This window comes from Peromyscus leucopus, chromosome 14 (assembly GCF_004664715.2).
Source record: "Peromyscus leucopus breed LL Stock chromosome 14, UCI_PerLeu_2.1, whole genome shotgun sequence".
NCBI classification, from domain to species: Eukaryota; Metazoa; Chordata; class Mammalia; order Rodentia; family Cricetidae; genus Peromyscus; species Peromyscus leucopus.
Genome location: NC_051075.1, coordinates 20900886 through 21026122, shown reverse-complemented (window position 1 = coordinate 21026122; position 125237 = coordinate 20900886). Strand labels below are relative to the sequence as shown.

Below are 125237 nucleotides of genomic sequence, written 5' to 3'. Positions count from 1 at the left end.
CTTTTTTGTCCTGATGGATGACTCAGGGTCTACAAATTAGTGTAACCATATTTCATGAGCATCTTAATTTCTAGCTGTTGTTCATACTGGTCAGTTAAATATTCGGGTCCAGATTCAGTTCCTGCCCCTAAGTTTTGTCACTAATGAAGGAGTTTGACATATAAACTCATTTTTATTAGAATCTGCCTCAAGAATAATGAGATCTAAAGAAGCTAATGAGAGATTTATATTCATTACTAAACAGTAGCTTCTCAACCATTGGGTTGGCTTATTGATTTATTCTGTTTTTTTTGAGACAGGGCCTCTCTGTGTAGTCTGGCTGTCGTGGAATTTGCTGTGTAGACCAGGTTGGCCTCGAACTCATAGAGATCCCCCTGCCTCTGCCTCCTGAGTGCTGGGATCAAAAGTGTGTGCCACCATGACTGTGGTGTATTTTTACAGTTTTCATTTAGGAAGAGAGAGTCGTGTGTGTGATGTGTGTGACTATGTGAAGGCACAGCAGATGTGTGGAGGTCAGAGGACAAACTTTCCGCAGTCCATTCCCTCCTCTCCCTGTGGGTTGCAGAGCCGCACTCCAGTGGTCAGACCAGCACAGCAGATGCTCTAACCTGCTAAGCTAGTCCACTGGCCCTAAACCATCGCACAGAGGGAGCACACAGCCCTAAATCACAGGATTTTAGGAATGATGTCTATATACTTTTTCTTTGTATTCGATAATTCGGCAAAAATAAAATTTATATGGGCCCTATCCTAAGTCCAATGTCTGGGCTAGACAAATAAAACTAATAATCTCAAGTTGTTAATTTGATTATGAATTACTTGAGCCTTAATAGTGTCTTGTGTGTCCTTCCATCATATTTGGTTTTAAGGAGAGGATCCTCTGTCATCGGCTTCATAGTCACACAAATCATCAGCTGGTAAATAGGATTTTTTCTGGGTGCCTTCTCTGCTGCTTGTAAAGAATGAAGCACCCTTAATGAAAACACTCACTCAGTTTTAAGCCGTCTATCTGTCCATAAACAAGCAGCTTGTCCGTGGCACTTGCAGCAGAAGCAGAGGGCCTGAGCGGTACTCAATGCTGTCCTCAGCTGCAGCTCCCTGAGCGCGTCCTTTCCCTGGGTTCTGGCTTGTGTTTAGAACACAGCGGCAAGTGTTATCGAAGTTTGTTCTTTCACCTTGATAGATGAACCCTGTGACTAATTTGGCACAGGATGCTGCTTCCTGTGGTTTCCATCAGGGACTTTGTGGCAGGAACTAAGTGACAAGCTGACCGAGGACTGTTTTCTGATTGCTCTCAGCCCCGCTTTGGTGATCCCCCACAGGCACCAACCTTTCCCGTAGTCTGCTCTGGATCCCATCGTCCACGCGGCTCTCTCTGGCCACTGCGGGTGTGTTGCTGCCAGGTCCTCCTCTTGCTGCTGGAACTTCCTGTCTTGCTCCTTGCCCTTTCAGGGTCACTGCCTCCCCATCTTCCCAGGTACCTCTGTGTTCAAGCAATATGCTAAAGACGGAAGTGCTCCTCTCCCATACTTACAGCATCTTTGAACTGGCTTCCCGAAACCCCCTCCCTGGTTTTCTGATTCTAACCAAGAGTTGTGAAGCCTGGTATTTCGTTTTTGTAGGGAGCGGAGGAAGCTCCGAGTGAGTACATTCTAAGCGCATGTGTATCGTTGACAGGGGCAAAGGTATGCTGAGTACTCAAAGGCCTCGGACCCACGTGGAATTGGCAAAGCCGTTTACTCCTACGGCCCGTAGGTCCTAAGCTCAAGAGCAATGGCAAAGCGTTCCTCCGGAGTCCAAGCATGAGTGTCTGTGAACGATTGATCACTGTGTGCAAAGCCTGGCAATTGTACCTCCCTCCTCCTGGATGTTCATAGACTGCTCATCTATGGAGGCCTCCTACAGACTAGCTAACCCTGTGCTGTACCTACTAAGCACACAGCTCGGAGTGTAGCTGACCCCAGCTTCACTGTGTGAATGTGTCCGTTTTTCTCACTCCCTCTCCACCCCTAGCCAGACTTCCAGGGCCCAAGCCTCAAGGGTCACAGCATAGTTTCTTTCTGTTGTTCTGATACAAATATCTTGATAAAAGGTAACTTAAGGGGGAAGGACTTATTTTAGCTCACAGTTCAGGGCAGCAAGAACTTGAAACAGTTAGCCCTGTCTACAGTCAAGAGCAGAGAGAAAACGCATGCACGCATGCCTACTGCTCAACGAATGTTCCTGCACGCTCCTACAGTCTAGGACCCAGGGAACTGTGTTACCCGCGGTGGGCTGGGTCTTCTGACACCCATGAACATAATCATGGCAATCCCCCACAGACATGCCACAGGCTATCCTGATCTAGGCAATCCCTCATTGAGACTCTCCTCACAGGTGATTCTAGATGATGTCAAGTTGACAGAACTAACCATTGTACCAGGTGTAAGGGAAAAGAAAAGTCACAGCTGATTACAGAGTTGTTCTGAAGTGCACCCCACTGTCGTCAATTATGTGTGTCTATACACAGGAGATTAAGGTGCCCCCCCATATGTTGATGAAATTGATTTAACTTTCCTCTCAGGCTCACATGATTAAGTGCTAGCAACATTATACCTATAAAGTATTGTTTATATGACCAATGGCAAAGAATTAACTATGAATCCAAAGTTGATATGCCGCATGTACATCACTGTTCACAGCTAGGTAACTGTTGAAAGAAAGCCAAATAAGCGGAAATAATTGTCATGTAGAGGTAGTAGGATTATGTTCAAGTTGATGTTGATAATTTAAAATATGACCCTATATGTATAAAATACTTTTGCATGCTTAAAAAATCTTTTAGTTTAATTTTATTGTGTTATATACATGAGTGTTTTGCAGTCATGTATGCATGCCTGGTGCCTTTGAAGGTCAGAAGAGGACATTGGATACCATGGGACTGGAGTTACAGATAGTTATGAGCCACCATGTGGTGGCTGGGAATGGGCCTTTGGTCCTCTTGAAGAGCAGTCAATGTTCTTAACCACTGAGCCAGTGCTCCAGCTCTGTAAAAGCTTTTTAAGAAGCATTTGTGCAAGACATTTTACAGAATTTTGAATACATGTGCTGTGATAACATGGAAACAGCCAGCAGTGATTCGAAAGGCCTGGTTTTAACATTTGAAAACTTCCCTTCTGGAATCTTACTCCAAACACGCACAAATCACTTCTCTAACAAGTCTCTCTGTCCCACCAGCCAGCTCCCAAATAACAACACAGAGACTTCTTATTAATTATGAAAGCTCAGCCTATAGCTTAGGCTTGTTCCTAACTACCTCTTATAACTTAAATTAACCCATTTATATTAGTCTACATTCTATCACATGGTATTACCTCTCATTCCTCTTGTACCTCTGTTTCCTCTCCATTTGCCTGGAGCCTCCACTCTTCTTTCCAAAATCCTTTATGTTCCTGGAAGTCCCACCTAAGCTCTTCCTAGCTACTGGTCATTCAGCTTTTCACTACACCAATCACAGCGTACAAATATCTCGCAACAGCTTTCTGAGTTTATTTCTTCAAAATCACAGCTACTTCATTTACCTTAAAGAGCTCTTCTTGTAAGAGTAACAATAGAAAATGTGATTTTATAAATGGAGAGAGGCTCTCTGAGTGTAACATGCTCATTTGCCACAGGAGGAAAGTTCAAAGAAAGAGGTCAAATGCCTTACTTTGGAACAAAATCATAAACTTCATGCATGTATACTCTATTTCTTTATCTGATGAGAGATTGAGGGTCGGGAAGAACCTACCTGCCCTTAGGATCAAATGGGAATGAAGTTGTGGTCATTTCTTATGTAAAATACTGTTAAATACACTGCGGTGATATCTACCTTTGCTCAGGACACCTGTGTAGTGTTACTAGTGAGTTCTACTGCTTCCTTTGAGAATAACCAGCTCAGGACTAGTCACTTGCCATCGTGGGTCAAAATCCATGTTGACATCTTCAGACATCTCTTTGAATATGTATAATGGTGTTTGGCCTACTGAGGGAATCCTACCCAGCTTTATGTTCTTACTGGAAATTTATACAGTTAGAGAAAGAAATGTGACTGTAAGCATGTGCATGAGTATATGCATTCTGATGGACTCCATGACTGTGAATATACAAATATTCTCTAACTACATCCATTGATGCAGCTTGGGCAGCAGCAAACAAACCTAGTGCTGCAAGATATAATTATCCAGCCGGGCTGTGGTGGCGCACACCTTTAATCCCAGTACTCGGGAGGCAGAGCCAGGCAGATCTCTGTGAGTTCAAGGCCAGCCTGGGCTACAGAGTGAGATCCAGGACAGGCACCAAAACTACACAGAGAAACCTATCTTCAAAAACAAAAAAAAAAAAAAAAAAGCCATTAAAAGGAACCAGGGCTTCTCAAGAAATTGTTGCATTCCCCTGGTGAGCCTGGGTTATCTTAGTTATGTCAGAAAGTAAAGGTGTGCCAGAACATGGAGACATGTCTTAAAGGGCCCCGAATCTGGGTGATTGGTAGAGTGTGTGCTTAAGGCTTTATAATGTGTTTTATCTTTTAAAATGTTTAGCCATAGAATGTTGGGAAACAACCCATAACACAAAGACACAGAAGCAAGAATGAATGAAGCTCCTACGGAGAAACTTAGGAGCATTTGATCATAAAGAGATGAAGGAGTTGGAGAGATAGCTCCATGCTGCTCTTGCAGAAGACCCTGGCTCAGTTCCCACATCAGGCAGCTCACAACCACCTTGGATGCCAGTTCTCATAGCTCCAATACATTCAATTCCGGCTTCTGTGGGTACCTCCATGCACACGGTGCACATAAAGACAAGCACACATACATACATATAAACAAACAAGACTGGAAGGAGTGGAGATCAGCCCTGAGTAAATGTATATCGCTGACACGGGCATGGCCATGTCAAGGACCCAAGGCTCAGACCCACAGCAGTGGCAAAGCCACTTTTGGTTCAAATGTTTACTAATGATTGACCAATGTGTGAAAAACTAGCAACTGCGGCTGACTATGCTGCCCACAGAGGCCTCCTATAAAGACTAGCTAACCCCCCCCCCTGTGCTGTATATAATACATGTGCTGAGGTTTCCAATGGGTTGTTGATTAGTTAGTGCTATTCCTTCAGAATGTTCGTAACCCATCTTACCCCAACTTTTCTGCACCTGGGTCATTTCTTCATCCCCCTCACTACCCCAGTCAGGTTTCTAGAACCAGGCTGTACAAGATGCAACACAAAACAAGAAAGAAAGACACTCACTGCTCTTGCAGAGAACCCCAGTTCAGTTCCCAGCACCCACATCAGGGAGCTCACCACTGCCTGTAACTCCAGATCCAGGGGATCTGATGCCCTCTTCTGGCCTCTATAGGTACTGCATGTATGTGGTGCACATTCACACATGTAGATCCACACATACATAAATAAAAATAAATATAAAAGTAAATGTAAGTAAATAAATAATGGAAGCACACTATAATCAGCTTAATGAAGTTGTAACTCTGGATCCAGTGTTATAAGTTATGAATTTCTAAACAGGGTTGTTTACAGGTACCTTGAAACAAGATAGCTTCAAAGAGTCTTCCTCAGAAAATAAGTATTAGTTACAAAGATTGAAAAAGTAACTTTACAGTGCCATTTAATGGGAAGTAATGAAAAACCAACACAGACACATAAACACAATCACTTGTGAGCGTCTTAAACTTAATCATGAATAAATATCAGACAAACTCAAAATGGAGGCCTTTCTATAAAAACAATGGGCTAATAAATCTTCAAGTGTCAAGGTTGTAAAAGTCAAAGTAAGGCTAAGGAAGTATTCCAGATTGAAGGCAGCTAAAGATATGAATTGCAAGTATCTAGCACACTTATTTTGGAAATGAAGAGCTTTACTATAAAGAACACTATTGAGACAACCAGCAAAACAAGTGTATCACATGGAGTTTGGCTAAGATAGCTATAATGACTATGTAGAAGGTGCTCAGGGACAGTGTGGCAAAACGTTAGCAACTTAAATCTCAAAACAGTTCAGGCGAATAATGTTTTTGTACTACGTTTGCAACCTTTTTGCAAGCTTGTTTCAAAAAAAAAAAAAACAAAAAACAAAAAAATACACTCTAACTCCTGATTGTAGTGGGAAAACACATTTCACTCAGGGCCACTCATTCCGTGGGCAATCTTCATATAACCCTTTAGGGCCCTTCCCCGTGTAAGATTCCATCATATCCTACAGCTCCGGCCCTGCCTGAATTTTTCCACGCTCCTGTATAGTGTCTTTGCCTTCTAAGCCCCAAAGCCACAACCATAGATTCTGGCTGGTGGCAAAAAAAAAAAAAAAAAAAAAAAAAAAACAGACAAAAATAGCTGTGGCCGGAATCTCCGGTCTGCAAGAGCGCTCGCTGTCCTAGACGTTGACTTCGGCTCAGGCGCCCCCATCGCTCTCTCGGCAGTGGAGTAGTCACGCCTGCCACAGTGTGCGCTCTCTGGCTCGGCGGGCGGCTGGCGGGCCTGGGCGCGGGAGGGGCCGGGCGCTCCCAATGGCCGCTCCCGCCGCACTGTCAGCCCCGCCCGCCCGCCCGCCCGCTCGCTCGGCCCCGCAGTCGCCTGCGGCGAGCCGGGTGCCGCTGTGCCGTCGCGGAGCCGGTAAACGTGGCACAGCCGGGACAAGGTGTGAGCTCAGGGCATCTCTGCAGGCAAGCCCGGGGATGCGGAGAGGCGGCGGGGTGCGGCGCGCTAAGGGACCGGGCCGGGGCGGCTGGAGCCCGGGTGGCGCGGGACCCCGGTGGGCGCGGTGCGGAGGCTGAGGACCCGGGCCGGGGTGGGGAGCGAGCCGAGGTCCGCGGGGTCCGGGCAGCAGCCACAGCCCGGACGCCGGGGCTGACGGCGGCGCGGCGGCTCTCCCCTGGGCACAACAGGTAGGCGGGGACCGCCGCTGCGGAGCCGGGGCGCGGGAGGGGAAAGTCGGGGACCGGGTCGCCTGCCCCGCGGCCGGGGGACCCGCCCTGCCGTGCCGGGTCGGGCCCCAGCTGCAGGGAGTGGATGCTGCCTTAGGTTGCCAGAAGTTTCCAAGGTCTTCCCGGGGAAAGAAGCAAGGAAGGAAGGAAGGAAAGCTTTCGCTGGGGGCGTTCGCGTAGTCCGAGGAAACGTTTGTGTGTGTGTGTGTGTGTGTTTTTTTATTTATTTGCTTATTTTACTTCCCGACACACCAGCAAGACATCGTTTCAAGACACCGAAAATCTTCAGGAACTTCGTAAAGCTCCTAGTGGTACTTATTAACCATAACGTGTACCTCGGGCAAGTTAAGGTAATTTGAACGATCAGGTCAGATAAATCAGATGGCTTGCGGTCCTTCAGGTTGTGTGTGTGTTTTATATGCATGCTAGCCGCCCTTAAGGAACTTAGAGCCTAGAGATGTCGAGAAGTTTAAGGAAGTAAAAAAGAAAAAAGACCCTATACAGTTAGGAACTTTAAGGACCGAGTCATCAGCTTCGCTGGCCTTTAAATGGATGTGGCCAGAATTGTCTGGTTTTGTTTCCCAAACGTCTTAGGAACTATGCCTGAGTGTCTAAGGAACAGGTTTGATTTTACTATTTATGTATTTATTTAATTATTTATTTGAGACAGGGTCTCAAACCTGCCTCTGACTCCAGAGTATTGGAATTAAAGGAGTTTGTTTACCTATTTGTTTGTTTGTTTGTTTGAGACTGGGTCTCAAACCTGCCTCTGGCTCCAGAGTTTTCGAATTAAAGGATTTTGTTTGTTTGTTTGTTTGTTTGAGACTGGGTCTCAAACCTGCCTCTGGCTCCAGAGTATTGGAATTAAAGGAAAGATAAAAGAGAGAATGAAATTTTAGATAAGCATCCAAACTGATATTTACCTTCTTTTAGAACTGTTGACTTTTTTTCTTTAGCAGGTAAAGCCAAGAGTAGTATCACACACCTGTAGTTGTAGTGTTTAGGATGTTGAGGCAGAAACATGAAGAATTCCCAGCCAACCTGGGCTGTGTAGAGGGATCCACACAGTAGTGAAACTCAGTTTCAAAAAGTGAAATCAAGGAGGCAATTTAATGTAATACCAAGAGGCAGAGAACCTGGAGGTTCAATTTGTTGTGCCTTGGAATGCAGTTACTTGACATAGAGAGCTGACTTTAACCTTTGGTCCTGTTTATGGATCCTAGATTACGGCACCTTTCCTTGTTCTTTAGTTATTTTAGTGTTTGACTTTAGTAACAGAAAAGTCAGAATTCCAAAATAACTCTTGCAGGGGTATTGTTCTTATACATATGTATGTGCAGGCGCTTGCACCCATGAATATATGTTGAGGTCAGAGAGCCTTGCTCCCACTTTCTCCTTTTTTGAAACAGGGTCACTCCCTAAACGGGGAGATAAAGTGGTGGCCTGCAAGCTTCGCAGTCTTCCTCTCTCTGCCTGCCGCATCCTCTTTTTATGTGGTTTGAACTCAGGCCCTCATTCTGGCTCAGCCAGCCTTCTTACCTGCTGAACCATCTCCCCAGAATCCCAAAGTACCTCTAAAATTTTTTAATTATTATCTAAAATTAACCTCATCAATTTAAACTAATGAATATACTCTCTGTGGGAAGATTGTCTTTGCCCTGTGCATTTTAATCTTCCTCCCACCCTTCCAGCTTAATGTTTAAAAGGGCAGTTGCTAACAACCTTTATTAGCCTTTCTTATGAATAAAATAAAGGATTAACTTCTGGACATTTTAAATTCAACTGTCTAGATTGTTGATAACCTGTTTAATGACATTTAGTCTTGTGTGATGCATTAGTATTCCCACAGTACCATTGAAGAATTTGGGTGGCTTTTCACTGAGACCATAAACAAGCAAAAGAAAGCCAAAAATCCCTTCTGAATCCTTTGAATTCTAGGTCCAGTGTAGTGCTTTTAGGGTGTGGCTTTCCTGCTACAATTACCTAGTTCATAGTTAAATCATTTCAGCAGCTTTGGTCTCTCGGGAGTGAAGAAAAGGGGGGATACTTTTTATGTTTCATCAACAGATTTTTAGCTTTAATCAGATCTGGTCTGTGTTTTGTTTGTTTGTTTGTTTTGGTTTTTAAGGTAGCCACCGTCTCCATCTCGCGCTCCTCCAGCCCTGGGAATCTGGTTCAGGGCCATGAGCCTCATCCCTCCTTTTTAGTATAACAGTCGTGACGTCCATCCTGAGTTCGTTTGGCTCCTGACTTTTCCTTCCAACATGGCTAATGACAGCATTGGATTACTAGATCAGTTAGAATATTATTGAAGTGTAGGTGTAGACCTGAAATCAAAGGTGTTTCTGTAACAAGAATCAAATGGGATTGTTTCCTGGCCATTGGGCTAAGATCAAGCGTAGAGCAGAATGGGATATTAGAACTCTGAGTAAGTGCTCAGCAGATTGCAATTGGGTATGTCTCCAGAATTAAGAGGTTTTTTTTTGTTGTTGTTGTTTTTTTGTTTTTGTTTTTTTTAAGCACCTGTATAGGTACAGAATCTCTCAGTCTTAATTCCAAAGTCCAGAAGGTTGTGAAATGTATTTTGTTAATCTCATTTGTTAGCATGGCTTGAACTGACTAAGGTGCTATTTGTAGTCAATATGTATCTCACTGTATGTGGGTATTCTTTATTTTTTTATGCTGTAGAAATAACACTCAATTTGATGATAGAGGGCTTCCCACATCAATGTGGAGATTTGATGCAATAGACTGTATATTTACTCTGTAAGTCATGGGTGGGCCATGACAGAAGCTGCCAGAAGGCAGAGAAACAAGGAGTTATTCCAAGGAGCTGTCATTGCAGAATGAGGCGTCTCACTGGACGTCTGGCAGGGAGTGAGAAGCTCTGTCGGCCAAGAAAGCCCTCAGGAAGGTGCGGCTCCAGGAGGCCAGACATGTGTGAAGTTGTGTGCTGGGTATTGTGGGCAGCTTGTGTTACAGATTGCACTGTGGAGCCGTGGTGTGGAACCACGGAACTGTGGGACCATGAAGATGAGCTAGAATGCTGGACCATAGTGTGGTAAAGGGTGAATCTGTCAGTGTTAACTAGAATAAGAGCTCTACACGGGGGAAGGGGAAGAGGAATCTAATAGTGAAACATGGAATGCTGGACCATAGTGTGGTAAAGGGTGAATCTGTCCGTGTTAACTAGAATAAGAACTCCCAAACGAGGGAAGGGGAGGAGGAATCTAATAGTGAAACGCGGAAGTTCTAGATGGCGGATTGTGCAAGCAGCGAGTACAAGGATAGAGTTTTTTAAAATGAGTAAGATTTCCTGTCCGAGCTTGCAGATTCTGCTGTGCTCAGGGACAGTGGCATCTCGTGTACCTTACAGTGCCCTATTTCTCTGCTTTTAAAGATACCCTTGTTAATAGTGTTCCATCACTGTTAGCTGCCTGCTCTGGATTATTCCTCCTCTCAGGGGGCTTGCCCTTTCACATCTAATGCAGCGCACTATTCTACTCTAGCTAAAATTGACATAACTGGATTATTAATCATGTCAAAATGGAATGAATAGGCTTTGAGGGATGTATGTCAAATTTGTGAGTTCTCAAACAATGAATTGTTGTTTAGACCTCTGTTTTTTTACTTCCTGGTACTGGATATTGAACTAGGTACCAAGTGTTGAGACTGCTGGACCTTGTGACTTTTAGAGGCGTATGGGGAGATACAGACAAGTAATGCTTCTTTTACCTGAAAACGTGCCTTTGGGTTCTTGGGTGCCAAGAGTGAAATCTCCCGTCGCAGAAAGAGATGGGAGGGTTTGATATGTGAAATGGAGAATTTTTTTTTTTTTTTTTTTTTGTTTTTTAAGGAATAAATACCAAATATGAAAGCTACACTGATAATACTTTAGGTACTTACTGATCTTCCTTTCTGGAAGCGAATGTCTTTGAAAAAACCTAGCACTTTAATGAAAAGCTCCAGAGTCCTGGAGACACAGCAGAGTGAGGAGGAGAGAAAGGGCCGCGGGTTGTGAAGGTTATAAGACTTGTCAGCAGCTGTAGTCATTGTCTTTAACAGCAGCCATTGGCTACAGTATGAGTAGTTCAAGGAACGCAGACATGGAAACTGGACGTGGATGCTACTCTGTTTCACATAAATAGTATTTTAGCTTTGAGCAGGTTGTCTCCCTCTCTTCTGCCTTTCGGGTTCTTTCTTTACTTCCTTCCTTCCCTCCTTTGCTAGTATGTAAGTGCTTTACCACCGAGGCACACCCCCAGCCTATAGACAGATTTCTTAATCCATTATCTTCGTCTATAATAATACTACTACTTAGAGTAGGGTCCGGTGCCATGGGTCTGTAGTACTGGTTGCTTTGGTGAGCTCAAGAGAGAATGAGCTGGTTAGTTTTTGTCAACTGGACTCACCTGACTGGGACCCTCAACTGAAGAATTGTCCTGATTACTAATTGATGTAGGTGGCCTCATGGACCGTGGACAGCGTTGTCCCTAGGCACATGGGCCTAGGTTGTATAAGAAGGGTAGCTGAGCAAGCCAGTAAGCAGCGTTCCTCCATGGTCTGCTTCAGGTCTCACTTCCGGGTTCCTTACTTGAGCTCTTGCCCTGGCTCCCCTGCCCTTGATGATGGCCGCAGTGGAAGGATGGAGCAAATAAACCCTTTTTAATCCACGTTGGTTTTGGTCAGTGGTTTGTTTGTTTGTTTGTTTGTCTTTTTCTTTCTTTCTTTCTTTTTTTTTTTTTTGTTTCTGTTTTTGTTATGTTTTGTTTGAAGACAGGGTTTCTCTTTGTAGTTTTTGTGCCTGTCCTGGATCTCTCTCTATAGACCAGGCTGGTCTCACAGAGATCCTCCTGCCTCTGCCTCCCGAGTGCTAGGATTAAAAGCATGCACCGCCACCGCCCGGCATTGGTCAGTGTTGTATCACAGCAACAGAAAGTGACCAAGGACAGAAGTTGGTACCAGAGGGTGGGATGTCGCTGGGAGGGACCTGACCTTGTGCCTTATGCCTTGGACTGTTGTGTGGAGGGTTTTGGAAGTTTGGGTTGGAGAAGCCATTGTGTGCTCGGACTTTAATGAGCTGTTATGAGAACTTAGCAGATGAGAACGCTGGGGGGCGTGCAGACAGTGGAGGCCTGGCTTCTGAAGTTTCAGAGTGAAGTTGGAGAGTGTCTGAGACTGTGAAGGCCATTTGTGTGGTATGTTTGAATTAAGAATCTGGGGACATAACACCTTTGATTTACAGAGGCAATAGATGCTGGTTAGCTAGGGCTGAAAAAACAGCCGTGATCGACGAGAGACCAGTATTACTGAGGTGAGAATTCCTGGGCAGTATTTCCTTAGGGTCAGCACATAGACTGTGGTTCAGAGGGTTCAAGGCTGCATCTCAAAGTGGCAGCTGAACTTAGTGATGTGTAAGTGTCTCCTGTGCCGTGCTGGTTTTGGAGGCATGATAGCGCATGAGTGGGGGTTATGGAGAGAGGTTGAGGCTTGGCACCAAGTAGCAGGTCCCTGAAGAGAGGCTGGGAGGCCCCTGGTGAAGGAAGGCGCAGTCTCTGCTGCAGACCCAGCATATTAGCAATACCAGCACTATGGGGCGACCACTACGAACATCCCCAGGTATGGAGGGAGCTGGCCCGAGCCTGTGAGACAGGTTGCATGTGTTGCAGGTGTCAGAGCTGGAGAAATAGAGCTTCCCAAGCCCAGAAGATTGTGAGTCCCAGATGCTGGACATGGAGCTGGAGAATTTGCCAGGTGCTGTTTTCTTCAGTGTTGACTTCAGTGTAGCTAAGCTTGTTTTTTTCCCTCTTAGAATAAGAAGTATCTGACTTATTTTTAATTATATAGGACCCCTCAGTTGAGAATCGTTGGCCTTTTTGTCTTGTTTTTGAAATAGGTTCTCCCTATGTATCCCTGGCTGTCCTAGAATTCATTATGTAGACCAGACTGACCTCAAACTCAGAGATCTTCCTGACTCTGCTTCTCAAGTGCTTGATTTAAAGGTGTGTACCATGATGCCCAGCTTTTTTTGAGACAGGGTGTAGTAATGTCTCCTTGGCTGTCCTGGGACTTCGTATTATTTACTTTTCTGTTGCTGTGATAAAAGTCACAGCTTAAGACAGCTTATAGAAGACAGAATTTATGTGGACTTACCGTTCCAGAGCAGTAAGAGTCTATCATGGCAGGGAAATGTGGCAGTAGCAGGCATGGTGGTGGGATGGGCAGCTGAGAGTTCACATGTTAATGCTAACATGAAGCAGCAAGATCAAACTTGAAGTGTGTGGTGGTTTGAAAGAAAATGGCCCGCAAAGGGAGTGGCACTATGAGGCCTTGTTGGAGGAGGTGTGTCATTGTGGATGCTCCAGCTTCGCTCTGTGTGACACTCAGTCTACTTCCTGTTGCCTGCATATCAACATGTAACAGCTGTTAGGGTCCAAAGATCAACCCACAAAAGACCACCACTCATGTATGCAGAAACAAGAGCAGTTATTTCTTGAGAGAAGAATTCCTGCATGCAGGGGTCAGCCGCACCACAAATGGTGAGGACCCCCAGAGAAACTCGCAGGCTCCTTTTATGGACAGCCAGGAGGAGATTAGGCCATCCTAAACATGATTGGCCATGCGAGCAGCAGCCACACTAGTGTGTTTCTGATTGGCTGGGGCTGTAAGTGTGCAATATTTCCCTCACCTTCCTTATCAGAAACAGAAACAGAGACCTAAACAGGAATTGAAACTCAGGCCTGGTAGAGGCTGGGGCCAGGAGAAGCCCACCATGGTGCTACCGAGTCCTCTCGCAGCTGCCTCTCCAGCACCGTGACTGTCTGCACTCTGCCATGTCAGCCATGATGATAATGGACTGAACTTCTAACTAAGTGAGCCACCCTAATTAAATGTTCAGCACCATGCCTTTCTGCACGCTGCCATGTCCGCCATGATGATAATGGACGAACTTAAAAGTGACACCTAATAAATGTCAGCACCATGCCTTTCTGCACGCTGCCATGTCCCGCCATGATGATAATGGACGGAACTTCTGACTATGTGAGCCACCCTAATTAAATGTTTTCCTTTATAAGAGTTGCCGGGGTCACAGTGTCTCTTCACGGCAACAGAAATCCCAACTAAGACAAAGGAGCACCAACTTCTAATCTCAAAACACGTCCCAGTGATGTGCTTCTTCCAGCAAAGCTCCACCACCTGAACCTCCTCTGACATGCCACCAGCCAGGACTAAGTGTTTAAATGCCTGAGCTTGCGGGGGAGCGCTTCTCATTCAGACCACCATAGATGGGACTGGAGAGATGGCTCAGCTGTTAAGAGTCCTTAGCAGTTCAGTGGCTCATACAAAGGACCTGGGTTCAGTTCCCAGCACTCACATGGTGCTCACAGCCATATGTAACTCCAGGTCTTGAGTTCCAAGAATCTGATGCCCTCTGTGGGCACCAGATATACAGGTGATGCATACACACACACACACACACACACACACACACACACACACACACACAGCAAAACACTCATGTGCATAAAATAAGTAAATCTTAAAAAAAAAAAGGAAGAGGAGGAGGAAGAGGAGAAACCATCTTAATGTAGACCAGTCTGGTCTGGACTCCCAGAGCTGTCTGCCTCTGTCTCCCAAGTGCTAGGATTAGCACCCAGTGGAGATGTTGGGTTTTTAAAAGAGAACTTGGACTTTCAAAGCATTGAAAATTGTAAAGACTGAGGGACTTTAAAGGTGGACTGTGGCAGCGGTCCTTTGTGGTCTCCGCTTCGGTTCTTGCCCCCAGGTTCCTTATTTGAGCACCTACCTTGTCTTGATGATGGACTGTGATGGGGGATGAAGCCAAGTAAACCTTTTTTAACCTCTCAGGTTGGTTTTGTCCAGTGGTTTATGTAGCAACGGAAAACAAATTGGATAGGGGGGTCGCAAATCCAAGGCCTGCTAGTCTACAGGGTTCCAGACTAGCCTTCACATCCCGGAGACTGCTTCAGAATCAAAAGTAAGAGGACACCTAGTTCAGTGGCTGTTTGCCTAGCATGTGCAGGGTCCTAGGTTCCAGTCCCAGTTTTCATTGGTGGTGATGGTGGTGGTTATACAAGTGTGTTTATTTAGGTCCCGTTCCCCCCCACACACACACACAGGGTTTCCCTGACTGTCGGGAACTCACTCTGTAGACCAGGCCGGCCTCAAACTCACAGAGATCTGCCTGCCTGGAGAGTGCTGGGCTTAAGCAGTGCACTGCTATGCTCGGCAGGCATACAGTTTTGGTTTCTCATTACTCTGTCTTGGTGTTGGTTTCCGCTGCTCAGTCTTTCCTCACCCCAGACACTTCCTTGTACACTTGAGCTCTTCTGTGTGTAGTCTGGCCAGAGAGACCAGGAGCCGCTGTCCTCCAGTTGGAATTTCCAGTGGCCACCTCTCGGCCTTCGATCTAACTTGCCATTTTCTTACCCAGGCAGTAACATGGAATATACTCTGGAAAACTGGGGCGGGGGGGGGGGGGGGCGATCCCGTGCCCACCTTTGCCCTTCCTCACTCTAACATCTTCCCAGTCCTTGGTTCGTGCGACTCCCGTTTCTTTCCTGACCCACCCTGGTTCTCTGCTCTGTGGCCTGTGTCCCCACGGTTCTTTGGGGCATTGTACCTGTGCTGTCTCCTTACCTTGTATTGAGAAAGGGTGAGAAAAACATTCTTCCAGTTCCTACCAAGCCTGAGGAAAATCGTGAAATCTCTGTACAGCGAATGAATTGGTGCTACATATGTATGTTTTTTAAATTTATATTAAAATAAGGTCTTTGGCTTTGGAGTTTGGCAAGAAAACATAGACCTACTTCGTTACATGGGTGTATATTCAGAATTCCAAGAATCAAAATTTAAATTTGTGATAACAAGCGACTTTCAGTTTGGAAACAGTATGAACATGCACTTACTTGCAATAGAAATGACAGGATTTGGGGAGATGGAGTAGCAGTTAAGAGTGGACCCTGCTTTTGCCCACAACTCAGATTTGTTGTTCCCAGCGCCCACTTCAGGGAGCTCATAATCATCTTTAACTCCAGCTCTAGGGGACCTGATGTGAGCACCTACACTCCAGGTATATACCCTTCACACACATATGCGTAATTGAAAATAATAAATTTTTAAAAATGTGTAGACAAAATGGTTGAAGTTGTAGTCAGTTGGTAAAGCGCTTGCCTAGCATGCTTGAGACACTGGGTTCAGACCTTAACACCTAGTAAGCGGATGTAATAGTACAGATCTGTAGTAGGTGTGGTTCTAACTGGTGAGGGGTGTGACAGAGCAGGTCTGCAGTAGGTGTGGTGGTCTAACTGGTGAGGGGTGTGATAGTGCAGGTCTGTGGTAGGTGTGGTGGTTCGAACACTGTTGACGCTGAGATTTGTGTAAAATAACTGTCCTAGTAACACCGCCGTCCTTTGATTACAAAACACAAACAACTGCAGCTGTGTGTTGACAGCCTCTGTATGTGTCTGAGCGTGTACAGTCTACTTACGATTTTCAGACAAGGGCCCTGTACCACAGTTGGCCTCCGATGCTGTGTAGTCAAGTATGACCTTGAACTCCTCGCCCGCCTGTCTCCGTCTCCCAAGTGCTGGAATTCCTGGGGTGTCCTTCCACATCCAGTTCCACATCTTTTTTTTTTTTTTTTTTTTGGTTTTTCGAGACAGGGTTTCTCTGTGTAGCTTTGCGCCTTTCCTGGAGCTCACTTGGTAGCCCAGGCTGGCCTCGAACTCACGGAGATCCGCCTGCCTCTGCCTCCCGAGTGCTGGGATTAAAGGCGTGCGCCACCAACGCCCGGCTCCAGTTCCACATCTTTACAGGAGTTGCCTTAGCAGTATCCTCAGATCTTCCACCTCTGTAAGCACTTTTAGAAACCGCTCAGAAGTTGACTGAAGCCTTAGGAGGTGAGGCAGGAGGATGAGGAGTTCCAGGCAACCCTGTCTCCAAACAAACACAAATAAGAAATTGTCTGAAGTGTCTGGGAGATGCCCCTTGGCAAGTTTGCACAGAATGCATATGACAGTCTCCTGCCTCGTGGCGTTTTAGAGTCTTTTATTGGCATTTTCGTGTTTTTCCTAACTGGGGCAGTTACCCAGTACCTCAGGATACTCACAGTCAGGAAGACAGCATCTCATTTTTGTCTTGGTGGTGAAGCACTAGCTAATGCCTTGTGTGCCGTGGGAGGTCCTGTTCCGTGACCTGTTGTTTTCAAAGCCCTGATCACAAATGGGGACCTGAGGTTAGAACACTCGGCTGTGCTGTAGGTGATTACTGTTGATTTGGGGGGTTGCTTCAGTTTGAAACGATTAGGTTGGTAAAAATGGTTTGTATAGAGTTGGTGTTTGTTCAGCCTTATTTAACAAAAGCAGAGAAACTGAAGACGGGGGCTGAGCTGAAGCTGCTGTGGTGCCTTTTGAGTAGTGAGAATCTAGAAACGTGTTGGAAATTTAATCCAGTGTCGCGCAGGACTTGGGCACTTGGTCCCGCTGCACTCGGTTCCATTTTCTGATTATTCTCCGTTCTCCGGGGACACACTGACAGACCAATCCAGTACATCATCTTGTGTCTCATCTTCTCCTTGTTGTCATTATTTTCTTTCCTTCAGAATAGTTTTAAGAAACCAAAACAACTAAAAAGACTGTGTGTGTATTCAGGAAAGCTACCTCATTTTCCACCTTAGTTTTCTCATTTGTAAGAGGAGGCAATAAAAATAGCCACTCCAAGGGCTGGAAAGCTGCCTTGGTGTGTGAGAGCGTGTACTGTTCTTGCAGAGGAGCTGAGTTCAGGTCTCAGCACCCGGGAAACTTAAAATAGAAAAAACAGGGGTGAGGGAGATGGATGGCGGTTAAGAGTGCATACTACTCTTGCAGAGGACCCTCACTTGGTTGCCAGCACCCACTTCAGACAGCTACAGTCACCCATTACCCCAGCTCCAGGGGATCCAACGTCGCTGGCCTCCACAGCATTCATGTGTACACATAGACTTAAAAATAATAATAATACATTTTTTAAAAGAAGCTACCCTATCAACCTTTTTAAGGTTTATTTAAGAAAGTAAATGTTAGACCATAGTAAGTGATCAGATATCAGCAGCCATTAAAATTGCTGCTGGCACTAGAGTTGGAGCAGTGGCTTTATGAAGTCATTTTTTTCAAGCTACTACTGACTAAGCTTTGAGAAATAGATCCCAGCTAGGTGTGGTGCTGCATGGCTATGGTCCGAACTACTCAAGAAGCTAAAGTAGGAGGATTGCAAGTTTAAGGTTAGCTTAGGTAGCATACAGCAAGACTCCATCTTACAAAAGGAAGTGCATATCTAAACATTGCTATATGTGTTCACTTTCAGTGGATAAATCAGTTCCTCTCTCAACAGAAATGTGAGTGGAAGAGGAAATTAGCCAAGTGCAGTTCTTCAGTGTAGGGAGGGTGTGGCTGTATTAGGGTTTGCAGGAGGCAAGCCTGAATCTGCAGCCATCTTCCTAAAGCCAGGCTTCAGTCGGAGCCTCTGTCTGCAAAGTGCGGTTGCTTCTCGCTTCAGAGTGCGGGTCTCAGGTGCGGCCTGGCCTGCCGGAGGGGAAAGGTAAGATCGCCTGAGGAACTGGCTACTGCCGCCCTTGAGGAGAGTGCCTTGGGAGGGCTGCATGGGAAGCATTAGTGGGAACTTTGTGCCCTGCTCTTGGGCTCCAGCTTTTTTGCTGAATTATTTATTATCACATTGTATTAGCTATTTTGCTTCTTGATAGATCATTTTACACCACAATATTGCTGCTGTCTAAGGAAGAAAAATGTCTTCTCAGCAGCACCGTCGGCCTCCTGAAAGGGTAATTTGATTCTTAAGATGGTCATTTGCCCCGGTGATCACAGAACATTTATTTATTTATTTTTCCCTCTAGAGTCATAGATACTGAAGACGAAAGTACTGTATGCTTACTAGGTTTCTTCTAAAAAAGTGTTCCTCTAGCATTTCTGAATTCTGTCCTTAATTGTGAATATTTCAGCCAGTTCATTTTTCTAATTCTTTTTCCTTGTGTGTGTGGTGTGCATGTATATAACTTGTTTAGGACTGGAGGACATGCGTGTAGTGGCTGTACAGACAAATGCCTGAGCGTGCCATGAAGGCTGACAGTTGGCCTCAGGGTTCTTCCAAGTCGCTTTCTGCCTTACTCACTGTGCATGGTCTGTCAGTTGAACCCAGAGCTCCTCATATGGTTAGTCTGGCTAGCCAGCTTGCTCCAGAGATCTCATTTCTCCCTCCCAAATGCTGGGATGATAGGCAGGTCGCCAAGCTCACCTAGCATTTGCCAGGATGGTTCTAGGCTCCTGACTCTGATCACTACTGTGTGTGGCAGATTCACTAGCTACTGAGCCATTTACCAGCCCCATTTTGGTAATTTAAGAAAGGGAAAAGCTTTATAAATAAGCTATAATTCATCTTATTTCTGCAAAACTCTTAGAAGCATTCTTTGTGTTATTCTTTTGGTTGGTTGGTTGGTTGGTTGGTTGGTTGGTTGGTTGGTTGGTTGGTTTGGAAACAGGGTTTCACATAGCCCAGGGTGGCCTCAATGTCGATGTGTGTCTAAGGATAGATAATCTTTAACTACTGCCTCTACCTCCCAAGTAGCGGGTTACTAGCCAGGTGATGCCTGGATGTTTGTATTGTTCTTTGCCCCTTAAAGGTGACACTTCTGGAAAGAAACTAAGCTGGGTTTTGAGTGACTCTAGGTGCCCTGTCGTGGACAGTCCTAGGCATGTTGGCAGAACTGATCGGGAAGATGGCTGCAGCACAGAGTGAGAAGCTAGTTAGAGCTGGACAGAGGTGGGTTTTGGTCAGGGATATGTCCTGAAATCTAGACGTGGGTTCATAGCAGCTGACATAAGTAAGATACAGTGTGGAGTCTTCCACGGGCCTTTCAGATGTCTAGTAATTATGATGATATGGTAGTGTAAACATGTTATACTAGGAAGCACCCAGAAAGAAATCAAATGCAATAAGAACCTTCACATCTACATCTACATCTACATCTCACACCTGATTTTCTAATAGACCTTACTGGCTTTTCTATTGAAATAGTTGGTTTTGCTTAGGGAAACGTAGAGCATGCATTCCTGATATTTTAACTACCTGTAGCAGTCAGTCATTTCTCTTTGCTGCATAGAGAACTCGTGTGGATGAGTGCTCCTTCGCATGTGCCCGCTGCTCTTGCTGACAGCTGCGTCTCCTGGAAGCTGCTGTGGTTTTGTCTCCTAAAAGGGGTCTTGCTGTGTTCCTAGGCCGGCATCTAGGCTCGAGTGCACTTTCAGTTGCTTCAGTAGCCGGACTAGAGGTTTGCACCATCACACTGGAGTAGTAGTCTTTTTTTGTTTGTTTTATTTTTGTTTTGTTTTGTTTTGCTTTTCAGCACAGGGTTCCTATGTTTAGCCTTGGTCATTCTGGAACTCACCCCATAGCCCAGGCTGGCCTTGAACTCTCAGAGATCCACCTGCCTCTGCCCCCGAGTGCTGGGATTACAGGTGTGCACCATCATACCCAGCTAAAGTAGTAGTATTTTTAATAAAATTAATTGTATTTGGTGTGTGTGTGTGTGTGTGTGTAAAACCCAGAGGACAGCTTGCAGGAGTCCGTTTTCTCTTTCTACTCTGTGGGGCCTGAGACTTGAACTTACACTGCCGGGCTTGGTGGCTCGCGCCTCTACTTGCCGAGCCGTCTCTCTGGCCCTCAAATACTATTATTTATTTATAGACAGCTTTTAAAAATTACTTGAATAATTTTTCTGCATTTTATTGTCATCTTTTTAAAAGTACAAAAAATATAGACTAGTAAAATGACCCCTCTCACGTCCACCATTTATCTGTTAACATTTCGCCATATTTTATGGTTGAGTTGATCATTTAAAAATATGTTACAGCAGCATACTTAAGCACAAACTTTCTTAAAAATACAATATGAGCACCGTCCCATGCTCACATCACCTGTTGGAGTTAGTGTGAATGTCTGTGTCCTGTGCAATCTAGAGAGGCGTGGTGCACAGAGATGCTATACCCCTTATTAAGGCTTCACCGGGCCTGGGTCATACACATGTGATGATGCTTTACAGTTCTGGAGAAATCCCCCACGAGCCATCAGAAAGGTGCTCACAACTGAACTCCAGTAAGGTGACTCTGCTGGTGAAGACCAGTGGTCCTAAAACGCCTCAAGCTGCAAGTGAATCTTGATTGGCAAGAACAGTCGCTCCAGAGACCCAAGCCAGAGTACGGAAGTGGTCAGGTTCTCTACAGGGGTTTAGTAAGCTGCCTAGCTATTTGGTCACTTGTTAAAATACCTATGACACATTTTAATAGAAAGGTATTTAGGGTACAGTGAATACTGAAATCTAACATTGACCTCATTAGTTGACCCTGAAACTTGGAGAACTTAAGTGGATTATCTCATGGTTTTAGTGATTTTTTTTTTTTTTGCTTGTTGACAATCTGCCCTGTTTGGCCCGCCTGTCCTTTTGAATGGGAAGATGAATTTGGGTCAGCTAACTGGAACTTACTATTGGGACCTTTCTGGGATTCACCCTGCAGCAGTTCTAAGGATATATTTAGCCATGCTTTTACTTCTTATAGAATTTTCCAGCGATCCGATCGCCTTTCAAAGTGTGTTGCTCCCGTTGCAGGTTTTGGTCCTTAGGTGTATTGACTGCAATTATAAATGAGAAGACCTGTGACCAGCTAAGAGAATTTGCTGCAAGGAATGGAATTAGCTCACAGCCTGCTGCTCAATGAAGAAGCGTCTAGTCAACTAGGTGAAGTTCAGAAGGCTGAGTTTATTTTCGAATGGCTGAGATACTTGGAGAAGCTTTTGCTTGCAACCAGCAGGGTGGGTAACATCACAGAAGCTGATTTTGTTCCATAATGTGCCAGGAATGTTTGGTTCCATTTGTCTGTTTTCTTACTTTGTCTATAGTCACCTGTTAGTTTGCAAAAGTCTTAAGACTTAGCAATGAAATGTGATAGATTCCTTGCCGCTTCTGAAATGTCATTTTCAATTTTACAAGTTCAAAGAAGCAGAATGAAATTAGCCAATGTTTGTTGTAGTACTTTAAAAATACATGTAACACTTGGACTGGGAATATAGCTCAGTAGTAGTGTTAGCATGCATGAAGCCTTGAGTTCACCCACCAATACTGCAGAGCGTGTGCGCACACACACACGCACATGCACATGCACACGCACAAACGCTTAATCACAACCACAGTGTATTATGTTTCATCTTCATTACCTTTTGCATCTTGTGTTTCTCCAAGTATATAAAGTCCTGATGTCCTATGGGGCTAAAAAAATCCCATTGGAATTTTACTTTCAAAAACTGTAAGAGGTGTCAGGAGACTATGAATTGATTTTTATATTCCCTCTCATAAAGCTCATGAAATAGATGCAAAGAAAGAAAACTGATTTCTCATATTGTGTGCCTACACCTTTGGCCATGTTGCATTCATGGACATGAGGTAGCAATTCTGGACACTCACGCATCCATCTAAAATGAGGACATTTTATATAATCACAGTGTGGTATGTAATATAAAAGTGTTATAAACACACTGCTCATGGGGGAAGTCTGGGTTATACATCACACACACAGACACAGACACAGACACACACACACACACACACACACACACACACACGATACATGTAGGATTTAACAAAAGATAAATGTTCGTTAATTTAAAAACTGATTTTTAAATCACTTAAAAGCCTTTCTAGTTCTGAAACAGTTTGTTGTTATTGGGCTCTATAATATAAACATTTGATAAATTTGCTTATCTTCAAGAAGAACTTAGAAGAAGTTTCTAGGTTTGGGAAAATAAGTGTAATGAAAGATAAACTTCTGGGGCTGGAGAGATGGCTTAGTGGTTAAGAGCACCAGCTGTGCTTCCAGAGGACCCAGGTTCCATTCCCAGCACCCACAAAGCAGCTTACAACTGTCTGTAAGGTCCAGTCTCCTCTTCTGGCTTACAAGGGCACTAGATAACACGTGGAGAATACATGCGGGCAAAACGTCAATATACTTCAGGTTTTAAAAAAAGAAATCTTGGTTTTGTTTGTTTGTTTTGAGACGGTTTCTCTGTGTAGCCTTGGCTGCCCTGGAACTTACTCTGTAGCCCAGGCTGGCCTCGAACTCAGAGATCCACCTGCTTCTGCCTCCTTAGTGCTGGGATTAAAAACATGTGCCATCACACCTGGCTGGAAAAAGTTGTTTGTTTGTTTTTTTTTAAGATAAAATTCTGTCTACCAGTATGGAGAGATGGCTCAGAAGTTGAGAGCACTGGCTGCTCTTCCAGAGGTCCTGAGTTCAATTCCCAGCAACCATATGGTGGCTCACAGCCATCCGTAATGAGATCTGGTGCTCTCTTCTGGTGTGCAGGCATACATGGAGGCAGAATGTTGTATACATAATAAATAAATCTTAAAAAAAAAAATCTGTCTGCCAGTTGAACAAACACTAACTTGTGGATTGAGGCCTGAGTGAGCACCCAAGTGCCATTAGCGTTGCAGTGACTTCTTCAGAGCGCACACAGGTAGACTAGAGTGACACTGTGAGCATTTGTATGCATTCACATGTAAAAAGAAAATGGTGCTGGTCTTAGGAAGCCACTGCAGGGTCAGCTCTTGCTTTGGGTCGTAGACCTCTGCCTTACACTGCTCACGTAAGTGAATGGGGGAGTTGGCTCAGTCAGAAGCTGTAACATCACACATTGTGTGTCTGTCAAGTAGACTTAGAGGAGATAGAGCCCTGTCTCTGGATGGACTGCAGTGTGTTTCAGTTTCCTTTTTGGTGACAGCAAAGCGAAGAACCACTTGTTGGTATAGCACAGTGCCTGAGTCACCAGCCTGCTTGTGATCCGCACTCAGGATAACCTTGGGTTTCCTAGGGAAGGTTTGTACTGTGCAGTCACGGGTGGTTATTTTAACTTGCTGCCGTCTTTTGTGTCTCCCTTTGTAGAACGATGTAAGGGAGAAGCAGAAGACTCTGGTGGGACAGCTCTTGTCCGTGCTGAGCAGCTCCCCGGGGCCTCCCACTCGCAGACTCCTGGCTCACAATCTAGCCATACTTTATAGTATTGGAGACACATTTTCTGTGTATGAGACAATTGATAAATGCAATGATCTTATTCGTAGCAAAGATGACTCTCCAAGTTACCTTCCCACCAAACTGTAAGTTAAACATTAGAACCTAACAATACAAAATACTGTTTCCTTGTGTGATTTTCTAAAGTATGTAGATATACTAATAATAGCCTATTTGACACTCGTTTTGAAATTGAGCATAAATTCATTTTGTTTTGATTTCTCTTTTATTTATTTTTTTCTTTTATTTTATGAGACAGGGTCTCTCTAAGTAGTACTGGCCATCCTGAAACTCCCTATGTAGATTTGCCTGGCCTTGAACTCAGGTCTGCCTGTGTCTGTCTCCTGAGTTCTGGCATAAAGGCGTTTGCCACCATGCCCAGCTTGATTTCTAATCTATAAAAACAAAACAAAACAAAAAAAAACAACATTTATCTTGGCAATGGTAGCACACACCTTTAATCCCAGCACGTGGGAGACAGGCAGAGGCAGGCAGCTCTATGAGTTTGAGGCCAGACTGGTCTACAGACCAAGTTCTAGGACAGCTAGAGCTACACAGAGAAACCTGTCTTGAAAAACCAAACCAAACAAACAAACAAAAAAAAACTCACAATATCTTCCTGTCAAGAAAGTCCTTTTAAGCATATTTTAGGGGAGCTGGAGAGATGGCTCAGCAGTTAAGGTCCTTGTTGCCCTTACAGAAGACTCAGCTTCAGTTCTCAGCATCCACATGTTTGTTGGCTCACAACTACCTGTAGCTCCAGTTCCAGGGAATTCAAGGACCTTTTTCATCTCCACAGGCACCAAGAGTACATATGATACACATACACCCATGCAAGCAAAACACCCATGCACATAAAATAATTTTAAAAAATTAGAGGCTAAGAATCTATAACTCAGTAGTAGAACACATGCCTAACATTCAGAAGGCCCTGGATTAAGTAACAATAAGAGTAAGATGGAATGTCACTCATGGCCTTTTCTTTAATTCCTGATACTGTAATTAATAACAACAATGACAATAGCAAAGACTAATTAAGACATGGTAAGTCGCTGGGTGGCGGTAGCCCTTTAATCCCAGCACTCAGGAGGCAGAGCCAAGTGGATCTCTGTGAGTTCGAGGCTAGCCTGGTCTACAGAGTGAGAGCCAGGACAGGCACCAAAACTATATAGAGAAACCCTGTCTCAAAAAAAAAAAAAAAAGACAGGGTAAGTCTAGCTTTGAGATTGAAAACGTCTTCCTAAGTATTTGGTAGGTGAGTGTTTAAGAATGTGTTTTCAGTTCTTCAGAGTTTGTTTATTCTTTTATTAAGTTCTTAGTAAACTAAGACAAAAAATATAAGTGAATGATACTTCATCACAGTTAAAAGCATTTTAGGGAGGTGGATAGATTCCTCTTTGGAAGGCCTTAGTTAGATTCCTGTCAGCATGGTCAGGCAGCTCACAACTCCTGTAACTCTGGCTCCAGGGCAAATCTGATCCCCCTGTGGCTTTTGTGCATACTGCACTCACATGCAGAAATGCATAATTTTTTAAATTTTAATATCTGAGCATTCTTCCTAAAAGTAGAGCCACCAAGAATGGCAGAAGTTTTAATAGTCACCTTTACATAGTATTCAGATGTTTATACCACCACCCCTTCTTGGTCGTGACTTGGTTTCTGATTTCAATGTTGTTTCAGTGCTGCTGTGGTGTGTTTGGGTGCCTTGTACAAGAAGTTGGGTAGAATACTGGCTAACGCCTTTGCTGATACCGTGGGGAATATTCTTAAAGCTATGAAGAGTGCAGAGGTAAGTGTAGCTGAAGAATTCCATGCTCACATCTTACATGTTTGTGTCTGCTGGAGTTAGTAAAAGGTTTGCATTCTTTAAGCATGCAGAGGTATCTGTGTGCCTTTATCTGTAAATTAAATATGTCTAGATTGTGTGTAATGCCTGGAAAATAGATGAGTTATTCTCATTGGAAAGGAATAAGCAGTGCCTTGCTAGAGGGAAAGGCATGGGGGTGGGGGATGAGGACCTAGAGGGCCTTTTAATGCCAGGCCAACAGTATAGTCTCGGCTTTTTCCTCTTGATACTGCAGTATCTTTTGTTTTTAAGGCTGACTTAATTTAACTTCCAAGATCCTGCAATCTCTCAACAACTATAGTTTTACCAGTTTTTAAATTAAACCAATATGTTAATTTAAAAAAATTTAAGTCCTAATATTTAGGACTAAGTGTTAAATTCCTAATATTTAGGAATAATGCTAAAAGACCACAACAGTTGTTAGAGAAGCAGTCTAGAAAATAGCTCTGAAGTCATTTATAGAAAGATAGGCCAACTTTGCATTTCTGAAGTGTTACATGAGAAAACATAAGGAAATTGAAAAGAAGCCCCATTGAATTTAAGATTTGCACTAGAGTAAAAACCTTCAGGTCTGAGGTCTGCACTACTGAGCTGGTGAGGGGCCTGTCATGCAGAATTCTTCTCAGTGGTGTTTTCCAAAAGATTGTTGATGTTTGGGCAGGCTTTCTGCATCAGTAAATATGGTTTTACCCATGGAAGGGAAAATTCTCAACAATCCCCACCTCCAGACAAAGAACTGCACACAACCTCTGTGGCTTGAGAGAATTAGTGCTAACCAGTGCTGAGCCCATTTGTTATCCAGGACAAGTGGTCAGCCCTGAAGTCATACATATGAGCAAGCGTGAAAAGGACTCAGCAGGGTGTGTCTGTGTGTATGTGTCTGAGTTTTTTATTTTTATTTTATGTGTATGAGTGTTTTGCCTATATGTATGTATGTGTACCACATACGTGCCTGGTGTTTCTTGGAGGCCAGAAGAGGGATTGGATCCCATGGAACTGGAGTTACAGATGATTGTGAACTGCTATGTTGGTGCTGAAAATTGAACCTGGCTCCTCTGTGCTCTTAACCGATGAGCCATCTCTCCAGTCCGTCCCGTCCCGTCCCGTCCCCCCCCCCCCCCCCCCGCCTGCCCTTTTTTTTTTTTTTTTTTTTTTTTTTTTTTTGATGGTGAGATTGGATGCAGAGCCTGGTGCATGCTAGACCAGAGCTTTTACTGAGGTACAGCTATGGGTCAGATTTGAGCCTCACAGAGTGCTGGGATTCTGTTATAGTGAGATGTAATATGTACAGATAGTACTTTTTAAATAGAAAAGTAAATGATTAATGTTTTTGTTTTGTTTGTGTTTTGAGACAGGGTTTCTCTGTGTAACTCTGGCTGTCCTGGAACTTGCTCTGTAGACCAGGCTGGCCTCGAACTCACAGAGATCTGCCTGCCTCTGCCTCCTGAATGCTGGAATTAAAGGCATGTGCCACCACTGCTGGTCAGTGTTTCTTAGTGTCAGAATAAATTGGTCAGTACATAAAGAAACCTGAATTTTCTTCCATCTGAAGTAAGCACAGTGTGTAATGCTGCCCTCTGTGTGGACTTTCCACTGTTCTTTACATTGTTCTTTTCTTTCTGGCAGTCTCAAGGCCGCTATGAGATCATGCTGAGTCTGCAGAGTATGCTGACTGGACTGGGTGCTGCTGCTGCACCTTGCCACAGGGATGTTTACAAAGCTGCTCGGTCCTGCTTAACAGACAGGTCCATGGCTGTCCGCTGTGCAGCTGCCAAGGTAAATCATCTAACTGCCACTTGCCTAACCAGTGCACAAAGAGAGTGAAGTCCCCTCTGAGCGCATTAGGCTCAGCCATGTGATGCTAGAGCGGTAGCCTTGGAAATTAGCTCATGGGGTCAGGTGCTGACATGTGTGGAACCACAGACCAGAGGGTTAGATGAATTTCCCAAGGTTCATAGCTGTACCATATGCATTGCCAGGATAGGAAGGGCAAGTTTCCACACTTCCAGATGCATTCCGTTTGCCGTGTGTCCCCTCTGTACATGTGTGAACTAGATGTGTATGTTAGTGTTATTATTGTTCTAGATTAGTTTCATTTTTAAAAAGTTATCCTTGACACAGTTGACTGGGCAGTACAGTGAAGTCACTTGTTATTGCTGGATTTATTACTATAGTTGTCATATTTAACAGGTTGTCTCTAAAGGTGTTGTTTTAATGTGCTCTGGGAAGTAGAAGGGGGTTGTCCTCTCACCTGCTTGTTTTTACGCATATGAGTTTTAATAGTTCCTGGTTGTTCCTGTATACATATAAAATACTGTGAAATTGTGTTCTTGTTAGACCATTGTATTTCTACAACTCAGATAACACCTGACATTTATATTTTGTGTTTTCATTAACTTGTGTGTACATTTGCATAGTGTCTTCTTGAACTCCAGAATGAGGCCATCTTTATGTGGAGCACAGACCTGGACAGTGTGGCCACACTATGTTTTAAGTCCTTTGAAGGTTCCAATTATGATGTGAGGATTTCAGTTTCAAAGCTACTGGGCACAGTGTTGGCTAAAGCTGTAATTGCTAAGCATCCAGGAGCAGGTAAAGTTATTAATTATTTTCAGAGTGTCTTCTTTAACTCTCCTCTGTTGATAAATACATGTAGCATTACAGCTACCCATCCTTAATATTTGAAAAACAGAATATAAGTCAGTTGCCGTTCATAAACATTGCTATGGGTCCTAAGATGTCATTCTCAAATGATTCAGTAAAAAAAAATTAGAGGATAAAAATCCAAACAATTCTTGAAGTGTAGTGTGCTTTATTCAGTTATTGTCTTTTTAAAAAATGAATTTTGGCTGAGTGTGGTAGAACCACACTTTTAACCCCAGCACTCAGGAAGCAGAGGCAGGCAGATCTCTGATTTCGAGGCCAGCCTGGTCTATGAATCAAGTTACAGGACAGTCAGGACTATGTAGAGAAACCCTATCTCAAAAGAAACAAAACAAAACAAAACAAAACAAAAAAAAGAATATTGATGTAATTGTGTTATTTCAATGAGACATAAAACCAAATTTTGAAAATTATTTTAAGGCTATATTTTATTATATTTGGTTTGTTATTTTTCTAGGGTGGTATAAAGGCATAGCTGAATTGGATAATTTCAAACAGATGTATGGAATTTATTCTGTTTGGACAGTTTTGTTTTGTTAGTTTCATTCCCTCTTTATATTCTCTAAGCAGTAAGTGAGGAAGTGCCATTTTTAAAAACAAAGATTCCATATTCAGTATATGCAAAGCACTGATGGATAACTGAAAACTTTGTCCTTGTATCCTCAAAGATAAAAAGCTCACACAAATGAAAACGTAACTTCTCTTGATCTTGGCTCAGATACCCTCAGACCAGAAGGCATAGCCTGAGCCGTTTTAAGATGTGCAGAATCCTAAAGCCCACCTAAATTCTTACTTCAGTCGTTTCATGTAACGTGTGTGTGTACATTATTTGAAAAGCATTACTGTAGAAGTGATGCATTGCTATCTAGAGGAAGAGTCTCCTGTTCCTCTAGAACATTGCCCCTCAACTAGGGTGAGAGAGTTCGGAAGTGACAGTGTGTTAGGATCCCGGAGGAACAGTAGCAGACCTTTAGTCCAACCTTCTTCTCCACGTGAGACAGACCCACAGCCCTAAAAGTCATGACAGGAAACTTCATAGTCTTGTGATTCACTCAGATGCTCTTATTTGGAGGGGGTCAAGCGGGCTGTACTGGGAAGAACACACACACACACACACACACACACACACACACCAAACCAGAAAAAAAAGAATTGCATTTAAAAGGTAAAAAAAAACTTAGTCACCAAAGAAATTGAGATTATAACCTATGTTTATTCAAACTCTCTTAAAAATGTCATTACATACCTCCACAGATTGTCTTTGCAGTATTACACAGATGGACTGAAAAGCACAATGTAGAATTTCATGATAAAAGTGCACAGTATTTAACCTGTGTCTCCTATAGAAGCAATGAAATAAGACTACACAAAGGAAGAATCCACTGTATTCTCAGTGAAACTTGGTCCTACTCTTATTGGAGACTCATTTTGCATCTTTAAATTCTACCTTGTTGTGTAGCTACAAGGTGATCTACAAGTCATAGTAGTGTTATGTTTTTTATTTTGTTTTATTGAGAGTATCCCAGGCCAGCCTTGAACTTGTGATGCAGTCGAGGATCATCTTGAACACCTGATTCTCTTCCATCACCTCCGAGTGTTGGAATCACAGGCGTGTGCCAGCATGCCAGTTCCATGCAGTGCTGGGGATCAAACCCAGGGCTGTGTGCCCTTGAAGAAAGCACTTTACCTACTGAGTAGCTTCCACAGCCTAGCTCACTTCTTATACGATGTTCTTGAAATCTATCCATGTTTTCTCTTACATTCATTCCATAATTCCTTTTTTTTAAAGAGTCAGTATTATTCTGTTGTGTGCATATGCTATGTCTGATTTACCTGTTGATGGTCATTTAGATTGTTCCCACATGTATCCTAGCTATTGAGAATAGTATTGCAGTAAATACGAGAGTACTAACCTCTCTGTATATCAGTCAGGTTTCTAAAGGAATAGACGTGATAGAATAAACATATATATTAGAATGGCTTACAGGCTGTGGCCCAAGTAGTTCAACAATGGCTGTCTCCTGACAGAAATGCCAAGGCCCTGGTAGCTGTTTGGTCCACAAGACTGGCTGTCTCAGTAGTCCTAATCTGGCATTAGAGTCCCATGGAAGGTCCTAGAGAGCTGCCAGATTTTAGTCCATGCTGGAGTCCTGAAGGTTCTAACAGCAGTGAGGGAAATGGCTCAGCAACAGAATAGATGATCTTGCCAGTAAGAATGAGGACAGACAGACAGAAAGCAACAGTTTCCTTTTTCAGTGTTTTTTTTATATCGGCTTCTACCAAAGATCTGGCCTAGATTTAGGGTGGGTCTTCCACCTCAAAAAATCCCAACAAGAAAAATTCTAACAATGTAGCCGAAGTTTTCCTGTCCTGCCAGCTGCTCCCAAATAAACACATAATTACAAATGCTCGGCCAATAGCTCAGGCTTGTTATTAGCTAACTCTTTCATTTAAATTAACCCATATTTCTTATCTACACTTTGCCACATGGCTTGATACCTTTTCTCAGTACAGCATGCCCATCTTGCTTCATCTGATGACTCTGGACTCCCCCATTCTTCCTCCCAGCATTCTGAGTTTGGCTTTGCCGCCTAACCTTACTCTGTTCAGCTAGTGGCCAATCAGCTTGTTTATTAAACCAATCATAGTGACATATATTCACACAGTGTAAAGAAATATTCCACATCACAAGTGTGCCCAGCTGCTTGGGTTTTAGTTCATTCCAGTTGTAGACCAGTTGACAACCAAGATTAGCCATTATACTTTGGAAACCCGGTTTCAGTTCTCTTAAGTAAATATTCACAAATGGGATGGCTGTATCATTACAGTGCTTCTAGTTTTATTTTTTTCCCTTGGGATTTGTGGTTTGCCCCACCATATTCAGTTTATACACACCAGGGATAAAACCCAGGGCTTTTTTGTATGCTAGCCAAGCACTACATCCCCAGAGTGGAGCCTTCCTTCTGGGTACTTATTCATGGGTCTCCTGTGACTCCTCTGGCACTTAGCATCTGTCCAGCTGAGCTATAAGTATATCCAGTTGAGGGTCTGGAGCATGCTCAGTTCTGGGGTGGAGAATAGAAAGTTCAAGATGAGCCTTCCTTGAGCATCTTGTGCCAAAACCAGGGAGCCTCTGTATTGCAGAGAGATGCCTCCTGGTTAGATGCAGGGCAGGTTATTATCAAAATGACAGAAACCTTTATAACCTGTTGAGTAAAGGCATCTGTGTGTCCATGCTGAGTCTGGGGAGGTTGGGCAAAGGGAAGAGCTGCTTTCACATGGCGGCATGGCGGCCGGCCGATACAGGAGAAGGAGGATGGAAAGGACCTGTGTGCAGTTGCAGTAACAGTCTACACAGGAGTTCCCGGTGGATTGTGGGTGGAAGTTGTCTAGTGCTTTCCAGTAATCTCATGGCAGATATGTAGAGAAGGCTAGCCTACTCAGATGTTCAAAGCTGAACTACTGAGAGAGGAACTGTATCAATTAGGTGGTTCTCTGCCAGCACTCTGAGAAAATACCAGACTCATTGAAATCAGAGCCAGTCTATGAAACAACTGGCCAAAATCTAGTCTTCAAAATGAGAGAGAATGAACTATGAGGAGCCCAGGTACAAAGTGTTTGGGAGTTGACTGTACCCTCCTGCAGCTTTCCTTTCTTTCTTTCTTTTTGATTTTTGTAATTTGAGAGAGTTTTAAAAATCAGAACATCCCAGATGTAATCTTCTGAGACCCACACTCCCCTTCCCTGATTCCCCTTGGTCCCTTAGCTTGACTTTACAGTCACTTGTAGTGGCTCCATCTCCAACTGTGCCCTCTGTACTCTGTTGTCACCAGAGTACCAGAAGAACAGATTTTACCTCCCTTCTCCTGGCTTTGGCTCTCACCTTTACTGTGATGACCTACAAGGTCGTTGTATTCTCTCCCTCCCTCCATGCCGTGCTCTCTCCATCTTCTCCCCTGGCCGGTCTATCAGCTGACCGTCATGGCTGCATCCACACCGCTCTACTCCAACTCAGGGGCACTCAGCACTGCTCTTTGAAGCCTTTTTGAAAGAAAAGGCCCAGACACTGTTTCCAGATGCACACATGCCTGGTCCCTGCACTCGGACCTTGTTCCCATCGCCCTCCCCGTGAATGTCTCTGAAACCCCCTGCATCACCCAGTGTCCCCGCCTGGTCTCTGCTCTGTGCCAGTCACTGTTCAGTGCACTCACTGCCGATTGTGCCCCGATGTTCACTGTTCACCTTCCTGGGATGTGGACACGGGGAAGAGGTTTGCACTGTTCACTAATGTTTCTCCAGGATCCAGCAGATTCTCGTTTTCCAGGTAGTTTCCTCTTCTTTAGACTCTAGAGTAGATTTTATTGGAAGTTAATTTCTCTGCTACTGTATGACTTGAGTTTATGGGATCTGAGCTTTTTGCCACTGGTTTTCAGATGGTAAGAGAAACGTGAGTCTTTTTTTAAGGTTTTATTTTCAAGATGTTCATAATGAGAAATTCAGAAATATTAAACAAAAAGACAGTCTAGCCTAAGAGCCAATTTTAGTAGTTGTAATGATACTAAGATTTTATTTAAGAGACTAACAGAATAATAAAAGTTATACTTGCCAGTTGAGAAATTTTAACAGGAAAACATGATGGTTACTTTATGTAAATTTCATTAAAAGTTATAGAACATTTGGAAAACTTCGTGTTTTAATTTCTTCAGTATTTCTGTTTTTTTAAGATTTTTAAATATCTTTTTAACTGTATGTTGTATATGTATGGGAATTTGTGCCTATGAATGCAGTTCCTGCGGAGACTTTGGATCTCTTGGAGCTGGATCTCTTGAAGTTCCAGCCACCTGAAGTGCATGCTGGGAACCACTCGGGTTCCCTGCTACAGCATTGTGTGCCGTCTCTCCAGCCCTCTTTAGTGTTTCAGATCTTCAAAGTGTTGTTGTGTTTCTGTTTGTGATGGCTCATTTTGTTTTGTTTATGTTTTCTCTTATTTTGAGAGTGTGTTTGCCTTTTTGTTTCTTTGAGGAAAGAAAGCAGGGGAACAGGGTCATGAAGTGGAGTGGACTTGAAGATGTCTGTGCAAGGGCACTTCCTACTCTTTTTTCCTGGGGGCTAAGGATTGAACCTACAGCTCTGTGTGTTCTAGGCAAGCATTGTACTACTGCACGGTACATCTCCAGCCCTTCTGAGGCTCATTCTGATGGACCATTAAATCGTCACGTGACTTCTTTTGTCTAGTAATAGAATCTCCTGTGGTTTTCCACTGCATTTGGATTTTTGCTATTTCTGTCAGTATGCTTGCTTTTGGCAAATAGAGACCATGTATAAATGTGGCTGGAGGTGTAGCTCAGCAGCAGAGCATGCGCTTAGCATGCCCGGTCCCCGGATGGGTCTCCAGCACTAAAGTGTGGTCTGCAAACTATGAATTGCTGTTTTGTTCTTTGTCGTGGCAGCCTCGAGGCAAAGTGCTCGCAGAGTCTCTCTGGAGGAAGTTCTGGAATTGCTGGGAACGGGCTTTCTGCGTGGGAGTTCAGGATTCCTTCGAGCCAGTGGAGATATGCTGAAAGGAAGCAGTTCAGTCAGCAGGGACGTTCGGGTTGGAGTTACTCAGGTCGGAATCACAGATCGGTGACCTACGGGCAAATCCCACTGGCCTGTAGTGAAAGTTTTAGTGTCTGACTCCACAGTGCAAGGTTGCTGGTTATGCTCCTGTTTACAGATAGATATGGTGAAGCTAAAATAGTTTTTGAAAACAAGGTTACATGTTAAGAGACTCTTGTAACCCAAATGTGGTTTTAATTTTTAGTAAGGGGTTTTGCTGATTTCCTTTAAATCATAATCAGTTTTTCCTTTCCTGGTACTGTCATATGTCTATGGCTTAACATGTCTTCCACTGTGTTTATGTATGCTCATGCAGTACAATTTAAATATTAGTACTTATTATTTAATGTGTTATATAACATCTTAAAAGATTTTAACTCCTACAAAAGATTATGGCATGCAGTCTATATTTTTACTGTGTAATTTTCTGTCCTAAACACAAATTTTAAAGCAAAACTCTTGGAAAGGTTTCTTAGAGTCAAACAATGCAAGGCCACTGCAAGCTCCTCCTAAGCCGTCTTTTTCCTAAGTGTTAGGATTCAGCACAGGCAGTGCTTTAGGGACATTGGTGCTGGACTGGAGGTGACGCTCACCTAGCAGAGCACGCCTCCCATGTACAAGATCTGGGCGGACCCTAACATTTACTAAGTCCAGCCAAAAAGGAAGTCAGTGCATGCTGAAGATTTTAAATGAACAATTTAAAATAAACAAAAAACCCACCTGCTTCCTGATGGATTGTGCTGTATGACTAGTTGGTGAATGTGTATGTGAGAGCTTCCCAACGTGACTGTATACTGTTTCCTTCTCTGTATTGCTTGAGAAGACTGTCTTTGCATCTGCAGTAAGAAACTGTTAGCATTTGTGGGGATAAAGAACGGCAAGATGACTGCAAACTCCTTAGTGTCTAGAACAATCTTTGGGGTTACGGTATCGGAGGGTGGCTAATAGACTTTGTGCTCATGTATCTGAATTCGGCTTGCTTGTTCAGAAGGTTCAATGGCTTCAAGCCTTTGTTCCCAGGAGCCAGGGACACATTTTACAGTATCTCTGAACATTCAGCAGAGCCTGACCAAAGTAGAACAGAGGTGCAGCATGGGTGGAGTCTGCATCGACAGGCTGTAGCTTCAGTCTTGCCACAAACAAACAAGAACTAACGCTGCACTAACGTGTACCAAGACTAAGTCAGAAAGGGATACAGTGTGTAGGGGAAATTCTGCATGTTTTTGTGAACAAAAAAAAAAAAAAAATTGATTTGCAGCTGAAATGATTGAATTTTGAAGATGAAATTGCTTTCTTTCTAGGCTTACGTGGTATTTGTTTCAACATTAGGAGGAGCTTGGCTAGAGAAGAACTTTGCTGTCTTTCTTTCTCATGTCCTAAGCCTTGTATCACAGTTGAATTCTAAAGCCACTCAAACCCAGATTGATGCTGTCTGCTGTCGCCGGTGTGTTTCGTTTATCCTTCGAGCCACCATAGGAGGCCTTCTCGGAGAAAAGGCTCAGATTGCTGCTGCAAAGGATATTTGCCAGACCACCTGGAAGCTGAAGAAAGTTATGGGTATGGATCTACTGAAAGAGTCTGGCTGACCAGTGTCAGAACCACCCCTTTGAAAAAGCCATCCTGCTGTATATGAACAAAAATACCTTTTTAAGTTTATTATTTATTCATGTGTATGTATGGCCATGTTCATGTGTGCTTTATACACACATGCATGTTGAGTGCCCAAGGAGGCCAGAAGAGGGTATCAGATCCCCTGATTGTTGTGAACCACCCAACTTGGGTGCTGGGAGCCAAGTCCTCTGAAAGAGCAGCTAATGCTTTTAACCATTGAACCAATCACCTCTCCAGACCCATAACAAAAATCTTAAAGCTGGTCATGACAGTTCCTCAGAATTTATGTTATGGTTCCTATAGAAGTTAAGATTGCTGTTTTTAAACAGGCGATTTCAGGTTATATGTTGTCCACTCTAACCACTCTGAGTATTCTTTCACTTGGTCTTAACTCAAAGATGGAGGAATGTTAATCCAGAGTTTTCTTTCTCATTGTCTATAGCTGACAGAGTAACAAGGGATCTGACCATGTTGCTTGAATTGAATATTAGTTCAGGGGCTAGAGAGCTGGCTCAGTGGTTAAGAGTACTTGTTCCGACAGAGGACCTTGATTCAATTCCCAGCACCCACGTGGTGACTCATAACTGTCTGTACTCCAGTCCCAAGGGATCTCACACCTTCATCTGACCTCAGGCACCAAGCACATGTGTGTTGCACATACATGCATACAGGCAAAATGCTCATATGCATATGATAATAAAATTAATGATTTAAAAATATTTTTCAAGATATATCTTAGTTCAAGGTCAGTTCATTCTCTATGCAATTTTGAATTTAAACATTCCCCTTACCACCCAAGGGTTTCCTATTGATCAAGTGGATGTACTGTATTCATCTTGGCCCTTACATTTTTCTGCTCCTAACACTGACTTCCTATGATACATGTTTATAAAAGTGGTGCATCAGTAATTCCTGTGTTTCTCCAGATGCTGTATTGAGTGATGGTAATTTGGAAACCCGTCTCAGTTCCACGGATGTAGCAGCCAGCCAACACACGCTGGTTTGTGCATTACAAGAACTTGGAAATCTCATACACGGTCTTGGCACTACAGCTGCACCTTTGCTACAGGATTCCAGTACAGGTAGACCTGTTGTTTGTGACCATCTCAATACTGTATTTCACTTGTACTTGAGGAGAAAATCTCCCTCATATAAGTAAGCTAGAGCAACCATACAAGCAACCATATCTGGTGGCTTACAACTGCCGGTCAACTCTAGCTCCGAGATCTGATGCCCTCTTCCGGCCTCCACGGGCACCTGCTTGTACACTCACATAACACACACAAAATAAATCTTAAAAAGATGGATGGATGGATGGATGGGTGGATGGGTCGATAGATGGATGTCTGAATGGTTTTCTGGGTTTTGGGATTTGGTGGTTTGTTTGCCTTTCTTCCCTTTTATAATTAAAGATTGTTCTCTGGCGAGGTGTGATGAGGTGCACACCTTTAATCTCAGCACTCAGAAAGCAAACGCTACCTAGTGAGATCCTGTCTTTACAAAAAGTTGAGAAAGTTTTTTCTGACTCATTCCTCTTTCTGAAGACGTTTATTGTAATGGAAAACTTAGAAGTAAGCCTGGACCTCTCCCCTACAGTGGAAACCTCACTGTCTGTAGGGTACCTACAATCATTGCCTCAGAGATTTTATTTAATAAGTAGCCTTTATTTCATTCTGAAGACAATTTTCCACCTTTTAGAATAATTTGTCAACAGTGTGGCATCCTCAGATAGCAGGAAGTTCACACCTTTAAATCACACAACTCGGTGGTTTTGAGAGTTCACCACCCTGCTTAACTGCAGAATGTTTTAATCACCTCGAAAGAGTATATCTGTCAGTGGCCATGCCTACCTGCCCTTCCCAGCCGATAACTACTCATGTTCTTCCCAGTTCTGTCTGTTTACGTACTTAAGACGTTTCGTGTCAATGAAACGTGGTCTTTAGTGGCTGGTGTCTTATTTATAGTCCTTTCTGTGGCTTTGTTCTTTGTCATGGTTCCTGCTAACTGCGTACCTTTGTGTTTACATCATATTTGTATTTGTAGACTCTTTAAATTTCTATAGCAGTTGGCAGGAACTTCCATGTTTCAAAGAAGGTCTGCCTTGAATCATAATAAAGAGAAACTTTTCTGCTCTTCACTGTACTCTATAGTGTTAGTGAGTTAGTGGGTTAGACCACTGAGGTCCTGGTGAAATCTTGATTTTAGAATTTGCTCTCGGGGCTGGAGAGGTGGCTCAGCAGTTAAGAGCACTGACTGCTCTTCCAGAGGACCTGGGTTCAATCCCCAGCACCCATATGGTGGCTCCCACCCATGTGTGACTCCAGTTCTAGAGTATCTTCTTCTGGCCTCGGGGTCCTGAGCATGTTTGTGCACAGACATATATTCAGGCAAAACACCCATATACATCAAATAAAATTAAAAAATAAAATAAATAAAAAAAGAATTTGCTCTCAGAGAAGAGCCAGCAGTAGATAAGAAGTATTTTACTGTGTCTGTAATGTGCTAGAGAGGTGTTTTTAGAGAAGAAAGAAACTTCAGAACGTAACCCTGAGTTCCAACCCAGCACCCATGTCAAGCATCTTACAACTCTCTGTAACTCCAGCTCGGGGGATCCAGTGCCTCTGTACCTGCGCTCACATGAACATACGCATAATTAGAAGTAATAAAAGTCATCTTTCTTTAAAAGGAGGTTAAAAGTGGTTTTGTTATGTATTGGTAATTTTAGTTCCTGGTACAATACTGAATTAATGATCTCAAGGTAAAATATGAAAAACACCAAGAAATAAAAGTTTTCTTTTGTGTATTGATTTAGCATAAGCCCATTTTAATGAGCTAATGCTAGTAGTGACCTCTACATTAAAAAATAAAAACAAGCCAGTGGTGGTGCACGCCTTTGATCCCAGTACTCAGGAGGCAGAAACAGGCAGAGTTCAAGGCCAATCTGATCTGTTAAGTGGGTTCCAGGACAGCCAGGGCTGTTACACAAAGAACCCTGGTCTCAAAAAACAAACAAACATTTAAAAAATACTGGGTCTCTGTAGCTCAGGCTGCCCATGAAGTTGCTATATTCCTCAGACTGGCTTCAAACTTGCTATCCTCCTGCCTCAGACTCCTCAATGCCAGGATTGCAGGCCTGTCCTGCCTAGTTTATATGTCATTTAAAAATATTTATTTATTGTACACATGTGTGGGCCCGTGAGTGGAAGTTAGGATGGCCAAAGTCTGTTCTCTCTTTCCATTTGTGGGTTCTGGGAGTCAAACTCAATCTGCCGAGCTTGGTTTAGTTTTTGAAATGGAATACTATTTAGTAATAAAAAGGGAATTGAATCCTGTCATTTGCAAGCACATGGATGTCAGTGATTTCACCTTACGTTCAGTGAATCAGCCAGCCACAGAAGACAAACACTTTTTTCTCACTTGTGTTAGAATAATTTTTTAGGTTTTGTTTCATGGTTTTGTTTTTCAAGACAGGATTTCTTTGCCCCAGCTGTTCCAGAACCCACTCTGTAGACCAGGCTGGCCTCAAAAGAAAAAAAGAAAAACAAACAAACAAACAAAAAACCAAATTGTTTAACTATGTCTCACCTTCTTCATTATCACTTGGCTCTTCACAGAAGTGGTGTATTTTGTGTAGAGGTGGCTGTCGTTCTTTTGACTGTCGTGCGGCTTGAGTTCTGTCTGTTCATAAGCGATTGCTGTGCTCCCTCGCAGGCCTCCTGGACAGTGTCGTTGCGGTGGCCCTGCACCCTAGCCTTTCTGTCCGACTGGCAGCAGCGTGGTGCTTGCGCTGCATCGCTGTGGCCTTGCCCTCCCAGCTGACACCTCTCTTAGACCGGTGCCTAGAACGGATCGCGGTACTGAAGTCTTCACCGGAAGCAGTGACTGGCTTTAGTTTTGCTGTGGCGGCTTTGCTAGGTGCAGTGACGCACTGTCCTTTAGGAATTCCTCATGGAAAGGGCAAGGTAATGGTTTCATTCTCTCTGGAGGGGTGTGTTCAGATTTCCCTGAAAGTGGGTTGCTGTTGGTGTGTCCCCCAGTTAGGGTCATGCGGGACGGCTGTCTTAAGCAGTTGCCTGATTAGTCCTCATGTTGAACACTAGCAACACAGTCTCTCTGGAAAGTGATGGTTGTCCTCCCTTTTCTCAAGGAGTACTTCCTGACCGAGAATGCATACCTCACAGATGAGTACAGTGTGCACAGGTCCTGGCTTTGACCCCACTGGGGTGAGGAAAGGGACACTTCCCATGCTTTTATTAGAAGGATCTCTGTGTAACAACAGAATTTGCAGTGTATTTAGCCTCGCCATGTAATCTGTTTAAAATCCCACTGAACACTCTGGTTTCTCAATAGTGTATATGTCTCTTGCCCTTTAAAATACCACTACAATCCTGGCTGTGCTCACCTGTAAGGATCAGGAGTTGGCAAGTAGCCTGGACTGTTTAGTGGAACTCTGTCTCCAAAAAAAAAAGCAAAGGACAAATAGATTTATGAAAGAAAACATACAGGATGCACGCATTTGAATACCTGCTTATTTCTCTGCTGTTCACACCATCCATTTTAGAGACCTTTAAAATGTAACAGTTTATGGAATCTCGCTCCACAGCTTTGGGGGGCCATTATATGAGCCTGTAAGGTATCAAGTGTATAGAATCTTATAAAGGGAAACGTCTATGATGAACCTTTCTGATGAGTACTGGCCAAGGAGGTTAACTGCTTAAAGCAAAGTGAGTGGGAAGTGTAGACAGCTGCACTCTGAATGGCCTGCAGTCCTGTCCCTGTGCGCCACCAAGCACTGTGCCTGTCTGTGTCCAGTTTCACCTTCTAGTATTTGACCTTGAAAACTGCCTTAGTCTCCTGGGTGCTGTCCTAGCGTGTACTTTATACTCCACTGTACATGAGAGCCAGTTCTCCAGAGGTTCTGATTCGTTTCTTCACTTGCCTACTGATTGGTGACCTGACCCCTGTTCCGTTGTTCTCTCCACAGGTTGTCATGGCATTAGCGGAGGATTTGCTGTGTTCTGCTGCTCAGAACAGCCGCCTGTCCCTGCAGCGCACACAGGCGGGGTGGTTGTTGATTGCTGCTCTCATGACGTTAGGTAACATCCCATAATAATGAAAGGATTCTGTTTTCTGGATCTAACGGTTGTCTTTACTGTATATCAGAATTTAAATAACCACACAAACATTTATTTTGTGCTGGCTTTAAGAAGATGCCCGGGCTGGGCGGTGGCGGTGCACCAGGAGACAGAGGCAGGCCTTTCTCTGTGAGTTCACTGACAGCCAGGGCTTCACAGTCCCAGGCCAGCCAGGATTTCATAGTAAGACCCTGTCTGAAAGAGCACCACTAAAAGGTACCGTGATACAAACCGGTCACTTCAGCCTAGAAGTAGCCTAAAGTTCAACAAGGGCCAGGGCAGCACAGGGTGATCTTGTCTCAAACACAAGAAACCGGGCAAACATTTTCTTCTTCACTCCCTAAAGTATTTGCAGGTATCAGCTGGTTTCTCTTCTGAACCCGCCTTCTAAGCCTTAAGTGGGATAAACACATTGGACTAATTTTTTCCAGCATAAAGTGATTCTGACATGTCTCAAAATCATTCATGTCCATTTTTATAAGTTTCTGCAGTTAGAAGGATAAGCAAGAAAACCTTTCATGGCCTTGCAAATGCAGCTCTGTGGTTGTTTTTAGGTGCCTAACACCCAGTGAGGTTCTGTGCAGTACTAAAGGAGTGGGACTTACTTAAGTTCTGTTTCTTAAATGTCAGTAATTGCTCTATGGGCGTGGCTACTTACATCCAGTAACTATGAGACTTGAAATGTTACTACCCTTGGCTGTCCTGAAACTCACTCTGTAGACCCGAAACTCACTCTGTAGACCAGGCTGGCCTCAACCTCAGAGATCACCTATGTCTGCCTCACTAGTGCTGGGATTAAAGGCGTGCACACCGCCACCTGGATATATGTCCTCTTGATATAACATGGCATTCTTTGGTTGCTGGCATTATAAAATGTCCTAGGCATTGTACATCTCCTTCCCAAAGCTTACAGTCGATACTTTTTTTAAAAATCAAGTCTTGATTCTTTTATTTTTAATTATTTTACTTTGGGTGTGGTACTGTGTTTATCTTTAATCCCAGCACTCAGGAGGCAGAGACAGGCAAATCTCTGAGTTTGAGGCCAGCCTGATCTACGTAGCAAGTTCCAGGATGGCCTGGGTTACATAGAAAGATCCTGTCTCAAAAAACCAAAAACAGAAAGCAAATGCCAAATCATCATCATCATAATTGCACTGAATGTTACATAAATGAGCCAGTACTACTATTTACATGAATGTATAAGTCTCGAAGACTGTCCTAGGAGGAAAATACTGTTGTTCCTTACCAAAAATGATGAAACTAAGGACAAAAAAAGCTAAGTTATTCATCCAGGTTTACATATCTAATGGGCAGAGCCAGAATTAACCTGTCGAAGTCTCCCCCAAAGCCTACTGCAGCTCTTCTCCATGTTCACAGTGCAGAGAAAGGCAGGCAGTGGAGGGAGCATCTCCCACAATGTCATTCATAGAGACGGGAGCACCTACCCACAATGTCATTCACACAGAGACGGGAGCACCTACCCACAATGTCATTCACACAGAGACGGGAGCACCTACCCACAATGTCATTCACACAGTGGAGGGAGCACCTACCCACAATGTCATTCATAGAGACGGGAGCACCTACCCACAATGTCATTCACACAGTGAAGGGAGCACCTACCCACAATGTCATTCACACAGAGACGGGAGCATCTACCCACAATGTCATTCACATAGTGAAGGGAGTGCCTACCCACAATGTCATTCACATAGTGGAGGGAGCACCTCCCCACAATGTCATTCACACAGTGAAGGGAGCACCTACCCACAATGTCATTCACACAGTGGAGGGAGCACCTACCCACAATGTCATTCACACAGTGAAGGGAGCACCTACCCACAATGTCATTCACACAGAGACGGGAGCATCTACCCACAATGTCATTCACATAGTGAAGGGAGTGCCTACCCACAATGTCATTCACACAGTGAAGGGAGCACCTCCCCACAATGTCATTCACACAGTGAAGGGAGCACCTACCCACAATGTCATTCACACAGTGGAGGGAGCACCTACCCACAATGTCATTCACACAGAGACGGGAGCACCTACCCACAATGTCATTCACACAGTGGAGGGAGCACCTACCCACAATGTCATTCACACAGTGGAGGAGCACCTACCCACAATGTCATTCACACAGAGACGGGAGCACCTACCCACAATGTCATTCACACAGTGGAGGGAGCATCTACCCACAATGTCATTCATAGAGATGGGAGCACCTACCCACAATGTCATTCACACAGTGAAGGGAGTGCCTACCCACAATGTCATTTAAAGAATATGGTTTGGAGGAAAAGCTGGGAGTTTTTAGTTTTTATGCTTTCTAGGGTGTTTGTTTTGGCGAAATGATGATATTATCGTTGTATATTGCCTTAAATTGTTTTGCTTTATTACTGTGAGGAGTGTGCATGTGTGGAGGTCAGAGAACAAGTCTTTGGAGTTGGTCCTTCCTGCCTCCTTCACTTGGGTTTTGAGGATGGAACAGACAGTTCTTGTGCTGTTGTGTAGCAAGCACCTTCACCGCTGAGCTGTCTCACCAGCCTTTCGTGGCTTCTGAATGTTGACATGGAGCAAGTTGTTACCAGCATTGAACCCTGGGAAGCTTGGCTGTGGAACCTGGCTGCATCTTAGAGCACCAGGAGACTACGGCAGGAGGATCTGAGTTCCAAGCAGCCTGAGCTCCCAAGTGCACCTCAAAAAAATAAACAGGCAGGCTAGAGAGATGGCTCAGAAGCTAGGAGCGTTTGTTGTTCTTGTAGAGGACCCTGGTGCTGTTTCCAGCACCCACATGGTGGTTCACAACCATCTGTAACTCTGTCTTAGGGGTTTCTCTTGCTGTGGTAAAACACATTAGCAAGAGCAACTTGGGGAGGAAAGGGTTTCGTTCAGATTATGGTTTGTAAGGAACTGGTGCAGAGGCCGTATGGAGAAGTGCTTCTTACTGGCTTGCTTAGCCTGCTTTCTTGCAGTACTCAAGACCACCAGTCTAGAGGGTGGCACCACCCACAGTGAACTGGGCCTTCCCACATTGCTGTGGGATAATGCTTTTGTACACTGGTTTAATAAAATGCTGATTGGCCAATAGCCAGGCAGGAAGTATAGGCGGGGCTAGCAGACAAGGAGAATTCTGGGAAAAGGAAGGCTGAGTCAGGAGTCGCCAGCCAGATGCGGAGGAAGCAAGATGAGAATGTCTGAGAAAAGGCACCAAGCCACGTGGCTAAACATAGATAAGAATTATGGGTTAATTTAAATGTAAGAGCTAGTCAATAATAAGCCTGAGCTAATAGCCAAGCAGTTATAATTGATATAAGCTTTGAGTGATTATTATTATTTTATAAGCAGGCCATGGGACTGTGGGGGCTTGGTGGGACCAGAGAAACCTTCTGACTACACCACATCAATCATTAATCATTCGCCATAGGCTTGACCACAGGCCAGTCTGGTGGGGACATTTTCTCAGTTTAGGTTCCTTCTTCACAAATGATGACCTTGTGTCAAGTTGATGTAAAACCAGCCAGCACACTCCAGTTCCAGGGGATCTGTTGCCCTTTCTGATCTCTACAGGTCAGCAGGTTCTCACATGGTGCATGTACATACATGCAGGCAAAGCACTCACACGCATAAAAATAAATACATCTTAAAGGCTCTTTTAAATAAACAAACAAACAAAAATAGTCAGCATTAGGAGCTAGATGTGTTAGCACATACCTGTAGTACCAGCACATGGAATAATGAGGCAAAAGACGTGGGACTGGAGAGAGGCCTCAGCATTTAAAGGCACACAGGGACAGCTCTTGCAGAGGACCTGAGTCTGGATTCCAGCGCCCAGAATCAGGCAGCTCACTGCTGCTTATGACTCCAGCTTCAGGGATCCAGCAACCTCTCCTGGCTTCCAGAAGCTGCACTTACATTCATACCCCAACACAGACACACAAACATGCATATAATCAAAAAGAAAAGAAAAGTTGTTTTGAGGATTGTTACAATGTTACTTGTTGCTGCAGCAATTGTGCCCTCCATTTATGTGGCACTTCTCAGTTTGTTCAAGTGTGCTGAAATGTGTTCACAGGAGACACCGTAGCTCAGACTTTGCTGTTTCATTCCTCATTTCTTCCTGTACTCCAGCACTTCAATAGTGATTCGTTCAGTAGTAGACTCATTGGGAACCAGAAAACAAGACACAAAACATTGCAGCTGTGAACTGAAGTATGTTCACCTTAAGAGCTTTAGAGTCACTTTAGGTTCCTTTCGCAGGCCCTGCGGTGGTCAGTCGTCATCTCGCTCGAGTTCTGCTCCTGTGGAAGTGTGTCTTTCCAGTGTCTCCCAAAGATCTAGAGACAGAAAAAAGCCGAGGAGATGCGTTTACGTGGCAAGTAACCCTGGAGGGCCGAGCTGGTGCTCTCTGTGGTAGGTTGACTCCTCTCTGTCCTGGTCCCTCGCTTCCCCTCCCTTCGTCTGTGTGTGTTCTGTGTGCTTCCTCTGGTGTGAGCGCACAGGGGTCTGACTAGGGTCTCCATACCAGGATGTGGTCAGTTAGCTGGGGATGACCGAGTGCCAGTGAGAGCCAGATCTGAGAGCGGTGCCTTAGACTCCTCCTTACCGCATGTCAGAAATGACAATGTTGCTTCAGGTAGATACTCTTCAGAAATGGAAGGATTTTATTTCATTAGCCCTGAAGATGCATGGTTCCCAGTAGGTGTGATAACCATGGATAGGCTTGGAAATAACATTAGGAAGTTTGAGCTAAGGAAAGATGGCTTTCCTAGGAAGACTAGGAAGTACATATTTGTTTATTTGTAGCATTTTACTCTCAAAAAGAAGAGAATTTTTATTAGTCTAGTTTTAAGTATTTATTTTAGTCCCCTTGTGAAGCAGTCTGAGTTGAGTAACTGAAATCCCTGGCCAGAGTCTCTGTGGTTCTGTAGAATTAGTGAAACACTGGCAGGCTTGGAAGTCTAGGCTGTTTTATTTTAAGATTTATTTTTAATCTTCGTTTATGTATGTGTGACTGTCTGTGTGTGTGCGCCGTGTGTGGTGGTGCTTGTGCAGGCCAGACAAGGAGTCGCATCCTCCTTGCACCGGACTCACAGTGACACGAACCAGAGGCGGATTCTACACATTCTCAACCACTGAGCCTTCTCTCTAGCCTGATTCTCTTCCTTTTTAAATTTGAGACAGGGTCTCACTATGTAGCCCTGATTGTCCTAGAACTCACTTTGTAGACTAGGCTGGCCTTGAACTCACAGATCTGTCTGTCTCCCAAGTGCTGGGATTAAATGCTTGGGCCACTTCGCCCAGCTTTGACTTCTTTTCCTGTTTTAAACTTCTGAGCTCCAGGGCTAAGTGCAACTCTAGGACAGCAGCATTTTGTTAATTTACTAGTCTCTTAGCAATCCCAGGAAAGTCTTTTTTTAATTCTTATGCAATACATAATGACTATAGTTCCTCCCTCCGCTCCTCCATTTCCCTTCAGAAAAGAGCAGGCCTCCGGAGTATTAGCAAAACTTGGCTTAACAAGCTACAATAAAACTAGGCACATACCCACATATCAAGGGTGGACGAGGCATCCCAGAAGGAGGAAAAGGGTCCGAAGAGCAGGCAAAAGAGTCAGAGACTCCCACAGGAACCCCAAGCTAACAACCCCTAGCATACATACAGAGGAACTGGCACAGACCCATGCAGGCTCCATGATTGCCACTTCAGTCTCTGTGAGCCGCTGTGAGCCCTGCTGGATGGATTCTGTGGGCCATGTTCTCGTGGTGCCCTCAGCCCTTCAAGCTCCTTTAGTCCTTCCTCCCTTTGTTCCATGGGGTTCCCCCAGCTCCGCCTAATGTTTGGCTGTGGGTCTCTGCTTCTGCTCCCACCAGTTGCTGGATGAAGCCTCTCTGATGACGATTGGGCTAGGCACCTCCCTGTTCTTCTGACTGACTGGAAATTCTTGAAAAATGTAGAGATGGGAGATACTAGCTTCCTTTTTGTAATGGAATTTCAAGCTGATTTTTGTTTTGAGCACACGTCTGCATAACATTGCTGATGGTGTACATAATTGAATGTTCCTGTCTCATAAATGTCTGTTCTCATTTTCAGCTGTCAAGAGCTTCATTTCCCACTGTGGTGATCTCCTTACTGAGGAAGTTATTCAGCGTCTTCTGCCGCCACTTCCCAGTGCTGTGGATTTGCTGACTCAGTAAGGATCAGCCTGGTAGAATTTTCTAAGAGCACTTAGTTACCCTCTGTATGCTCTCCCTAGATACAGTGATAAGACAAGCTGATATGGTTGGTTCTATTGCAGAGAAAGGCAATCATTTAGATGTGTGACTTTTCTTTTTTTTAGGCTAGGATCTTGAGAGGAAATGCATATTAAAAGGGAAGGAAAATTACTTGGTGGATAATATACCTTCCATACAGGCAGATTTAACAAGAGATTAAATCCTAAGCCTGCTAACCTTTGCAGGTATGCATTGTATTGGTTTGTGAGTGCTGTTCTGTGTTCCTAAGAACTAGATGCTTATTAACACTCCCGGGGTTCTGTATGTTTATACTTCTCCTAAGTTGATGTAACATCTCTCAGGGAAAGCACACATTTTAGAGTGTGTGTGTGTGTGTGTGTGTGTGTTGTGTGTGTGTGTGTGTGTGTAAAACGTACAGTCATAAGCACTAATTCCCAAATTAATAAGGTATAGTGAAAAATCTTTCCAAAGATTTTTAATGATATACCATTTTATATATAAAGAAAATACATTTAAGGCATGGCCTGTAAAAATATAATAATAGAGTAAACATCATTGAATCAAACATGGGTAGATCAGGGGCTACAAGGGCCACAGTAGATATTTTAAGCTTTATAGGCTGTGAGGTCTGCATTGAAATGCTCAGCTCTTAGAGTTCAGAAGGAATCACACATAATAGGTGAGTGGGGAGGCGGATGTGACTGTATCCCAGACTTACAGAGACAGGCAGTTGAGCGTGAGCAACAGACATGTCTTTGATCTGATGGCTTTTCCTTTGACACATTGTTTTTCTTTTAGGTTGATTATAAGACTTTTTACATATTTGCAATACTATTGCTGTTCATTAAAATACTAAAATATTTTTTATTAAGATGTTCTCAACTTAAACATCACATCTTTTACTTCTTTGGTTGGTTTTTGGGAGAGAAGGGGTTGGTTTGGGTGTTTCTGGTTTTGTTTTTAAACAGAGTCTCTATGTATCCCTGGCTGTCCTAGTACTCCGTGTGACCAGACTGACTTTGAACTCACAGAGATCCATACCTACCTTTTCTCTTAAGTGCTGGGATTCAAGATGTGTGCCACCACACCTGGCCCCCATCTTATATATTTTTGCTTTGATTTTTTTTTTTATATTCCAGGTTTTATTTTTTATGCTTAAGTCTTTAATCCGTCTGAAGTTGGATTTTCTACTTAGAGTGAGGTAGAAGTCTGCCTTAGTGACAAAATACCTCAGACCAGGTGACTCATAGAGAACAGAAATGTGTGTAAGATCCAGGGCTGGCAGAATAATGTCTGGTAAGAGTCTGCTCCCTGTCTCCAACATGGTACCTTTCCCCTCGTCCTTTGAGGAGGGTGGATGATGATGATGTGTCCTCCTATGACAAAAGGGAACCAGACTGCCTTATGAAACTGTCAAACAGTTTCATAAAGTCACTAATCATTCATGAGGGAAGGGCAAAAGGCCCAGCCATCCAACATATCTGATTAGTGGTTAAGTTTGATTAGTTGATTTCTTTGGATTTAATGGATAGCATTTAATCAACTACCTCTGTGTGGCATTAAGTCACCAGGACACATTTAATCTTCTCTCACCTCTTCTACTGGAAAATTTGGAACCAGAAGTGCTGAGGCATGCCCTAATCCAAGGGAGGCAGAGGTAGGTGGATCTCTGAATTCAAGGCCAGCTTGGCCTGCATTGCTAGTTCCATGTCAGTCAAGACCGCATGGTGAGATTCTGTCTGAAAACAAACAAACAAACAAAAAAAAACCTAGAGAAAAAATTGGACCTGACAATGAGTCTGCTTCTGGAGCTTCCCCTTCTCTGGAACTTTGCAGAAGTCTGGTCACACTATATCAACAGTGCAGGAACCCCCTTTCTTGTTTTTGGTAACATTTTCCCTTATCTGCTCACTGACCAGCACCCACAACTTACTGAGGCTGCTGGCAGAAGCTGTGGATCCTCAGTAGGAATGCCTCATAGCAGCTTTCTCAAAGTCACCTGGCTAGCACTTGTCAAAACTGACCATGTGATATATAGCATCCCCCCAGCACCTGGTTGCTTCTGGTGCAGAATGAGGCCATCCTCATTCTGGATGGCATGTCCACTGCTGAAAATGCTCAACACATGAGTTTTCAGGGACAGAAAATTTAGACCAGACCAAAGTCCGATTTCATTTTCTTTTTTCATGTGGAAAACTCAGTGACTTGTGCTTCACCTTAACAGTCTACCCTTCTGTGATTACCATCACTTATCTTACATATTACATCCCAGAATATTCATGATTCTTCCTGTGTGCCTATATCTGTGCCAACACATCATCTTCATGATGAATTACACTCTTTGAGCGAGCCCTTCGACCTTATGTTTTTGGCATTCATACACTTTGGATCATCTCCTGTTGGTGGAAGTTTCTGTCCTTCCCACCAGTTCCCAAATAACCTGCAGCCGCTTCCCAGATAACTGATTCGGAGACTTAATATGAATTATAAATGCTTGGTTGATAGCTCAGACTTGTTACTACCTAACTCTTACATTTCAGTTAACCCATATTTCTTTTCTATGCTTTGTCATGTGGCTCATGGCTTGTTACCTCATGTTCTACACATCCTGCTTCCTTGGAGGCTGGCTGGCATCCTCTGACTCCACCCTTCTTCCTCCCAGCATTCTCAGTCTGGCTGTCCCACCTATACTTTTTGCCTGGCTATTGGCCAGTCAGCGTTTTATTAAGCCAATCTGAATGACAGATCTTTACAGTGTACAAAGGGGGTATTCCACAGCAGTCTCCTGTTGAAATTTGTTTTTTAACTGAATCTATACATAAATTTGAAGAAAATTAAATTTTTATAGTACTATGAACATAATATTTCTCTATTACCAGGGTGTCTTAAAAGATACAAGTGTTATACTTTTTTTTTGTTTGTTTGTTTTTTTTGTTTTTGGTTTTTCGAGACAGGGTTTCTCTGTGTAGCTTTGCACACTTTCTTAACTCACTTGGTAATTTGGTATCTGTGAGTAGCCCAGGCTGGCCTCGAACTCACAGTTCGGTCTACAGATGAGTTCCAGGTCAGCCAAGGCTACACAGTGAAACTCTGTCTTGAAAAGCAAGAAAAAGAATGTAACTGACTCTTTGCCAACCACCGTGCTGACCACGTCCGTGTTAAAGATGAGTGTGTAGGACTGGACAGATACCTTGGAGGGTGAAACACTTGCTGCATAAGCGTGAGAGTCAGAGTTTGGATCCTCTGATTTCATCCTAAAGCTAGGCAGGCACACCCAGGAAACAGAGATGGGGGAGGCCCTGCAGCAAGAATCTGGTTAGACTAGCTAGAACTGACAAGCTCTGGGTTCAGCATTAGACCTGCGTCAGTAAAAGGAGTAAGAAAACACTTGCTGTCAGCTTTGGGCCTCTACGTACTCATGTACACACGTACAGTTTACCCCCACATGTGCTGACACACATGCACACACACACACACACACACACACACACACACACACACACACACACAGACATAATTGTGAATCTAGATTTTTTCCCCTCATGGTCCTTATTGTCAAATTCTGTCTCTTAAGTACTTATTTACTCTATAAGTGCACTTTACCCCTTCATAGAAGCTGTATAGACTTTTAGGTAGAGCATACCTATAATTCCAACACATAGGAGGCAAAATGATCATCACAAATTCAAAACCAGCCTTGCTACAAAGCAAATTACAAGTCATCCTGGCCTACATAGTTGAGACTCTGTCTCTAAAAAGCATACAGGTGGGCTGGAGAGATGGCTCAGTGGTCAAAAGCACTGGCTTCCTCCAGAGGATCCAGGTTTAATTCCCAGCAGTGACATGACAGCTCACAACCATCTGTAACTCCAACTCCTGATGACTTGATGACCTCTCCTGGCCTCCACAGGCACCAGACACGCACCAGGTGCACAGACACACACACAGGTTTAAGTTATCTGTTTAACACAGATTTCGCGTGCAGTGCACATGCACATGTTCTCAGTCACTCAGGAAATTGAGACTGGAGGGTTGTTTGAGTCAGGCCTGAGCAACAGAACACCTCACCTCTTTTTTCAAAAAGCCCAATGTGATGAACAGACACTAGGGATGTGGAGTCTGGCAGAGCCCACATTTGAAGCCAGCCTAGAGCCTCTCAAAAAGTAAACCAACAAGAATTCTGAACAGAAGGTTTTCTGGTATTTTTTTTTTTTCCAAGACAAGGTTTCTCTGTGTAGTTCTGGCTGGCCTTGAACTCAGAAATCTGCCTGCCTCTGTCTCCCAAGTTCTGGAAGGCCCCACTCTTGTCCTTACCTTACATGGCTGCAGACCAGCCTCAGGCCCTTACGTTAGAGTTTGTGTCCTGCTGCATCAGCTCAGGATTTGCATCATACTTTTTACATGTCTGTATTATCTGTGTGAGAGGGCGGACATCAGGGCAACCGTGGGGAGTCAGGTCGGTTCTGCCGTCTTACCGTGGGGCTGCAGGGTCCCACTCAGGGGTTAGGTTTAGGGTGTTAAGGATTGGCAGCACCCCTTTACCTGATGCCATCATTCAGTGGCTCTGCCCCCACCCTCCATACACACTTGTGGTTAATGTTAATTCACCATTATCGGATAGGAAGCGTTTAGCCTTGAAAAGTACCTTTCTTGGGTCTAACGATGCAAATTTTACACTTTTATCTGTACTTATGTAACTTATTCCTTGTATTTTTGTAGAAAGGTCTATTAGAAACTAACCTTTCCCTCCAGTGGAAGCAAAAACCAATAAAAAATGGTTTCCTAGAGCCTCATTTTGTTCTAATCATCCTAGTTTATATAAGGAAACAACTGATACTCCTGAACTAAATATTATGTATTTAGACCAAGACAATGATGCAGAGTTCTAAAAATATAACTGATCATTTTTAACATGTAAATATGGGTAGAATAGTTTTCATATGTTAGCTATAGTTATCTGATCCAGCTTTAAGGAAACACAAAAGTGTAATGGATTAGCTTAACTACCGTAACTGAACTATTCTACATGGGGTTTCAGAATTGTTCTGTTGTGATTATCAAGCTGAAGTTTATAAAATAGAACCAGTGTTTATTTTACTTTATTTATTGAGTTAATTTTCTACCTAATAGATTTTTGTTTCTGGCAAACACCAAGTTGTAACTTTTGAAATTTCATACTAGAATTTAGGGTTTCAGTTATAATAAATACTTTATGGCCTTTGAAATGAAACTGACTTTATAGGTTCACTTTATGAAGTATGTCGGAAAACTTATTGTCATTGTCTTCTTGGATTGTTTTGTTGGTCTGATTGCAGTACCAGGAATGAAACCCAGACCTCATCTGTTAGGCAGGTCTCTACCGCTGAGCTACATCCCTAGAATCCCACGTGGACATAAGATGCCACCTTACTTTAAAAACCTAAATTAGCACTAATGTCGTTAGCTTGTGTTTATATGCTGACCTGTTCCATGTTTGTACATTTCCATATAACATACACACTTAAGATACACCTTTTCTTTTGTTTTAAGGCTTTCTTCAATACTAAAAACATATGGAAGTTCTTTGAAAACACCATCAGTAGTTTATAGACAGAGACTTTATGAACTACTAATTTTATTACCTCCTGAGACCTATAAAGGTATGTGCCTTAGACCAAAATGTTTTGTTGTGACTAGTTTGATATCTAGAAATTAACAGCTGTTAAATGATTGCCTGAGTGAATGAATATTGATGATTAGTGTTTGTTCTTATATGTTAGAGTACTGTCTCAATCCTCATGCTCACTGCTTTATATGAAATATAATCCATTCCTATAAACCTGACTTCTTGCCAAGTGTGACAATTACACACCTGTAATTCTAGTACTTTGGAGACTGAGGCAGGAGGATTGTTACTTTGAGACCAGCCTGGGCTACATAATGAGTTCCAGGCTAGCGTGAATTACACTGCACAACCCTACCTCAAAAGGAAGAAGAAAAGGAGTCCAGTTCTTGTATCTTTTCATGTCTTGCTTACATCTCTCTCGGGGGAAGTACCTGTGGCCCTACAGTGGACAGACCCAGTCACAGAGACTCCAGGGCTTTTTGTTTGTTTATAGATTTTATAGTATGAATCTATTATAAGTTTGACTCTTGGTTTCCCTGTAGAATGCTATTTATAGTACATGTTCCTTTTTGTTATTCTATATAATATTCCTGACTCTGCCAGTACCAAAATGAATGTTTATTACTAAGCCACCAAGGTAAAATTGATTTTTACAAAGTTTATAATGTAAGTTTTGTTCTTATTATGATCAAAAAGCGACTTTTTATGAGTGGGATTCTGTCGTTGATAAGGTTACCTTTTTTTTTTTTTTTTTTTTTTTTGACAATTTCATATAGCCCAATCTGGCCTCAAACTTGCTATGTTTGTAGCTGAGCATGACCTTGAACTCCTGAACCTCCCACTTCTGCTTCCTGTGTGCTGGGATCACAGGTTTGTACCAGTGTGCCTGGTGTAAAACATGGTTTTAAGATAATCCGTTGCTGCTCTCACTGAATAATTGAAGGTTTATTCTAGGAGTTGAAACCTGACATTTATACTCTCTGGGATGTCTGTCTCATTCTTAGTACTTAAGCCATGTTAAGTTGCATGTGACTTCCTGTATTCGTTATGGAGCTACATTTTTTGCTCATTTCCTTTTACACATTAAAGTAATACAACATATGCCACATTAATTCAGAATATTCATATACAACTCCCTGTCTTGGCTTTTGTTATTATGTGAATGACATTGTTCCCACTGACTCTTTTAAGTTCATGTATGTATGTACAGAAGTGTTTACCATCATTATGTGGTATAAATGTCCTTAGAAAGAACTGCAGAGTAATTTATCCTGGGATAATGTGATGATCTGGTTACACTTGCCTTTCGTGGTAAAGGCTTAGAGAGTTTATAAGTGAACTCAAACTCATATCTAGTAAATAGAGCGGTCAAGGCTGATCTATGAATCCCTTAGTGGCAACATTGTAATCCTTGAACTGGGAGGATTAGGAAAATTGTGAGTTCAAGGCCAGCCTGTAATGCGTGGTGAGCCCTTATCTTAAAGGTTTGTTTTGTGCTGTCCTGCCTCCACTAGAAACCTAAAAGGCCGTCCCTGCTTAGCCCTAGGTCCTTGTCACCCTGCCCTCTCCAAAGGTGCCTTGTCAGGGGACCTCAGAACACACTGGGGACCATTTCAGGGCTGCAGGTAGAAGCCTAGGCTGCAGCAAAATCAACTGTCAGAATTTGTGCTTTAAAATTCCTACACTAGAATAAAATGTCAAGGTTGACTTCTTAAACGTTTAGAAACGCAAGAATATAAACTTACAATCTACAGGCTATTTTCTGACAAGTGATGACATAAGTCTCCCTTTGCAGAACTTTACGGAGAAGGGAAAAAACCTTGAAATTTTTTTTAAATTTGTGTTTCTTAGAATGGGAGTTTAGGAATGCAATTGGGAATAATATACATTTCTATATTTGAAGCCAATTCTAGGATGTTCCTTAAGAAACAACGTCAGGACCAGTGAGATACCACAGTGGGTAAAGACCCTGCTTCCAACCTGGAGCCCTGAGTTTGATCCCAGGCCCACGTGGTGGAAGGAGAGAACTGGCTCCTGCAGGTTGTCCTCTGCCCTGCACACCATTGCTGTGGCACGTGCATGTGCACAGACAAACACACATAACAAATAGATTAATCTGGATTCCCTACCTGGAAAGGAGGGCACAGAACCCCGAAGGCTGTAGATGACCACAAGGAAGCAGTGTGTTCTAGACACAGTAGGGCAGCCTCACATGTGAGTGCACATGGGTTGTGACAGCGTGCACAAGATCGGCACAAACTCAAGCCAGACAAAATTGTGATGTAACAGGAAATGGACATGAAGTGTCATCCCGAGCTGAGGATCTATTGGTAACTGACAGCTGCCAGGAGAGGAAGAGTTAGTCCTTTTTAAGGCTGTGACCCCTGGGAGGTCTAACTCTGCAGGCGGTACTGATGAGACTCAATGGATATTTTTTTAAATAAGGACACAAAGTTGAGTGGGTGTAATGGAGTGTAGATTGGGAGAAGATGAGGGAGACAGATGGAAATGTTCAAAAGACAAATATGAAATTCTTGAGGAGTTAACCAAAATATTTTTGTTTTATTTTGTTTTTAAAAGAAGCTGAGCATAGTGGCACTCAGGAGGCAGAGGCAGAGGGATCTCTGTGAGTTCAAGGCCAGCTGGTCTACAGAGTGAGTTCCAAGACAGCCAGGGCTGCATAGTAAGACCCTGTCTTGAATGAATGAATGAAAGAGAAGAGAGAGAGAGAGAGAGAGAGAGAGAGAGAGAGAGAGAGAGAGAAGAAAAAAGAAGAAAAAAAAGAAGAAGAAGAAGAAGAAGAAGAAGAAGAAGAAAAAAGAAAGAGGAGGAGGAAGGAAGGGGAGGAAGGAAGGAAGGAAGGAAGGAAGGAAGGAAGGAAGGAAGGAAAGGAAGAAAAAGAAATCCAGGGACCTATTTTATGAATTTCTTAAAAACAAATTCTTAATTTATCCTCAGTATTCTTAAAGTAGACCTACTTTTCTAATGTGAATTTTAAAAAAGTATTTATAGAAAATTATATGATGTATTGTTTTCATGTTTTAATAAAAATAGAATATGCTCAAAGTATATTACAGACTTGCATGAAAATAACCTCATATAACCTTGACTAATAATTTAACTCAAAAAAGGAAGGAAGAATTAGAATTCAAAATGAGCTGAGTGGGAGACCTTGAACAGTGGGCCTAGGATTGGAGATTCAGTGTTCTCAGTTGTAAAACAGTAACAAAGAATCATGTGTATATTAGGAGGTCATGAGGTCAGAAATAACATGTGCTAAGTGGCCAACAATCCCTGGTTCACAGTTGGGTAGTGAGAAGTTACATCTGTTCTCATTCTGTTTATCTTATTCTTATGGACTAGTTGAGGAGCAGAGCTGTGCTGTGGAGATAACTGGGCACAAGCTCAGTGCTATGGTACCAGCATTGTGAGGGCAGATGATCACCAGACCCTTTCCAGAGAGTTCAGACTTGAATTCCCTCAGATGAACCCAGTTCTACTGGGTAATGTTTGAGGAGAAAAATTATTTATTATCCTGCCTGTTAATATGTTCTTTGTACTTTAACAGTGAATTTGAGGTTGTTATAATAATAATTTGCCATGTTTTTTCATCTTTGGAACCATAACAATAGAAGTAAGGGTTTTTTTTTTCCTTAAGGATTTTTGCATTTGAGAAAAATTTGTGTTCAATTTAATATATTTGTATAATCCATGCAGAGGAAAGTAATTAAACTTTATCATCAAGTAGCATGACTAACAAGTACATGTGAGGCCCTGGATTCCATTCTTATTATTATAATAAAAGTTATACAAGTGCATGTCTGTTGGATTTGGCTTGGTTGGTACATACCATGTGTGAGGATCTGAATGTGGATCCCTATCACCTGTGAAAAAGCCAGACAAAACAGCTTGCATTTTAGTGCTGGCAGGCAGAGACAGGTAGATTTCTAGAGCTCATTTCTCAGCCAGTAGAGCTGAGTCAGCAAGCCCCAGGGTCAGTGAGGCCCTGTCTGCAGAAGTAAGTGGGAGGCCGGGTGTGGTGGTGGCACACGCCTTTCAAGGTCTGCCTGCTCTCCATAGTAAGTTCCCGGGCAGCCAGGGCTACATAGTGAGACTGTCTCAAAAAAGAGTGAAGAGCAATTGAGGTAGATAACAGTGTTGACCTCTCCAACACTCCCTTGCAGCATGCATGCATGCAAGAGCATGCATACCTACATGCATCCATACAAACACATATACCATACACACAAATCCATTGGCTTTTTAAATGACATAACTCATAGTACAATAATAACCTGTAATAACTTCTGATTCTTTAACACAGAGGAAAGTAGTCTTCAATGACAATGTTTGGAGAATAATATTAAGAAAATAGCTGTAGAGCCAGTCCTGGTGAGGCAGGTCTTTAATCCTGGCACTCGGGAGGCAGAGGCAGGCAGATCTCTGTGAGTTCGAGGACAGCCTGGTCTACACAGAGAAACCTCGGCTCGAAAAACAAAAACAAAAGGAAAGAAAGAAAAGAAAATCATTGTGAAGTTCTAGTTCTATCAGTTGTTGCACCGTATCACCAGATGTTGATCTTGTAAGACCTGTAAGTAAGAACTTGCCTTTTACATAGAAAGGTCTTTATGTTCTTCATGGGTGGGGGTGTTTTGCCCTGCTTGCATGTGTGTCTGTGCACAGATGTGTGTACCTGGTGCCCAAGGAGACCAGAAGAGGGCGCCAGATGCCCTGGATCTGGAGTTAACAGACAGTTGTGGGCTGCCATGTGAGCACTGGGACTTAAACCTGGGTCCTCTGGACAAGGGCTGCCTGGGCTACAGAGTAGGGCTCTAACTAGGAGGAGGAGAACAGAAACAGACTGGCTGACTTAGTTTTCTGAAGGTTGTAAAATAGAATTTTGAGTTCTTAATTTTTATTTGCTATCTTAGGTTTGATGTGGTTGAGTACTTTTCCCAGAAACAATTATGCAAGGAATCACTGTAACTGAGAAATATTTTCATACTTAAGTATAGCAACAAAAATAACTTTGTATGTGGACTTTTTGTCAGGACCATTGGCTCCCCAGTAATGACATGGAGGCTTATTATTACTTATGAAATCTTGGCCAATAGCTAAGGCTTGTTTCTAACTTCCTCTTATAACTTAAATTAATCCATATCTTTTAATATATGTTCTTTACTTTGTAGTACCCATGCTGCTGGATCTCTATCCTGGAATCTCTGCTCTTCTTCCTAGCATCCTCTGTGCCTGGAAATCCTGCCTAGCTATTAGCCATTCAGCTTTTTATTGAGCCAGTCAGAGTGACACGTCTTCACTGTGTAAAGGAATGTTCCATAACAAGCTTTCGTGTTGTGCTGGCAACAGAATCATTTTTCTGAGTGTCATGTGCTGGTAGTTAAACTCACCAGCATTCCTTGAACCAACTCGGATTTGTTTTGCTAAGCCCTCGTTGGTCCCTCTCTACCCTTTCTGATTCTGTCTATAAGCTTAATAGAGCTTCTGTTTTCATCTTTTAGGGAACTGCTTCCATATGATAGCTGTAGTTATGATTCTGTCAGCCCTGCCTGGTTGCACAAACCTGTGAAACTGAGTCAGGAGGGTCTGGGCTATAGATTATAGTCATGCTAGCCTGAGTCTCAAAGTAAAGTAAAAAGAGGTTGGGGCTCCAGTTAAAGTGGCAGGTTTCTTAGCTGACTTGTGCAGGCCATCCTGGGTTCAGGTCCCAGCACCGCAGACCAGGTGGGGCTTCCCCACGGCACCTGCAGTGCACCTTCCAGAAGTGAGTTTTGAGCACACTGGGTACAAGTGCATTCAGTCGGGCCGCATTAAGATCTCTGGCAGCCATATCCTCTTCCTGAGGTCAGCTTATCTGACCTCAGAGCATTTGTTAGGACGTTTTATAACACCTATTGTCTTTAATACATTTTGTTATGCTTAGTATTACAGTAATGTTTTTAATGTTTTAAATGTAATCTTACCATCATAATTTCATGTTTTAAAGATGGCTCAATGTCATATCTATTCAGCGTCCAGATTTCCAACTGTCCCATAAATGCTGGTCTACAACAGAGAACTGCCCATCAACCTCTACCCAGAAAAGAAATGCTACCTGTAGGTCAACCACCCAAAACAAAGGATAACACATTAACAAATTGTTGAATTGTACCAGAGAGCTATCATCAACAAAAGCCAGACTATTGAAAGTTCTATAGAACAGATAATTTTGTTTCTTCAAATGTCTTATAGTGAAGTGAAACACAGGGAAGATAAGGGATTCAGATACTTGCAATCAGCTGGCTGCAACAGGTAGATCGTATATAGATCTGTGTTCCATCATAGAAACAAACAAAAATCACATTGGTCAGACAATTGCAAGTTTGGTACAGAGTAGATATTTGATGTTTAGTGATTTTTAAACCATTAGATTATGATGGTGAGATTATAGTTAAGATAAAACATTCTAACTTTAGTGATCACATGTTTGTGGATGGAGTGTTACACTGTTTGGGATCAGTTCAACATGACAGAAAGGATGCAGGAGATGGCTGAAATAAGATTGCTCCGGCTGCTGCAGGGACATGCTGAGCACGTGCTCAGTGCAGGGACGTGGGTTGTAGCACTAGTGCCTCCTTTGATGATGCTGATGTTTTCCATAATTAATGTGTAATAGTTGCAGTCTCTGCTTTTCGTTAAACAAGTCTCTTCCTGCCTATCTACCTTCCTTTTTCTTTTGAGATGAAACTGTGATATGATGTCCGGGAAGACTCCGTCCAGGTCCTGGGCTCAAACAATCCTCCTGTGTCAGCCTCCTGAGTAGATGGAACTATGGGAGTATGCCATCTTGCGGGCTAAATTTTCCTTCCCTTGTGCTAATGAGTGAACCTAGGGACTTAAACACGTAGGGCAAGTGTTGTACTACTGAGCTACATACCCAGCCTTGTTTAGTAGTTCTATTTTGTTTGGAGACAAGGTCTCTATATAGGCCTGGCTCTCCTAGAGCTCACTATGTAAACCAGGCTTGCCTTGAACTCACAGAGAGCCTTCTGCCTCTGTCTCCAAGTGCTGGGATTAAAAGCATGTCCCACCATGCCTTGCTAGATGTTCTGTTATTTATTTTTATTTTCTTTATATATGTATATATCTAAGCAAAAAATACACAGTTATTAGATGCTTAAGGCATGAAAGAATTGGACTCATCTACTTTCGTATTTCATGTACTTTTATTTTAAACAGTGGTGACATGTACTTACTGCTAAAAGTGTATATTCACATTGTCGTTTCTGTCTGTTCTTAGCCTTGGGCGTAGCTGAGCTGTTCATGTGGCATGCAGTTACATAGAATCAGACTTCAAAGTTGGTCAGCCTGAGCTTTCCTTCATCCCCTACTCTTAAGTACAAAAGCCAGTGCTAAATTGCTAATTGTTCTTTTTTTCTCTGACTCAACAGGGAACCTCAGTGCTATCCTCAAAGAGCTGGCTGCTGAACTGACTGCCCCTGATACCCAAGCAGCAGCATCTACGTGTTTACTTCCAGCCCTTTGTCACCCAGATGACCTTCTGATACTAAGTCCTTTGCTGCAAGAGACTGACCATCGCTTTATTGAAGAACAGGTATAGTGGCTTTAGAATAATTTCTGAGGAGAGTTTGTCTTGAATGATTTCCAACCCTCGTTTCCTTTCTCCCCACATCTAGCTCCTGCTTGGTAATGGCGTTGCTTGTGGAAGTCTAGAGTATGACCCCCACTCTGTCTATGAGAAGGACGTAGGAGGAGACTCAGTGCCTAAGCCGCTGCCCCCAGCACTGTCACTTATTAGCTCTGCATCCCAGCTCTTTGGGGTTGTCTGCGCTCATGTGCAAGAAACCGAGAGGTGAGTCTTCACAGCTATCCTGAAGCAGAACTCCGTCCAATGAACGCATTGCTGGTGGGTGAGAGGGTGCCGTCAGATGACCTCGCTAACCTAAGAGTGTCACTGGGACAGGTGAGCTAAAGTCGCTTTTCAGGTTGCTAATAGTGATAAGAAATTACTAAATGCATCTGCCATAATCCCGGCACCCAGGACACGAAGGTTTTGAAAATACCAAAGGCTAATTAATGATTTCTTATTTAAGATGCCACGTTCTTACCTGATGACCTGGACATAAACCTTTGTTAGGGATCAAAGCCCACTACTCAGGAAATACTGTTCTCAGAGAAACTGCACGGCCGTGCTGATTGGGAGTTTAACTGATTGGGATTTATGGATTGTCCTCATTTATCCGCTCATGTTCTTTCTTACTCCCTCTTTCCCTGCCTTTCTCTCTAGACCATAGCCATGTTCAGGCATAACAAAAACAAAAAAAAAAAAAAAAAAAAAAAAAAAAATAACAAACAAAAAACAAAAACACGTTATTCTGTTTTGATTTTTTTTTTTGTTTGATTTTTTTTTCTGTTTTGGTTTTAAGTGAATAAAAATGGTAGGTAGTCGTTTAAGGGGGGTTTTTTGTTTTTGTTTTTTAAAGGAAATGGCATTGCAGGATCCCAGAAACAGTAAGTCATTGTAACTCAGAGGCCTCTTACGGGTGTCACTTGAGAGCCAGAGCAGAGAAGCTAGCTATGTGAACAGAGTTTCTAGTCTCCTTTGGGTTCTTCTTCATGACAGGTCTGACTGGGTTCATATGTGTACAGGTGCATGTTCATGCGTGTAGCGGCCAGAGGATAAGCACCATGTCATTTTTCGGATCACAGTCTACCTTAATTAAGTCTCTCACTGGCCTGGAACTAGCCAAGTTGAGCAGAGGCCTCCTGTCTCAGCCTCCCCAGCACTGGGATTCCAGAGCCTCCGCTGTTTTACAGGAGTGCTGGACGTGGAATTCAGGTCTTTTACCCTCACTGCATATACCTTTTCTTCGTGTGTTCTATTTTTAATTGGAGTATCCATGCTTAGCCAGCATGGGGTGCAGGCCTGTAACCCCAACACTGGAAGACCGAGGCAGAACAGTCTGCAGGAGCAGTGGAGCATGAGCTAGACGGGGAGACCCTCTCCCCACAAAAATACCAACAAACAAAATGAAAAAAGAACAGTATCCTTTGTTCAGATGTTTCAAAGCTTTTTATTGGTACTGTGATTGGTGTTATATTTGAACAGTTCAAACGAAACCTTTTAGGAGATTATTCTGAGTTTAAAATAATGTTTTACTGTATTTATGTATTTATAATTGAGATTGTATTGGGACTGGAAAGATGGCTCAGAGATAAAGTGCTTATCCCCTATTAGAGGATGAGAGTTTGGATCCCAGCAGCCGCATGAACAGCTCACAAACACCAAAACCCCAGCCCTGAGTCGGAAGTCTGCTTCTCGCTTCCCTCGCATTCATACGCGCACACGCACCCAGATACTCACAGGCAAAACTATGCAGACATGTATAAATCACATCTATTTATGCATTGCCAGTCTAAGGACAGTTTGCAAGAGTCACCTCTTTCCTTCCTCTGGGTGGGGCTGAGGGATTGAACTTGGTTTCTCAGACTTAGTGGCCAGCACCTTTACCCACTGAACCATCTTACTCCCCAAGCTCTTTTTTTTTTTTTTTTTTTAAGAATCTATTGTTACGGCGTGTGCACACGCCTTTAATCCAGACTTGGAGCAGAGAGGTGATCTTTGTGAGTCGAGGCAGCCTGCTACCAAGTGAGTTCCAGGAAAGGCGCAAAGCTACACAGAGAAACCCTGTCTTGAAAAACAAAACAAAACAAAAAAAAACAACAACAACAAAAAAAAAGAATCTATTGTTACTATTTCACTTAGTTAGTTGTGGGTGAGGCATGTGGGTGGGAATCAGCTTCTCTCCTTCTCCAATGTAGGTTCCAGCCATCAACGGAAGGCGACAAGCCTTACTTACAGCAGTCCTTTTCCCTGCTGTTCATCTCACTTCGGACTAGGTGATTCTCCACATTCTGACCACGGAAATCTACAAGTGAAAGTTTGCGTGCTAGTATTAAAGCACAGAGGTTTATGTTTAAAGGGATCGTGGGGTGGTTTGTATTGTTCGTTTCGAGAGAGTCTTACTGTGTAGTCCGCTGACCTCAAACTCAGCAGTCCTCCTGCCTCAGCTTCCTGTGTGCTAGGATTACAGGTGTGCACCACTGTAATAGAGCTGCCACATTTTTAATAAGAAAAGTTACGAGTGGCCTCACGGTCCCAAAGTGTTTCTCTGTAATTTTTAATAAAATGGGGAAATGTGTGACAGCATGCTTCGAAAGAAAAAAAGGCAAGTCGTAACACTGAAGTACAATGTAAACCGAATTTTCTGAAAACTATTTCCATAATCCTGGAGTGGGGGATTAAAAATGAAAACAAAGATTCTGAAACCTCAGTGATAACTTTTCTAGCTGCTGGGTTGTAAGTGAACTTTGGAGTCGTGAGATTCTCTCAACCCTTGGTGACCCGCCATTTTTATTATACCTTCTTTTTCCTTCCGACTTCTTGCACTGTTGGGCTTAAAAGCCCAAAGGAGCAACGCCCACATCTCCTTTCCTCTGGACAAAATTACTACTGGACAAAACTTTCAGCCTGTGGCCTCAGCACTTGGTAGAGATCTGGCCTGCAAGGTGGCCCTTGCTGCCATGCCGACAGCTTGAGTGCCATCCCTGGAATTCAGGTCAGGGTGGAAGAAGAGAGCTGAAGGGTGTCTCTGACTGCACACGCTGTGACACCCATGGACTCCCTCGTAAACAAATACACGGGAAGAAGAAACTCTCAAGGAAGAGAATTAGCCCCATAAAGTTGTCCCTGACACCCCGAGACACACACATACACACACACACACACACACACACACACACACACCAATAAATAAAGAAAATTTTAAATGTAGAGATCTGACTCAGCGCTGGGGACATTGTGCTGGGTCACATCAGGGGGCCCATCTGCCCTGCCGCCGCCCCCCCCCCCCCCCCCCCCCCCCGCCGTGCACTGTGCGGCGGCTGTTTGGTGCATCTCACTGCCTGCCACACACCTAACCCAGGGTATTTCAAGGCACTGGTGCTGCCCCTCAATGCCCAGCCCACAAAATACTCGGTAGTGTTCTTTGCGCTTCTTAGTTTAAAGGGGGAGCGGTGTCTTAGGGGAAATTGACAGGATGGTGATGTGGTTTGTCTCACAGGTAAAAGTCTTGAATTTCAACATAAGGAATTAAAACCTCTGTTTTTAAACGGCAAGAAATAGAATGCCTTGAACTCACTACCCAGCCCAGGCTGGCCTCAAACTCAGGATCCTCCTGTCTCATCCTCCTGACTATTAGGGTTGCAGGCTTTGTGCCTCTCTGCCTGGTTTATGGAAGCTACTTTGTAAGAAGCCAAATTCTGTAATATTAAAGAGGTCCTATATTACAAATTTTTGTGTAATTGTCGACATTGAATATGTGAATTAGGATATTCTCAAATAATAGTATTTTGTTTGTCAGCTTTCTGTAGGTCTAATAAATACCTGTGACAATCAGTTTATAAGAAGAAACATTTATTTTTGCTCACAATTCAGAGGTTTCAGTTTCAGTGAGTGGTTGAGTCGGTGGATGCGTGTCACGTTGGGACTGCCTGCCAGGGCAGAACCACCTACCTCACAGCCAGGAAGCAAAGGACATGGAGACCCAGGTCCACAGTCCTCTTAGTGGAGACATCCAGTGGCCCAGAAACCTCCAGTAGTTCCCACTTTGCGTAGGCTCTAAGCTAGGGACCACAAGCCCCTTCCACACAAACGTGGAGCACCAGCTCCTGGGGTGTGTTCTCACAATTGCAGCTGCCTCCAATAACTTAAAGAACATAAAATGTGAGTTTGAAAATGTTAAGGACTACCATTTTTAAAGAGTGTTTTCCCCATGTTTCAGGAAAAATAGACTGGAAGTTATAAGAACTGGGCAAAAAAAAATGATATAAATTACGGGTACTGAAGTAGCTGAATTTTGTTGTTGGGGATTTTTGCTCTTTTTTGGAAGTGGGGCCTGCCACCCAGCTCCCAAATAAATCCACACATGGAGGCTTATTATCACTTATGAATGCCCGACCTTAGCTTGGCTTAGATCCTAGCCAGCTTTTCTTAACTTAAATTATCCTGTTTACCTTTTGCCTCTGGGCTTTTCCCGTTCTCTTACTTCTATATCTTACTCTGCTCAGTGGCTTGCTGTGTAGCTGGGTAGCTGGCCGCTGGAGTCCTCCTCCTTTTCTGACTTCTTCATCCTAGATCTCAAATCCCACTTCCCAGAGTTCTCCTTCTATTTATCCTCTCTGCCCGCCAGCCCCGCCTATCCTTTCTCCTGCCTCGCTATTGGCCAGTTCTTTATTAGACCAACAGGTGTTTTACACAGGCACAGTAACACAGCTTCACAGAGTTAAACAAATGCAACATAAACAAAAGTAACACCCCTTCAAATAATATTCTACTACAGAATTTTCCCGAGGAAAAACCTCTGGGACAGTTGTCTTTTTTTTTTTCTTTTCATAAAACAATGCTTTCTTCCCTGCTGCTGGAATGGCCCTTAAACATATTGTTCTATTGGTTATGGTGTATCTTTTTTCCTTACAATGTCTCCGTTTCTCCCTTTGGTAGTGTAACAGGAGAATCAGCAGAGGCCTTGGACTGCTCCACAGCTGACTGACCGACCGTCCAGTCTTAGCTTCATCTAACTCTTGTGGCTTCTGATTCCAGGTTTCTGATACTGGAACAGCTTTTGAACAGCGTGAAGCACACCAAAGGAGCTCGTCAGCAAACGGTTCAGATGCATGTTGTTGCTGCCGTTTCTAATTTATTGAAGGTAATTTTGCTAAAATTAATATTTACTTGCTATTTTGAAATTAAGTTTGTAGTTAAGTAGGTTTTATGCTGATGCTTCTAGAGAAATTTATTACTCCTTTTTCTTAATCTCTGATGAAAATGTCGTAGGACTGAGAGGTGTCCTTTATTTTCTCTCAATATAAAGCTTGTTAGCAGCTGGCCTTCCTTAGTGCTGTGCTGTAGCAGACTAAACCTGATATCCTGGGACAGGCATCAGTGGGCTGGGACCTGTGGACCAAATCCAGCTGCTGCCTTTATAATGTCTTACTGTTCCTCAGTAGAACATGATAGTGTTCAGTAGTCGTTCATTTTATGGACATCATAATGATTGCTGTGTTCTGTGTTTTTTTAAGTGATGAACATACTTGATTGAGAAGAATATATATTCCAAACTAGATCAGAACACCTGCTGTAATTGTACATTTTAATTGTTTTTCATGTACTTCAGTATGTGGCTGGCTCTAAACGAAGTTTGGGTCCAGAAGTAAGAAGACTTGTCCTTACATTAGTGTTGGGAGCCCTAGAAAGTCCCAACCCCCTTTTGAGATGTGCCGCTTCAGAAGCATGGGCTAGACTGGCCCAAGTGGTTGATGATGGAGTTTTTACTGCTGGATTAGCTCAAGTTAGCTTTGACAAGTAAGTGAATTTCTTAATGTTCATGGGCTGTTAACAAAATGGGATATAGTTTGCCGTTTAATGGAACTAGTAAGAATGTTGTTCTACACTTTAACTCAAAAAGGAAAGTTGACTGTGAGCGTTTTAGATGAAGGAAGCCCTCTTGGTCGGAAGACTGACCACTGTTAGATGGGTGTTACAGTTGGCCATATATAGTCACTAAGTAGACTCTAGGCCAGTGGGAGTTCTGTCAGGTGAAGTCCATGTGATACAGAGCAGAGCAGTCTGTAGGAAGGGAAAGCTGTAGACTGCAGACCACAAGACCTCCGGAACTTAGGAAGCTCACTCAATCCCTCCAACCAGTTGTCTTAAACTATTCTGAAGATAGGTCAGTAATATGGTCCTGTTTATTTAAGACTGTTCAAGAGAAAGGGGTATAATTTAGAATATAATTCCAAAACAATTATAAATAAAGTCCATGATTATACCTGGTGTGGTAGCACATACTCATAAACCTCGAGGAACAGAAGCAAAGTTGCCACTGGTTCCCTTCCAGACCAGCCCCAGCCTGGGTGTGGCTTGAGCATATATGACCCTGTCTCCAAAGCAGTTCATGGTTACGAGTTCATTGTAAACATGGGTTAGTAATTGTGATGGTAATGTGAACACTTTGGCCCTGGCTCGAATCTCACTGCCGTATTACTTTGGGGGACTCCACTGTCCTCTTGAACTCACCTGTCAAATGCGGCAGTGATGGCTGGTCCCGGGACTTTTTGGGGGAACGAGAGCTGCAGTTCCTGAAGAGCGCATAGGACAGTCCCAATAAGTACTAACTTCTCTTTGAGTTTTAGTATCAGAGTCCTGAAACTGAAGTGAGGGAGTCAGAGTATAACCTAATAATAAAACAGTATTAGTGCCGACCTTATAAACTGTGTGTATCTGTGAATATGTCATATATAATGTATAGTGTATATATATGTGTGTGTCATGTATAGTGTATATATATGCCATTATATATAATGACATATATACACACTATATACATACTATATATACACTATATAGTGTATGTATGTTATATGTAGTGTATATATGTGTCATTATAGTATATGTGCTAAATAGTATGTGTATATCTCTGAAATGTTATGGTGAGAAAATGGTGGGGTGTGGTGCTGTACACCTTTAATCTCAGCACTTAAAAGGCAGAAACAGGTGATCTCTGTGTGTTCAAGGGCACCCTGTTCTACACAATGTCTGTCTGTCTGTCTGTCTGTCTGTCTCTCTCTCTCTCTCTATCTCTCTCTCTGTCAGCTTTTTGAGACAGAGTTTCTTCATGTAGCCTTGGCTGTCCTGGAACTAGCTTTTAGGCTAACCTGAGTGCTGGGATTAAAGACACAGGCCACCACCGCCCCACTTGAGACCCTGTCTTAATTTTTTTTAAAAAAGAAAAGGCAATGTCTTAGGGTTTCAGTTGCTGTGAAGAGACCCCATGACCACGGCAACTCTTATAAAGGAAAACATTTAATTTGTGGCTTACAGTTCAGAGGTTTAGTCCATCATCATCATGGTGGGACATGATGGTGTTCAGGCAGACATGGTGCTGGGGAGGGAGCTGAAGGCTCTACATCTTTCAAAGGCAACAGAAAGTCGTCTCTCTCACTGGGTGTAGCTTGAGATATAAAGCTTCAAAGCCTCCACAGTGACACACTTCCTCCAACAAGGTCACACCTCCTAATAGTGCCACTCCCTTTGGGGGCCATTTTCCTTCAGACCACCACAAGAAAGATGCCTTTCTACTTTTCTAACTATTCTTAGGAAAAGTTTTGCCTATGTAACAAGTTACATGTATTGAAATACTTTTTATTTTTCATTTATTGTGTATATTTGTATATTTGTGAGTGGTGCACATGTATGTTTGTGGTTACTCATGTATGTGTGTGAATGCAAATGCAAGGGTGTGTATATATGTATGTGGGTGTTCCTGTCTCTGTGTGGGTGCACATGTGCCACAGCGTGCATGTGTGTGCAGGTGGACCTCAGAAGACAATTTATGGAAATGGACCCTCTCCTTCTATAGGTTGAGTCCTAGGGTTGGACTTAGATAGTTAGCCCTCACAAACTGGGCCCCTGCATGATGAGTTTTGTTTGGGTGTATCTTTTCTATGCTTGTTTTTATTTTTATTTCTATAATTGCAGGTTGAAGTCAGCAAGAGATGTGGTTAGCAGAACAGGCCACTCCCTGGCTCTGGGATCCCTGCATAGGTACTTAGGGGGCATAGGTCCTCAGCACTTGAGTTCCTGCATTGGCGTCCTTTATACTTTGTCTCAGGACAGCACTTCTCCTGATGTGCAGGTGAGTCTCCTCACGTGACACCTTCCTTGAAATCTGTGACCTGTCCATAATTTAGATTCTGTTTTCACTAACAACTAATACTCCACGTTAAGTGCCGAAGCTGTTGTTAAGTTTGATAGATTTTAAGAATTCAAATCTCTCTTCCACTCATACTCATGAGTGCCTAAAGTCAATCACATTCGGTATCTTTTCTGAAAAGATGGACCACTCTTTCATTAGAATAAAGCATCTGAGCTTGTTAGGCACTGGGCTCTGTGCAGTGTTCTTCCAAATACACTGGCACAGTTGGTCCTCCTAATGATATAGGGCAGAAAGTCCTCAAAGGGGATCTGAGGCTTTCAGAAGCTAAGTACTTCATAGCTGAGAAGCTAATTGTGAGTGAGTTTTCAAAAACAAAAACAAAAAACAGATTAGAGACTGAAAACCCACTTTGACCAATATGCCATACATTTGTGTGTGTTACCCGTTTCTATCAATTTCACCATTCCTCTGGCATCTTCATCAAATCTAGGGTGATTTCTCCCCATGGTTGTTTTTGTTGTTGTTTTGGTTGGGTTTTTTTGAGACAAGGTTTCTCTGTCTAGCCCTGGCTGTCCTGGATCTCACTCTGTAGACCAGGTTGACCTAGAACTCAGAGATCCACCTGCCTCTGCCTCCCAAGTGCTAGGATTAAAGGTGTGCGTGACTACACCCAGCTGTGATTGTTTTTAAGACCATACTTCATTCATATATCCTTGGGGTTTTTTGTTTGTTTTAATTTGTTTACAGTAGTCTTACTACATAGCTCTGACTGGCCTACAACTTGGAATCTATTATGCTGCCTCGGCCTCCCAAGTATTCTATTTTACTTATTTTCCTTAACTCTTCCTGCTTGTACATATGCCCCTAATTTTTTACAGTAGCCTCCTAAAGGACCTTACTATTTCTTAATTATTTTCTTTCCCGTCCTTTCTGAATGTGAAACCAGATTTGTCTAAAATGTTTAATTTTGCAGCCTCTCTGCTGAAGAGTTCATTAGGCTGCTCATGGCTTCTTTTGGTTTGTTGGTTTGGTTTTTTTTTTTTTCAGGACTGGGGATTGAACCCAGGGCCTTGTGTATGCCAGCAGCCAAGTCCTCTACCGATGACCCACATCCCCAGACTCTTGTTACCTTTAGCTAGGGAATCACTAAGTTCCCTAGCCTGGCCTTGAACTTGTTGTGCAGACTGGCCTCACACTGCCTGAGCCACCTGAATAACTGAGATGACAGGCTTGCGCCACCACCCTGGCATTCATTTCATTTCACTTTGTCTTATTTTGAGGTGGTCTCACTCACTGTGTAGCCCAGGGTGACATCAAACTCATGATCCTCCTGCACCACCATGGCCCTCCTAAGCAGCTTTCCAGCTGACCCAAGACCCATCTCGGCTACTGTCCCCCCCAAAACCAACTTCTATAGGTGACCCGCCTGCTCTGCGTCCATCCCTCTCTTATCTTCTCTTCAAGCTCTCCCTTTTGTTCTTCCTCCTCTTATCTGAGAGTCCAAACACTAGTTTTTATTGCTGTGTATTAATCACAGATCATGATTGCTTTGTTATGACATATTTCAGTTTTCACACGTGGATATAATGTATGTTGATCATCTTCATCTCCTTTACCATCTCTATCCCCTCACTGCTTTCCTTCCTCTGCCCGACTAGACCCCTCGTCTCCTCCTCCTCCCTCCACTTCTTCTTTCCTCCTCTTCCTCCTCTTGCTCCTCTTCCTCTTCATGACCCAGTGAGCAATTAGGGTTGCTGGCAGGAATGGGATGAAGGTCATTAGAGCAGAATGAGCAGCTTACCTGTTGGGTAAGGCGTCTTTTCCTCCCCAGTAAATATTAACTGCCTACAGAGACTCGAGGGGTGGGAAATCCAACTTAACTATCTCATCAGATTTCAACATCTGTGCTCTGGCTAGTGTTCATGCTTAAATTACCATGTTTTGTGTAAAATTCTCCACATCATTTAATGCTTAGCTGAACTGACTTGTAAACTTTCCATTTTTCAGCCATCTATGTAGCCCAGGCTACCCTTAAACTCCCTGTGTAGCCAAAGCTGATCTTGAACTGATCCTCCTTGCCTCCTCCAGTGCTGGAATTAGAGGTGTGTGCTACCACATCCAGATCTTCATCCATCTTCAATTGCACCTCTGATCTTGGTTCCTGATCATGAGTTACAGGCCAGCTTAGACTGTATAGTATTTAATGTCATCCTGGCAGCAGAACTCTTCCAAAATACCAAAGCACGAACAGCCAGGCCAGATAGCAGGTGCTTAGGTAGAGGTCCGTGTGTGCTACAGAGTGAGTTCAAGGCCAAACTGGGCAACTTGGGGAGACCTTGAGTCAAAGGGGGAAAGTGAAAAAAGGAAAGTTTAGAGATGTAGCCCATTCACAGAGTGTCTGCCTGATATGTACGAGGTCCTAAATCCGATCCTTAGTATTGCTACAAGAAGAATTAACACTATTGTGTGTCTTATCTGTTAGAATCCCTTTCTCAGTTTCAAAATATCTGTTCTAATGTACGTAGTTTTATACTGATTTTATATGGCTTGTTGATTAAATTAAATTAAATGCTTTTTCTGTGACTTCTGTTGTCATCAACCTTGGGTCATCTTTGGGCTATGTACAGCTCATCGCTAGAGTGCATCTGTGTACAGCTCATCAGTAGAATGCATCTGTGGACAGCTCATCAGTAGAATGCATTTGTCGTACGAAGCTCTATGTACAGTATGATAGAGTGCATCTGTGTACAGCTCATTCAGTAGAATGCGTCTATGTACAACTCATCAGTAGAATGCGTCTATGTGACAGCTCATCTAGAGTGCATCTGTACAGTCATAGTAGAATCATCTATGTACAGCTTGATGTACAGCTCATCGCTAGAGTGCATCTTTATCAAGCCAAAAGAAATCTGAGTCTTGATGGGTTTGCTCTAATCTCCCAACTAACAGATAGGAGCTCATTTTTGTAGCATTTAGGTTTTGTAAGAAATACACATCCACTTGGTGTGATGATGGAGGGAGAAATGTCTCGTTCACATCTGACAGCACTCTTTGCTCACTTCGTATAATGGAACGTCAAGCATTCGTAGCAGTAGGGAAATCCTGTGATATACCTACTTCCTTATAATTCAACTTCAGAAGTTAGCAGGACAAGACCACTTTCAGTGCCCCTAAACCAGAGTGTGCGTTGTTACATGTAAAGGTACTCCACTTGTTCTAAGTGTACATGTCTACAAAGAAAGTGTGTAGACTGAAAAACCATCACAGGTACCTGGATCAAGAAACTAAACATGGCATACCCTAGACACTCTGCTGGTGCTCTCTTATAGTGAACTGTCCACCCCACAGAGATAACTACTACCCTGAGACAGTACAGACTAAGTTTATTGTCTTTTATATTTTATGTATGGGAATTATACAGAATATACTATGATGTCCAACTTCCTTCATTCATTTTTATTATTTATATGAACAGTAAGCAAACTAGATTTATTCACGCTGCTAGCCAAAGTATCATTGTCTTTGATTCTTATTGCTCAGCTATCTTTAGATATATCATTCTGATTTTGATGATTATCTGAGTTGGTTTTATATTTGATATTTAAAAAATAAAGATTTTCTTGGCTAGAGAGATGGCTCAGTGGTTAAGAGCAATTGTTTTTCTTGCAGAGGACCTGGGTTCAGTTCATATCACTCACAACCATCTGTAACTCTAGTTCTTCTTTTGTCCTCTGTGGTCACTGGGCATGCATGTGGTCCACATACATACATGTAGACAAAACACCCATGTGGTGATATATTGTGTACCCTAAATGTGGTGGTATATTGTTTACCCTAATAAACTTACCTGAGGATCAGAGGACAGAGTCAGCCACTAGATCAGATATACAGGCCAGACAGTAGTGGCACACACCCTTAATCCTATCACTTGGGAGGCAGAGATCCATTTGGATCTCTGTGAGTCCAAGGCCACACTAGGAACAGAGTCAGGCAGTGGTGGCACACACCTTTTTTTTAATTAATAAGACCATTTAGCAATTCGTGTTATACACTTATACACATAATATAAAATAAATATTTTTTAAAAGGATTTTCTTAAACTCATAGGGCTCACTTACTCTCCATATTAGTAGAGACATATCCACTCCCTAATCTCCATTGCTTTTCAATTTGCTAAACAAAGTCCAGTTTAACGCCTTTTGTGTTTTGTGATGCAGCTGTGACGTGTTTGTGTTTATTTCCTTTTGTCTTCACAGACCTGGGCGCTTCACTCTCTCTCTCTGACCATTGACTCTGCTGGTGCACTCTATCACGTCCACGTGGAGCCCACCCTGTCACTCATTACCATGTTGTTGTTAAGTGTGCCTCCAACTCACGCCGAAGTTCACCAGAGTCTTGGCCGCTGCTTGAACGCCCTGATTACCACGTTAGGCCCAGAGCTACAGGGTATGCAGAGGCTGCTTTCGTGGTGTTTTACATGAGGATACACACATGGAAATAAGTTCATGTCTTAGTCTCTGTGCTTAGCATGTAGCAGGTGTTTCATATGTCTTCTTAAATGAAGGTTTCAGTTCAGTCAGCCTGGAGTCGCTTACCTTGGAAAGATGAAAGTGCCATATTTGGAGAGATGGGATTTGTCCAAAAAATACTTGCCTAAATAATTAAAGTGGCAGACATAAAGTATAGTAGCATAAAGAACTCTGCTCTCCAATAAATAAATAAATCCAAAGTTTCAAATAGTCAAACCTCTTCAAATCACATGGTATATTTTGATTTATAAACCAGCAGAGCTAAGTTGATTGGCAGTTTCTAATTCTACTTTTTACCAAATTTTACTTTTCATGGATATTTACTGAAACCTGTAAATAGTTTTGGATTCTTCCAATAAACACTTCATTTAGAACAAACTAACTGGGCTGATGAGATGGCTCAGCAGACAAAGGCACTTTTTGCCAAATCCCCAGCTTGAGCCCTGTGATCTGTGTGGTGAAGAGAGCCAGCTCCTGCCAATTTGTCCTGTGCCCTACACACACACACACACACACACACACACACACACACACACACACACACACACGGCTGTATACTCACCCACCCACATAGGTACACTACACACAAAATAAGTAGAGTCCTTTTTTAAAAAGGCTTAATAAGATAATCTCTCAGTGTGACACCTTACTATTCTTCCCCTGCTGTGTGTATGTATGTGTGTGTGTGTGCCTGTGTGTGTCATACAAAAGGCCTCCCACATGCTAAGCATATGTTTAGCCACTGACCCATACCCCAGTCCATGTCTCTGTTTCTGTGGTAGAAATTTTATTTGACAAATCTATGAAATAATTTTAATGAACATTAACACCTTCTATATGTTTAAAGAGAGACTAGTGGTTTTATAGGCCACTGGTTTTTAATGACTTCAGCTTTTGGCTTTTAATAATTTCAGGTAACAATACTTCTGTGTCCACCTTAAGGACTTCCTGTCTGCTGGGTTGTGCAGTGATGCAAGATAACCCAGGCTGCCTGGTCCAGGCTCAGGCCATCTCCTGCCTTCAGCAGCTTCACATGTTTGCTCCACGACATGTCAACCTGTCTAGCCTGGTCAGCTGCCTCTGTGTGAGTATGAAAGTATAAGTGTGTTCCTAGTTTCTGAGACTTGAGTTTACTCCAAATTGATTCTTTCCTAGACTATGTACAAAGTAAGCTCTATGTATGATTGTAGTCTGTTTTAGAAAGGGGGAGGACCACTTTCATATATCAACCTCTCAGCCTCTCATACATGGGTTCATTATCCTGCCGGTAGTGTTGAACGTACATCCTGGCGTATCTAGTCATGACTCGAGACACTTACTGAGTGCTTGTACTGTGGAAGTCTGTGTACCTGAGGTGTTCTGTGTGTCCTGTCTGTCTTCCTTGCCCTCCTGCTCTCGTTACATCCATCAGAAGTCCTGTCCCGGTGGATAAGGGAGTCTGGAGACGGCTCAGTGGGTAAGAGTGCCTGCCATGTGAGCAGGAGGGCCTGAGCTGAGCGCCCAGCGCCCACATGCAAGCACAGCTGTGACTAGGGCGGAGACAGCTAGGTCCTGGGGGCTCACAGGCCACCAGCGACACGGACACGTCCAGCCCAGGGAACAAGGCAGAGAGCAGTAGAGTAGGATGTTGGGAGCCATCTTATGACCTCCACGGCTCCTGCGGTGGCCACACACACAATCCACAGAGAGAGAGTGAGAAAGTACCTTTCCTCAGCATTTGAATGGAACACGTCAATATCTGGGTCTTATAATGTAGCTAACAAATGTAGACAAGTAAAGCCAGCCGACCAGAAGTTCTCATCAGGTGGTTCATAAACCGTCTTCACTTGGATGATTTTCCAGTGTCTGTCGAGACTTGCCACTAAAGTTGAGTCCCAGAAGATCTACAAACATGGTCCAACACAAAATTGTAAACCTGCCTAAGATGTTATTTGTGGGTTCTTTTTGTTGTTGGAGGGGTGTTGTCTGTTACTGTTTTGTTTTTAGCTTGATTGTGATGTTCTCCAGCATGAATAATGCTGTAGGTGACGTATCACCGTGACAGCCTATTGGACAAACATATGGGAAGTCCTTTCATTTTATAGCTTGAGGCAAAATATGTAGTATTTCAGAACTTAAAAGATGCATCTAAAACTGTCAAATTATCCCATCTTTTGTATCATTAAAGTAAGTCTTTAAAAGATAGTCTGAGGACCACAGCATCGGCAATTTACCGAATATAGTCATGGGTTACTGTAATCTCTCTCCTGAATTCCTTGCCCAATTGCCCTCTTCCTTATTTTATTACTGCCCTTGAAAGTTTTGTGGCCTGATTGTAGCCATGCTTTCGTCACTTCCTAGTTGGGTGATCTCCTATAACCTCTTCCAGGCTCAGCTACTTCAGTTGTTAAATCCAGGAGTACATGGATGCTGACGTAGTGACACATGGACCACACGTTGAAATAGCATTGACATGTCTTAAGCAATACATAATATTAATTATTGATGCTGACTGCCATATAAAACTTTAAAAAGATGATATAGCTAGCTATGGTATGAGTCTGTTATGTGTTAGGGGCAACAGCAAGGGAAAAGATTTTTATCTTCACCACTCAAAGGTAATTTCTCCCATGATATTAATTTCTACATCTGAAGAATTTTTTTGCAGAACTCAGTTACTAAAAAAAACTATTCCATTCTATTGCAAGTTGATCTGACTTTAAGAAAATAGCTGTGCTCCTGTATTTAAATGGAGAGTAAGTCTCCCTGCCTGGTATGTGATCTCGCTTTACTAAGAAACAGAGTAAGATTAACACCCACTAATCCATGACAAATAAGATCTCATTTATTACCTTTTCCTTTCTCATGTCAAAAAAAGGCTACATATGAAAAACAGAGCCTGTGACATTTAAAATAGAAATCATATTTTAAAATGGTTTTCATTATATTATACTAGAATATTTTAATAATTTGATTAGCAATTTTTTCTAAATTTATAGATTGAGTTTATTGTATTTTACAGTATTTCCCTAAGTAAAGAAATTGTATGTCATCATTGAGCAGTAATCATACACCAAAGGCTCCCTGCTTACTGCACACTGTCTCAATTCTGTCTGAACTTGGACTTAGCAGCACTAGCAGTTCTGAGCACTCTGTTTTAAAATCAAAAAGTCTGTAATTAACGTGTGCTGAGGTGAACTGTGTAAGCACAGCCCAGCTTGCTCCGCCCACAGGTATGTCTACTGGGCCTGCTTTGGATCTGAGGCATAAGAAGAGCTTCAAGGAAAGCTCATTAGTCAGGTGGACATTCAGTCCCTGCCTGGTTCACATCTTTACATCCTGAAATTTGTAATTCAGCTGTTTTCAAGATCTTAGCTCAACTCTTATTTTATCAACTTAGAAAATAAAATGTTTGTAACTGTGTTTTTAGATTGAAGCTAAGCCTATTTGAAGGCTAACTCTCAGCCTTTATATTTGAATGCTTAGCTGATTGTTGTCGTAGTCGTCCTGATATTTATCTTTGGATTTTGTCATGACCGGTCTGTCATTTGTTTTTGTGCAGGAGATCTTGTTGGATAATTCTGTGTTGGTAGGTCCCTGACCCCTGACTCCTAGCTTTGTTGAGGTTTGCAGTGCTGTTTTTCGTATTGTTTTTGGTTGCAGATGTTTCTCTGTGTTTAAGCTAACCGTTAATGCACAATCCAGTATGCATAGCATGTTTCTTGGTGTTTATGTAATACTAGTGCCAACACATCCTTCCTAACCTTCTCCAGCTGGTGCACTTGCTCCTTGCACTAAAGTTTGCAATGTTTTCGTTAATACACTCATTTCAGAAGGACATCGTGCTTACGGTCTGATTGCTGTCTGTGTTCTGCCTGCCTTGTCTGCCTGCTCTAACCCCGCCTCCATTCCTCTTCCTAGTTGACATGCTGGAGCATGACGTGGAGACGGGAGGCCTCCCGTTTGCTTGGTGTGACAGCCCCCAACCTCCTTATCAAACCCATGAAGAGTACTTCTAAGCATGCTTTTCTTTTTAAAGGATTGCTTAACTGATGGATGCTGCACCTTCCTTGTGTTACATGCTTGTAAACTTCCAGTCAAAATAACTAATGGATTAGTCATTTTTATTTAAATTTTTCATGTAGAATGCTGTTTTTAATCATTGACATTAACTACAACAGTAATCTTGGGCACGAGTAGACTTGCTCTTTATGTTTGAACTTCTGTGTGACCCCATAGAGTAGTTTCTAACACTAGAAGTCTTAAACCTGACTGGTGGCATTACCATGAGGACTCTGTGAATGGCATTCTTCTCTCTCCACTTTGGAGTGTGAAAGGTGGATGTCTAACAGAACAGACTTGCAAAGCAGATTCCGCCTTGTGTTTCACTGATGACCTACCCGATAGCTTTGACTCATAAATTTAGAACCCAGCCTTTTTTGCAAGTGTTCCTTATACAGTGGACAGTACCTGCCACCACCCATTTTGTTTTTCCTAAAATTTAGCCTCACTTTCTGCAAGAAATTCACCTGCTTCAGTCCTGTTCTTCCCAAATATCCCAAATCACCAGCTCTCTGTCCTAGCTGTGCCATGTTGGTCCAGTTTTAACTTGAAAATCACTATGACAACGCATAGTGGGCTAAGGGAAGCCATGGAAGACACCCGTGAGGCTTTGGGTCCAATCCTTCTACTCCTCAAAAAACATGTAAATTATTGTAGGCCACGTCAGATTGGTCTTTGTTACCCTAGTTAAGGAGAAATAAATTTTATATCTCTAAATTTTATATTACCTTGGAGATCATTAAGTAAGAATTTGTGTCCAGGATCAGGCCACGATGGTATATGTCTATAATCAGGAAGCTGAGACAGGAAAATTGTGAGTTTAAGGCCAGTCTAGGCTACATAGCAAAATTCCCACTCAGAGAAAAAAAAAAAATTACCCTGGCAGTGGTGGCACACACCTTTAATCCCAGCACTTGGGAGGTAGAGGCAGGCAGATCTCTGTGAGTTTGAGGCCAGCCTGGGCTACAGAGTGAGATCCAGGACAGCCAGGGCTACACAGAGAATCTCTTGTCTCAAAAAACAAAACAAAAAAGTTAAGAAATTGGTATCTGGAAACTTCTAACTTACAGTTGATTATTTGAAGTACACTGCCAAGCTTATCATTTGCTACAAATAAAGCTGCTGCCAAACCCACTGTGATTTACATGTATTATGTGTAGACATATGTTACATGTATGTAGACATGTATGTAAAAGTTGCTGTTTTTTCAGTGTTACTGGAGAATTTTTTGTGAGAAGCTGGAGAGGTGGCTCAGTGGCACTGGCTGCTCCACCAGGGGACCTGGATTCAATCCCCAGCACCCACGTGGCAGCTCATGGCTGTCTGCAGCTCCAGTTCCAGGAGATCCACCACCCTCACACAGACATATGTGCAGGCAGAACACCAGTGCACATAAATTAAAAAGAAAGAAGTTGTTTTTGAAAACTTTTTTTTTTAATTTAAAGAATGTTTCTGATCATTTTTTCTGGGTGAGATTCATTTGAAAGTATACTTTGTAATCTTCTGAGTGAAATGCTGTCATGAGGAGCCACACCCATAAACACTGGCTGTCCCTGTTTGTGGGCCCTGGGGTCCGCACGGGGCGTGGCACTCGGTGTTAACTTGGCAGTCGTTCTGTGGAGGCTAAGACCCAGAGGGGCTGAACAACTTGCCCCGGGCCGCAGAGCCGGCAGGTGATAGACGAGGGCTCCCCCTGCGGCTTTCTGACCCCAGAGCTTCGGGCTGACCCGTGCGTGCCCCGTTTGCCTGCATTCCTGTGACTGCTCGATGTTTCATGGAGAACCGTGAGCACCACTGCATGAGGACAGGGTGGGAGGCCTTCCTTCCTTCCCTGAGCTTCCTTATCTCAGAACTGTCTTTCTCCAGGTCCTTGGTCTGCCAGCCTTGCCAAAGCCTTTGCTTGAGTGTGTGTATATGTATAGTACATAACTTAGTGTGCGTGTTGTTCCTTGCGCTGTTTCTACTTGTAACTATGTGTTCAGGAACAGTTGGAAAGGTTTAGCTGTATTTGATAAATTGTGTCCAGCCTACTAATGAGCTAAATAGAACCAGAAGAAAGTCCAGTGAACATGTACTGAGTGCCACCAAGAGACATATGTGTTAGACCTACTGAGTGCCACCAAGACAGAATCTTTCTTAGCTTTCATTCCCCACATCTCATCTTTCAGGTGAATCTGTGTTCCCCCTACCTGTTGCTGAGAAGAGCAGTTCTGGCTTGTTTGCGGCAGCTGGTGCAGAGAGAAGCAGCTGAAGTTTCAGAGCATGCTGTCCTGCTGGCCAGGGACAGCAGGGACCTGGCTGCGGGTGATTCTTTTCTTCAGTATTAAGAATTTCCATGTATACATGTATTTTTAAATATTAAGTGTCTTAGGGTTTCTATTTCCTTATAAAGGAAAACATTTAATTGGGGTAACTTGATTACAGTTCAGAGGTTCAGTCCATTGCCATCATGGTGGGACATGGCAGAGTACAGGCAGATATGGTGCTGTAGCTGTGCTGAGAACATTACATCTTACAGGCAACAGGAAGTGGTCTGAGACACTGGGCGGTATAGATGAGACCTCAAGGCCTGCCTTTGAGTGGCAGTAACACAGTTCCTCCAGCAAGGCCACATCTACTCCAACAAGGCCACACTCTGTGTAATGCCTCTCCTTTGGGGGCCATTGTCTTTCAAACCACTACAACTTGTAAAGGCCGGGCAGTGAGGGCGCACGCCTTTAATCCCAGCACTCAGGAGGCAGAGGCAGGCGGATCTCTGAGTTCGAGGCCAGCCTGGTCTACAGAGCGAGTTCCAGGACAGCCAGAGATATACAGAGAAATCCTGTCTTCAAAAACAAAAACAGCCCCCAAAAAGCTTAGTAAATGTTAATGTGTAGGGTCTTGGAAACCTGCTGCAAAAGTAACCTCTAATCGTTACCATTTCACCTTGTAACCGCAGCGGCTTAGAGCAGTGATTCTCAAATTGAGCTAACTAGCAGTGTCCACCTCATGTGAGAACTTGTGAGAAATGCCTTTCAGTTCTTGGCCCAGCGAGCTGTCTCCATGAGCTGTTTTGACAGCCCTTCATTGGTCGGTCAAGGATCCGGGCTGACATCAGGGTTTGTTCACAGCAGCAGGCTGTCTGGCTAAAGGCCGTTGCCGCCAGCCTGTGGAGCCGGGTTTGGTCCTCAGAACTCATACATCGGAAGGAAACGCTGAGTCCTGCAAATTGTCCTTTGCCCACCACGTGTGCTCAGTTGTGCCCAACACCACTCAGCACACACACATTTAAAGAGTTTGTGAAAGGAATTAGATTTTGTCCTAAAGTAATTTCTCATGCATGCTTGCCTTCCACCAAAATAACATTTAACAAAACAGAGATGAGTCCTGCTATATGTTAAAAGATTTTTTTGTCCTTTCTCCATTGTAGAGCAGAATTCAACATTGCTCAGTAAAATTTGTGGGTTTCTTTTTCAATTATGCATGCAGATGTGTGCCTGTGTTTGGGTATTTGTACGTGAGGGTACCTGAGGAGTTCAGAAGAGGACATCAGATTCCTTGCAGGTAGAATTGTAGGTGGATGGGAGCAAAGTCAGGTCTCTAGAAGAGCAGCAAATGCTCTTAACCACAGAGGCTTTTCTACAGCCACAGTAAAATTTAAATGTATATCCAGTTTTATTTTGTACAATGCTAAGAATTGAACCCAGAGAGCCTCAGGCTCTATCACTGAGCCACATTCCTGACCCATATCCCTTCATTTTAAAACTGATAAAAGTAACTCAAACTTCATGTGGTTTTAACTGTAAGTAATAATGTTACCCCATTCTTGTATGTATAATTTCCAAAATACTATCATACTTTCAGAAAGTCACAGCTTTCGCAAAGCTCCCAGCTTCAAACTTTCAGGTCCATAATGTGTTTTACTGTCAAAGTCTTTCAAGTTTAGGTTATTCTCTTAGTACATTAAACCTGTGCTGGGTGAATGTGGATCTGGAAAGAATTAGGGGGAAGAGTAGGAAGGAAAATATGATCAAAATCATTGTATACATGTGTGCTGGCTAGTTTCATGTCAGCTTGACACAGCTAAAGTTATCTGAGAGGAGGAAACCTCTCAATTGAGAAATTGTCTCCATAAGATCAGGCTGAGGCAAGCCTGTAGAGCATTCTCTTAATTGGTAATTGATGGGGGCGGGGTCCATCCATTGTGGATGGTGCCATCCCTGGGCTCGTAGTCCTGGGTGCTATAAGAAATCAGACTGAGCAAGCCAGTAAGCAGCATCCCTCCATGGCCTCTGCGACAGCTCCCGCCTCCAGGTTCCTGCCTTGTTTGAGTTCCTGTCCTGACTTCCTTTGATGATGTACCGTGATGTGTAAGTGTAAGCTGCACAGAGAGAGAGACAGAGAGAGACAGAGAGAGACAGAGAGAAGTAAAAGGGAGTAGTTAGGAGGTCAACAGACAGGGGTTTCTCTGTTTAACAGCTCTGGCTGTCCTGGAACTCCCTCTGTAGCCCAGGCTGGCCTGGAACTCACAGGGATCCGCCTGCCTCTGCCTCTCGAGTGTTCAGATTGAAGGCGTGGGCCACCCCCTTCTCCCACTCCCTGGCAGTTTTTTAAAGATGTACTTACTGTGCTTTATTTTGTGTGTATGCATGTGAGAGCGAGCATCTGTAACCAGAGTTACAGTCATTTGTGAGCTGCCGAGGGAGTGCTGGGAACTGAACCCGAGTCGTCTGTAGGAGCAGCAAGCATCCTTAACCGTGGAGCCATCTCTCCAGCACCTACAGTTTTCTTTAAATTTTTTGAACATTTTTTTAAAATGCTCATTGGTCAGGAAAAAATAAAATACTACATCAGCTATGTGAGTAAAAATATAGTGAAGAACTCGCTGTCTTATTCCTTTTAAAATGTTTAATACTCGGTGCTGCAGAAATGGCGAGCAGTTTAGAGCACTTGTTCTTACAGAGGATCCAAGTTCAGTTCCCAGCACTTACATGGTGACACACAGCCATCCATAACTCCAGTTCCAGGGGATCCAATGCTCTCTTCTGGCACCCATAAGTGCCAGGCATACATGTAGTACATATACATACATGCAAACAAAACACTCATACATAAAAAATAAATATTAAAAATGTTTTAAATAAAAAATTAATATGTGATACTCATTAAAAAGTTGAAAGAACTGTGCAGCGAATATATAATTCGCCTTATCTAATATATTTATAATGCTCGTTTTATATGTGTCTCCATCCATATTGACAGCATTAATTTTTGTCATGTCATTTCAAAGCGGGCTGTAGACTTCACAGTTAAGTCTACACACATCAGCTTGCATTCCCAAGAAGGGCATTGTGACACACAGACTCCTTCTCTGCCACAACCTATTTTCCCACCCAGGAAGATTGGCAGTGTCTTAGTAGCATCCTGAATTCACAGTCCTGAAGCCCCAGCCTATGGCTGTCTTAACGTTAGTTAGTATAGCCTTTTATTGCTAATCTGAAGCATCCCTACTGCTCCCTTCTGATCGTTAAAAGAGAATTCTACTTGTAGAATATAAACAGTTTCATAAATGCCAATCTTTTTGTTTGTTTGTTTGTTTGGTTTGGTTTTTCGAGACAGGGTTTCTCTGTGTAGCTTTGTGCCTTTTCCTGGAACTCACTTGGTAGCCCAGGCTGGCCTCGAACTCACAGAGATCCACCTGCCTCTGCCTCCCGAGTGCTGGGATTAAAGGCCACCACCACCGCCTGGCTTTTTTTTTTTTTTTTTTTAAGATTTATTTATTATGTATACAATGTTCTGTTTGCATGTATCTCTGCAGGCCAGAAGAGGGCACCAGATCTCATTACAGGTGGTTGTGAGCCACCATGTGGTTGCTGGGAATTGAACTCAGGACCTCTGGAAGAGCAGACAGTGCTCTTAACCACTGAGCCATCTCTCCAGCCCCATAAATGCCAATCTTAAAGAGAAACTGTACTGGGTTTTGATGTTTCAGAGTTAAAGGAAGTAGATGCTGGATTGAAGCTATTTTGCTCCTCTGAGTTGCTTTATTACTCTTCGGTGGGAATATTGTATAATGATGTACGTTAACTCAGAAGTGGAACTCTAGTCACCAATCAGTAGTTGTTTTCTGTTTAATTTGTTTAATTTAAGGGACCAGCAAGATGGCTCAGTAGGGTGAGGTCCTTGTTGCCAAGCTTAATGACCTGAGTTCAATTCCTAGGACCCACAAGTGATCATCTGACCTCCACACATGTGCCTTGAGCTGTGTGTACACATACATACTAATTTAAACTATTTAGATTCTTTAGCTGGGTTTGGTGATACAGGCCTGTAATTTACCTGCTTGGGAGACTGAGGCAGGAGGATATGTATACATCCTATATTGCTGCTTTGAACATTGATTACATTGATTAGATACTATTTATTTATCTAATTAAGGTGACATTAACTTTTTAAATTTTCGTTGCGTTTATTTATTGTGTGTGGGTTTGCACACATGTGGAAGTCATAGTAGTCAGTTGGTTCTCTGCTTTCCATCGTGTGGGTTCCAGGGTTGTCAAGCTCTTTATCTACTGAACTGTCTGGATAGACTGATAGCCTTAACTCTTAAAAGAGTTACTAAGGTTCCTTTTTTTAATGGCTGTACAGGATTGTAAGTAACCCCAGAGGTCAGCTGTGAATTAATCTCAACCTCAGTAGATGAAGCACAGTATCTAGGCTAACCTTTGAAGTACATTGATGTGTGGTGTTTAGTAACCACTGAACATGTGTGCTTCTCACGTGGCAGTTCCGTTTCCTGTGTGACTTAGATCTTCCATTTTCTTCTTGCCAGATGCTAACATCAGAGAAGTGGGCCTTGAAGGGGCGCTGCTGGCCTTACTAGATAAAGAGACAGACAGAAGCTTATGCCAGGATATCAGAGAGACTTTACATCACATGCTGACATCCATGGCAGTGGAAAAGCTCTCCCTTTGGTTAAAGCTTTGTAAAGATGTGCTAGCTGCATCGGCCGGTGAGTACAACAGTGAAACCAGAGGAAAGAAACCTAGTAGGGAATGGTTTGCCACGGACAACTGGTTCGCTTAATTGCTTATGTTAGTTATTGTGTGATCACTGCTCCCTTCAAATGAAGATGCTGCTCTGTCTTATTAGAATTGTCTTGGTTTTGCACAGCACAAATGTAATGATTAGGCTGTTTTGTTTTGTTTTTGTCTTAGTTTTTTTCTGTAACAATTTGGGGTTTTTTTGTTTTGTTTTGGTTTGTTTTGGTTTTGGTTTTTCAAGACAGGGTTTCTCTGTGTAGCTTTGTGCCTTTCCTGGAACTCGCTTTGGAGACCAGGCTGGCCTCGAACTCACAGAGATCCGCCTGCCTCTGCCTCCCAAGTGCTGGGATTAAAGGCGTGCGCCACCACCGCCCGGCCAATTTGGGGTTTTTTGTCATTTTGAAAAAAGATTTATTTTTGTGTGTGTGACTGCATGGGGATTTGTGTACATATGGGTATTGTGCTTTCAGAGTCCAGACAAAGGCCTTGCGTCCCCTAGACTAAGATTCTCTGCGAGGATAGGATATGCTCAAACTGCTTAGCTTCTCTCCAGCCTCTTGTTTTGCTTTATTTTATTTATTTGTTTGTTTGTTTGTTGTTGGCAAAGTCTTACTCTGTAGGCTGGTCTCACAGAGATCTGCCTGGTTTTGTCTCCCAAGTGCTGGGATTAAGGGTGTGTGCTATCACACTTGTCTTTTTGTTTGTTTGTTTTTGTTTCGTTTTCACTTTTCAAGACAGGGTTTCTCTGTGCTGGAACTGGCTTTGTAGCCCAGGCTGGCTTCGAACTCAGAGCTCCGCTTGCCTCTGCCTCCTGAGTGCTAGGATTAAAGGTGTGCGCCACCACACCCAGCAGCTTTTTTGCTTTTTGAAACAGGATTTCATGTTCCACAGGCAGGCTTTCATCTGTGTGGCCCAGAATGACCTTGAACTCCTCACCTGCTCCACCTCCCACATTACAGTTTGTCTTAGGGTTTTATTGCTGTGAAGATATACCATGACCACATCAACTCTTGTAAGGGAAAATATTTAATTGAGGCTGGCTTACAATTTCAGAGGTTTAGTCCATTATCATCATGGCAGGAAGCATAGCAATGTACAGGCAGACATGGTGCTGGAGAAGGAGTTTAGAGTTCTACATCTTGATTCGCAGGCAGCAGAAGGAGGCTGTGTGTCACAATGAGCATAGCTTGAACATATGAGACCTCCAAGCCTGCCCCCATAGTGACACACTTCCTCTAACAAGACCACACCTACTCTAATAAGGCCAAACCTCCTAATAGTGTCACTCTCTATGGGCCTATGGGGGCCATTTTTTTTTTTTTCAAACCACAACATAGTTATACCATTTCTTTGCATGTATTATAAATGATTGCTACATGTCAACATAATAGAAAAGTTACCATAGTTGACATTTTGTGATACTGAGGCCTTGCGATAGACAGTGAGCTAACAGTACCTACCAACACCCAATAGTTGACATTTTGAGCAATCTGGTCTCTCCACAGTTAATAATGTTAATTTCAAATGGTGTTAGATGCTGTATTAGTCAGGGTTCTCTAGAGTAACAGAACTTATAGAATGAATTTCTATATATGTATATCTACATAGGGAATTTACTAAAATGACTTCCAGGCTGTGGTCCAGCTAATCCAACAATGGCAGCCTGTGAACCGATAGTCCAAGAATCTGGTAGTTGCTCAGTCTGTGAGGCTGGATGTTTCAGCTAGTCTACAGTATATGCTGGAATCCCAAAGAAGTAGCTCTAATGCCAGTGAAGGAATGAACTTGCTAGCAAGGTGAGAGCAGCAGAGAAGGAGCACAAGTTTCCTTCTTCTGTGTCCTTATATAGGCTGCCAGCAGAAGACATGGCCCAAATAGATCTCAATTAAAGGCTTGTCTTCCTACCTCAAAGATCTGGATTAGAAGTAGATATTCCTTCTTTGAATTAAACAGAAATCCCTCACAGGTGTGTGTGCTCTCCTTTTTTGGGTTTTAGCCTAATTCCAGATGTAGTCAAGTTCACAACCAAGAATAGCATCACAGATGCCCAGTGTGGGCTGCATGCCTGTGATCCCATTCCGTGGAGATCCTGGCAGAAGGATCAAGAACTCAAACCAGTCTCATTCTTACTGCATAGTGAATTCGGGACCAGGCTGGGCTATGTAAGACCACCTCAAACACAAACAAAACTGGTATGATGGCATATGCCTGTAATCACAGCACTTGGGAGAAGGGGGCAGGAAGATCAGAAGTTAAATGTCTTCCTTAGCCAAGTTTGAGGCCAGCCTGGGAAATATATGAGGTCCTGCCTTAGGAAAAAAAAGAAATTTAAAAATGAAGTTAAAGAATTCAATAGTATTGAAAATCATGTTACTTGACTAATGCCTTCGCCTAATAAAAAGAATGTTTGAGGTCTTAAACTGTGTCTTCTTAATTTAAGTGGAAATGAGAAGAGAAAAAGCAAATTTCATTTCAGGCAAAGTGATTTTTTTTTAATTTTATGTGCATTGGTGTTTTGCCTGCATGTGTGTCTGTGTGAGGATGTCAGATCCCCTAGAACTGGAGTTACAGACAGTTGTGAGCTGCCATGTGGGTGCTGGGAATTGAACCCAGGTCCTCTGGAAGAGCAGCCAGTGTCCTTAACACTGAATCATTGCTCCAGCCTGAAAAGTAATTTTTAAATCTGACTTAATCTTTTAACTCACCCTCTGAATAGGCTGGATTATCCTTTTTCCCAAAGAGAAAGCTGGCTTGAAGAGATGGGTAACTTACCTAGAGACACAGATTCAACTCTTACCTCATCTGTTTACCTTTAAAATCTGCATATCCTCAAGAGTTTCAGTACCTTCCAGTTTCATTGACAGAGGTCTCTAGTGGGTGAACTATGCGGAAGGAAAAAGTACTGTGGAATTCCTAGAGGGTTTGTCCTGTTTCGTCTGATTTGACTTAGTGGTTGGTCCTCATACCATCTACTGTCTACAACTTAAGACTTAATGAGGACTTCTGCTTTAAAAGAAAATGTAGCTCTGGCTTGGGATCTAATTCAGTGATAGAGGATTACCTATACCACATGTGAGGCCCTGAGTTCAAGCCCCAGAAAAAGAAGAAAAGACCACCTCTAATCCTGTGGAAACAGGATGGTTCAAAGTTCAAGTTCATCCTCAGCTACATAGCAAATTCATTGTCAGCCTGTGCTACATGAAACCCTATTTCAAAAAACTTAATTTCCTTAAATGTGTTCATTATTACATTAATTTCTTCTACTGTCTTTCTTATTTAAATTTTGTTTCTGCTCTCTCTGCCTCCACTCCCTCAGTGCTAGGATCCTAGGTGTGCACCCCCATGCCCAGCTCTTTTTTTAACTTCACGTTTGTGCTCCCTGAGGTTCCTGACTCAGTTGTGTTTCATAATTAATGTTTCATTTTGTTTGCCTCTGGCACCTCCCTGACCACAACTCATAGAGAAGGATCTCATGCCTGACACTGGATTTCCATTCAGTAGCCCATGGCTTCTAGGAGCAGTATCATCCAATACCTAAACAGGTACCTTCATTCAGAGGCCTTTAACACACAGACACACACACACACACACACACACACACACACACACACACACACACACACACACCGCTTCAGTTAACAATTCAATAAAGATCATAAATATTGACTGTCCCTACTTCATCATCTCCTTTACCCGCCATATTTTTCACTTCTATTTTCATAGAACATATGTCCCGCTCTCCTGTCACCCTCTGTGGGACCTTTCTGTGTTCCTACCTGCCACAGGCACTCCAAATTAAACATACAAATCTTAAATATGAAACCAGGATCCCTGTGAGAGAGAACACGAGCCGTTTGTCTTTCTGGGCCTGTGTCCACTCAGTATATTTTCCAGTTCTGCCTGTCCTTCTGCAGATTTCACCATTTCATTTTTCTTTCCAGCTGAATAAAATACCACATTTTCTCATCCATTCATCAGCTAATGAGTAGCTAGGCTTACAGAGTAGCAGTGAGCATGGATGAGCAGGACCTCTGAGATGGGCCATGGAGTCCTTGGTTCTGGGCCTAGGAGTGGGATAGCTGGCCCATCTGGTCGTTCTCTTCCAGCTTTTGAAGAACTTCCATGCTGATTTCCACCGTGTCTGTACCAGCTTTGCCAACAGTGAACAGGGTTCCTCTTCCGCGCATGTGTGTAAGAGTGGAGATGAACAAATGGGAGCAAATTGCTGGCACGGGACTAAAGACAAGGTTCTAGGCTATGGTTCTAGCAGACCGCACTCAGTGTGTGTGAGGGGCTGAGAGGGCACCCGTGTTCACTGTGGCCTCCTTTTGTTCTCTGTGGTTCTGGCATGTGGAGCAGGGGGTTCTCATTCCTTTCCTGGTGCTTTCTTTGGACCCCTGCATTCTACCTTGACCTCTTCTGATCCTGCAGGTCTGGTTTAGTTTGTCATTGCTGTTTGGGGGTTTTTTGGTGTTTTGATTTTATTAATACTCTATAATTTGACTCCATCCTTTCTTATTGGGAAACTTTCAAGATCATCTGTTAACTTGACCTTTCATCTCTTTTTCTCATCCTTTTTATTATATCTTTATCTCTTAATTTTTTTTTTTTATTTTTTATTTATTTTTTATTTTTTTTTTTTTGTTTTTCGAGACAGGGTTTCACTTGTGTAGCTTTGCGCCTTTCCTGGAACTCACTTGGTAGCCCACGCTGGCCTCAAACTCACAGAGATCCGCCTGCTCTGCCTCCTGAGTGCTGGGATTAAAGGCGTGCCGCCGCCGCGCCACCACTACCCATATTTTTATTTTTTTAAGATAGTTCTTTACTATGTAACCCTGGCTGACCTGCAACTCTCTCTACTGATCAGTCTGGCCTTGAACTCATCTGCCTGTCTACCTTCAGAGTACAAGGAGTTAGAGTGTGCATTACCACATCTGGTTCTGTAGACTTTTTATTCACCGTGTATTCTTTGGTAAAACTTCGCTAGTGAGTTCTTTACTATCCTAACACACACACACACACACACACACACACGTTCAAAATACTGACATACGAGATAGTAAGATTAACAGTTAACAAGTTAACAGATGTAGGCATGATGACATATGTCTTTAATCCCTACACCCTACAGGCAGAGGCAGGCAGATCTCTAGGAGTTCAAAACCACCCAGCACTGACCCTGTCTCAAAAGAAAAAGTTAATTGTTAATAAGAAACATTTCCCTAACTGGTAGCTAGAAGTATAACTTTGAGACTATAATAATAGCAGTGAATGTCCTAACAGAAATATTTGTGTGTGTGTTTTCTGACTATTTCAATAGGTTCAAGAACTTAAATCCACTTAAGGCCTTCTGATGATTGGGGTTTTTTTGTTGTTGTTGTTGTTTTGGAGATCAGAGTGACAACTAATACTGTTGCCAGTTGTTAGGAGACCTAATTATATTCTGTTATCATAAGGGTGTATGACTGATTAATAGTAATTCTAGTCTGCATTTGGAGTTGTGTTTGTGTTCTTTAATAGCTGTGTCTTCCGGTTAATTGTAATTGTGTATGTTTCCCCTTGATAAAGATTTTACAGCTGTAACTTGCGTGGATCCAATGCAAGAGGAGGATGGAGACAGAGGAGATGATGCCTCCGTCTTGACCAGCAGAAGTGACGGAAAACCACACCCGTTCAGTAACCCCCGATGGGCCACCAGAGTCTTCGCTGCCGACTGTGTCTGCAGAATAATCACGCAGTGCGAGAATGCAAACAGCGCCCATTTTGACGTTGCTTTAGCACAAGAACTGAAAAAACGTGATTCAAGAAGTAAGTGGCCCGGGAGGGGAACAGGCGAAGGATGGCCGTCGGGCTGGCTGCTGTGCTTTCTTTTCCTTTTGAATGACGCTACAGCACTGCCAGGCCTTCTTCTAGATGGACAAGCCACCACCCACTTGCCCTGTACTCAATAGGTGTTGAATAGTAAAATGTTACGGCTTCAGTTCCCGGAACCTGTAAGGTAGAAGAGAAGAGCCACTTTCTGGTGCTTGCACACACTGTGGCACACTTGTACACATGCACACACACATATTAGTAAACATAATTTTAAATTTTTTGTAAATCAAAATGTTGGTATTGCCAGTCTGATATACGTTGTGTTTAATAGTTTTCAAGCAAGCGTTTATTTTGATACGTGTTTGGGATGAATATCATTTTAGACACTAATGATAGAAAATCGGTGTGCCATTCACTGTCTCCCTGACTCCATACTACAAATCAAGATTGTAGTTGGCTGTTACTAAGATGTAGTAGTTTTTACTGTGTACTCTAACTGATACTGAGTTTGTTGTGTGTTTTCTTGGTAAATGCTGATTTCCTAAGCACTACTGGAACACTGTTAAATGATTTTCTTCTCTCTCTCCTCAGAATTTTTATAACAAGAATTAGGAATGAAAGGAATTAACATTTTTCATTTCTGTAGCTAGAGTTGTTTTTATATATTTTTGTGTTTGACAAGATGTGGAAAAAAACATAATCCATATGAAGAGCTACATGGAACTTTTTTAAGTCCTCTGTCACCAACTTGACATAAGGAGAATAAGTTACTGCTGAGTTCGTCACAGCCCAAGCTCTGCGGAGTACAGTCAGTGTGCTTCTCTCAGACAGTCTGGACCGAGTGCTTGTGGAGACACTGCTAGCACTCGGTTATTCTGAAGAACCTCAGTTCTGCTTTGGGCTTTGGAAGAGCCGTCTATAGAGTTGTTTGGTTCAGGTGGCTTGTGTATATTTGCGTGTGCATTAAATTGAGCCTGAAAGTCTATTTTATTAGCACAGGATGGAACAGAGCAGTAAGTCAAATTGGGAGGCCTAAAAGGAAGAGTGTGGGCTGTGAAATGCAGAGAGAACATTATCACATAACGTAAATCTTAGTTTTATCCTATTCTTTTTCATGATAGTACATATTTTCCATCTTCTAGATGATTTCTTGGTGCTTCATCTTGCTGACTTAATTCGCATGGCTTTTATGGCTGCCACGGACCATAGTGACCAGCTCCGTCTCTCTGGCCTTGACGCACTCTTGGTTGTAATTCGACGATTTGCAGATATCCCCGAGCCCGAGTTCCCGGGTCATGTTATTTTGGAGCAGTATCAAGCCAATGTAAGCATTATCTGCTACAGCTCTCTGGTGTTGCTGTAAACACCACTGGTAAAGGCTGTGAAGTCGTGTCTGTCACCTGTTAGTTCACAGAGATTCTTTCTTCTGATCCATGGCCCTTACCCTCTGTGCACAGAAAGTACATGCATTCGTAGGACAAATCTGATAGCTAGCATTTTATAAAGCTCCACGTAAAAGCAACATCATATGTTAAAACAGTAGCTGTACCCTCCAGGTTGATTTTATAATTAAAACCTTTCTAATTTACAGCAGCAGTAAATAATCAGGCTGCATACATGCTTTACCTTCAATGCTCCTAGATCGGAATGCTGCATATGACCTTCTGTGTTTAATAGTCCAAGGATGGAAGTAGATCTGGTGACCTGTCTGTTGATTGACAGCAGTTTGTGATGGTTGGAAATAGGAGACCTCTAGAACAGTTCTCTAGTTGGTTGGCCAGCTCCGTCGCCTCTTCCCAGCAAACAGAGCCAGTGTGTGCATGGGGATGTAGCCAAAGGAGGGGTGAAGCGCAGGAAATCCCATGTTGGAACAGATACTGTAACAGCTTGGCCAGGCCAGCACTTTGTTTCTGCCCTCATACAACTGCCGGTGCAAGAAACATGGGGGTTCTCCACACTGGCTTTCCTCTGGGCGCCCCCCACACACACACACACACCTCTCTGATTGGTAACAAGATGATTCTTCCCACACTCAGGCCTTTACAGAGAAACAGCCCCTCTCCAGCAAAAGGCTTGAGAGATGTGGTTCTCTGGAGCCAGTTACTAGCTCCACAGCAACTCCACAGACAGAGTTCTCGGAGTGGGGCTCTTCCCTGGAGGCGGAAGTGTGCTGCCATACAGGACAGATGGATATAGTGGGCCGTGAGACCTGTCCTTAGTGGATGATTTCCAGAGCGTTAGAGCAGGGCTCCCTTGTTGACGTCTGACGTACGGTGTGATCCCTTGTCAGGTTGGAGCAGCTCTGCGGCCAGCCTTCACTTCGGAGACGCCGCCCGACATCACTGCCCGAGCGTGTCAGGTACGTGGATCCAAAGGCAAAGCTCAAGAGACACCTGAGCAGCCAGGCACTGGGGAGGCTGAGGCAGGAAGCTTGCATGAGCCAAAGCCAGCCTGTGCTACATCCTGAGCTCCGTCCTCAAGGTTCTTCTTACAGTCTCACAGTCGTGTCAGCACGCCCTTTCCCTTCCCTTCTGACGTTTGGGAAACAGCAGCTGCTCACCCACAGCTGCCTGGTGCCCCAGGCTGTGAGAGTCGCGTTTACTAGAACAGTTGATGCTGATGGGCTGGTCAGTGTTTCTTCTGTCCCCTTTACAAATACGGCCACAACTGCGTGTGGTGACACACGCCTTTAATGCAGCACTCCACTCGGGAGGCAGGCAGATCTAACTCTGATTCGAGGCAGCCTGTTTTAGGACAGCCTGTCTTGAAAAACCAAAAAATAAAATAAAATAAAAATATTGCCACAGCGAGTCATCCTGTATAGGTCCTTTCACTGAATAGACTGAATTGGTGAGTCAGAAAAGGGTGTATTAGAGGAATTTGCCAGATCAGACTCACACCAGCAATGTATGCAAATACCTGTTTTCCCACATTATCAGCAGCATTATGAGTTACCAAACTTTTAGACTTTGGTTGACTAAAAATGGTGTGCCAGGAGAGCCCAGGTTCGCATTTCAAGCGAAGTGAAGCATGTTTTACATGTCTCTAAGAGCTGGGCGATGCATTTGGAAACAGCCCGTGGGTGTCCTGGGGGTGTGTTGGCAGGCACTCGGTGGCCAGCCCAGTAGGTGACCTGGAGTAATAAGTTATAAACATAATACAGCTTGCATCCATCCTTTCGTCTTCCCTTTTCTTTTCACTGTTTTTAAAGGGTGTCTGCTGCAGTTGAATGCAGGGCCTCATACATGCCACCTAAAGTGTGTGCTCTGTTGCTGAGAAGCCTTCCCAGCATTCACTTTGTTTTTACCTCGTTGAACTTTGGAACTGTTTGAGTACCATCAGTATCAGGAGAACTGTGTATAAGGAACTTTTGTCCTAAGTCCCAGACTTAGCATCTCTTTGTATGAGTGTTCTTGCCATAAACCACCTGAAATCTTAGCAAATGAGACAAGATTTAGATAAATAGATGCAGGCCAGGAGGTGGCGCACACCCTTAATCCCAGTGCTCAGGAGGGACAGCTTCTAAAGTGACAGAGAAACCCTGTCTTGAAAAACCCAAAATGAATGAATAAATCAATAGCTGTTCTTCTCTACTTAAAATGGGGTTCTGTGCTGGGCAGCGGTGGCACACGCCTTTAATCCCAGCACTCAGGAGGCAGAGGCAGGCGGATCTCTGTGAGTTCGAGGCCAGCCTGGTTTACAGAGAGAGTTCCCAGACAACCAGAAAGAGCTGTTACACAGAGAACCCTTTCTTGAAGAACAACAACAAAAGCATAGGGTTCTGTGTCAATAAATCTGCATAAGTGGAAGGAACCCATGGAGCTCCAGTGCCAGCCGCTGCTCCTGGGCACCCTAGCATAGCCGCCGTGTCAGTAGAAAGTCCAGCTTTTCCTAACTTACTGCCTTTGTAAATAATAAAGTTTGAAAATAGGAGGTCAGAGGCCAGCAGTACATGGATAAGGGCAAAAGTATTTTTCTCTAGAAAGAGACCTACCATGGATGTGGGAAAGTAGAGTCCCTAAAAGTTTAGTAAATGTAAGGCGGCCTTGCATATTTTACAGCCTTTGGTTTAGTGTTGTGACGGGTTTGTTGGTTGGTTAGTTTAGAAACAGGGTCTCACTCTGCAGCCCTGACTGACCTGGTCTCACTATGTAGGTCAGCCTGGCCTCAAACTCTCAGAGATCCTCCTGCCTCTGCCTCCCGAGTACTGACATTAAAGGTGTGTGCTGCCACATCCAGCTTCCCCTTTGGTTTTCAGGGACTGGACCTGTTGTAGCCTGGCTGGCCTGGAACTCCCGCTCCTCCTGCCTCTGCCTCCCACTGCTGGGCTGTGGGCGTGAGCCACTGTAGTTGGCCCTGCATTGCGGAATGGGAATGGTGCTCTGTGGTGGTGGCTTTGGTTTGTGTTTTAGATAAAATAAACTGATTAGTAGGATCAAAATCTTTCTTAGAGGGGCTGGAGAGATGGGTCAGAGGTTAAGAGCACTGGCTGCTCTTCCAAAAGACCTGGGTTCAGTTCCCACCACCCACATGGCAGCTCACAGCTGTCTGTATATCCAGTTCCGGGGGATCTGACATCCTCACACAGACATGCATACAGACGAAACACCAATGCACATAAAATAAAAATAAATAAATCATTTAAAATTTAAAAAAAAAAAAAAGATGATTTCCGTGGCTAGATTCCTCCTAAGATTTGGGTGGGCTCTACTAAACTCACAAAGAACTACAGAATTTTTCCATCGAATTTTTGGTTTTCTCCAAACCAGGTTTGCAGTGCCTGGATAGCAAGTGGAGTTGTAAGTGACCTCGGTGACCTCCGCAGAGTTCATCAGCTACTTGTCTCATCACTAACAAAGATCCAGGCCGGAAAGGAGGCTCTCAGTCATCTGTATAATGAGAGTGCTTCTACCATGGAGATCTTGGCCGTGCTGAAAGCCTGGGCAGAGGTCAGTGCTCTTCATTGATATGGGAATTATGGAAGCCGTTAGACACCGGAAACACTGTGGCCTGTAAAATACAATTATGCGGAAGTCTTGTTGGCAGGGTTTTTGTTAGTCTGCTTGTGTTTGCCAAGGATTGAACTCAGGTCCTTGATTGAACCAGACATGGTAGGGAAGGCCTGTAACTCTGAGCCATACCCTAACCTTGGTGGTGGTTGTTGCTTGGTTGGGGTTTTTTTTGTTTGTTTGTTTTTGTTTTGAGGCAAGGTCCTCCCATGTAGCTGAGGCTGGCAGTGAAGTTGTGATTCTCTTTCCTCAGCTCTCAAATGCTGAGACCAGCTGTGCCACAGTTAAGTAGTAGTCCGTTTTCAAGATAAAAGATTCCAAGTGAGATTTATTTATATATGAATTGACTTTGGAAAAGCAGTCTAAAGAGTCAAGCAGGAGCAGTTATGAATTAAAGAAGCTATATAAAGCTGGGCATTGATGGGCACACACCTTTAATCCCAGCACTCTGGAGGCAGAGGCAGGTGGATCTCTATGAATTTGAGGCCAGCCTGGTCTACAGAATAGTTCCAGGACAGCCAGAGCTACACAGAGAAACCCTATCTTGAAAAGACAAAAAAACATAAACAAACAAAAAATCATTTTCAAATAAAACTTTCTATTCACATGGTGTTATTTGTAATTTAAATCTCCTTGTTTTTCATTAAACCTTCTCTTAGTTTTTCCTCAGATAATGACTGATCAACATATTCTATGTAATAGAGGCCCCTAATCCCTGTCTGAAATTCCTGGAGCCAGATACATTTAGAATCAAAACTAGGGCTGAAAGTAATCCAGTGTGTGTTCTACTCATCTGTCTGAGAAGTCAGGGGCAATAACAGGGACCTTATAATCAAGCATATTAGCATATCTAGAGTAAAGTATTTGAGTATTCATACTGTGCTGTGTATAAAAACTGAACTAAATTTGTCCAGTTTTGCCATTATCTTAGCTTAACACAACATACATATTTCAGAGTTTTGTTTTGTTTTGTTTCAAAGTTGGCTCTTTTAGGTTTTAGAGTTCCAGGACTAAAGTTATTCTTTAGTCCATGAGTCTATTTAAGTAAACCTTTTTATAGTGGCTTAGTGGTAATTCTACTAAGCATATTTTTGGTACCCGCAGTTCAGTTGAGAAAGAGCTGTCTGCAGCCACGTGGTGAGGTGGGTTATTAGGTTACCCAAGAGTGCTGCTGTTCGCAGCTGCCATGGTGTTGAAATGCAGAGTGGTAAGATGTTTCCCAGTATTTATTATCTCCGAGACAGCTCAGGGGAGGGGTTTGTTTTGTTTTGTTTTTTCTTTTTAGATTTATTTATTTTATTATTTTATGTGTATGAATATATATATATATATTTGCACTGCATGTGTGCCTGGTGCCTGTGGAGGTCAGAAGAGGGCATCAGATTCCCTGGAACTTCAGTTACAGATGGTAGCTTGTAACCATATAGGTGCTAGGAATTGAACCTAGGTCCCCTGCAAGCAGCCAGTACTCTTAATTGCTAAGCAATTAATCTTCTTCCCCAGAGATTATTTTTTTTATCTTTCTACAATCTGTATGTGTTTATACATACATGCCTTCTTTTTTTTTTTTAAATAATTTTTAGCACTTTATTTTTAACTAGTTTTGTGTTGTGTGTCTTTTGAGTGTGTGCTGTGCATGCATGTGTGGATAGTGTGGATGCCAGAAGAGGGCATGGGATCTACACAGTCACACCGCCACTTGAGTTACAGGCAGTGGAGAGCCACTTGATGTGAGTGTTGGGGATTGAACTCAGATCCTCTAGAAGATGACTCAGCATGTGCTCTTATCCGCTGAGCCATCTCTTCAGCCCTACGTGCCTTCTTGATACCACAGTGCATTTCAAGTTGGATGTTCTCAAAGGCAAGCCCGTGTCTTCAAGGAAGCATAAAAACATTCTATGTTTCATCAGACACAAGATTTTCCTTCTAATTATAAACTTTTAACAGGTCTACATAATTGCTGTGCAAAGACATAAAAATCACAAACAAACTTTGAAGACCACTGTTAATTCAGAAGACAGTGTGAGAAGTCGGTCCCCTCCGACTGATGGTCTTCTTGACTTAGTCTGCGCAGACCTGGGCACACTAAGCAGACTCTGGCTTGCTGCACTTCAGGATTTTGCTCTCTTAACTTTGCCTGCAGAATTTGCCTCCCAGCTTCCTGTTGAAGGTAAGGAGGAAAAATAAGTTAATAATATCTAGAGTGACAGTGACTTCTATTCCATGATTTCTCCTGTAGTTTGTTAGTGTGTGATGTTTAGCTGAAACATTTCCCCCCAGAACAATTTTTATTCATGGGATAAGCAGCTAAGAGTTGCATTAATGTAGACAACCAGAAATTTTCTTGTTTCGTTTTTTGTTTTTCGAGACAGTTTCTCTATGTAACACCCCTAGCTGTCCTGGAACTCGCTCTGTAGACTATGCTGGCCTTGAACTCACAGATCTGCCTGCCTCTGCCTGGGATTAAAGGCATGTGCCACCATGCCCAGCTCTGTTCTTTTTTCTTGAGAACCAGAAAATTTTAATTTCCCAGGTCATAGTCATCTGTCCTCACAAGATAGAGTACTTGGAAATACCTCTCCAGAGTAGCCTTAATACCCTATGTGCGCACCAGCGTGGTTTTTCACGCTCTCCAACTTAAGACATGGTTTCACTTCTGCCAATCTAGTGGAGCCAGGAGGTTCCTCCAGTCCCACCAGCCCCGCAGTCCTGCAGCTGTTTATAAAGCAATCATTCAGAGACTTACATTATTTACAAACTGTGCCTATAGCAGGCCTCTTGCTAACTAGCTCTTATATCTTCAGTTAACCCATTTCTATTTATCTGTGCTTTGTCACATGGCTTCATGGCATTACCTATTCTCTTATATCTCGCTTCTCCTGGTGGCTGAGATCAGCTCTCAGTGTCTCTCTCTCTTTCCTTTCTTATTCCTGTCTCTCTCTTGGATTTCCACCTGCCTCTAAGCGGCCTTGCCATAGGCCAGTGCAGCTTTACTTATCAACCAATCAGAGCAACACATATTCACAGCATATAGAAAGACATCCCACAGCAATCTTAAGAAGTTACCTTTAATCAGCCCTGGGACCCAACAGCTATAATGCCAGGAAAAGTCAAACATTAGTAACAGAACTAAGCAATTTAGCAACATGAACAAATGTCCAGAAATGTGGGGCACAGTAAGATGAGCACGGACAAACTGTAGAGAGGGTTCATGCATGTCAAGCCCAAGAACAGACAGAGCTCATCTGTGCTGATAACATCGGAAAGCACTTGCCTGGGGGAGTGGGGGGGGCGCCTCAGGGGCTGCCTGGAAGGGTTCCAGATGCACTTTCTGAACACTGGAAGGCGGTGTCTGCAGTTCCTACTGACTGCTTCCTCCTCTGGTAGGCGGTGCTTTCTACACAGCGGAGACTAGTGACCACGCCAAGCTGCATTACCACAGCTCCTGGGCGCTCATCCTCCACGCTGCTGCACTGTGGCTCACCAGCACAGGCTTCGCTGACCCGGAAGAAGAAGCTGCCAATCTTTCAAGGCCTGTAACTCCGACTTCCATGTGCCAGGGCTCATCATCTTCTGGGGCTACAGTGAAGTCCCCGGAGGATGTCTACACTGACCGGTTCCATCTGATTTTAGGTCAGCTTTTCAAAGAGCCTAACAGTGCCAGCGGGCTTATCCTTGAGTTGTGCCTTACTGCCTGCCTCCCCCTGGGGACTGTCACCTCATTCTTTGCTGCTTGTTGGTGACATCATTAGTGAAGCTAAAATATTACAAATTGTATTATACTAAGTCTAGAATCCTGTCACAAGTTGGCTTCGCTGTCAAGTTGATCAACTACAGAATTTACAAAAGAAGTTTAGTCCCTTCCTTTCTACAGAAGTTTTTGATTGGTGGGTGAGGGGGGTTGTTTTGAGACAGGATCTCAGAATGTAGCCCAGGCTGGCCTGGAACTTCTCACTCCCAAGTCTGAGATTCCAGAAGTGTGCCGCCACATCCAGCTTTCCATAGTTCTGTTTGTTTTATATGTAGGCATGTGTGCCTTCTGTGTCTGTAAGTGCATGTGAGTGTAGGTGCCCGTTGAGGCCAGAGGAGGCTTTGGTTCCCTGGAGCTGCCGGTGTGGATGCTGGGAACTGAACTCGGGTCCCCTGAAAGAGCTGTATGTGCACTTAACCACTGAGCTGTCTCTCCAGAAGAGAGGCTTCTACAGATAGATGTTCTGAATTTCCTGCTATATACGTTTTTTAAAAAAATAGGATTATGCTGGTGTGTTTTCATTAAGTTGTTCCCAAAAGTTGCAGGTTTCAAAAAATGTACGTTCAGTGACTTTTTAAAAGGAAAACCAGGAGACTCCGCAGTTATGAATTGTTGCTGCTCTCCCAGAGGACCTGAGTTCAGTTCCCAGAACCGACTTTAGGATACTCACAATCACCTGTAACTCCATCTCCAAAGATCCAACGTCCTCTTCTGGACTCCGTAGACACACACACACACACACACTCTTTTAGTTTAAAATTATTATTTTCTTCTATTTGTATGGTGTTTGGCTTGCATGTATATCTGCCCACTACTTACATGCTCCATGCCCATAGAAGCCAGGTGTCATATCCCCTGAAACTTGAGTTATAATCACTTGTGAGCTACCATGTAGATGCTGGGAATCAAACTCAGGTCCTTTGGAAGTGTTCATTAACCACTAAGACATCTCTTCAGTCACTAAGATTATTTTTAATTAAAAAGAAAGAAAATTAGTCCAGTATGGTAGCATATACTTGTAATCCCATCACTTGGGAGGTAGAGACAGGAGAAACAAGAATCCAACACAAGTCCAAGGCCAGCCTTGACTACATGAGTGTGACTACATGTCACACACACACACACACACACACACACACACAACTGTATTATTATTTACTTGCGCTGTCTCTGCGAAGTCAGTGTGATTATCTTATCACACTGACTTATTTAACTAAGGATCTCAGAAGCCTCTCCTTGGCCTTTCGCAGGAATCAGTGTAGAGTTCCTGTGTTCCCTGCGATCAGACGTGACCATGGAGAGCATCACCGCTTGCCTGCATGCACTGCAGGCCCTTCTCGATGTTCCTTGGCCCAGATCTAAAATCGGCAGTGATCAGGTGATGTATTGTACTTTGAGTAGGCTTCCGTGGCTTCAAGAACAGAAATGTATTCAGGTTCCTACACTGAACAGGACTGAGCAGAGATCACAAAAGAAAGCGCCCCAGCCAGCCCTGGGATGCGCTGGAGTTTGGGGACCCAGCACAGCAGCCATCGTTCCGTGTGGCGATCTTTTCTTTTCTGTGAACCCACTCTTTGCACTCATCTCTGTCTTATTTTGCATTTCTCCCAAGAGACAAAGTACTTGATGTATACCGCTGTCCGTGACCAAGTCTCCCTGTGGTCTGAGCTCTCCTCCTGGTCTTCAGTCTGGCTATGGTACCAGGATGGCTGCAGAGTCCACCATCTCTTCTGACTGATTAGAGGAAGTGGGGGGTCAGGGAGGTGCTCTTTGCAGCCTGTGTGATTTGTCCTGTCGCTGACTCCAGTTTTAAGGTCAATGGGTTCTGTGATTTTCTAAGCTCTTATTTAATTATTATTATCACTGATTAGGCTTAAAGCATTAGTTGGGGTTTTATCTGAGTTGAATTGACCTTAACTAAATTATAAACTGTGTTGTGATTATTTCCTTTTTCTTTTTCAGTGGGAGGTGTTGTTTTTTTTCAAGATAGGGTTTCTCTGTGTATCCCTGGCTGACCTGGAACTCACTCTGTAGACCAGGCTGGCCTCGAACTCAGAGATGCACCTGCCTCTGCCTCTGAAAGGCGTGTGCCTCTACACCTGGCTGTTTTCTGGCTGCATTCTTGTGTGTATGGTGGATGTATTTGCATATCCATGAGGGAGGGAGCCCTCAGAGGTAACTCCTGGAGCTAGGGGTTTGGTTGTGAGTGCTGGGAACAGAATCCAGGTCCTCTGCAGCGACAAGTGCTTTTAACCCCTAAGCCATCTCTCCAGCCCCCAAAGAAAGAAAGCAACCAGAGTAACCAATGAGAAGAGAAGGGAGGCAGTGGGAGAGGTGGCTCAGTGGTTAAGGGCAGAGGACCCAGGTTCAGTCCCCAGAACCCACATGGGGGCTCACAACCACCTTAACTCAGTTTCCGGGGATCTGATGGCCCCTTCTGACCTCCTCCAACACCATACATATGTACAGGTGAAATATTCATACACACGAAATGAAAATAAATAAAATCCTAGAGAAAGGAAAGGGAAACGGAGTAGGGATTTTCCGGGGTACTTTAAAGATCTACCTTAGTATTACTTCTCCTTCTTCCTTCATCGTTACAGGAGACTTGAATATTAGTCATAGAGTCTACCTGTCAGCCTTCATGCTTTTTTGGCTCTGTCTCCAATATCATTTTAGAATTTGGGTGAAAATGATCTCTTGTCATAGTACCATCTCCCACCAAAATGAGCCAGGAAATGTTCTGCAATTGGTTAAAATGTTACAAGCCAAGCATGGTGATACACACCTGAAACTCCAGCATTGTGGGGCAGAGGCGGGAGGATCAGGAGTTCAAGGTCATCCTTGGCAAGTTTAAGGCCAGGCAAGGCTACTAAGACTGTCTCAAAACCAACAAAAGAAGTGTTGATATCTACCATTATTGCTCTAGCCAAAAAAAAAAAAAAAAAAAAAAAAAAAAAAAAAAAATTTTTTTTTTTTTTTGAGACAGGGTTTCTCTGTGTAGCTTTGTGCCCTTCCTGGATCTAGCGCTGTAGACCAGGCTGGCCTCAAACTCACAGAGATCCGCCTGGCTCTGCCTCCCGAGTCCTGGGATTAAAGGTGTGCGCCACCACCGCCCAGCAAAAATTTATTTTTAAAAAAGAATTTATTAAATTCTCCTTTTCTGAATTTGTCATGGCATTTAGCATTGTTATTTTGACACACACACGAGTGTAATTTCCAATAGTGTCCACTCCGTGTTTTCTGACAGGACTTGGGTATTGAATTGCTGAACGTCCTACACCGAGTAATTTTGACCAGAGAGTCGCCTGCCGTTCAGCTGGCTTCCCTGGAAGTGGTGAGGCAGATTATCTGTGCGGCCCAGGAACACGTGAAGGAGAGGAGACGGAGTGCGGAAGGTGGGTGTGAACTCCTAATGACGTAGCCGCTCCTTACCCCGGTTCTGGAGACCAAATCAGCGGGACTTCTCCGTGCTCAAGCGCTGTCCACTGCACACCGAGCACGCTGGTGCATCCTTGTTTTGGAGCGCTGCTCAGGGTGGCTGTGCCGTCTTGGTACTTTTCTAACTAGGGCAGATGGAGCATGTGTACGTAAGAAATAAAGGGGCAGAGTTGGGGCAGGGGTGCAGTTTCTGATGCATCAGGGACCTGGCTTCTGATCTTAGGGCCCAGCCACTGTCAGCCTGTAAGGTGACAGTCGCCGTCGGAGCTACTGCTGTCGGGTCTCATCTATCACGGCAAGGAGATAAGTTTAACCAGCACAGATTTAAGGCTGAATGGATCATAGGGTTGTTTTGGTTTGGTTTATCCATTGCATGGGAAGTCACAGTAAAGACAGCTACCTTTAACTTGAGAAGTGCCTTTTCCGTCAGCTCTTCACCGCCGACACTGAGCCACTAATGCATGGCCTTCTAGAAACGAGTCCCAGTGCCGTCTACTTGACCCCACACATTGCTCCAGCATCGTTCCCTGTCTTTCAGTGGACGATGGCGCCTCTGAAAAGGAGACCCTGCCAGAGTTCGGTGAAGGAAAGGACACGGGAGGACTTGTACCTGGGAAGTCATTGGTCTTTGCAACCCTGGAGTTGTGTGTCTGCATCCTCGTTAGACAGCTCCCGGAACTAAACCCGAAGTTGACGGGTAGCCCAAGAGTACAAACTGCGAGGCCACAGACCCTGTCAGAGGAAGGAAGTAGACTGGTCACCGCTGCCTTGGTCATCCTCGCCGAGCTTCCTGCCGTGTGCTCTCCTGAAGGTATGCCGTGCGTGTGGTGTGCTCTCCTGAAGAAGGTGTGTCGTGTGTGTGGTGTGCTCTCCTGAAGAAGGTGTGCGTGTGGTGTGCTCTCCTGAAGAAGGTGTGTGCCGTGTGTGGTGTGCTCTCCTGAAGGTGTGCCGTGTGTGGTGTGCTCTCCTGAAGGTGTGCCATGGGGTGCAATTGACCCGAGAGCAGTGTCTTTAACCTTCCTAAAGCTGCGCCCCTTAATACAGGTCCTCCTGGTGTGGCGACCCCCCCCCAATGAATCATAATGTAAATATGTGATATGTGACCCCCAGTGGGCCATGACCCACAGGTTGAGAACCACTGCCCTAGAGGGGAGAAGTAGCCTAGTTGCTGGTTATTTTTCCATTGAATGACTACAGACCCAAACATTTGAGTACTTTTTATAATTCTAGAAGATTAGTTTTACAGTCTAGTGTAATTTGTTCCACGAAAAAGGTGAAAGTGAAATATGATAGATGAACTCACTTTCTGAGATTGACTTTGTTGTTCCGTTTCTAGGTATTGAACCCAGGTCTGGAGCATGTGAGGGTGTGTCCTGACCATCTCTTTAAAATGTAGTCTCTAGCTGACAGTGTTTTAGGTCAAGTAGTAGTGCTTGGCCATTTTTTCTCTGTGCAGTATCTGGGAGATAGTTCTGGCTCCGTGATGACAGATTTGTCCTGATGCCCTGTTCTGTTGCAGACCAAATCCATTCAGTTCTTTCAATAGCTGTTAGGGCTCTGTGTGGGCTCTGCTGAATCCACTGCCTCCCAGAAGGCTTCCTGTTCCTCCTGTTGTTGGCGGTCACTCACGCTTTCTGTGAGCTGAAGTGACCTCAGTCTGGGGCAGGGCGTCCACTCTGCCACCACGCGTGTGTTGGTCAGAGACAGCTCTTCGGGTTGGTTCTCCCTGCTGTTTGGAGGCAGCGCCTGTTGTTTCTGTCACGTGGTGCATCCTGGGGGTGGCTGAGCTGCAAGCTTCCGGTGATTCTGCCTCCCATCTCGCCGTAGGGATGTTAGAGTTACAGATGTTCACCGCTGTGTCCCGCTTTTGTTATGGTTCTCGGGATAAATCCAGGTCATCAGGCTCCTACAGCCCATACTGCACGGATCCAGCCTTTTCAGCGTTTTCTTCGTGCAGAGTTCAATTCCAGTCTCGCCATATCAGACAATGTTTCCTGGAAACTACTCATACTGAGTTTGGTTTGTCTGTGTATATTCACTGTTTCTAATGAAGACCTATAGCTTTCTCCAACATGTAGCTAGTGCATATAAAGATAATACGTGTGTAGAAGTATCTCATTTCCAATTAAAAGGTGTGTTCTGTACAAAATCTAGCACAGGAGCTGAGAAGATGTCTCAGCTGGTGCAGTGCCCACCAGGCCAGCCTGAGAGCCGAGTTGAGGAGCACAGAACCCTCCGAAAAGCTGAGCCTGCGGTGCACATCTGTAATCCAGCGCTGCTGGAGAGGAGAGGGCAGCACCAGTGATCGCTGGAGCTCCTGAGGCAGCCTTCCCACTGCTGAGGAGCTCCTGGTTCAGTGAGAGGCTGTCTCAGAAGATAAAGTGGGGGGTGGGGGAAGATGCCCAGTGTGACGCCTGGGCTCCACATGAACGCACCAGAAATACTTTTAAAATCTGTCCCATGGTGTTGGTAAAGGTGCTTTCCACCAAGCCTGACAGACAACTCAGAGCCCAGTCCCAGAACCAACATGGTAGGAGAGAACTAATTCTTGCAAGTTGTCCTCTGACCTCCATATGCACACCATGAGTGCAGGTGCTGTGGCCAGAGATGTCAGCTCCCCTAGAGCTGAGTTATGGGCCAATGTGAGCTTCCCAGTGTGGCTGCTGAGAACCGAGCTTAGGTCCTCTGGAAAAGCAGCAAATGTTCTTAACCACTGAGCCATCTCTCCAGCCCCTCCATGAAAACCTGTACTAAATTGTCGTAAGTGGCTTCTACAAATTCCATGGAAAAGAGTTTTAATATAAAATAAATGTAACAGCTGGGCATGGTGCTGCACACCTTTAATCCCAGCACTTGGGAGGCAGAGGCAGTTGGATCTCTGTGAATTTGAGTTTAGCTTGGTCTACAGAGGGAGTTCTGGGACAGCCAGGGCTGTTACACAGAGAAACCCTGTCTCAAAAAGCAAAATAAATAAATAAATAAATAAATAAATAAATAAATAAATAAACAAACTAATAATAACAGTAATAATAAATAAATAAATTTAAGTGTCAAATAAAATGCCTGTCACTAAAATGCGAAGGTCTCAATTTGGATCCCCAGTGCCCACTCAGAAGCCAGAAATTGTGGTATCTTAGTTAAGGTTTCTATTGCTGTGAAGAGACACCATGACCACGGCAACTCCGATAAAGGAAAACATTTAATTGGATGGCTCACTTACAGTTTCAGAGGTTTAGTCCGTTATCATCATGGCAGTGTGCAGGCAGACATGGTGCTGGAGGAGGAGCTGAGAGTTGTACATCTTGACCTGTAGACAGCAGAAGCACTTGTATGCCACACTGGGAGTATAGGAGACCTCAAAGCCGACCCCCACAATGACATGCTTCCTCCAACAAGCTCACACCTCCTAATAGTGCCACTCCCTATGAGCTTATGGGAGCTCGTTACAAACTGCCATAATCTCCAAAACAAAAGATCTTGTAAAAATATTTTAAATAAGTAGAATAGTCATGAAACTTACATCACATTGTGAATATGCTTAGAGCTAATGGATTGCATACCCTCAAAATGTAAAGATAGGCTAGACATAGAGGTGCACACCTGTAATGCCAGCACTCCACAGAGTCCAAGACACTAGAGTTAGGAGTTCAAATCCAGCCTGGATACACAGTGGTGTCGTATCTTAAAAGCAACAGAAAATAAATAAACTAGAACAAATAATATTGGATAAGCTTAGTTGTGCATGCAGATCTTTGTGAGTTCGAGGCCAGCCTGGTCTGCAGAGTGAGTTCAAGGATAGCCAGGGCTATACAGGCAAACCCTGTCTCAAAAAAAAAAAAAAAAAAAAAAAAAAATGAAGATGGATAGATTGATGTCAAAAGTTTAATACTAAGTGATACAGCAAAAATGACATTTCCAGTTACAACTATCAGAATTTGACCCAACTGTGTAAATCTTAATCATAGGGGAGATGGTTCCGATGATAGATAATTGACTGCCTTACAAGCTTAAGGACTTGAGTTGGGTCCCAAGCACCACATTAAAAAGAGCTGGGTGGGTATGCTGGCACACACTTGTAGTCCCAGTACTAGGAAGGCGGAGAGGGCTTGGACTAGCCTGTGTAGGCTGATGGGCAACCCTCAGGCCAGTGACAGACTGGTTTTGTTTCGTAATTTAATTGAGCTACTGAACTCTCTCAGTAGTTGTAATTTATAGGGAATACTCTAGGGTTTTCCTGTGGGTGGTGTTTTGGAAAGGATGAGTTGGTGCTACCGAATGAACCCACAGCACGTGTGCAGTAGTGGGGGCTGTGCTCTGAGCCCAGAGAAACGACAGAGAATCTGGAAGTCTCTAACCCTGTTGTACTCCCTGACAACTGACTTCCTTTTCTAGCTGCATTTATTTCATTTTATGTGTGTGAGTGCTCTGCCAGAACGTATGTGTGTGTGACGTGCATTTCTGGTTCTCACGGGGGTCAGAAGAGGGCATCACATCTTCTGAAACTGGAGTTGTGGTCTGTTGTGAGCCACTGTGTGGGTTCTAGAGATCAAACCTAGGTTCTCTGCAAGAGCAACAAGTGCTTTTAACTGATAACGCCATCTCTCCTAGCCCTCCTTGAGGACTTTAGAAAAGACACCTGCTGAAATGCAGTTTGACTTTGTCTTGCAGGAAGCATCTCAATTCTCCCTACTGTATTGTACCTTGCGATTGGAGTCCTCAGAGAAACTGCTGTGAAATTCCCTGGGGGCCAGTTGTCCTCAACGGTCACAGCCTCCCTGCAAGCTCTGAAAGGAATCCTAACCTCTCCGATGGCCCGAGCGGAAAAGAGCCACGCAGCTTGGACCAGCCTCCTCCAGAATGCTCTAGCAACCGTGCTCGACTGTTGGAGTCCAGGTCAGCAAGACTGTTCGCGGTTTTAAAGTGAGAGGCATGGCTGTTGGTTCTAGGATGAGCTGTTCCGTCCTCCTATTTGGTAGTCTGTCTTGTGCCCAGCGGATGTGTAGAGTGTTCAGATAGACCTTATCCCATCTTCCTCGTCCTGTTTGCAGTTGGCATGATTCACTCAGTTTGAGTTTGTGCAGCAAGAGGAGGACCCCATCATGATGGGAAGAGACGCCAAAGAATTCAGTCACAGAAGCCTAAGGAAAGGCGGAGCACACTGTTAGTGTCAGCACTCAGGAGGCAGAGGCAGGCGGATCTCTGAGTTCAGAGGCCAGGCTGGTCTACAGAGCGAGTTCTAGGACAGCCAGGCTACAGAGAAACCAAAAGGAAAAAAATAGAGTCATAGTAGAATGGTGAGCAGGGCATGCTTTGATACAGTTAAGAGCTAAAGACACAAGTCTAGATGGGCTCCTCCTGGAAAGACAGACCTCAGGAGGAAGTACAGATAGGGTCGAGGTACTGTTGTTTTCCCTGAGACAAACAGAATCTTGCTGTGTAGCCCAGGATTGCTTTGATCTCAGCATCACCCTGCTCCCTAGTGCTGGCATTACAAGTCCATGCCATCGACCTGGCAAGAAGGTTTTGTTTTCAGAGCCCCACTAGTTCAAGTCCATATTTAAAAGGAGGTGGAGAATGTGCAGAGTCGGGATTAGAGAGCAGATGGACTAACGGACAGCACAGTTTAAATAAACGGACAGCACGGTTAAATGCGTTAACCTCTGCCAGCAAAAGGGAGGAAGAAGAGGAAAGATGGAGAAGTGTTGTTCGTTTTGATGGTGTCCATCATAGCGAACTTCGAGGTCTTCACAGATGCACGGTATGTGTGCTCTCAGAGTGTGTCAAGAGGACTGAGATGTTACAACATTAACGTGAGATAATCAGCTCCTGCTGTGGTAAATGGTAAACGTTTGTAACAGGTTGATAATCAGCTCCTGCTGTGGTAAATGGTAAACGTTTGTAACAGGTTGCCTCCCAGCGAGCCTAATGCTGCCTGTTATCCCAACATTTGGCAGTAGAAGCAGGAAAATCAGGAGTTCAAGGCCATCCTTAGTTACATAGTGAGTTCAGGGCCAGCCTGGCCAGGCCATGCCCTCTCTCAGACAAACAAACAAAAAAACTTAGTGGTTCTTTTAAAAGAGAAAAACATCCCAGGATTTAGCCTCTCATGAAATTACTGCTAGGCCATTGGCCAGGCTGCAGCCAGCGGATTGGATTCCAGGATGACCCCCTCAGACAGCTGTTGGCAAGGGGCTGTTTTCTACTGCGTGGGCCTCGAGAGCGGCCTGCTGCTCAGCACACTTTCATCCATCCCCAGTAAATAAAGGGGTAGTGAAGGAGGTTTAGGAGAAATGGGAAGAGGACCCTGGAGACGTTTACCTTGATGAAATTAAATATTTTTACTAAACTAATAGCTGAGTGTGCTGTGGTTTGAGTTGCTCTGAGTGACTAGAGGAAACTTTGCTGGAGAGAAAGCAGGAGAGCCCCTGGATGCCAGTGTAGTCTCTGGAATCAGACTGTCCGCTTTCCTTACTTCCCGTGTCCTGGGCACATGACCAGATTCCCGCTTCTTACACATGAGATGCTGCTGCCAGGGTAAATGTCTGGCTAGTACGAAGCACTCCGGCACTGCTGTGTGCTTCACTTGGTTACCTGTGTGCCAACTCACTCATCCGTAAATGCCCGTTCACAGCATCTCCTCTCACTGCGTCTCCTCTCGGTGGTCAGCCTCAGTGGCACCTCAAGACTTTCTGTCACTGGATGTCGCTTGTCCTGAGTCACTGTCTATGGCATTTTTATTTCTGTGATAGGGTCTCATGTAGCCCAGGCTGATCTGGAATTCTCTTGCAGAGAATGGCCTGAATCCCAGACTCTCCTGCCCCAGCCTTCCCAGGTGCTAAGATCACAACTTGAGGCACCATGTTCCTGCTTTTGTTGTTTGTTTTGTTTTGATTTGGTTTGGTCGGTTTTTCAAGACAAGGTTTCTTTGTTTAGCCTTGGCTGTCCTAGAACTAGTTCTATAGACCAGGCTGGCCCCAAACTCACTGAGATAGAAACTGCAGGGCGTTTCTGATTTCTTACTGTTTTTATAAGCATGGACCTTGTTCCCGGCTGAACCTAAATTCTGTATGTGATTCCCACTTGATAGTGAAGTCGTATTCTCATTGCCGAAGAGGGAAGGCTGGCATGTGTTTTTAAGTACTTAGTGAATTAATATGACTGATGTCATTTGTTTATAAATAACCATTTGTGGGCTGGGGGTGTAGCTCAGTGAGAGAGTACTTGTCTGACATGCACAAAGCCCTGGATTCTGTCCCAGCACCACACACACTTGGCATGGTGGCTCAGCATGTAAGCCCAGCCAGCACGCAGGGGCTGCAGGAGAGGAAACATCAGCAGCCACAGAGCAGGCTGGAGGCCAGCCTAGGCTATGTGAGAGTCTGTTTTCTTGTTTTGTTTTGTTTTGTTGTTGTTGTTGTTGATTCATATCACTTATCTCAGCCAGAAGCCAAAGAAGCATTAAAAAAAAAAAACTAGTAAGTTGAGTTTGCTAACTTTCCCTTTCAAAATAATCCATAGCTCCTTCATTAAAAATACTTAATTAGAATATCACTTTGGAAAATGAAAGTAATTTATTTCTAATAGAAAATTTGATACACACTTGTAATCCTAATCCAAGCACTGGGAAATGAACAGGAAAACCACTGAAAACTGAAGCCGGCCTGGTCTGTGTAGTGAGGGCCAGCCAAGGCTACAGAGGGAAACCATGTCTCAAAAAAATAAATATGAAAGGAGTAGACGACTGATGTACCCTAGTAGGCTAGTGTGCGTGAAGCCCTGGGTTCAGTCCCAGGAACACATAAACCAGGCATGGTATTGCACACTTGTAATTCCAGCATTTGGGAAGTGAAGGCAGAAAGATCAAAAATTCACCCCTTTAATCCCAGCACTCAGGAGGCAGAGGCAGGCAGACCTCTGAGTTCGAGGCCAGTGTGATCTACAGAGTGAATTCTAGGACTACACCAAGAAACCTGGTCTTGAAAAACCAAAAACCAACAAACAAAAATTCAGGGTCATCCTGAGCTATATAGCAAGTTGAAGCCAGCCTGGGCTACATGAGACCCTTGCCTCAATAAAAAAAAAAAAAAAATTCATTCAAACCAAGGTAGGACCTCCACACTCTTTTCAGATTTTGAGAAGTATGTAGACAAAGTGCTACTATTTACCTGGCAGCCATATTAACAAAATGCAGAGGAAGAAGAACAGGCCAGTGGTGCGAGCACTCCATTGCACCCAAAGCGGGGACAGCAGACTGTGTGGAGCACTGTGTGTGCACTAGGAGCTGGGCAGAGGTGAGCAGCAAGATCTGCTGAGGCCAAGAGTTCAAAGGCCTACAGAGCCAGTCCCTGTCTCAAAACAAAACAAAAAATGACATCATAAAGTGCTAATACCTGTGAAAGCCACGAGTAACATGTATCCAAAATGCCTAAAGGTTAGCTCACCTGATTCTCATGCCCCACTTAATGTGAGAAAACTGAAGATACACTTACATGTCCACAGTCAGCCGGTCTCACATGTGTGCTATCCACCCCCACTGCACACCTGAGAGCCTTAAACCTAGAGCCTTCCGTGTGCCCGGCAAGTTCTTCACCACTGCGCTGCAGACCCAGCCCTCAGCGGTTCTTAAGAGTCAGCTTGTCTGCGGGGGGAGCAAAAACATTGCTAACCAAACTAAAGAGAGCTTCACAGCTGGGTGGTGGTGGCGCACGCCTTTAATGCCAGCACTCTGGGCGGCAGAGGCAGATCTCTGTGAGTTCAAGGCCAGCCTGTCTCAAAAAACCAGAGAGAGAGAGAGAGAGAGAGAGAGAGAGAGAGAACTTCATACAGAGAGATGCAGCAGTAAAAATGACCCTTCTACTAATCATTTCTCTCCAGTTGATGGAACACATCAAGAACTTGATGAAGTCAGTCTACTCACGGCCGTCACAGTATTTATTTTGTCTACCAGTCCAGAAGTGACGACCATCCCCTGCCTTCAGAAGCGCTGCATTGAGAAATTTAAGGCTGCCCTGGAGAGCAAAGACCCTGTGGTAAATGTCTTCTAGTAGATAGCTCTTTGCAGTAGGCATCTGTTTAGACTTCAAACCTTTGTCTTTAGGATTGTCGTACATACACTGTACTTCGTGATTTTGCTTGCTCCTACAAAAAGTATCCAGGGACGGGGTTGTGGTTGAGCAGGTACGTACGTACGTACGTGCCTAGCGTACAGAGGGCCTGGGTTTGCTCCCCAGAGCTATAGAAATCTAGCATGGTCGTGAGGCTTGCAATCCCAGCACTAGCAACTAGAGGCAAATAGCAGAGTTTAAGGCCAGCCTAAACTACATGAGACTGTCTCAAAAAAAAGGAGCCAGGCAGTGGTGGCACACACCTTTAATCACAGCACTCGGGAGGCAGAGACAGAAGGATCTCTGTGAGTTCGAAGCCAGCCTGGTCTACAGAGTGAGTTCCAGGATAGTCAGGGCTACACAGAGGGACCCTGTCTTGAAAAAGAAAACAAAACAAACAAAACATTGGTGTAACTTGCCAGAAGTGGCAGCCACACCTGTGATCCCGGCCCTGGGGACGCAAAGGCCAATCCCATCTGGATAGGGGATTCAGGCCAGCCAGGACTTCAGAGTGAGCACGGTCAAAACAAGGAGAGATGCCTTAGCAGCTAGCAGCACCCCCTGCCCTTCCAGAGGACCAGAGTTCAGTCGCCAGCACTCACATTGGTAGTTTACAGCCATTTGTAACTCCCAGAGGTCTGATGCCCTCTCCTGGCCTCCGTGGACACTTCTCTCATAGGCCCATATCCCCACACTGAAGCACATACATAATTAAAAACAGTCATTCATATGGCTATAGCACAGGGATTTTTAGGATCATTTGTAGATTTTCTTTTTAAAAAAATGAGGAATGATAGATTAGATTAAATGTTTCTTTTTTCATGTGATATAAAATTAGTTTGGAGCCCATACTCAGAAACATTTCTTACTCCCAAAGATATAGGAACCAGATTTTCTCAAGGGGAAAAAAAAATACCACTGCTTAAAATACTATCACGGTTTGAAGAGGCCATGTCTGGATGAGGTGTGTAGCCGGCTCCTTTATCCTTTGGTCGGGTTGTCATGGCTGCCTGCACGAGTGTGCAGCAGCTCCAGGTGGTGACTGTGACAAGTGATGACACCTTCTTAGTGTGGGCCAGGTGGCGTCCTGGAACCTCGAGACCGTGACATGTGGGTAGCAAATGCGTAGAATTTCGGTGTAAAATATTTTCTGAAAACAACAAATTAAGTTCAAATTTGTCTCTATTTTGTCAGTTTAGGTTGTTGGGGGGCGGTTAACGTCGTGGCTAGTTTTACACATGACAGAGAGGGACCGAGAGGAGGAGAATGGGCTGGAGGGACAGTGACCGTGCACGGCTGCCTTCCCCACGGTGCCTGTCCACATTGTTAGAACCACTGTTGCCGTCTGCTACCTGTCGGCAGGAGGACTTCCGAAGCCAAAGGAAAGGGGACTGAGTGTAAAAAGTTTGCAAGGGCATTTGTTCTCTGTGTTTCTTTAATGTGCAGTTTATTCTTGTCTTACCCCATTAGGTCCAGATGAAGACCTATCAGCTCCTACATTCCATTTTTCAGTATCCGAATCCGGCCATCTCCTACCCGTACATTTATTCTTTGGCGTCTTCCATTGTGGGGAAACTGCAGGAAATAGACAAGAGAAAGCCCGAAGACACGGCCGAGCTGCAGATCTTTCAGGAAGGAATAAAGGTCTTGGAAGCGTTGGTCACCATTGCCGACGAACAGCACCGTGAGTGTCAGTGCTGGTTCCCACCCTCCCCAGTGTCTGCCATCAGGCCACATCGCTTTCAGAGAGGCCACAGTGCTGTCCTCCAAGGCTGGTTTCTCCAGCGCCTGGCAGGGTTTGCAGGGCCCTGTCTCAAAGACAACAAACAAACAGAAGGTATGCTGGCACACTGCTGTAATTCCAGCACTCTTGAAGTGGAGACAGGAGGACCACCATGAGTCTGAGGCTAACCCAGCCTACGGGGTGAGACTGTCTGAAAAGAGAAAAAGAGGCAGGAAAAAGTCATGAGGCCCAGTTCTAGACAGAGAGCTACAAGCACCTTACAAGTGCTGAGAGAGTGCACTCAGTCTCCCTAGAGAGGAGCCCCAAGTGTTATCCTAAAGCAGTGGTCAGCCCTAAAATCGTAGACATAGTAGCATTAAATGGACTCAGCAGGTGGTATTTATTTTTGTATGTATACACACAAAACAATTTTAAAAAAAAGACATCGTGAATTTGAAAGAGAGTTGGAGACCTGGGAGAGGCTGAGAGGAGGAGGGAAATGATGTGAATATAGGAGACATATGTGAGATTGTTCAGTTTCATGTTTTAAGAAGAGAGCTGGAGAGAGAATTCAGTCGTTAACATTCTTACCTTGCCAGCATGAGGACCTGACTTCAGTCATCACAACCCAGGAATCCCAGCACTCAGGAGGTGGGGACAATCAAGTCTAGATAAGTTCTAAAGTCATCCTTGGTGAATTTGGGGCCAGACTAGTCCTAAAAAAAAAAAAAGAAAAGGCCGGGTGGTATGTTGGTGAAGGATGCTTTTAATCCCAGTGCCAAAGAATCAGGAACAGGTGATTGCTGGGGCTTCCTGGCCAGCCTAGCCTACACGGTGAGCTGTGGCCTCCACCTGCATGTGCTCCAAACACAATACACACGTGCACACACATACACACGCACTAAGCAGGTATGATGATAATCCCAGCTACAGGTAATATAGTGTGAGGAAAGGTGGGGTTATTTTCCCCCCAAGTGAAGAATGTACCTGAGCTCACTAACCCCCCTGAACCTGCCCTTTCTCGCCCCCAGGCTCTCAGCTGGTGGCCTGCCTTCTGCCAGTCCTCATCTCCTTCCTTTTGGATGAGAACGCTCTGGGATCAGCAACTTCGGTTATGAGAAGTCTACATGACTTTGCTTTGCAAAACCTCATGCAGATCGGGCCTCGGTATTCCTCAGTGTTCAGGAATGTCATGGCTTCTTCCCCAGCCTTGAAAGCCCGGCTGGAGGCTGCCGTAAAGGGCAATCAGGAAAGTGTCAGAGTGGAGGCGCCTTCTAAACATGCCAAGAACCTGGGCAGGAACTCAAGCATCCAATTAAAGACGAATTTCCTGTGATGCTGCTCCTCTGGGACACTGGGTACCAGATGTAACCCTTGGTTGTCTCCTTGCCTTGGGGACAGAAGTAAAACTTGAGACCCAAGTGCAGTGGAGATCCAGTTGATTGTTCTGATTTTAGGAGTGATTGAAAACTTCACATTCTTGCTAATTTCGCTTTTGTTTTGTTTTCTTTTACTAAGACCATGGAACTGTCAGAATTCTTGCCAGGCATTTCAAGAAACTGCCAAAGATCCCAATTTACTAAGTAATCCACTGCTTTGAGAATGACGGGATTTCCTCTGAGGGTCTGTGTGTTCGACCCTGACAGACGTCAGTGTGCTGTAAAGTCTCTGAACTCACACCGCATCCCAGTTGCTAACGTAAAGTCCTGCCGTATTCTGTAATAGCATCACACGTCATTGCAGTTCTCAGCAACATCAGTGATGAGAGCAGGGAAGGGGGCCTGAGGAGACCAAGGCAGGATGATCACCAAATTCTACACCAGCCCGGTCTACATAGCAAGCTCCAGACCAGCTAGGATACATGATAAGACTTCTCTCAAAAAGGAATTAACTAACAAACAAGCCAATTAATAATGCCAACAGTAAATAAATGATTGGAACGATCTTTAAGAACTGGATCTAGCTGGGCAGAGGCAGTGCACACATTTAATCCCAGCACTTGAGAAGCAGAAGCAGGCAGATCTCGTGAGTTTGAGGCCAGCCTGATCTGCAATGTGAGTTCCAGGACAGCCAAGGCTACACAGAGGGACCCTGTCTCGAAAAACCAAAAAAATAAAAAAATTAAAAATAAAAAGACCCAGATCTAGAATTCCCCAACATACACTAAGACAGCCAGCGTCAGCCTCCCCGTGTGTTTGAGGCTGTGCTCTTTTAAGGAGGTTTATGCTGAGGGCACACTTGAGTGCTTTTATAGAGAACAGAACGTCTCCATCCTACTGTTCTTCAGATGGATTTTCTGTTACCTCGGTTCCATTTTGTTGTTTTTATTTGTGGAAATGATTCATATTGAGAGCTTAATGGAGATTCGTGTCTATATCGATAGATTATATGAATGTCAAATTTAGTACAACAGATTTAGAACTTCGGTGAATACAAATATGTTTTTTTAACACAGAATGTATTTTAATATAAAAATCTAATGATAAAGTCACATTGGTTGAAAACTATTTTGGGCTGTGTTCACGATCACTGACTTTCCCGCCGCTGCAGTATTGTCCTGTGTGACTGAGCACTGTCAGAGCCATGCAGCGTCCTGTTGACATTCACGACCTGCAGGGACAAAGGCGTGCTCAGAATCGAGAACGGATGGGAGCAGGAGCCACGCTGGACTCTATTTTAGTATGTTTGTATGTAAATACTCTTGTAAAGCTTTCAGAGTGGAAAACATTTGACAACCTCTAACACTACAATCAACTTTTCTATATTACACAAATAAAGCTAATTTTCTTTAATGTTCTTGTATCTTGAATTATTTCATCCAGGAAAGGTGAGCAGTTTTTCTCACAGATTGGAAACAGTCCCCTTAACTTGGCTTTGGTTCTCTGGCGCATCCCCCACAGTGATTTCGAGTGTCCTCCTGTAGGCTTGAATATCTGTTTTCTGTTGTTCTCGTCTGAAATGCCCTTCCCTCTCCCTGGTCCTTTCTGTGGCTGTGGACTCCATCTCCTTTCAGGCCTGGGCCAAGTCTTGATAACAACACGTTGTACCACCAAATTGAACTTCTGCCTCACTCATCTGTGTAGCTGTCGGTCACTACTACAGTGTAGTGCCTAATACACTCGTCAGTCCAGTGTTCTAGCTTACCTCCCTTTAGATGGCTTCCAATAATCTTGCCCCTGTGCCATTGACTACAGGCATCATCCTGAGTGATGGATGACCACGAACAGCAGCTGAGTTACTCTGGTGTGAGCCAGACTTGGACTCAGGAGCATACCCCTTTACCAAGGAAAATGCAGCCCCATGCTCTCTGGATATAATCTATTCCTTTGACTATTAGAGGCTGTTTTAGTGACTGGTCGCTTGCTGTAAAGAGACACCAGGAGCAAGGCAACTCTTATAAAAGAAAACATTTTATCGGGGGCCTGTGTACAGTTTAAAAAGTCCTTTAACCTGACAGGAAGCAGATAAGCATGGATCTAGAGCAGTAACTGAGAGCTACCTCCTGATCCCCAGGCAACAGGCAGAGAGACACAGGATATGGTGTAGACTTTTGAAACCTCAAGGCCCACCCCCCAGTGACATACGTTCTCTAATAGGGCCACACTTAATCCTTCCAAACAGCTCATTGACTGGGGACTTAAGCATGTAATATATAAGCCTAGGGGTAAGGTGGGGGGGGGGGGAATAGGGACTTTTATTGTTTTATCCATTTTTAATTGTTGCATTTGGTTGTTAAGATTAAGATTTCTCATTTTGGTTGCATAATTTATTTTTAAAGGTTTATTTATGTGTATGAGTGCTCTATCTGCATGTACCTCTTTATGCCAGAAGAGGGCATCAGATCCCACTAGAGATGGTTGTGAGCCACCATGTGGGTGCTGGGAATTGAACCCAGGTCCTCTGGAAGAACATCCAGTGCTCTTAACCGCTGAGCCAGCTCTCCAGTCCCGGCCTAATGTTTTTAAATCCATCATCTTATTTGACAGTGGTAAATTTTTAGATTTTACCTGAGAAGATTACTGATAAGAAAACTGCTAATGACTGAAGATTGGAACCTTTCTTTCCCATCCTGGATAGAGACTTGCAGCCTGACTCCATCAAGCTAAGACTTCCCTTAATGACTCTTTCACAGGGGTCACCTAAGACCACCAGAAAACACAGATTTTTACATTACGATTCATAACAGTAGCAAACTTACAGTTAGGAAGGCGTAACAAAAATAACTTTATGGTTGGGGTCGTCACAACATGAGGAGCTGTGTTAAAGGGTCACAGCATCAGGAAGGTTAGGGACTCGCTCATTCCTTGTTGAAAGGGCTTTGAGCAAACTATTTTCAGGCAAATTTCCCCCCCTGGTAACCAAACCGCTTCTACTAATAAAGTAACCCATTGCTTAAAAGTTTGTCATGGGAGGCTGGAGAGATGGCTCAGAGGTTAAGAGCACTGGCTGCTCTTCCTGAGGTCCTGAGTTCAATTCCCAGCAACCACATGGTGGCTCACAACCATCTGAGATTTGATCTGGTGCCCTTTTCTGGTGTGTAGGCAGAACACTGTATACATAGTAAATGAATAAATCTTTAAAAAAAAAAGTTTGTCATGGAAAGAGTTAATGTTGGGTATACAGATCTCTACTAATACAGCATGGAAGCAGAATTTTAATTCTGCAAAGTAAACAGTCGCCAACTTCTGAAAAGAACATTAAGGCACTTTAAAAAGGGAAAGGGGCTGGGTATGGTGGCGCACGCCTTTAGTTCCAGCACTCGGAAGGCAGAGACAGGTGGATCACTGTGAGTTCAGGCCAGACAGGGCTACACATTAACACCAACAAAAAGGGAAGTGGCTGAGGATGTAGCTCAGCTGGCAGAGCGTCTGCCTAGCATTCCTGAAGCCCAGGGTTCGGTCCCCAGCTCCACATAAACTTGATGTGGTGGTACACTCCTGGAATCCTAGCACTGGAGAGGAAGGCAGGAGGGCTTCAAGGGCATCCTCAGCTACATAGCGACCTAGAGACAGACCATTGGGAGGTACATGAGACCTTGTCTCAAAAACAACAAGAGGGAAATGTGTAGAAGAGGCTAGGCATAGTGCTCTGCGAGGCCAGAAAGGAAACTGAGCCTCCCAATGACCTGCAGTGGAGAAACTCAGGATTCAGGCTTGGAGAAGAGCACTTGATGGAATGGACTCAAAGCCCAAGGCCTTTGCAACAGTGGGAAGACTTGGTTTTTAATTGTGCTATCAGATTTGCATTATGACAGAAGAAATTCTGTTTGTCAACTAAGCGGATACAAAGCTAAACAATGTATGGACTAACCCGAGATTCCAAAAAGCTATAAAGTTAAAATGTTGAATCGGGCTGGAGAGATGTCTCAGTGGTTAAGAGCATTGGCAGCTCTTCCAGAAGACCAATTGCCGGCACCCAGATGGTGGCTCACAAAGGTCTGTGACTTCAGTTCCATAGATGTAGCGCCCTCTTATGTCCTCCTTGGGTACTGCACACATTTACAAGAGTTTTGTTAGCTTTGTTTTATATTTAGTATGTGTGTGTGCATGAGCGGAGGTCAGAGGACAACTTGCAGGAACCAGCCTTTTCCTTCCATCATGTAAGTCCCAGGGATCAAACTCAGGTATGAAGGAGCAGCCAGAAGCACCTTGGCCTGAGTACCGCCATTTTGACTTCAGACTCCATTTTACCTGTAGGATAAAATAAAGTTCAGATTCTCAGGCCTTAGGGGAGCTGAGAACTTTGCCATGGCTAACCAAACTCTCCCCTAAACCATGGAAATAGTCATTCGTTCTCTAAGACTTTATGACTGCTCCTAACATCAGAAAGAACAAAGGAATCTGATTGGTTGGACTGAAAAGCTTATATTCTGTGTCAATTGACAGTGACGGAACATGAAGTCCTAACTTAGATTCCTGATTGGCGAAAACTGTAACTTGGCAACATATGTTTGTGATTTTCATGCTTATAAACCCTGTTCCTGCCCCTACCAGGAGAAACAAGGCTCCCTAGTCCTTGTCCTGTAGCCCTGACCGATCAGTGACCCACTTATGTGGTGATTATTAAAATCTTTGGAAATCCAAGTCTCTCTCCTTCCTTGTGGTGCACAGGGGGCTAGGTGTAGCAGGTCGTCTGGCTTGGCAGTAAGGCCTTTGCCCTTGAGCCATCTAGCCTGCCAAAGGCTGCTGTTTTATAACCAATCAATCAATCATGACAGGGTGGTGGGTGGAGACATAGGGCTCCTCACTTCTTGAGCAGATGGAGTAAATCGTTTCCACATCCTCCCAAGGACTGGCAAGTACTACACACAGCATCTAGCCCTTGTTTCAACCCAAAGCTTTTCTAAAAATAGACTGTCCAGCTTAGGGAACTGCTTTTGCTTTGATAATCAACAGGCCCATTGTGAGCCAGCATCAGTGAAAAACAGTCAGGCCTCGCCCGGCGGCAGGGTGTGCGTGCTGTGGCTCTGGTTGCCGGGCGTGCAGGGCAGATTCTGTTCATTAACAACCGTTCTGATTTATGAGTCTTGAGGAAACTGTATAGAAACTAGGTGTGGTGGCTCATGCCTGTGATGTCGGAACTTGGAGAGAGAGGGTAGGGAGAATCACTAGGTTCAAGGTCAACCTGAGCCGAATTTTAGTTTAATTTGTAGGTTGGTTGGTTGGTTTTGAGACAGGGTCTCACTGTGTCACCCTGGCTGGCCTCGAACTCACGCAGATCTATCCACCTGCCTCCCCAAGTGTTGGTACTAAAGGTATGTGCCACCCACCACATGCAGCTAATTTGTAGTTTTAGGCAAGGTGGAAACATAGTGCGTATATAGGTTTTTACTAAAGTCTAAATCTGTATTGCTTAGGAGTCAGTTTTAAGGGCTGGAGAGATGGCTTAGTGGTTAAGAGCACTGGCTGCTCTTCCAGAGGTCCTGAGTTCAATTCCCAATAACCACAGGGTGGCTCACAACCATCTCTAGTGGGCTAGTGGGTTCTGATGCCCTCTTCTGGAATAAAGGTGTACATGCAGGTAGAGCATTCATACATTAAATAGAAAGCAAGCAAGCAAGCAAGAAAGAAACAGAGATATAGATAGATAGATAGATAGATAGATAGATAGATAGATAGATAGATAGATATAGATGGATGGATGGATGGATGGATAGATAGATAGATAGATAGATAGATAGATAGATAGATAGATAAGTCAGTTTTAGCAGCAAGCAGATGCCTATCTTTAGTTCCCTTACTCAGTGGTGCTATAAAAGTCTAAAACACAAGCATTCCTGTGTTGCTTCTCTATGCCTATTAACCATAGTATGGCGCTGCGTCTTACCATGTGAACTTAGGAAGCCACCTTACCAACTGGGTGTCACTGTTCTCTACTGACTCAGGGTTTCTGTTGCTGTGGAGAGACATCATGGCCACAGCAACTCTTATAAAGGAAAACATTTAATTGAAGTGGCAGCTTACAGATCAGAGGTTCAGTCCATTATCATCACGTTGGAGAGCATGGCGACATGCAGGCAGACATGGTGCTGGCTACATCTTGATCAGAAGGCAACAGGAAGTCACCTGTGCCACTGGGTGTAGCTTGAGCATAGGAGAACTCAAAGCCCACCCCCATGGTGATCCTCTAACAAGGCCACACCCACTCCAACAAGCCACACCTCCTAATAGTGCCACTCCTGTTGTTGGAGGGCTTCTCTCCAGGTTCCCCAAGCCCCGCAGTCCCACAATCCACGTATAATATCACTCAGACTTATATACTTTCTGTTTGCGTTTTTCTTTTTTTTTTTTTTTTTTTATTCTTACTTACTTTTTTTTCTTCCATCTTCTCCTGCGGTGCTCAGTGTCTCTTCACCTTCCAATTCTCCTCTTTTTGTCCACTACTCCCTGTCACTCCATCAGTTTTTATTATATAGAATATATCCACAGCACACTCCTATGTTTATGCCATTACATTCAAATGACACATCTGCCGTGTGGTGCACACTTATCAGCACTTGGAGGCCAGCATCTTGTAATTCAAGGCCAGCCTGGCTATCGATAGTTCAGGAAACACAAAGCACAAGAAACTGTCTCAAAAAACAAATCAAAAATAAATATATAAATAGAAGATTCATTTAAAAAAAATGACCACATCTACAAAATGTTTTTCCGCCAGGCAGTGGTGGTGCACACTTTTAATCCCAGCACTCAGGAGACAGAGGCAGGAGGATCTCTGAATTTAAGGCCAGCCTGGTCTACAGGAGTGAGTTCCAGGACAGCCAGGTCTACACAGAGAAACCCTGTCTTGAAAAAAAAAACAAAAAGCAAACAACAGCAACAGAAGAGTTGATTTCTAGAATTTTCCTTTTAATGGTCTCAGAGTTGTCAAGGGTAACAAGATATGAAAAACAAAACCTGGTGAGGGCAAGGTCTACCTTACTAGTTAGAAAATCTAGATCTTTGGCTCACTCCAGAGCTAATAAATAAGTCAGAACATTCAGAGTGGAGTGAGACTTTTTCCACTCGTGTTGGGTTGCTTTGTTTTGCTTTGCTCTGGTTGGGACAGAGTCTCATCATAAAGCTCGGGCGGAAACTCTAGATCCTCCTGCCTCTGCCTCCTGAGTGCTGAGGTCAGAGCCTGGGTTCTCATGGGATTCTTGGGATCTCAAAGGAGAGTCTCTTCCCTGGTGGTACTTATTTATTATAGTATGCCTGGGGAATATCGAAAGGCTTATTTCATTTTTTTTGGTGGTTGTCTTTGGGTTTTTATTGCTGTGAAGAGACACCATGACCACAGCAACTCTTATAAAGAAAACATTTAATTGAGGCTGGCTTACAGTTCAGAGGTTCAGTCCATTATCATCATGGCAGGGAGCATGGTGGTGTGCAGGCAGACATGGTGCTGGAGTAGCTGAGGGACCTACATCTTGCAGGTAACAGGAAGTTAACTGACTGTCATACTGAGGGAAGCTTGAACAAGAGACCTCAAAGCCCACCCCCACAGTGACACACTTCCTCCAACAAGGCCACACCTTCTATTAGTGCCATTCCCTTTGGGGGGCATTTTCTTTCAAACCACCACAATGGTGGTAGTGATTATTATTATTATTATTATTACTACTACTACTACTACTATTATTATTACTATTATTATTTTCTTTCTTTTTCTCTCTTTTTTTTATTTTTCAGACAAGGTCTAACTCTGTAGACCTGGCTGACCTAGAGCTAGATAGGTAGCCCAGGCTGGCCTCCAACTCAGAGATCTGCCTGCCTCTGCCTCTCACATGCTGGGATTAAATGCACAGGCCACTCCACCTGGCTGAGGAAGCAGTTTAAATGGGGATGGGTTTATATGTTTCTAATGTTTTACATCGATTTTGTGTATGCATATGCACATGCCATGGAACACATGTGGAGTATGTGGCTAGAGCCAAGCTTTGGGTTCTCTCCTTCCTCTGTGGGTCTCAGACCCAACTCTGTCTGTCAGCCTCAGCAGCCAGCACCTTCACCCTCTCACTGACCTGGATGGTTCCCTTGGACTCATGGTTTCATAGGGCCTTTGGTGCCAAGAAAGACGGCATCGGCGGTGCGTGGCTGTGTATCGTAGATCAGTCAGCAGAGACGTGGACGAGCGCGGACTGCAAACCTCAAAGTCCCCAGCGACCAGCACATTTCGTCAAGCTAGGCTTCACCACCACCCAAAACAGTTCTACCCACGAGGGACAGAGTACTCAATCCAACGCAGGAGCCTGTGGGGGACATTTTAGATCCAAACCATAATACTCTGAAACTACTGATAGGAGCAATGTAATGAGTGATGAAAAGAGACAAACCTCCCTACAGAGTGTTCGGTTGGAACCTCCAGCTCACTCCTGCTTGACCAGAAAGCCCCGTTCCTCTCTCTCCAAACCCCACCCCCTCAGAGATTCTCCAAGAAAGAAAAGGCTCCAAAATGCCCAGTTCCACATTCTTGGTGGCTTTGGCAGTTCCTCCCCAGAGGCTGTCAGCCGCCCAAGTCCCCGATCAAGCATTCCAGCTTTTGACCACACTAGGGCACAAACCCAGCTTGTGGCAGACACGTCATCACACCTCGCCAACAGGCTGTCTAAGCTCCCTGCTTTAGTTCAGGCGTGTGACTTCTCCTGCCTCGATCTCTGGGAATGTAGAGCACACCTGGAATTTGCTTTGCTCAAATAAACCTGTTCTTTTCCTTTTCAATTCGGCTTGATCTGGCTTACTGTGTTGGCAGAGAAACTTATTATCGGGGTGCAGAAAACCTATTACAAAGAATTCCAAATCTAGTGTAAATCTTTTTCCCTCTAGGAGGTGAAACTTAGCTCCACCTTGTAAACATTGGTTGCACTTAGAATTGTTTCTGGGAGAGTTCATATGGGAAAGCCAGTAACATGAATCAGGAAGAAATGCCTGAAGGCGCCTCGGGCATCAGGTCAGCAGTGATAAGCCATACAGATGTGCACTTGGGTGTGAGAATGGCGTTTTACCTGGGCAGTCTTCTTCCTGATTGCCCGAAGCCCGAGCAAAGTCATGGAGAAACACTATGAAAACCCGAAGGCCTAGTGGCACAAACCCCTAATCCCAGATACTTGAGAGACTGAGCCTTACAAGTTCAAGGCCAGCCTGGACAACTTAGAAGACCGTCTCAAAAAGTCACAAGTTTTCTGGGGTTGCAGCCCTATGGCTGTCCTGGCTAGCTTTGATAACAGACAGCCTGACACAGCCTAGAGCCATCTGAGAGCAGAGCTTGGATCAGATTGGCCTATGGGCATTACTGTTGGGAGTGTCTTGATTCTTTGCTGATGTGAGAGAGTCAAGCTCTTTGTTCACAGCACCATCCCTAGGCAGAGGTGCTGAGTTGTATGAGAAAGCTAGCTCAGGGCAGTGGTGGCGCACACCTTTAATTCCAGCACTCGGGAGGCAGAGGCAGGTGATCTCTATGAGTTCAAGGCCAGCCTGGTCTAAAAAGTGAGTTCCAGGACAGGTTCCAAAGCTGCACAGAGAAACCCTGTCTCGAAAAAGAAAAAGAAAAGAAAGAAAGCTAGCTTTGCTGGTATGGTGCTTCACGCCTGTCCCAGCACTTGAGAAGCAGAAATAGGTGGATCTCTGTGAGTTCTAGAACATCCAGAGACAGCAAAGCCCTTTTTAAGAAAGAAGGGAAGGAAGAAAGGAAGGAAGGAAGGAAGGAAGAGGCCTGGAAGGATGGCTCAGTAGGTAATAGCACTGGCTGCTCTTCCAGAGGACCCGGGTTCAGTTCCTAGCACCCACATGGCAGCTCACAACTGTCTATAGTTCTGGTTCCAGGGGATCCAACACCCTCATACAGACATGAAGGCAAGCAAAACACCAATACATATAAAACATAAAAATAAGTAAATAAGAGAGAGAGAGAGAGAGAGAGAGAGAGAGAGAGAGAAGCTAGGCAGTGGTGGCACTTGCCTTTAATCCCAGCACTCGAAAGGCAGAGGCAGGTGGATCTCTGAGTCTGAGGCCAGCTTGGTCTACAGAGCGAGATCCGGAACAGCCAGGGCTACACAAAGAACCCCTGTCTCAAGTAAATAAATGAATGAATGAATGAATGAATGAATGAATAAATAAATAAATAAATAAATAAATAAATAAATAAATAATATTAAAAGGAAAGGAGGAGAAGAAGAAAGCTAGCTGAGTGCTAGTGGGCCTGCAGTGAGCCAGCAAGCAGCGTCCTCCGTGGTTTCTGCTGTGCTTGCTTGAGTGTGAAGTGAGTTCCTCGGTTACAGGTAATGTGTGGAAGAGCCCGCAGGCCGGCCTTCAAGTTCCTGCCGTGAGTGCCTTCCATGATGGACTGGGACCTGGGATTGTAAATGAAAACAACCCCTTCCTCCCCTAAATTGCTTCCTGTCAGGATGTTCTATCACAGCAACAGAACAGTGGTCCAGCCTTTGCCCACCATCCATAATGGTCCTGGGTTCAACCTTCAATGCCTCAAAAAAAAAAAAAAAAAAAAAAAAAAAAAGAAATAAGTAAATAATGTGAAACCTCTTACCTAGATACTGCCAAGCTCGTCCAAAACAAGGACAGCAACCTGAAGATCTGCCACATCCGAGAGGAGACACAGTGACTACATGTAATGTGGCACCCTCAATGGCACATGCTAAGCAAATGCTCTACCTCTGAATGAAGTATGAGCATTGGTTCAAGGTGGCGAGGGCACCACAGTAGCGTGAGATGTTAGCCGGAGGGCAAGC

General features: G+C 43.9%; 1 protein-coding gene across 2 annotated transcripts; it reads left to right on the top strand.

The window, feature by feature from the left end:
* The first annotated feature begins 6583 nt into the window (after positions 1 to 6583).
* Heatr5a (HEAT repeat containing 5A) lies at positions 6584 to 115810 on the top strand. Of its 2 annotated transcripts, XM_028869680.2 has the most exons (37): positions 6584 to 6670; positions 21634 to 21836; positions 23963 to 24174; positions 25769 to 25877; positions 27561 to 27710; positions 28352 to 28526; positions 34049 to 34206; positions 35498 to 35753; positions 36734 to 36889; positions 39519 to 39769; positions 40792 to 40903; positions 45206 to 45358; positions 47039 to 47138; positions 52711 to 52820; positions 60235 to 60398; positions 60481 to 60656; positions 65466 to 65571; positions 66040 to 66227; positions 68403 to 68559; positions 72837 to 73026; positions 74024 to 74193; positions 76651 to 76677; positions 79319 to 79454; positions 83962 to 84141; positions 89741 to 89980; positions 91129 to 91310; positions 92277 to 92345; positions 94756 to 94935; positions 96943 to 97165; positions 98383 to 98628; positions 99997 to 100124; positions 101997 to 102144; positions 102726 to 102998; positions 106856 to 107080; positions 111062 to 111216; positions 112762 to 112975; positions 114046 to 115810. In XM_028869680.2, the coding sequence occupies exons 2-37, from the start codon at positions 21711 to 21713 to the stop codon at positions 114348 to 114350; spliced, it is 6150 nt and encodes a 2049-aa protein (XP_028725513.1). In that variant the 5' UTR covers positions 6584 to 6670; positions 21634 to 21710; the 3' UTR covers positions 114351 to 115810. The 2 variants fall into 2 exon arrangements, with proteins under 2 accessions (XP_028725513.1, XP_028725516.1); XM_028869683.2 differs by lacking the exon at positions 76651 to 76677.
* The last annotated feature ends 9427 nt before the right edge of the window (positions 115811 to 125237 follow it).

Excerpts from the sequence above, each read along its gene's own strand:
- Heatr5a (XM_028869680.2), top strand. The coding sequence starts at position 21,711 with ATGGAATTAGCTCACAGCCTGCTGCTCAATGAAGAAGCGTCTAGTCAA. Across the intron at positions 34,207-35,497 it reads TTCGGGTTGGAGTTACTCAG|GCTTACGTGGTATTTGTTTC; the intron begins GTCGGAATCACA and ends CTTTCTTTCTAG. Across the intron at positions 39,770-40,791 it reads TTCCTCATGGAAAGGGCAAG|GTTGTCATGGCATTAGCGGA; the intron begins GTAATGGTTTCA and ends TTCTCTCCACAG.